Raw genomic sequence first — 139,140 nt, forward strand, 5'->3', positions numbered from 1 at the left:
AGCCATTGTTGTGCCTCCCCCATTGTTGCAAGCCCCTCCTCCTTGGGCTAAAGTGACTTCCAGTGGATTTAAAGGGCTAGTGCTCTCCCCTCTCCCATTCAAATATTACCCATTTGGGGAGCCAGACATTAAAAACGAGGATATTCAAAAGCAACTGCATGTATGAGGAGAATTAGAAAGTGACCATGCATGCCCAGGGAAAGGCTCAGAAAAGACCTGAGGAGACCTTAAGTTTATACCTCTGGATTATCCTCAGCATAGAAACAGCCTACAATAATCAAAATACAAAAACAATAACAACAACAAAACCCCAGCAAACCCAGGAGGGTAGTAACTGATTTCCAGAGTTAACGACATTATTAGATTCCAACTTCCAGTTTTAAACAAATCACCAGGCATGCAAAGAAACAGGGAAACATGTCCCTTCAAAAGAAAAAAGTGAATCAACAGAAACTTAAAAACAAGTCTCTGAAAAAGACCTGATGGCAGATAAATTAGACCTTAAAACAGCTGCCTTAAAGACGCTCAAAAAACTAAAGGAAGCTGTGGGAGAAATTCGAGAAAATGATGTATGAATGAAACCTATGTCAATAGATAGCTAGATAACGTAAGAAACCACACACGCACAAAATTCTGGAGCTGAAAAGTACAATAACTAAAATGAGAAATTCACCAGAGGGATTCAAAGGTAGATTTGACTAGGCAGAAGAAAGGATACCGCACTTGAAGACAGGACAATGGAAATTATGGAGCCTGAGGAACTGAAAGAAGAAAGATTGAAGAAAAGACCATATGTTAGAGCAGAGATCAACAGAATAGAGAACCAAAAAACAATAGAGAAGATAAATGAAACAATTGTTTTTTCAGGGCGCCTGGGTGGCTCAGTCAGTTGAGCATCCAACTCTTGATTTCACCTCAGGTCATGATCCCAGGGTTATGGGATTGAGCCCTGTGTCAGGCTCTGCACTGAGTTTGGAGCCTGCTTAAGATTTTCTCTCTCTGAGCCAAAGCATAAGAGACTCTTAAAAACTGAGAACAAACTGAGGGTTGATGGGGGGTGGGAGGGAGGGGAGGGTGGGTGATGGGTGTTGAAGAGGGCACCTTTTGGGATGAGCACTGGGTGTTGTATGGAAACCAATTTGACAATAGACTTCATATATTGAAAAAAAATTTTTTTTAATTAAAAAAAAAAAAAAAGATTTTCTCTCTCTGCCCCCCTCTCCTACTTGCATGTGAACTGTCTCTCTCTAAAAAAAACTTTTTTTAAAGTTCATTTTTTGAAAAGATCAGCAAAATGACAAACCTGTAGCTATGATGAAAAAAGAAGATTCAAATTACTAAAATAAAAATGAAAATGGGGACATTACTACTAATTCTATAGAAATAAAAAGGACTATAAGAGAAAACTAATGAGCAGTTGTACTCCAACAAACTGGATAACCTAGATGAAGTGGGAAATTTCCAAAAAACAAAACCTACCAAGACTGCATCACAAAGAAATAGAAAACCTGAATAGACTTATAACTAGTAAGGAGATTGAATCAATAGTTTTAAAATCTCCTGTCAAAGAAAATCCCTGGACCCAATAGCTTCTTGACAAATTCTACCGTTTAAAGAACTAACTTTTCCAAAAAATTAAAGAGGAGAGAAAACTTCCTAACTTTGCGAGACCAGCATTAAACTCATATCAACCCAGACAAAGACACTACCGGAAGACTACAGACCAATATCCCTATGATCATTGATGCAAAACTCTTCAACAAAATACTAGCAAACCCAAATCAGCAAAATATTCAAAGTATTACACACCATCACCAAGTGGAATTTATTCATGGAATGCAAGGATGGTTCAAGATACAGAAATCAATCGTTATAATACACCACATTAACAAAATGAAGGGGAAAAAACATGATCATCTCAACTGATGAAAGCATTTGACAAAATCCAACACTTTTTTGTGACAAATACACTCAAGAAACTAGGACTAAAAGCAAACTACCTCGACATAATAAAAGCCATATAAAAAACCTGTAGCAAACATCATACTCAATGGTGAAAGACTGAAAGCTTTTCCTCTAGGACCACACACAAGACATGAATTCCTGCTTTTACCACTTCTCTTTGGAAGTCCTAGCCAGAGCAGCTAGTCAAGAAAAAGAAATAAAAGCTATCCAAATTAAAAAGGAATAAGTAAAATACTCTGTTTGCAGATGATATAAGCTGATATGTAGAAAACCCTGAAGATTCCCATACACACACACACACACACACACACACACACTGTTAGTTACTAAGTAACCAAACAGCATGGTACTGGCATAAAGCAGACATAAAGTAGATAAATGGATTAGAATAGAGAGACTCAAAATAAATCCTTGCACATGTGGTCAAATTATTTTTGAAAACGGTGCCAAGACATTCACTGGGGGAAAAAAAACAGTCTTTTCGACAAATGGTGCTGGGAAAACTAGATATCTATGTGCAAAAGAATGAAGTTAGACCCTTCTCTGATATCATACAAGATTAACTCAAAATGGATCAAATACCTACACGTAAGGCCCAAAAACAATAAAACTCTTGGAAGACAGATGACATAGGACAAGAGTTCATGATACTGGATTTGGTAGTGATTTTGTGGATACACCAAAGGCACAGAAAACAAAAAGAAATAGACAAATGGACTTAATGAAAATTTTTAAAATTTGTGCATCCAAAGGCACCATCAACAGGATTTATAGAACAAACCTCAGTTAAAAAAAAAAAGAATGCGGGGTGCCTGGTGGCTCAGTCGGTTAAGCGTCCAACTTCGGCTCAGGTCATGATCTCGCGGTTTGTGAGTTCAAGCCCCGTGTCGGGCTCTGTGCTGACAGCTCAGAGCCTGGAGCCTGTTTCCGATTCTGTGTCTCCCTCTCTCTCTCTGACCCTCCCCCGTTCATGCTCTGTCTCTCTCTGTCTCAAAAATAAATAAGCGTTTAAAAAATTTTGTTTAAAAAAAAGAATGCATACCTCAGAATGGGAGAAAATATTTGCAAATAATATATCTGATAATGTTAAATATTTAATATTATTTTTAATATTAATAAAATATTGATTTTATTTAATATTCTGATTAAAATCCAGAATATAAAGTAGACTCCTAAAACTCAACTAACGAAGGACAGACCAATTTAAAAATGGAAAAGGACTTCAACATATATTTTTCCAAAGAAAATATACAAATGGACATTAAGAATAAAAAGATGATCGGAATCACTAATCGCTAGGGAAGTAGAAATCAAAACCCCGAGATGGCACTTTACAACCATCAGAATGGCTTTTTCAAAAAACAAAAAGACAAACCAGAAAATAAGTGTCGGCAAGGATGAGGAGAAATTGGAACCCTTGTGCGTTGCTGGTGGGAATGTAAAAGGGTGCAACTTTTGTGAAAAACAATGTAGCACTTCCTGAAAAAAATTAGACGTAGACTTACCATACGGTCCAGCCATTGCACTTTGGGGTGTATACCCCAAAGAACTGAAAACAGAGTCTCAAAAAGAGTATTTGTACACCTATGTTGATACCAGCATTGTTCACAATCATCAAAACATGGAGGTAACCCAAGTGTCTGTTGACAGATGAATGGATAAGCAAACCGAAATATACTTACATATGTGTTTGCTTTTCAATGTATTTCACCTGTATATTGCACAGTTTGCTTAGCCACATATATGTTACTCAATGTCAAAAAGGAAGGAAATTCCACAATGATACAACACGGATAACCCTTGAGAACATTAAATGAAATCAGCCAGTCACAAGAAGATTCCACTTCTCTGAGATACTTAGCATAGTTCGAATCACAGAGACAGAAAGTAGAGTGGTGGGTACCGGCTGTAGAATTTCAGTTTTACAAGATGAAATCAGTTGTCGTGATGGATGACAGTGATGGTTGTACATTATGAATATTTAATACCACTGAACTGTACACTTAAAAATGATTAAGATGATAAATTGTATGTTATATGTATTTTACCACAATAAAAAATGGGAAAAAATGGAAAAGTGTACTTAAAGGAAACATATAGCCTTAAATTTATATTGGGAAAAATTAAAGGCTGAGATTTTTTTTTTTTTATTTTTTTTTTAACGTTTATTTTTGACAGAGAGACACAGAGCATGAACGGGGGAGGGTCAGAGAGAGAGGGAGACACAGAATCTGAAACAGGCTCCAGGCTCTGAGCTGTCAGCACAGAGCCCGACGCGGGGCTCGAACTCACGGACCGCGAGATCATAACCTGAGCCGAAGTCAGACGCTTAACCGACTGAGCCACCCAGGCGCCCCAAGGCGGAGATTTAATAAGTTATGGAATATCATTGTAAAAACATCAGGAAGCAGGGTTGGGGGGTGGAAACGGAGCACCAATTCAAAGAAAATGATATTTAAGTGATGAAATTAAAAGCAGAAACTCAAGAAGCAGAATAGAATAATGATCAATAGGGCCAATAGTTTATTCTTTGAAATACTAACAATAAACAGAAAAAAGAAAAGAAAAGAAAAGGCACAAATAAACAATCTTAGGAATGAAAACACACTACACAGCAAGATTAAAAAGAGAATAGGGGTGCCTGGGTGGCTCGGTCATTAAGTGTACGACTCTTGATTTCAGCTCCAGTCATGATCTCAGGGTTTGTGAGATCGAGCCCCAAGTTGGGCTCTGTGCTGACAGCATGGAGCCTGCTTGGGATTCTCTCTATCCTCTCTCTCTCTCTCTCTCTCTGCCCCTCCCCTTGCTCTCTTTCTCTTAAAAATAAAAAAAAAATTTTTTTTAATTTTAACATTTAATTATTTTTGAGACAGAGAGACAGAGCATGAACAGGGGAGGGGCAGAGAGAGGGAGACACAGAATCTGAAACAGGCTCCAGGCTCTGAGCTGTCAGCACAGAGCCTGACGCAGGGCTCGAACTCGCGGACCACAAGATCATGACCTGAGCCGAAGTCAGACATTTAACTGACTGAGCCACCCAGGCGCCCCCCAAAATTTAAATTTTTTAAAGAGAATAAGATGGATGATTTTGTACCAATAAAATTTGAAACAAATAAAATAATTCCTTGAAAAAAGCACTAACCCAAATGACTTAAGGAGAAGTAGAAACCTTGAAAGTCCTCTAACATTTAAGGAAACCGAATCAGTACTACATGATCGTCCTGTAAAGAAAACACCAGACCCAGGTGGTTTTACAGTTGAGTCACGCAAAACTTCCAAAGAGGTTGGAAGTCTTACTGTTTTTCAGACAATGGAAAAAGGGGACACACCTCGCGTCATTCATAACACTACCATAATTTTGACACCATAATTAGAGGAAAATAGTAAAATAATAGGATGGCTCTATCCACTCATAAATAAAGATCCAAAAAATTCTTTTTTTTAATTTTTTTATGCTTTTATTTTTGAGACAGAGAGAAAGCATGAGCTGGGGAGAGGCAGAGAGAGAGGGAGACAGGAACCGAGCAGGCTCTGCACTGACCGAGCTGTGAGATCATGACCTGAGCAGAAAGTTTTTTTTAAGTTTATTTATTTTGAGAGAGAGAGAGAGAGAGAGAGAGCATGCGGGGGCAGGGAGAGGCAGAGAGAGAGGGAGAGAGAGAATCCCAATCAGGCTCTGCCCTGCCATTGCAGAGCCCGACCTGGGGCTCATTCACATCAACCATGAGATCATGACCTGAGCCAAAATCAAGAGTCAGACACTCAACCGACTGAGCCACCCATTCACCCCCAAAGATGCAAAAAATCCTAAGCAAAATATCACAAACTGAATCCAGGTAACAGTCATAAAAGTATAACAACACTTGTTGAAATTGGTTGTATAGCAGGAATTTAAGGTTGCCTTTAATATCAGAAAAAAATGCCAGTGAATTCAACACATTAACGGAGTAAAGCTAGATGATCTCAATAGTTTCAGAAATATTTTTTGATAAGTCACATTTGTTTTTTTGTGGGTTTTTTTTTTTTTTTTGTAGTTTTTTTAAGTAGGCTCTACACCCAACATTGAGCTTGAACTCATGACCCTGGGATCAAGAGTTGCATGCTCTACCAACTGAGCCAGCCGGGCGCCACCCCTGATACATCACATTCGTAATTCAGAATAACAACAACAAACCTATGTGAAAAGCAGGACCAGAAGTGGGCATACGCTAACAGTTTACAGCAAACATTATACCTAAAAGGGGGTGTTGAGAAGCAAGCCTTGTAAAGCAGGAGTGAGCTGGGGTTCCCAGTATCACTGTGCTAAGTGCTATTTGGGAGGTCCTACCCATGCAATAAAACAGGTAAAAGAAATAAGGGACATCAGAATTCGCAAGGAAGAAACCAAGCTGTCGCTGTTCTCAGATTGTGTGATTGTCCACATACAAAACCTCAAAGAATATACAAATGAATTCTTAGAAGTAACATGATATGTTAGCAGGTTGTTGGATCCGTAGATAGAAACCAGTTGCATTTCTACAGTCCAGAAACTAGAAAACAATGAAAAACTGCCTTCTTCTGTAACAATGAAAGATACAAGATACCTAAAACAAAATGAGAAACAGTTGTGCCAGAGACTCAACAATGGCCACTCCCACGGCCCTAACCCCTCATCCCACTGGAAGGAGATGGGGCAGACAATGTGGCCTGCATCTGAAGGCCTCCCAGACGGTATGAAAGGTCCCCAGTAAGTCCTGCTGGCTGAGTTCACTTACAGACCGAGCTCCTGGCAAAATCTTACACACCCTAGGTGTGTCCTCAGCTCTTCAGTCTTTCAGAAGATGCCAAACTGGAGTGCTTCCAGGATGGTTCTCAAGAAGAAGAGTAGATTCAGCTCCTTAGAAATGTAATCCCTTGGGGCGCCTGGGTGGCTCAGTCGGTTAAGCGTCCGACTTCAGCTCAGGTCACGATCTCCCGGTCCGTGAGTTCGAGCCCCGCGTCGGGCTCTGTGCTCACGGCTCAGAGCCTGGAACCTGCTTCCGATTCTGTGTCTCCCTCTCTCTCTGACCCACCCCTGCTCATGCTCTGTCTCTCTCTGTTTCAAAAATAAATAAACTTAAAAAATAAAAAAAAAAAAATGTAATCCCAAAGTGTGGTCCCAACTCTAAGATGTCATCCAATGTCTGGAGTAAATCATCGCTGTCGGTCATTATTGGAGAATGGCTGCTATGAAAACCGGCAGGTCCAACTTCTTACAGAATTGAGTTGTCCCTAACTCTTAAGTCTTAAATACTGCATCAAATGTCTGGAGTATGGAGCACCTGGGTGGCTCAGTTGGTTAAGCATCTGATTTCGGCTTAGGTCATGATCTCACGGTTCATGAGTTCGAGCCCTGCATGAGGCTCTGTGCCGACAGCTCAGAGCCTGGAACCTGCTCTGGATTCTGTTTCTCCCTCTCTCTCTGACCCTCCCCCCTCTCAAAACTTAATAAATATTTAAAATTTTTTCAAATGTCTGGAGTAAATCCATGCTGTTTTGGGTTTGATTCCAGATGACGGTTATGATGGAAATAAGTAGATCCAACTTCTTACGAAACGGAGGTCAGAGGTCTGTCATATCCTTTCAGCCTCCCTGCTCATGTGGAGGGTCACAGGTCCAGGATGGTTTGCTGCTGGGACATAGATGGAACCCCTTACAAAATGTTGGCTCAAGGTGTGTCCCAGGATCTTTCTCAATGGAGACAAGCAAATCAGACACCTTGCAAAGTTTGCCATCAACTCAAATGTCTCAAGTAATTGCATGTTGGAATTACCAGCCCAGGGCAGGATAGTTTGTAGGGAAGACTTGATTGGATCTCTTACAAAATGGAAGCCTAAGTTTCTGGACTCTTCAGCTGAGGACCTTGGCAGACCACTTCCTCTCACCTGCCAGCAAATCCTAAGCTGACAAATTTTCACTGTAGTTACCTTAGGAAACTGACAAAAGTGACTCTCATAGTCTGTTAATGGGCTGAGAATTTTCCAAAGGTAGACAACCCTGCCACAGTGCTCCCCCCCCCCCCCACCGGGGACATGGGTTGCAGATGAGAAGACCTTGACCAGGCCCAAGATACTATACTTGTGGGGGCTACCTTGGGCCATAGATCTAGATGGCCAACCTTGAGCGGGTGGAAAGATGGGACTGGGCGCAAAGACTCCATTGTCGGTCATCTCAGGGACTTTCCCTCCCTTTATTATGTTTTTGACATTTAAAAAACTGCTTGATGGAGCTATAATTCACATTCTACAACTCATCCATTTAAAATGGACAACTCAGGGGCACCTGGGTGGCTCAGTCGGTTAAGCGTCCGACTTCGGCTCAGGTCATGATCTCGCAGTCCGTGAGTTCGAGCCCCGCGTCGGGCTCTGTGCTGACAGCTCAGAGTCTGGAGCCTGCTTCGGATTCTGTGTCTCCCTCTCTCTCTGGCCGTCCCCCGTTCATGCTCTGTCTCTTTCTGTCTCAAAAATAAATAAACATTAAAAAAAATTTTTTTAAATGGACAACTCAGTGGTCTTCAGTATATTTACAGAGTTGTCCAAACATCACTACAATCCATTTTAGAACATTTTTATCACCCCCAAAAGAAACTCCATACCTTTAAAAAAATTTTTTTTTACATTTATGTATTGTTGATAGAGAGAGACAGAGCACAAGTGGGGGAGGGGCAGAGAGAGGAGACACAGAATCCAAAGCAGGCTCCAGGCTCTGAGCTGTCAGCACAGAGCCCCAAGCAGGGCTCAAACTCACAAACTGTGAGATCATGACCTAACACTCAGGCACTCCTCCATACCTTTTTTTTTTTTTTTTAATGTTTATTTATTTTTGAGAGAGAGAGAGAGAGAGAGAGACAGAGTGTGAGCAGGGAAGGTGCAGAGAGAGAAGGAGACACAGAATCTGAAGCAGGCTCCAGGCTCTGAGCTGTCGACACAGAGCCCGATGCAGGGCTGGAACTCATGGACAGTGAGATCATGACCTGAGCTGAAGTCGGACCCTCAACCGACTGAACCACCCAGGCACACCACCCCTCCATACCTTTTAAAAGTTGGCACTCCCATCTCCCTTCAGTAATCTCCCAGCCCTAGGTAACCACTAATCTACTTTCTCTCTATGAATTGACGTATTCTGGGTACCTCGTATAAATGAAATCATACAATATGTGGTCTTTTGGGTCTGGCTTCTTTCACTTAGCCTAGTTTTTTCAGGGTTGATCCCTGTTATAACACATATCAGAACTTTCTTTTTATGGCTGAATAATACTCTGTTGTATTCATGCCCCTCCCCCACATTTGTTTATCTATCACTTAATGGGCATTTGGGTTACTTTCACTTTTTTGGCTAATTATGAATAGGCTGCTTCGTACAGTTATGCACAACTTTTTTTAATGGACATATGGGTTTTAAAGAAAAATTTTTTAATGTTTATTTTTGAGAGAGAGAGACAGACAGAATGTGAGGAGGAGAGGGGCGGAGAGAGAGGGAGACACAGAATCTGAAACAGGCTCCAGGCTCTGAGCTGTCAGCACAGAGCCCGACGCGGGGCTCGAACTCACAAGCTGTGAGATCATGACTTGAGCCGAAGTTGGACGCTTAACCGACTGAGCCACCCAGGCGCCCTGGACACATGTTTTTATTTCTCTTGCATATATACCTAGAGTGGAATTGTTGGTTCATACGGTAACTCTTTTTTTAACTTTTTTTATTATGAATATATATATATATAACATAAAATTCATCATTTCAACCATTTTTTTAATATGAAATTTATTGTCAAATTGGTTTCCATACAACACCCAGTGCTCATCCCAACAGGTGCCCTCCTCAATACCCATCACCCACCCTCCCCTCCCTCCCACCCCCCATCAACCCTCAGTTTGTTCTCAGTTTTTAAGGGTCTCCTATGTTTTGGCTCCCTCCCTCTCTAACCCTTTTTTGTTTTCCCCTCCCCCACGGTCTTCTGTTAAGTTTCTCAGGATCCACATAAGAGTGAAAACATATGGTATCTGTCTTTCTCTGTATGACTTATTTCAGTGATCACAACACTCTCCAGTTCCATCCATGTTGCTACAAAAGGCCATATTTCATTCTTTCTCATTGCCACATAGTATTCCGTCAACCATTTTTAAGCGTATAATTCTCAGTGACTTTTAGTACTTCCTCAGTGTTGTGCAACTACTATTTCTAAGATTTTTATTATTCTAAACAGAAACTCTGAAACCTTGAAGCAATAAGTCCCCATCCCTCTCATCCCCACTCCTCCAGCCCCTGTTTTTTTTTTTTTTTAATGTTTACTTATTTGAGGGAGGGGGAGGGGCATAAACAGGGGAGGGGCAGAGAGAGAGGGAGAGAGAGAGAGAGAGAGAGAGAGAGAGAGAGAGAGAGAGAGAATTCCAAGCAGGCTTCTCGCTGTCAGCGCAGAGCCCAATGTGGGGCCTGATGCTACAAACTGTGAGATCATGACATGAGACAAAATAGAGTCTGAAAGTCAACTGACTGAGCCACTCAGGTGCCCCCGGTCCCTGGTTATCTCTATTCTACTTTCAGTCTCTGTGAATTTCCTAGATATTTCATGTAAGTAGAATCATATTTGTCTTCGGTTACTGGCTTATTTCACTTGGCATAGTATTTCAAGGTTTATTCATAGTACAGCCTGTATCAAAACTTCATTCCTTTTTAAGGTTGGAAAACGTTCCACTGTATGTGTATACCATATTCTTTTTATCCATTCACCAATTGATGGATATTTGGATTGCTTAGACCTTTTGACTACAGTGAATATGCTGCTATGAACATTGACATGTAAGTTATCTCTTTGACTTCCTGTGTCTCATTTATTTTGGATGCATAACTAGGAGTGGAATTGCTGGATCATATAGTAATTCTGTGTTTAGCTTTTAGAGGAACAAACTTTTCCAGGGTGCTTTGTACCATTCTGCATTCCCACAGGCCATCTACGAAAGTTCCAGCTTCTTCCTGTCCTCATCAACACTTGCTATTATCTGTCTTTTTTTTTTTTCTGTATTTTTAATTATAGCCATTCTATTTTATTTGAAAAAAAATTTTTTTTACATTTCTCTATTTTTGAGAAACAGAGTGAGACAAAGCATGAGCGGGGGAGGAGCAGAGAGAGAAGGAGACACAGAATCTGAAGCAGGCTCCAGGCTCCGAGCAAGAGGTCAGCACAGAGCCTGATGTGGGGCTCGAACCCACTAACTGTGAGATCATGACCTGAGCCGAAGTCAGACGCTCAACCGATTGAGCCACCCAGGGGTCCTGATTATAGCCATTCTATGGATGTGAAGATGATTTTATTTTTGAGCCACTTTTGAAAGTTATAATTTTCTAGGAAATCCATTTCAACCAAGTTTTCAGATTTATTGTCCATAAATTGGTAAACTCAACAGTGCAGTGTCTTTAATTCTGTCCTCTTGTTTTATTCGTGCTTTTTTTTTTTTTTTTTTTAATCAGTGTGGTCATATGGCGTTGGCACTGTTTTTAGTCTCAAAGAGCCAGTTTCTTTCTTTTTTTTTTTTTTTTAATTGGATGATCCTTTCTCAGTTGTAACTTCTTCCCTCTTTCATTCAAATTTGTACCTTTTATTTTATTCTTCACTCTACTTACTTGGTGTCTTTTTCTGTTTTTTTTTTTTTTCCTCTCTCATATTTGAGTTAAAATAAGATTCCAACTGAGAGTGACCCTGAGCAGACTCAAGTACATTTGCTAGTATTACTCATTCAGTAAGTATTTAGTGCCAGCCATGTACCTAGTATTGTGGACACCACAGTGAGCAATCAATTAAAGTCTCTGCCCTTTAGGCATTCACCTAAGAGCTGGGCTTGTAAGTAACTTACATTTGCAGAATTTACTAACAAGTGCTTTCAGGAGACAGACAGGGAATGAGTGAATCAGACCATCTGTGATAATAATTAGGAGGGGTGGGGACAGGAACTGGCAATGGCATGCTTTGCCTAAGAACAGTCATCGTATGGAGCGTGTGTGCACTTTTTTATTAAGGTAAAACGTACACAACATAAAATTTACTATTTTAACCCTTTTGAGTATACAGTTCAGAGGCATTAAGGCACATTGTTGTGCAATCATCTCCACTATTCATCTTCAGAATGTTTTCATCTTCTCAAACTGGGACTCTGTACCCATTAAACAATAATGCCTCATATCCTTCTCCCCTCAGCTTCTGGTAACCACTCTACTTTGGCAAACACCATCTTCCTAGGAGGAATGTCTATTCACATTCTTGCCATTTTTGAGATGTTTATTTGTTCTTGAATTTTAGGAGTTCTTTGAATATTCTGGATATTAAGCACTTATCAGATATATGATTTTCAAATATTTTCTCCCATTTTGTGGGTTATTATTTCATTCTTGATGGTATTCTTTGATGCACAAAAGTGATGAAGTCCAATTTCTCTGTTTTTCCTTTTGCTGCCTATGATTTTGGTGCCATACTCAAGAAATCATTGCCAACTCAAATGTCACGAAGCTTTTCCTCTATGTTTTCTTCAAAGAGTTTTGTAGTTTTAGCTCTTACGTGTAGATTTTTGATCCATTTTGAGTTAATTTTTGTATATGGTGTGAAGTAAGCGTCCAATTTCGTTCTTTCCGATGTGGATATCCAATTTTCCCAGCATCGTTTATTGAAAAGACTGTCCTTTTCCCCACTGAACGATCTTGGCATCCTTGTTGAAAATTATATGACCATATATACAAGGGTTTCTTTCTTGGTTCTCTATTCTATTCTACTGATCTATATGTCTTCCTTTATGCCAGTACCACACTGTTTTTATTAATATAGTAAGTTTTGAAATCAGAAAGTGTCAGTCCTCCAACTTTGCTTTTTTTTTTTTTCCAAGATTGTTTTGGCTATTCAGGGCCCCTGGAGGTTCCACATGAATTTTAGGATGAATGTTTCTATTTCTTCAAAAAACATCATTGAGATTTTAATAGGGATTGCACGGAATCTGCAGATCACTTTGGATGATACTGACATCTTAACAATATTGTCTTCCAATTCATGTACATGAGATACCTTTCCATCTATTTCTGTCTTCTTTAATTTCAGGAATTGTTTACAGTTTGTTTATAGTTTTCAGTGCACAATTCCTGAAAGTCAAAAATAAATATGTCATAACAGTCATGAAAATCATAAATAAATATTTTAAAATAAATTAAATGCCGTGCTAGTATTTTGAGGTCTGATTCTGTCCGTTAGCTGCAGGTTTGAGAACTCTGGGAGTAGTTTTTGGTGCTGAGGAAATTTTTGGTACTATGGAAGCATAACAGAACACTTATCAGGTCATGTTCTTCCCTAGCTAAAATCTGAGCCCCCTGATGGCAGGGACAGTGCCTTCTCTGACTCCCGTAGGAATGCCAGTTAGTGCATTTACCAGCTGGATACCATCCACCCAGTAGCCACAGTGATTTTCCACTAAATGGGAATTTGATCATCTCTCTCTGCTTAAAACCCATCAAATGCATTGTTATTAAGATAGCTGTTAATGTGTTCTCCAAAGCCAGTGGTATGGTCCCTGTCAATCTCTCCCATCTTAGTAGAAAGTCCCATCCTTGCTCTGCGGTCATTCTGGCCTTCTTATCTCTCTAAAACAGTGTTTTTCAAACATTTCTAAATTACAACCTACAGTAAGAAATTTAATTTACATTGTAACCTAGTTGACATATGTAACAACAAACAAAAGATTTGCAAAGCAGTACTTAGCTTTACTACTATTTTCTCCAATTTTTTCTATTTTTTAAAAAAGTTGGCACCTGCTAGATTAACGTTATGACCCATTAATGGGGTACAACATGCATTTTGAAAAACACTGCTCTAAGCATTCAATTTCTTTGCCCCGGGGACTTTGCATATGGTTTGCTCTCTGGAAAGCTTTTCTTGTGTCCTCTTTACCTGGATAAATCTTACTCATTCTCAAGGTATGAAATCAAAGGATGTTTTATGCTCGCGCGCACTCTCTCTCATTGACTGCCTGCATTTGAATCCTGGAGGTCGTGACGAAAGAGTTAATACGTGCAAAGAACTCAGACCTGGGCATGACAAATACTAATGCTTCATCTTATTACTTTGCACTCGGAACTGGAAGGGTATTCGTGATTACTGCTAAAGGTAGTAATTATGCAACTATTTATGTGATTATTAATGTCTTCCTACAGCTCCCAGACTCCAAACCCCTTGATTAATTTTTGTTCATCTTTATAGTCCTAGCCTCACTTAGCCATGGCAAGTAGAAGGCACTCAGAAAACGTAATGGATAAGGAACAGCAGGCCGGAAGAAAGAAAAACAAACTGGAAACAGGGTCAGCTGAGGGTGTCGTTCCGCCGCACCCGAAGCCCCGCCCCAAAGGCAGGGGCACGCCCACCTGGCGGCTGGCGGTCACGTGAGGCTCAGCCGAGGTCCGCGGGGGAAGCTGGGCCAAGATGGCGACAATGAGGAAGGTCCTGCCGCGGAGACTGATGGTTTTGGCGTCTCTCCGGGCTGTAAGTGCCCCGGCCCGCCGAGGGGTGGCCCTGCAGGCACCGTGACGGTCGGGTTCGGGGCCCTGGCCCGTGGCGGCTGCTCTTTGAGAGCCGAAGCCGGACAGCTCCTCAGGCCACCGTCGGGAGGAGGGCCTTGGAGTCATGGATCCTCTTTGTCCCGCCCAAATCCCTTGAGGGGCACAGGGAAACTGAGGTCCGGAGATAGGGAACGATTTGCCCGGGTCATGGAGACCTGGGCCTCTTCCCGGCGACCCTAGCACCTCGTCCCTCCGAGCTTCCGACCTTGCCAGGCTTCTCAGTAGCGAATGTCACGAATACCCTTCCAGTTCCGAGCGGAGAAAGCAAGGCTCTCGCCCTCCCTCCGCCGGCATTGCCAGCTCTGGTTGCATTTGGGGACGCTTGGAGAGCCATCCTAGCGTGCCAAGTAGGACTGGGATCGCGTAAGACTATTTGTGATTCCCTTGGAATCGTACTTTGGGCATATTCGAGCCTGATGTTCCTGCTCAGTGAGCGGAGGGAAAGTGTAGGAGACCTAGCTGAATAAGGGGTTGAATAAATTGTTTTGGTTAGAGTTAGAGCTCTGGTGCCCAGTGGTTCTGCCCCTTTCTAAGTTGAGTGACAATCATTTACTCTCTAAACCTCCGTTTTCTCGTCTATAACTTGGGTAAACATTACCTCCGGGTTCTTTGGAGTGGAAGGAACATGTAGGTAAAGCATTTGACATTGTTTTAGGTCATAGTAAGGGATAAGTCAGTTGTGTTATTTTTGCCTTAGATTGTTTAGGAAGAGTTAGAAAAGTAAGGTGGGGAAAATGACACTGTCTTGGCAGTGGGCCCCTCGGAAAACCACTCTAATGTCTACTAGGCCACCCACCCCTACCAATTATTAATGTGTAAAGTAGAGATGGTGCTTCCAACTTGAAAAATAAAATTAAATGAGATGGTGGGCATCAACGTGCTGTGAAAAAAAATGTGTGATGACGTGGTGGTAATAGACCCTTCGTGGGGTTACTAGCATAGGGTTGAGAGCAGAAGCAGATGGTTCAAGGTCAGACTTCTTCACTTGCTAGCTGTGTGATTTTGGCTAATCTTTCTGAGGCTGCTTCTTCCTGAACGGACTTGAGATGATGATAGTCCCTGCCATGGAGGTACTCAGTGCGGTACTGACCCTGAAGTTAGCGCTGGACTTCAGTTGCTATTAACTGTTGGTACCGGTATGCCGTAGCTCGGGAGGCTTGGCCCAGGACTCCTGTGGTTAGAGGAGATCATCTCTGGGCAGAGCTGTACAGAGGGAATGAACTGGGTGATTAACCAAGACAGGTAGAATATTGGGGGGGGGGAGGGAGACAGAAAAGTGGCAAAGAGGCAATGTGGCCTAGGGGTTAAGAGCAAGCGTTGTACGTCTACACTGCCAGGTTCAGATATCGATCAGTGGGTCAGCTAACCATCTGACCTTGGGAGAGTTATTTAATCTCTGAGCTTCACAGGAGATTGTAATAGGCCGACCTAATGAGGTTGAGAGGATGGTATGGGTTAATGTGTAAAAGGCGCTGATGAGTGCCTGGCAAATATTAAATGCTTAATAAATGTGGATTATTATTTTATTATGTGAAGAGTTGTTACGGGGAAGGAAGTGGAATTGAGTCTGTTCTTTTCTAGTAAAAGGACACTGGAAGCGGGTCTTGCGTGCTTTCAACAACATCCAGCAGTTATTTGTCAAACCCGTATGTGTCCCAGGGCCTTGGAAATACGGCAATGGATAAAGCAAAGTCCCTGCCTCATGCAGCTTACATTCCAATGGGATCCATTTAGGGCAATGGACTAGCATAGGCTGAACATCCCTGTTGTAGTGACATTCAACTTGCAGAGACCTTCCTATTGACTTCATGAAATTCATTGGCTCATCGCCTTAGTCTCTGACTAAAAGCAAGGCCAGTTCAGGTGAGTTGTTCAAGTTCTAGCTGATTCATAGCAGGGAACGTTTCCTTCCTTAAGGGTTTCAGGAGTTGGCGATCCTCAGCAGATTACCCAATGCACTTCTCTCCCGCGGCCTCATTGCAGTATGTTTATCCAGATTAATTATGGTAACACGAAGTTAATTTGAAGAGTTGTAGTATTAAGAAGAACAGAGGAGAGGGGCGCCTGGGTGGCTCAGTCGGTTGAGCGTCCGACTTCAGCTCAGGTCACGATCTCGCGGTCTGTGAGTTTGAGCCCCGCGTCGGGCTCTGGGCTGATGGCTCGGAGCCTGGAGCCTGCTTCCGATTCTGTGTCTCCCTCTCTCTGCCCCTCCCCCATTCATGCTCTGTCTCTCTCTGTCTCAAAAATAAATAAACATTAAAAAAAATTAAAAAAAAAAAAAAGAAGAACAGAGGAGAGAGGGGAGAAAAGCCTTGTTTATTACTTGGTGGTAAGGAGAGGAAGATTTGGGGCAGAATTTAAATGGAGGAGACTCAAGGACTTTTTTTAATGTGTTCAGCTGTTGGTGTCCTCTCCCCTCAAGCCCCTTCCTTGTCATCACCCAGCCTATGACTAACAGAACAAGTCCTTCTCTATCCCCCAACCCCACGAAGTCTAAGACGAACTACTCCCCATACCTAGTAATTGCCCTCCTCTGGGGCAGCTATGCCCCTTCATGCATTTATTTGTTGTTTCAGTAACTTTTTAATGAGTGCCTGCTTTGTGTGCCAAGCACAGTGCCAAACACAAGGGATGGAGTGGAGGTCGAGACTGAGCCTCATAGAGCTTATATTCTATTGGGGGAAACATTGAGTAGGCATTATTTGCAGTGCTCTGAAGGAATTACTGTTTTGATACGGAAAATGATGAGGGTGAGGGGATTGGCAGCTTTACAAAGAGTGGTCAGAAGAGGCTCATCTGGCTGAAAGGTGAGAAGGAGCCAGATGTGGACGAGCATTCTGGGCAGAGGGAACAGTAACCCTCGAGACCCTGCTGTGGGAGGAAGGCCATTGGGACTGCAGTGTAGTTACCCCACTGGGGAAGGTGGGGCAGTGGCAACAAGTAATGGGTTCACTGGGAGGTGGGGGGGTGTGGGACAGTAGAAACAAGTAATGAGTTCACTGGGATTAGCAGGAGCCAAATGATAACCTTCTAGCCCATGGTGAGTGGGGTCAGGGGATGAGTCAAGTTTCTGGCTTAAGCAGTAGAATGTATGTGATGATTTTTACTGAGAAAGCATGAAGTCAGATGGGGCTTCAGGAGAATTTAAACAGTTCTGTTTGGGGACTTCTAAGTTTAGGAGGGGCAAATAGGTTTGTGTAAGAAACAACCTAAGTGCTCCGCTGACAGACAGTTGGAAATGGACTTTTACTAGGAGCAAGAATCTCTTGCCCATTCCTCAGTGAAACATTTTTGTTCTTTTTGTTCTCAATTCTAAAATGAACCAAATGTGAGAAATATTTACTGTTCAGTGAGAAATACTGCTTCTTGTCTCAGTGAAGGTGGATCCATTCTTTTAGATCTGTCCCCCTGGGGACTTGGGACAATCTCTTCTGGTTACTTTTCGTTTCCTCTTTTAAACCAAAGGTCAGCACCTCTTCTGCGGATACTTTCCCAAAGCAAGTGAAAATTGTGGAAGTTGGTGCCCGAGACGGACTACAAAATGAAAAGGTAAAGATGGAAATCATCCAAAAGAGGTTTTTCAGGCAGTAAGAGCTCCCTGTGGTGGGCACAGCCGGGATGGACAGAGCTGTGCAAGACACGATTGTCCCAGCCAAAGTCCAGGAGGCCGGGCAGGCACCTGTGACGGTAAAGCAATCTAAATTGGTGGAGCGACAGGTGTGGTGTCCCCAGGGGGAACATCTCAAGGCCCAGTGGGGCAGACCGCAGGAGAGTAGAGTGAAGGTGAGAGCATGCCTTTTATCCAGCAATTCCACGCAAGGGGACTTATTCAAAGGAAGTAATGAAGGCCACATGCAAAGATTTAGCCTTAGACATGTTCCTTCCAACCCCCTTGTAACAACAGAACAGTTGGAAACCACCTAAATGCTCAGTGTGGGGAATGTTAGATCAAGTACTTAAATGACTTCGTAAAATGGATTATGAAGTTGTTACTAATATAGGTGTATATTAAATGACTCAAGCTGATGATAAGATAATATGTATATTCTTTAATCTTACACTTTTACGTAAGAAACAAAAAAGTTTATATGTGTGTGGGAACATCTACCTAGAAAAGAGTCTAGAACTGTCCTGTCCAGTACAACTTTCCGTGAAGATGGAAATGTCGTAGATGTGAGCTGTGCTGGACATGTGGCTATCGAGCACTTGAAATGTGGCTAACGTGGGGTGCTGTGGTGGCTCAGTCAGTTACGCGTCCGAGTTTGGCTCAGGTCATCATCTCGTGGTTCGTGAGTTCACGACCCGCATCGGGCCGTCTGCTGTCAGCACAGAGCTTGCTTCAGATCCTCTGTCCCCCTCTCTCTTGGCCCCTCCCTTGCTCACACATGTGCCCCCAGTCTCTCTCTCTCAAAAATAAGTAAACATTGAAAAGAAAGAAAGAGGGGCGCCTGGGTGGCTCAGTCGGTTGGGCGTCCGACTTCGGCCCAGGTCATGATCTCGCGGTCCGTGAGTTCGAGCCCCACGTCGGGCTCTGTGCTGACAGCTCAGAGCCTGGAGCCTGCTTTGGATTCTGTGCCTCCCTCTCTCTCTGCCCCTCCCCTGTTCATGCTCTGTCTCTCTCTGTCTCAAAAATAAATAAAAATGTTAAAAAAGAAAGAAAGAAAGAAAGAACGAAAAGAAAAGAAAGAAAAAACAAAAGTGACTAGTGTGACTGGAGAACTGAAAGTTTGTTTTTATGTAACTTAAATTAATGTCAATTTAAATAATCACATATAGCTAGTGTTTAATGTATTGGATTACATGGATTTAGAAAGCTACATTATCAGGGTGTTACCGTTGTTATCTCTGGGAGATTTTAAGGATGGTTTTCTTCTGGTTTTGGCATGTTTTTTGAAATAATCATGTATTATTTTTTCAATCAGAAATGTCTTTTTTTCCTTCTTTCTTCCTTTCCTTTCCTTTCTTTCTTTCTCTTTCTTTCTTTCTTCTTTTTGAAAAGCCAAGTTTTAATAGTGAGAGCTTATTTCTGACAATAAACTGTAAGCTCTGTGAGGGCAGAATCGTTTCTGTTCTGCTCACTGCTGTATCCCTAGCACCTAGCACAATCCCCGGAACATGGAGGGCTCTTAAAAATTACGGAATGGGGGCGCCTGGGTGGCGCAGTCGGTTAAGCGTCCGACTTCAGCCAGGTCACAATCTCACGGTCCGTGAGTTCGAGCCCCGCGTCGGGCTCTGGGCTGATGGCTCGGAGCCTGGAGCCTGTTTCCGATTCTGTGTCTCCCTCTCTCTCTGTCCCTCCCCCGTTCATGCTCGGTCTCTCTCTGTCCCCCCAAAAAAAAAAAAAAAAAAAAAGTTGAAAAAAAAAATTACGGAATGAATTAAGGTAAAGCAATGGGAGAGAAATTAGGGGGTTGGGGTGGACGGGCCTGGAGAGAAATTAGGGGGTTGGGGTGGACGGGCCTGGTGAGAAGGACTGAGTTCTTGGATTTTTTACCTAAACCGGTAAGTACTAAGGAGCCATAGAAGGCTTTTGAGCAGGAGAGTGAAACAATAGAGACTGTTTTAGAAGGATTCCTTGTGGGATGAATTGGTAGAGTGAGACCATGCCGTAATATACATGGGAGAATGATAGTGCATTTGGAAAGGGGGATCCATAGAACCTAGTGGAGCAACTAGGCGAGGCGGGGGAGGGAAAGAAAGAAGCAGTAGGCTGACCATGTGAGGATGAGGCCCTGAGCCAGTTGGGAGGTGGAAAAGGGGGCAGTGTGATACTTTAGGGGCCCCATCTCCTGGGACCCAGAGAGTTAGTCATCTCTGCCCTTTCGAGCCATCTCACACTGATCTCCATTTGTTTATGATGGGTTCATAAATTAACAGTTAAGAAAAAGCCTTTAAGGCAGAAAAATTATCATTTCCATGTAAATATTTACACCTTTTCAGGCGAGACGTTGCCTCCACTGCAAAATGCTATCTGTAGAACTTGAAGATGTGCCCCACCTACTGGCAAGGATTACGTGTGAACTCATTCATGCTTAGAAGTTGAGATAGTGAAGTGCATGCTTTTTTTTTTTTTTTTTTTTTTTTTTTTTAAACGTTTTATTTATTTTTCAGACAGAGAAAGACACAGCATGAACGGGGGAGGGGCAGAGAGAGAGGGAAACACAGAATCGGAAGCAGGCTCCAGGCTCCGAGCCGTCAGCCCAGAGCCCGACACGGGGCTCGAACCCGCGGACCGCGAGATCGTGACCTGAGCCGAAGTCGGACGCTTAACCGACTGAGCCACCCAGGCGCCCCAATGTGAAGTGCATGCTTTAAGCAGAGCTTTGAACTAACGGGCACTGCATTTTGAGACCACTGTATTCCCAGCTTTGCTAACCTGTCTTTTCTGGTGTTTCTGTCTCCTCTACAGAATATTGTGCCTACTCCTACAAAAATCAAGCTGATAGACATGCTTTCTGAAGCAGGACTCCCTGTTATAGAAGCCACCAGCTTTGTGTCCCCCAAGTGGGTTCCCCAGGTGAGCCCCAGCCCTCAGTAACAGGCGTTTCTCAGATGAAAGAGGTGTAAAGTTTTGCATTTGCCCTGAAAGTAGGTAGAAGTTGGGAGCAGAGGTCTCCTGATCTCTGGCTTGGTCTCAGGTGACTTCTAGTAGCATGGTGCAGCACAGGAACATAAGGAGGAGGCTTGCCCCTTCCTTGCTTGGGGGTCTTGGTGAGGTCTTCCCCTCTCCAGGTTGAGGGTGACCTCTCAGGTCTCTTCTGGCTCTGGAAGTCTAGAATCTCTAGACCTGTCTAGAGATGTGGTGTCTGTGTTTGTAAAAGGGAAAGACAACTGCTGCTTCACAGAAACAATCAAGTGGGAAGAAAGATCCTGTTTACCTGAGTAGTAAATAACACAGAGTATGTTCTCATTAAATGGCTGGTAGCGTCATTTCTGCTTTTCCTGCTTATGTAAAGCTGACAGTGTTAGCCATATGGAGAAATTGGGGGAATTACCTGCACCGAGGAGCCTTCTGGCCCATCAGTGCAAAACAAATAGTAAAGCACTGGGAAGACGCGGCTCTGCAAAAGGACTTCCTTTCCAGGGGTTCTGGACAACAAAGATCTTGTGATAAAAACGCTTTCTGTACCTGAGCTCTCTGCCTGCCTTTGGCAGTGACCTGGCATTGTCTCCTTTGGCTCCCAGATGGCTGACAATGCTGAAGTCTTGAAGGGCATCCAGAAATTTCCTGGCATCAACTACCCGGTCCTGACCCCGAATATCAAAGGCTTCCAGGCAGCGGTAAGAGACTAGCTTGATGGCGGGGGCCTCTGAAATGAGATAGACAGCATCGGTCCCCGTCTTGTCCCTGAGCCCCAGTTCCTGTTGTGGGATGTCTGTCTGAAGGGCTTTCTCCAGTAACGATGAGCACTGTCAGACAGACCGGGCCCTGCCACCCCCAGCTCTCTGATCTTGACCGGCTACTTAATCTCTCTGAGCCTCAGGTTCGGCCTGTAAAATAGGGCTAATCATGGTTACCTGATGCTGGGAGGATTTCAGAGGATAGAATGCACCTATATTGCTTAGCAAAAGCCTGGTAGAAGGTAAGTGCTTAATAAATGTTAGCTCTTGTTAATACACGTTTCCTCTTTAGAGAAAAGGAATCGTGCTCCCCACAGTGGTTGCTCGTATCTGCTAACTTTCTTACAAGTTAGGACAAAAGCATCATTGGGGATGTTGATTCTGAATTTAGGCAGAAAACTGTCCTTCAGGGTGATTTGCAGGGTGGTGATGGCAGTGGTAGTGTTGGCCTTTGGGGGAAGGCCACGGGTGGTGGTGGGGTTTTTTTTTTAAGCTTTTAATTCTCTATTTTTGAGAAAGAGAGAGAGTGCAAGCAGGGGAGGAGCAGAGAGAAGGACAGAATCTCAAGTAGGCTCCGTGTTGCCAGCGCAGAGCCTGATACAGGGCTCGAACTCACAAAACTGTGAGATCATGACATGAGCCGAAATCAAGAGGCAGAAGCTTAACCGACTGAGCCACCCAGGCACCCCAGGTGGTGGTGTCTTTTTAAATGAAGATCTAATTCACAGTGTCAATTTCCTAGGGCTACCATAAGAGAATACCAAAAGCTAGGCAGCTTAAAACAGCAGAAATGTATTCTCCACAGCTCTGGAGGCCAAAAGTGTGAAATCAAGGTGTTAATAGGGTTGGTTCCTTCTGAGGACTGGGAGGACAACTCTGTTCTCTCTGCCTCCGTCTTCACCGGCCATTTCCTCTGTGTGTGTCTTCACATGGCCTCCGTCTTAGAAGGACACCAGTCCTATTGAAGTAGAGACCAGTATGACTTCATTTTAACTGATAACTTTTTTTTTTTAATTTTTTTTTAATGTTTATTTTTGAAGGAGAGAGAGAGACAGAGTGTGAGTGGGGGGCGGGGGGAGACAGAGAGAGAGGGAGACACAGAATCCGAAGCAGGCTCCAGGCTCTGAGCTGTCAGCACAGAGCAGGACACGGGGCTCGAACCCCCAAACCGCGAGATCATGACCTGAAGTCGGGCGCTCAACCGACTGAGCCACCCAGGCGCCCCTTAACTGATTACTTACACACCCATCCTTTTCCCAAATAAAACCACGTTCTGGGGTACTAGGGATTAGGACTTCTATAAATCTTTTGTGGGGGGACACAATTCAACCCATAATATTCATATATTATAAAATTTGCCATAAGACCAGAGTGTTTGCCAAGCTGGTGTTCCTCGAAGGGAAAAAGGCTGAAAGGGGCTCACCTGGCTCTTGGCAGGTTGCTGCTGGAGCCAAGGAAGTGAGCATCTTTGGAGCTGCCTCGGAGCAGTTCACTAAGAAGAACACCAACTGCTCCATTGATGAGAGTTTACAGCGCGCTGATGAAATCTTGAGGGCGGCTCGGGCCGCTGGTATCCCTGTGCGCGGGTGAGTGAGACCACATCAGTGCCTTTCCCTCGGCACCATTCTGGAATGGGGCCAGCCTCTGACTCAACACCCTCCTCCCCACAGACTCCTTATCCTGGGTGCAGGCAGCCCACACTCCACACCTGTCCTTTGTTCTGTGGCTTGAACACCCCCATTCGTCCATCTTGGGGCCTCCATACCGCTCTTCTCTCTGTCTGGAATGCTCTTCCAGCAGCTCTCCTGCCCCGCCCCCAGCTCCCACATCGCAGCCCCAGAGGTCCGCCCCCGTTCCCCCGGGCCACCCAGGCTGCCGTGGACCGCCTGTAGCCGCTCCTGTCACTTTCCCCGCTCTTCCCCTCACAGCAGTCACTCAGAGATGATCGCATCCACCCCTTGGGTTGCCCTTTTCTTGGCTCTCTCCCTAACTGGAAACAGACTCCGTGAGGGTAGGGACCTTGGCGTCTTGCTCACCACATGACCCAGTGCCTGGCACTTAGTGGGCAACTCAGTAGAGAGCAGTTGAGTAAATGAGTGTACGTATGAATCCTCGAGCAGCTCACCGGAGCAGCTGATCCTTGGCCTTCAGGCCAGCCCAGCCCTTCTGTTCCTACTTGGGTTTCATCTGTGCTTGGCCCCCTCCTGTGAGTAGGGGCCGCATACCCTGTGGCTCCGGAGCCTGTCATACTGCCCTCTCCCGACTTCTCCCGGCTGTTCTCTGGCTTCTCTCCTCAGGCCTAAGCAGCCCCAGCTTCCTGAACAGCGCCTTTTAGTCCCCTCCCTGCCCTGGCTCTCCACTGCCCCCTCCTGGCGTGACACGGCATGACCATTCTGACTCCACATCCTCGAATTCGCCTTTCACCCAGACGTTTGACCTGCCCCACTCCAGGGGTGTATGTGAAACAGCAACCCTCGACCCTGCGTCAGCTCTGCTGGCCAAGGAGCTCGGGGGAACTGACACCATACCTCCCCTGTCCTCCCACAGGTATGTCTCCTGTGTGCTTGGATGCCCCTATGAAGGGAAGATCTCCCCGGCTAAAGTAGCTGAGGTGTGTGTGTGTATCGGGGCGGGGTTTTCTGAGGGTCGTCTCCCTTGCCTGCCCCTGAGGTCCTCCTCACCACCCTTTCCTGGTGGGTCACTGATGTCGTTCGTTCACCCAGCTCCTTCCTTCATTCCCCCTGGGAGCACAGCCCAGCACTTGCTCCTGGAGGCCCGCCTCCCAGTGCAGCTTGGATTCTCTCAAGCCCCCACCTTCAGCCCCAGCCTGAAAACCTCTGATGCGGCTTCCAGTCTGGTCAGTGGACTGGTGATAATTGAGGTGATCTAAGGAGAGGCTCCTCCCCCGGGGTGCCTGCGGTTCCTTGCAGCGGTTGGGGAGGCCGCGTCCTTGGCGCCCTCTGAGCAGTAACCAAGTCAGCACCGAGAAGAGCACGGTGTGGGAACGGAGTCTGAGCCACCCAAGAGCTCACGCCCCTTAGCCCTCAAAGGCACCCCGAAAATTTGGTCGTGTTAGTGTTACTCCATTTTTCAGGCGAGGAAACAAAGACTAAACGACTTGCCGCACAGGTTGTAGATGGTGCAGCTGGGTCTCAGCCCCACCTGCTGTGCCCCCACTCGCGTGGGGAGCGTCGGGGCAGGTGCCTGCTGAGGGCGGCGGCTGCACACTGCGTCTCGGCCGCCGGTCCCGCCAGTCCTCACCGCAGCCCACAAAGGCTCGTCGCCGTTTCTCAGAAGCAGAAATGGAAGCTCCGAGAGGGTCAGCCCTTCGCCGGCGCCCCCAGCCAGGGAGCGGGCAAACTGGGACGGCCACCAGTGTCCGTCACGCCGGAGCCTGCTCCTTCGCTGCGGCCTCCGTCCCCACGGGTCGTCCTCGGCCTGCTGCCCGGGCGGCGGGGCTCGCCCTTGCATCCCCCTGGCGCACCTCGGCCGAGCGTCCGCTGCGTCCCCGGCCCTGTCATCCCCTCCGCCTTCTCTGCAGTGCAGGGTGGGGCAGCGTCTCCTCAAGCGGGACACACGCTGCCCTGGATTTTCAGTGGTTTTAGGGATTTGCAAATGGGCTTCTAAAAGTTTAAACAGTTGTGTACTTCTATTGACAGTATATAACTAGCACCTCAGACCCACGAGGTGACAGATCTTGCTGAGGATATAGTAGGTGACAGGAACCCATGGTCCTGGGTCCAGTGTTTGGCTGTGGCACAGGGAGGAAGTGAAGGACCGAAGTCTGAGGCGCGCCGGGGAGGAGGGCACAGGGTCACAGCCCCGGGGTTGCTCCAGCGGCTGGCCCTGCTCCCTCACGTCTCAGCAACCTAGTGAGGAGAAAGGTTATTGTCACTGCCATTCAGAAAGTCGTAAGGGGCCTATGACGCGACAGGAATTTAGTGTTTCGGACGGGGAGATGTTCCGCATAGGCCAAGAATCCCTGTGTCTGAAGTCTTGGGCCCCGGACCTGGAGAATCCAGTGCCCTCCAAGTACTGCTTGCTTGCTTCCCCAGATCACCAAGAAGATGTACTCCATGGGCTGCTACGAGATCTCCCTGGGGGACACCATCGGCGTGGGCACCCCTGGGATCATGAAGGACATGCTGTCCGCTGTCATGTATGACGTGCCCGTGGCTGCCCTGGCCGTCCACTGCCACGACACCTATGGCCAGGCCCTGGCCAACACCTTGATGGCCCTGCAGGTAATCAGGGCATGTCCTGGGAGAAAGACCTGTGTCCATTCTCCTAAAGGGCATAGTGGCAGGCCAGCTAGGTTCATGTATTCTTTCAATAAGCTCTCACCGATTACCTGTGTGCCGGGCCCTTGCCTGGCCACCGTGGACACAGACATGTGACCCTCGCCTAGAAGGGCCTTAGGGGAGACAGCCAAGGGAGTTTTGTGGTAGCCTTCGTGCATTATGACAGATCACAGGAAGAGAGGAAGCACAAGGCTGAGGAAGGCCTCCATCCCAGCCAAGAAGGCCAGAGAGGATTTGCCAGAAGAGGCTTGAATGAGGCTCGGAGGCTGTGAAGAGGTGAGCAGTTGAAAAGGGGAGTGAAAAGCTGACTAGGCAGCCCTCCACTGTAAGGCTGAGACGGGGTTCAGGGAGGACGCGTGCGCTGGCCCGGGGAGTGTGCACAGGGCTGTCGGGGAGCACACGAGGAGACCGGAAGTAGGGGTAGGCAAAGGTCGCTCCGCTGCAGCCTTGCGTGCTGTTCCCCGAAGATTGAACCGAGGCCTCAGGCTGGGTTTCCCTTGAGGTTTGCTTCTTGTGGGCTGGCCCAGAAGGATTCCCTGGACTGGCCAGCCCTAGAAGGAGAGTTCTGAGTGCCTGACTGCAAGCCACCTTGCCTTCACATTGGTCAAGGTCTGACCTATTTCTTTATGTTAGCTAAAGCAATCCTGGGCCATCTTTGGGTTGTTTTTTTTTTTTTTTTCTCTTTTGTTTCTCCTTTCTTTTTCTTCTTTTTTTTTCCCCCTCTTATCTCCTAGAAGCTCACGTCTCTAAGCCACATGACTCTGTAACTTTCTGGGTCTGTTTTCTCCACTGTGGGTATCCAGGTTAAGGTCTGGGAGGTTTGAGGAGAGGGAAAGGGGCAAGTGGGCAGTACTGACTCAGGGCTGTGGGATAAGGCCTTCTGGGATTAGAGGTCCAACTTGAAGTGAGAACAGCCTTGGGCAGGGGAGGAGGGGTGGATAAATGAATCACAGTAAACAACAGGGGTCTGAAATCTCAGCAGTGGGAGGTACTTCCTTTAGGTCTGTGTCCAGGAAGAGCATGAGGAGACCTTTCAGGGTGAGGAGTCCAGCATGAAAGGAACCAGGGATGATACCCCTGGTAGAGGAAACAGTGTCCACAAAAAAGATTCACACTGTTCCATGAACTAGGAGGAGGAACAGTAACAGAATTTTTAGCCAAAGGAAAGAATAACTCTCAGTGGAATTTCAGCCAGCAGTTGATTGGGAGGTTTGCAAAGACTGGCTTTGTAGGGCCCTGGTCCCCACAATGACAGCCATATTTCAACCCCTTGTGTTTCCAGATGGGAGTGAGTGTTGTGGACGCCTCTGTGGCAGGACTTGGAGGCTGTCCTTATGCACAGGGGGCATCAGGAAACTTGGCCACTGAGGACCTTGTCTACATGCTGTCTGGCTTGGGCATTCACACGGTAAGCACGCCTGCCCCCTGGTGGCGACAACCCTGAACTGACTAGAGCTCTCCCTGAAGCCAGAGGACAGAAGCTGATAGTTTTTAGGGTTTTTTTTGTTTTTCTTTTTGGGTTTTTTTTTTGGGGGGGGGGGGTAGGGAGGGCACTTAAGAGGGCAAGGCTTTCAGGGGGTTAGGGATGTTTTATTGTACTTTTTTTTTCCAATATAAGTTTTATTTATTTTGAGAGAATGCGCATGAGCAGGGGAGGGGCAGAGAGAGAGGGACAGACAGAATCCCAAGCAGGCTCTGTGTTGTCAGCGTGGAGGCCAGTGTGGGACGTGAACGCACGAACCGTGAGATCGCTACCTGAGCCAAAGCCAAGAGTCAGAAACTTAACCGACTGAGCCACCCAGGAACACCTATTGTATGTTTTTGAGGTAGCAGAGTGTGGTTGATGGAGGCCACAAGGCCAGGCTCTCAGTTGGACGAGGCACCAAGGTGTAGGGACAGGGCCCTGAAAGGAGTCACATCCATTACCTGAGTCATTTCCCCCCACACCTTTGTTTCACTCCGTGTAGAATGAGGGCAGAGGTAGCCAGCCCTTCCCCGGGCTCCATCAGAATCAGTTAAGGGCCCTCAGTGGTGGGTTGGAAGCAGTACCACGTCTGAGCTTTGGGACCAGACAGAACTCGGTTTAAAACCTACTCCTGTCACTCACGGGCTGTGTGACCTGACAATTGTTTCACCTCCCTGGGCCTAAGAAATGGTGATGATAACAGCACCTATCTCCTAGGGCTGTTAGGATTCGATGGGAAAATGGGAGAATGTGCAGCCCAGGGCTGAGAGCATAGAATGCATCAGTGAATGAGAGCTACCGTGATGAACAGAGGTTTCCAGGGTGGCCCTTTGAGCTGGTGTTTTTGTCCTAGCTCTCCGCCTGTGGTCTTTATTACTTCAATATGGAGTTTTTGACCACTGCAGGCCAGGCCGGGTGCTGGGCGCTGGAGATGGGGTACCACACAGGACTGACCAGATTCCTGCCCTGGTGGCAGCACTAGAAACCATTTCCACATACAAGGAGAGGCACAGGGATGACCCCCGATGGCACAAGGATACAGGCTTGTGGGCAGTCGGGGTCCCACCATAAGAGGAACAAGACCCGGTCTGTCTTCACCTTTACTTTCTCAGTATCAGCTTTCTGTCCAGTCTGTTTCCCTGGGTGTGGAAGGCAGGTCATGACTTAGTGCATCGTCTCACTTGTTTCTCCAAGGGTGTGAACCTCCAGAAGCTCCTGGAAGCTGGGGCCTTTATCTGCCAAGCCTTGAACAGAAAAACCTGCTCCAAAGTGGCTCAGGCTACCTGTAAACTCTGAGCCATTTTGCTGCCTCAAGCGCTGGGGACAATGTGGGCAAGAGGGGCACACGTGAATGATTCCGGACAGGGCACATGGAAATGGGAATGAAATTCACAGGAGCAGGCACCTCCCGGGGGGTCTGCACATAGGGCTCCTGCAGAAGGGAGGCAGGAGGGCAGGAGCTGCTTGGCCTCAGGCCTCCTTGCCAGACCCAGGTGTGAGTGAGAAGCCTTGGGGGCTGTAGGTCTCCCTGCCCCATGAACCACCCCCCGCCAGGAGCTGAATGCCTGGGGGTCCCCTGGAACCCATTCCCTGGTGCTCCGGCCTCATCTCTGGGTGAAATCTGTCAGCTAGCTACACTACACAGCTCGACCCTGCCATGGCCTTGGGGCCATCGCTGACTCCGTAGAGCAAAGGGGCGTGGAGTTTTTCCCCAAGCCGGCAGAGGGGGCGAGGGCTGAGCTGCTCTGGTGGCCACTGCCAACTCTGGCATCTCTGGAAAATCTCCACTCTGAGCATGATTTTCGAAAAGCGCTTATGTAATTAAAGGTTTAATGACACGAAGCATTCAGGTATTCCGTTGTGCAGATGTGTGTACGAATGGGGGAGACTGGTGGGGAATAAACCACCTTTACAACATGGCATCCTGAGAGGAAAATGGAGACTTTGAGCTGGTTTACTGGCCTCTGGGTTTCCTCCGTTTCCCCACCCGGGCCCCAAATTCATAATGACTGGAAATCAGTGGCTTTGGGCTCGTTCAGGTCTGGCCAGAAACCCGCGGAGAGGTGGTTTCTGAGGCTCTTGGCCCTGAGAGCCGGGAGGCGCGGGTCCGGGCGCCTTGGGCTCCAGCTCCGGCGTTACCGTCGTCAGTCGTCCTCGCTGGACTGCAGGCCCAGGGCATTCCGGGCTGGGCACGGCTTGTTTGCTCGGGTCGTCAGGACTTCCTACGCACAGTGCCCCAGCCCTGCCCCTACTTTCAGCAGAAGCACGACACCGTCTTCTAGTCCACTGTGGCAGGCACGGTGCGGACGGACCGTCCCCAGTGGTCCGTGCGGGTGCTGAGCGCAGCGAGCACTGCGGCGTCCGCCCGAGCTTCCGATTGCCCTCCAGCTCTCTGGGTGGTTCTCGAACCAGACTTCGCAGAGCCCGCGGCCTCTGGGCGGCCGCCCCTTAGGGCCTGGGCTGCGCGCCGTCGCTGATTTCCCGCTAGGCTGGCTCGGAAGAACAGGCGGGGCACGTGCAGAGAGGCTGGCGAACGGGCGGTGAGCGGGGTGGGGGTGGTGGGAAGGGGGGGTGCCCCGCCTTCGGCCTGTGGCTCCCGCCGCGGGACAGCCGCCGGGCACCCGGAGCCGAGCTCCCCGGGCCAGGCCGCGCCTCCCCTCCGCCTTCCGACACCGGACCGCGCCGCGCAGGCGCCTAGATGTCGCAGCGCCCCTGGTCCTCCCGGCGCCCCGTAGCGCGCACTCCCCGGTGACACGTTTCCTTGGGGGCGTGGAGGGGGCGGGACCAGGTGGGCCGTGTGCTCTTAAAGGGACCTGGGCGCCGAGCGCGGGAGGCGGCGCCGCTGGAAGCAGCGCGGGGCGCGAGGCTCCGAACAGGTTCGCAAGGCGAATGCCGTGGTGGGGAGGGCTAGAGGCCTCGCGAGGGGCCGGGTGGCCTGCGGGGAGCGAGGGTTGGTTTCAGGGGTCCGGGCCGCGTTCCGGGCAGAGCCCCGCTAGGGCGGGCTCGCCCGTGCCTGTGCCGCTCCCAGCTCCCGCCGCCTTGGCCGGGGCGGCCCGACTTCATTCATTCCCGACCCGGGAGCTCCGAGCTCGGCCCCCTCGGAGCCACGGCCCACATCCCAGCCCGACGCCCATCGCCTCCTCCCCTCCATTTTGCAGACTGGGAAAACCGAGGAGGCGACATCCGACCGAGGTCACTCCGTCGGTCCGGGGCGAGTTCGACCTCACCACCCTTCCTGCCTCCCGGGGCCCCTCCGCGACCACTTTTCGGGCTTCCGCGAGGCGGGGTGGGGGCGGGGGCGGTCTTGGCGTCGGGAGCAGAGTCCAGCGGGAAGCCATGGGGGGAAGGGTGAAGTGCGAGGTTGGCTCGCTGTGAACCTGGAGATCCGGATTCTAGGGCGGCTATAGTAGCTGTGTGTATAGTAGCTGTGTGTCCTCGGGCAAATTACTTGACCTCTCTGACCTTAGTATCCTTCTCGGTAAAGTGCCGGCACTAACACTTGTCTCATTAGGATGTTGGGGGAACACAGGGAGAAGAATGCAGAAGTGCCCGGTCGGAGCCCGCCACTCAGCAGGAGCGCAGTCAAGTGGGTGGGAGTGAATAAGCCCAGAAGGGGACTGAGGCAGCCAGGAGGAAGGCGGCTGCGGGCCAGGCCACACCGAATGAAAGGCCTCAGTGTCTGGGGTTCCCTACCCACTCCCCCTCTCCGCCCACAGAGTTTGTTCAGGGCGGAGGTGCACACCTGGCAGTGGAGTCGGGACCAGGGCCACGTCTACAGCGCCCGGCTCGGTGCCGCCTAAAGTTGGGTGGCATCCTTAGCTCCAAGCGGGCGGTGACCCAGCTGGCCCTGGCATGCATTGGTAGAGGCTGAGCCAGCCTGAATGACCTGGGGCGGGTGGGGCCCACTCCGGGACTGTGGTGCTGCAGCTGTGGTGCTGCAGCCCCAGAGTCGGGCTCCAGTGGGCCTGGCAAAGGACCCCACCCTGTGGCCAGTTGGTACATTTCCTGCTTCCTCCCAGCTGACTCTTGTGGGAGTCAGGAGAGCTGCCTGGAGCGGGAGGTATTAATCACTGGGCCACTTTACACCTAGTGATGGCAGAGAGACTGGGAAGGCCTGAATTTGAGCAGACAGAACCTCTTCCTGGGCTCTTGGGAGTCCCAGTGCTGCTGGCCGTGTGTCCTTCGGGCCAGGACTGTCTAGTCCCCAGACACCTTGGGGGCCTTAGGTTTCATCTTCTCAATCACAGGTAAATTGGGACCAGGATTGTGGTGCCCGTGCATCAGTCTCCCCACCTGTGCCACACTGTGGGCGTTTCAAATCACTCACGTAAGCCTCACACGATTGCATCATGTTTGTAGTTATCAACTCCATTTTCTAAAGATGGAAACTGAGGCAGAGAGGATAAGTGATTTCCAAGGCCTAAGGCCAGAAAGAGATGATGTCCAGACCCGGACCAGGGCTGATTCCAGATCCACCCTATTAGCTGGGACACACTACTGCCTCCCTCGGACGTTAGGCGGGTCCCTGAGTGGGCCATCTCGACCACCTCTGACACTGTGTTCTGTGCCAGGTGCGATGGCAGAGAAGGTGCTGGTGACAGGCGGCGCTGGCTACATCGGCAGCCACACGGTGCTGGAACTGCTGGAGGCCGGCTATTTGCCTGTGGTCATTGACAATTTCCATAATGCCATCCGTGGTGAGCACAGGGGTGGGGGGCTAGGGCTTTGGGCGGGGACGGAAGGAAAACCTTTTGTTCTACCTCCACCTACTAGGGGTGACAGACACACAGACACACACACGCACACACACACACACACACACATCAGGCTAGTCCCTTGGGAACCCAGGACCCGTCTTCTCCTTTGACGGTCTCCATGTGTCCAACCAGGAAGGGGCTCCATGCCTGAGAGCCTACAGCGGGTTCAGGAGCTGACAGGCCGCTCTATGGAGTTTGAGGAGATGGACATCTTGGACCAGGCAGCCCTACAGCGTCTCTTCAAGAAGGTCAGTGCTTGGCAGGCAGGCAGGGGGCCCTGCCAAGGGCCAGGGCCTGTGAAGCAACCTCTGACCCTGGCTTTGCACCTGCAGCATCACTTTATGGCAGTCATCCACTTTGCGGGTCTCAAGGCCGTGGGAGAGTCCGTGCAGAAGCCTCTGGATTATTACAGAGTTAACCTGACAGGAACCATTCAGCTTCTGGAGGTGAGACGTGTGGCAAGGACACGGACACCGGGAGGCCCCGGCCAGGCAGGCCACGCCAGACACGGTAGATGAGGGCCTGGGGGGCAGAGTCAGGCAGGGCCCGAGCTGTACCACCTTGGACACATGTCCCTTTTGACTTCTCCGCCTCAGTCTCCCCATCTATAAATGGGAGCGCCCGAACCTCAGCCCCTCTCACCTGTAAAGGAGTAAGGGGGTGGGACTAAGTGCGGGGCAGAGGCCGCTGACGCCTCTCCTCCGTGAGCAGATCATGAGGGCCCACGGGGTGAAGAACCTGGTGTTCAGCAGCTCGGCTACCGTGTACGGGAATCCCCAGTACCTGCCCCTGGATGAGGCCCACCCCACAGGTGGCTGTACCAACCCCTATGGCAAGTCCAAGTTCTTCATCGAGGAAATGATCCGGGACCTGTGCCGGGCAGACAAGGTGAGGGTACCCCCTCCCCGCCCCAACACACACACACACACACACACACACACACGCACGCACGCTTGACCCAGCCCTGGCTCCACTCATGGACTCAAGGTCTCCCGTGAACACTCCCAGCTAGGACTCTGGAAGCTGCAGCGATTTGCCCAAAGTCACAGCACGGAGTGGGTGGGCCTGACCCCCTGCTGCTTTCCGGGGATAGAGACTAGGCCTGGGGGCGGGGGAAGCAGCTAAAGAGCTCTGGATTCGGCTTGGGCACAGCATGCGCCTCCTTCCCCATCTTCTGACCTGTGTCCCACAGACGTGGAACGCAGTGCTGCTGCGGTATTTCAACCCCATAGGCGCCCATGCCTCGGGCTGCATCGGTGAAGATCCCCAGGGCATCCCCAACAACCTCATGCCCTATGTCTCCCAGGTAAGGGAGAAGGGGAAGGTCAGGGGGTGGCCATAGGATTGAAGGGTACAACTGGTGCCAAAGGCCTGGAAAGAGCTGACCTGACCTCCACCCCAGGTGGCAATTGGGCGACGGGAGGCACTGAATGTCTTTGGCAATGACTATGACACAGAGGATGGCACAGGTGAGCCCAGGACCAGGAGGATCCAGGAGGGGGAGCCAGGGGGAGAGGGAGGTCCGACAGAGACTACACTTAACCCCCACACCCAACCACCTCCTCTGCAGGTGTCCGGGATTACATCCATGTCGTGGATCTGGCCAAGGGCCACATCGCGGCCTTGAGGAAGCTGAAGGAGCAGTGTGGCTGTCGGGTAGGGAGAAAAGGGAGAAGTGAATTTGGTGAGGGAGATGGGGTCCAGAGGGGTAGTTGGTCCACCCCCCTCCATAACTCGTTTTCCTCTCCTGGGCAGATCTATAACCTGGGCACGGGCACGGGCTATTCGGTGCTACAGATGGTCCAGGCCATGGAAAAGGCTTCCGGGCAGAAGGTAGGCCGGAACGTCACAGTGAGCTGGGCCCTTCCCACTAGCCTCCCTGACGGGGATCCCAGCGCCGCCTGGTTCCACCACCTGCCTTAGTGCTGTTAGCGCAGGGTGCCTGCACCTGCATTTCTCAGCCTGGTCGGCAGCGGGGCAGGAGGCGCCAGGGCCGGCTCAGCCAAGCTCCCGCTGCCCCTTCTCTTGCAGATCCCATACAAGGTGGTGGCACGGCGGGAAGGCGACGTGGCTGCCTGTTATGCCAACCCCAGCCTGGCCCTCAAGGAGCTGGGCTGGACAGCAGCCTTAGGGCTGGACCGGATGTGTGAGTTTTAGCCCTAACCCCTGACCCTGGGTGCTGGCCTGACCCCCGAGGCCAGGAAGGCAGGCCTGGCCAGGCCCCGGAGGCCTATGGGAAGAGGACAGGTCAGGGATGGTGGGGACAGGGGCTCGACCGGCTCAGGGGCTGGGAAGGGGCTGACTGGGTCTGGGCATGCCCACCCTGGGCCGCCCGAGGTGGCGGGAGCCCCGCATTCCGACGTGGACCCTGACCCCACACCTCCCCCCATCACAGGTGAAGATCTGTGGCGCTGGCAGAAGCAGAATCCTTCCGGCTTTGGGGCACAGGCCTGAGACCTTCTCCTGCCACGCACCAGTGAAGGAAAGAAACACCTGCTTGTTCTCCAGCCTCCGGTGGGAACCCAGGGCCTCAGCCTCCCCTACCTCAAACCCCAGACGGGCCTGCTCAGCCCACCAGGCGGGGGGCCAAGGGTTCCACTGACCAGGAGTTGGGGGTCTCTCTTTTCCACGAACCCATCAGGACCACCAGAAGCAAATGTGGGAACGAGGGCCCTGACACAGGAACTAATTTATACTGCTCTGAAAGAGATTTCTAAAGTATTTAAAATAAAAGTTTTCTAACACTGGGGCAGATTCTTGCACATGATCACTCTCTACCCCTCGGACAGAATCATCCAGCCTGAGAGTTGAAGCAATTTAATTTTATCGGAATCCAGGATACAACAAGAAAAACACCCAAAACCACATGGAGACAGAAGACGAGACACAACTCCCCCACCTCCCCCCTGGCCCTAGAGTGGGGACAACGTGGGAGTGGGACAGCGGGGGGAGACTTTGAGCCTCAGTCCAGCCCTGCAGGCTCCAGGCCTACGGGGGGGGAACAGGGCAATGGGGGGGGGGGGGGGGGCGGGGAGGGGCAGGGCCCAGCCCCCACGTTTCAGGGGCCTAAGGGAAGGCCCCCCTCGAAGGACTCTGCCCCCTCACCAACACCCCTGCCCAGGGGCAGGCAGCCCACAGCAGCACGGGGGCCGGGCCATGGACACATTCATGATTGAGAAGCAGCTGGAGAGAAGGAGGAGAGACACGATTATCTGGGCAGAGTCACTGGGGGGGGGGGGGGGGGGGGGTGGAGTGGTAGGTGGGGCCCGGGAGGGCCCCATGGGCCAAACCCTGAGGTCACAGGAGGGGGCCCAAAGCGGGGCTAGTGAGTGAGGTCCTGAGTGAGTGGGTCAGCGGCCGGGCCCCTTTCTCCCGCTGCCTACAGCCCCTCCAATACTGCTGCCGGGGGGGGGCCCACCTCCGGGGAAATGGGAGAAGAGGGTGGCCCACCCCTGCTGCAGACAGCCAGGTGGCTGAGGCCAGGGAGGCAGGCCTGGCCAGGCCTGGGCCCGCCTGCCCCAGAGGCCTATGGGAAGAGGACGGGTCAGGGATGGTGGGGACGGGGGCTCGACCGGCTCAGATCCGAGATGGCGCCGCGCGTGCTGCGTCCCCCAGGAGCTGGGGTCCTGCGCTGGGGGCCAGCGACTCTGGTTAGACAGGAGGCAGCAGCTTCTCAAGAAACTCCTTCACGGCTGCCATCTCCTGGGGGTGAGGAGGGATCGTGAGGGGCTCCCAGCCGGAGGGAGGAGGGAGGAGGGAGGGGTGGGGTGGGAAGTGGTCCCCCATCACCGACCTGAGGGCAGGAGCTGTGCATGACACCTGGGTACGTCTTGAACTGGACCCTGGCGGGTGTGACGACGGACCGAAGCTTCTCGGCCGTCAGGGCCCCAAACCGTACTGGAACCATGGGGTCCAGCTCCCCGTGGCACTGCAAGATGGCCAGGTCCTTGGCACTGCCATTGGCTGCCTGTGGGCCAGACGGGGCTCTGAGGGCAAAGCCAGTGTTCGGCACGGTCCCCGAGCCGCGAGGAGACCCAAAGGGCAGGAGGGGACTCGTGGAGACACTCACCTGGGGGAAGGCCCGATGCAGAGGCAGCCAGCAGCTCAATGCCACGATGCCAGCCAGGGGGTGGGGACAGGTAAGGGCCGTGTAGAGGGACAGGGCCCCACCCTGGAGGGAGGAGAGAATGACAGGTCATGAGGGCACAGCTCTCCTACCACCCCCCACCCCTTGCTCTCCCCTCACCTGTGAAAAGCCTCCCAGGACGATTCGATTGGCAGGGATCCCATTCTTCATCTCGTGTTCAATCAAGGCCTTGACTGGGGGGAGGGGGCATGACTGGGTGGGGGGAAAGCTGCTGGAGGGGCCCAGGGAAGGGAGCCAGATGCTGCCCAGCGCTCTCCTGGGGGGCCGGTGGGGGAGGAGGGGGCTGCTGAGGAGGGACCGGGGCCTTACTGTTCTCTGCTGCCTTCTTGATGCCGGCCTCGTCCTCTGGGGCATCAGGACTCAGCCCCATTAGGTCAAACCTGAGGGAGGAGAGGCGTTGGCAGCTACTGGAAGACCCTGGCCAGCCCCCTGCAGCTCTCTCAGCAGCCATCCCTGCCCCTGCAACTCACCAGGAGGGCATCACCATCTTCATGTTGAGCGTCACAGGGATCCGGGGTCTGGGGAGGGGCGGCGAGAAGGGCCATCGCGCTCAGAAGGGTGAGGGAGCCACAGCAGAGAGCCGGGAGGGGGCAGAGTAGCCCCCGGGGGGGGGGGGGGCCCTCCCAGCAGGCAAGGCCTGTGTTTAAGGTGTTGCCAGGCAACCTGCCACGTGGGGCCGGAGGCTGGGGCTGGGGCATCAGCAGACAAGCAGAGCCCGACACACGGCGTGACGGGGTTCCACCTCGGTCGGTGAGTACTTGGGGAAGGGGCACAGGAGGCCCCTGGGTCTAGGAGGCCTTAGGGCTGGGGGCTGGGGCCGCGGGCTCCACGGGAGTGAAGGCTGAAAACGGCACTTCCGACTGCCCTGGGCCCAGGCCCAGGGCGCAGCTGGCAGGAGAGAACAGGCCTGGGACCACAGGACCACCCCCCAGCTTATCCCCATCCTCAGCCCCTCCCTTGCTGGGGTGACACTCACGCATGGGGACAGATGTACTTGACGTGAGGGAGCCGGATGGTGGAGAGGGCGTCAGCCCAGCTGTGCCTGTAGGAAGGAAGAGAGAAAAGGCACCGATGTGGGGAGGGAGAAAGGAGGGCACGGGCCTCTCTGATCCTGCCCACCGGGCCCTTCCCCACCCTCCCAAAGGACACCCCCTCTCCAGCTCACTTACCCTGTGTCTCCAAGTCCATGTAAAAAAATAACCTGGAAGAGGGTGAGACATGGGGAGGTGGAAAGAGGGCAGTCACCCCCTGCTCTCATTCCCCCTCTGTCCTCCAACTTCTGGCCGCCCTCTCACCCCCGAGGGCCTAGGGGGAAGTCCAGGAGCAGCCAAACAGATGATTACCTCGCTGCCGCCTGGCTTCAGGCTGCTCCCTTCTCCGCACTGCACCTCCATCTTTCCCACACGCCCCCTCCAGCCAGTTACCGGCAGCGGCCGGCCTGGGGGCTGCCCGGGGTGGGAGAGGACCCTTACCGCAGCCGTTTCCCGCTCAGCTCCAGACACAGTGGCAGCATCGGTGAGCAGGGGCACAGACATGGTGTTACCACACATACACTGCAGGGCTCCACGGCTGGGGCCTGTGCAAATTCGAGGGAGCGGTCAAGAGCAAGGGAGAGACTCCTGACACAGGAGAAGAGCCTCAAACCCAGGGCCCACTCAGGCCGTCAACCCCCCCAAAGCACCCCGGGTTCTGTCCTGGCCACAAAGAAAAGGCAGGAAAGAAGTCTCGGGCCACAGGGGGTAGGAAGTTTGCCTCTACTCCAGGCTGAAAAGCAGAGGCGCTACCCTAGCGTCCCCGGTTCTGGTCCACCCCTTAGCCTGAGCTTGCTGGAGAGGGGCAGAAGTAGGGCTTAGGGACCCTGCGGGAGGGGAGGGGCAGGGCATCCCCTGCTGTCGTCCCCCCACTAACTGCCTCCTCCCTGCTTTCCAATCATCATGCCTCTAATAGAGCCCCTGGTCCCCTCCTCCCCAACTCTCAGCCCTACTGGGAAACGAAGGGGGGGCAAATGCCAGAAAAATATGCTTTCGGCCCCTACCCCCAACCGTCCCACACATTTTCTCCCACCTCTCTCCCATCCAGCCCCCACCCAGCCTTCACAAGCAGTTTCCGGCTCAGCCGTTCGCAGAGCCCCGGGGGGCTGCCCAGGTCTCCAGGAGGCGCACGAACTCCCGTCCACCAGCCGCAACTGGCGCCCCACGCCCCGCTGAACGGTGCTCCCTGCTGCTACTGCCCCTGAATCCAACCGGGTCCCCCGGTTTGACCATGCTCTGGGGCTCCCAAACACACGAAAGAATGTAAGGCTGGCGGGCTCCTCCCCGTCCTTAGCATCCTCCAAAGTCCCCAGCAGCTTGTGCAACCTGTCCCTAAACGCCTGCCCTTCCCAGTGGCGCCCACCCCTCCCACCTTCCCCACTGGCTTCAACCTTCCATCTCTGACCCTGAGTGCACCTCTCCACGTGGGATCCCTCACCTCTGACCCTGAGGTCCCTCTTCCCACATGGGAGATGCACGTTCTGTCCTAAGCTGGGATTCCCTTCCCTCCTCACTGGGAGACTTCCACCTCTCACCCCAGGGTCCCCTCTCTCAAAGTAATGCCTTCCCCGCTGACCAGGGAAGGGAGCTCCCCACGGTAACAAGTTCCACTCTAATCCCGGCTCTCCCACTCCCTACACTGGGAATGTCTGTTCTGACCAAGGGTCGCCCCCTTCTCACAGTGACATTTTCTACCTTGACCCAGGACCCTCTCTTGTCCACAAAGGATTGTTCTACTTTTGACCCTGTGGAGCCCCCGCCCCACAATGAGATCTTCCACTTCAACCCTAAGTCCCTCCCGTCATAGCCCGGCCGCCTTCTCTCCCCTCTCTCCCCCCAAAGTCCCCAGGACTGGCCAGCGCCTCTTCGCACCTCACTCCCCACCCCCATCCCTCACAACTGCGGTCCCCTCCCCACTCTCCGGGACCCCCGCGGTGCTCCGATCTCCCCCTCTCCCCCCCACCCCCGTGCCCTCCCTCCGCCGGCTGGCCCCGGACGAGGGTACCTCCACTCCCTGGGGGTTTCGAGACCTCTCGGGCGATTCTCCTCTTTCTCCTGCACAGACACACTCTCTTCCCCCTCGGCCGCCCCCGCCGGAACTTCCGTTCGAGTCCCGGGAACCCAGCCATCGCGCTGCCGGAAGTAGCCTGGCCAGCAGTACGGAACCCGGAAGTGGGCGTCGGCGATCCGCCAGATAGAAGCTGCCATGTTGGATACGGTGGGGCCACTCCCCGTAACGAAGCCACGGAGTTACCTGCGGAATCTAGACAGCGCGTCGGTAGTCCCCGCTTGCTACCGCCGCCCGTGCGCCTCCTGGAGGAAAGCTATCCGGAAAGAGAGGCATACCTCTCCTAGCACAGTTTCCCACCTCCCGGCCTTCACGGGTGGCACTTCACCGTGGTCTTGGATATCCACCACTGACCTCAACGCCCTGTTTCTGGATGGAATCATCCTCAGAATGATCCAGGATGTATCATACACTGGAGGGATGGAATCATACACTTAAGACAACCTTAGAGACCGTCTAGTCCTCCAGTCTTACTCTAAAGATGAGGAAACTCCCGCTCAGAGCGGGGAAGGAAACAGCGATCTCAGGACAACACTAATGCTGCCTCTCTGCACCTGCTTCCTGAGCTATAAAACACGGTGATAACCACTACCCTGCCTCCTTCACAGCTTTGTTGTTAGGCTCAAACGAGGTCGTGTGGAAATGCTTTATACACTGTAAAATTACAGTGTGAGGATGTAATGACCAAAAAGGACACTGGGAAAACACGGGTTACATCAGGACAGCTGGACAGGCATTGGCAGCGTTGTCTTAGCTCTGCCCCCCACAAGCAATGCCATGCAGACGGTGCACAAAATACCATCAATGAGCTCCAGTTGTTAAGAACAAAAAAGGCTTCATGTTGTTGCCATTTGCTCCTTGCTGCACTGATAAAGTGGAAATGGGTTCAGGGTCCACAGAAAAGCTGGAAAGGGAGGCAAACTGAGTCGAAGGCCACATCCCTAAGAGAACACATAGATACCTGCAAACAGGAGATGAGTGACACTGGTACCTAAGCAGCTTAGGACTCATTCTCCCAGCATAACCTACAGTTTTTCTTTGAGCTGAAAGAACACTGTAAACCTGGGAACTCAAAGCACTTTTCCCAGGCTGAGAGGCAGTTTGGTTTTAGTGTTCAAAGGGTCACAAAGAGCCTAAAACACCAGGATTCTGAGCAGGAAATCTTTGAGTCCTGAGAAGTGCAACAAGCCGAAGACCCAGACTAGATGTCAGAAAGGAAGAAGTGCACGGAGACCACGTAACTGCCCCCCACATAGGATCCCTGCTAGGTCTGCTTATGCAAGAGTAAACAATTCCTCCTATACTATACCCCCAATCGCCTGAGATCCTGGGGCCCTTCTTCACATCCTGGAACAGATTCTTCAGAGTGAAGCTTCATATTCAGAAACCCAGTCCCAGGGGCTACCTGTGATTAGATTTTAATTAGTGGAATTAATGAAGGGATAGTCTGCTCTAAGATTTCTAACTTTACTCTTCCTCCTACTCCAAATTTAAAGACATAGCCTATATTTTTATCTCCAAAATGATCCAACTGAAATAAAGAGGCTGTGGCTGACGAGTAGGTCCCTTAGTGCACCAATAATCGTGTTTGCACTCTGGGTGTTTTCAGGATTCATTTTAGAAATCTTGAGGCTTGACAAAACGGTGGTGGCAGGCTTTCCGTTGGACAGGCTGGAGAAACAGTGTGGGCCAACACTTTCAGGAGAATTCTCTCAAGAGGATCAGGTTCAACACTGATTCCCATTATCCACTGTTTCTATTTTCTACAAAGGAGAGAATACTGACCATCTCCAATCTTATTTTAGATATTTAAATTCTCTCCAACTGCTGTCTTAACAAAATTGAAGTCCAAAGTCTTGGGTCTGCCGTGTGCTGTTCACTTACTCTCCTTACTCTCGTTTCTTCTGGTGAGTTCCAGAATCTGTTCTCCTTGTCTTTGTAAATGTCACTCAAGTTACTTCCTCTCATGAGAAATAGGACATCAGTTTGTAACTTCACCTTCCTCTTTACAAAGTGTGGGTGGGTGGGTGTAGGAGTGTTTTTAGTCCACTGTATCTTTCCCGGAGAAATGATCTAGTCTTGAATATATATCACTGTGGCACTTATGATCTACCTAGTACAAAACAACAACAAATTTCAAAGTTCCACACAGTTCCTGTGAAGTAAAAGTTTCATCAGTACTGCCAAGAAATCAAAAGAATATACAAACATGAAGTCCGGCAAAGATTTATTAGGAAGCTTATTAGTTACGGTGAATAAAAAGCCATGAACAGAAAAACTGAGATGTCCAATTTCTGGCACTGCGCTTATGACACTAGTTAGAGGCTAATAAACATTAAAGATGTCCCAAGGGGAATCTTACCTAAGTCCCAACCTTATCCAACCAGGATAACTCACAAACACAGAAATGATGCCCATGCTCTCCCCAGACTGCTTACCTAGGCAGTAGAAAGACCTTCTCCTCAAGCTATTAAGCATCATCAGGACATTCCTGCTCTCCTAGCTACCATGGGACACTAGTACATGACAGACAACTCCAAGCCGGGCAACTTGACAAGAATGCTGAACGCTGACAGGAAGAAGGAGCAAGCAGGGACAAGTATTTCTAGTTGGAGACCCTCCTGATGGCTAATAGAAACGCAATGCTGAGGCTTCAGAAAGTTTACTGCAGCCCAGGAAACAGTTTCCATGTTTAAAAAAAACAAGTCACACAAAAATCCTGCCACAAAGCAACAAGACGCTTGGGATCCCATGGCCACACTGACTGGAAAGGCAGGCATCATCCAATGACTGCCAGATGCTGACCAGTCCAAGACTCAATTCCTAGGCCCTAGAGAACCACGACTGTCCCTCAGCACCCACACAACCCTCCCCGGTGGTGTGGTATCTTCCATAGGCCGGGTTTCTGCAGCAAAAGCCCCAAAGACACAGCCTGGCAGAGGCTGTGGCGCCAGCTCTCTCCGGAACCCCATCTCTTTGTCCTCCCCAACAGGATGCTGCACGTCTTCACTGACACAGCGCCTCTGTGGGAGCCCTGGCCAGCCTTAGGAAATGAAGTGTGTCTGTGGGGTAACCTGATGGACCCTGTGGTCTGCTGGGTTGGCTGAGGCTTCATAATTGCAGATGGTCACCTCGTGTCGTCGAAGCTGCAAGAAAAGTGAGAGGCTGGGTCAGCTGGCCATTTCCCAGACCATACAGTGGAGTCGTCCTTACTCAGGTTCATCTCTGGAAGCCATCTCTTCCCCCTGCTGATACAATCATCCTAGGAAGACTGCAAAGACCATTATCAATGATTCACCCCATAACTTAGAAGATTCATTCCCCCACTATAATGGTGCCACCACGAGAAGAGGACCTTGTCTATCTTATCATCTTCTCTCTGGTTCCTGACACAAGAAAGGTCATCAAAAATGGTGGATAAAGAAAAGAACCTTAAAGTGAAAAAAATGAATTGGTGTCAATTGGGCTACTTCAACTCCGTTAAAAATACGGACAGCCTGGGGCGCCTGGGTGGCTCAGTCGGTTAAGCATCCGACTTCAGCTCAGGTCATGATCTCGCGGTCCGTGAGTTCGAGCCCCGCGTCGGGTTCTGTGCTGACAGCTCAGAGCATGGAGCCTGTTTCAGATTCTGTGTCTCCCTCTCTCTGACCCTCCCCCGTTCATACTCTGTCTCTGTCTCAAAAATAAATAAACGTTAAAAAAAAAAAAAAATACGGACAGCCTGCCAAAGGAGATGGACAGTGTACAGTAACGAAACCAAGAAAAATTATAAACAGACTGGGAGCAAGCAGCGTCTCACCTGCTCTCTTTCCTTTCCCTAAAGCGCCCATATGGCAACACACAGATATACACACACATATGCGTATATACTGGGGGGCCAGGAATTCCTGCCCCTTCTTACCTCAGTCCACTCTCCTCTTAGGCCAATATACAAGACCTTTGTGGTATCAGCTCCAAAGTTTTTTGAAATATGAATTGAAAGATGATAGACATTTGAAAAACGAGAAATTCTAGAGAATGAAAGGGATGGGGAGAGAAGACACAGGTTAGAGTTCAATGAATATCTCACCACCGGCTCAGAAACAATTCTAACTCTAACTTGTGGTAACACCCGGGCAAACGTCACAGAACACTCTGGGCTCTTAGGTCTCATTCTTCCCTTTTGGATAAGCAATCGATTCAGTACACACTGCCTGAGCATCTGCCAGATCCTGCCCAAGGCAGTAAGAATAGAAAAATGAGTCAACGCTGCCCTGCCCTCAAGGAGCAGGAATGAGAAATGCTGTATGATCAAGCAGCGATTCTAATGCAAGTTCAGTGCCGATCTCACCGACCTTACCATTAGGAAAAAGAGAGCCAGTGAAGAGCTAAAGTGGTCATGTGTAACTCGGCCTGTTGTAAGCCCACTGTGCAAAGAGGAATTCTGAAAACATCTTTCCTAAGACCACCCTAGGAGGTCACTCAGATCTGTCAACTGCTTACAAGTGCAACAGGCCTATGGCTTGCACTGCATCTCTGCCAAAAATTGACCAAGCTGAGGATCAAGCTTCCCTCCACTGTTTTAACTAGTTTCTGATGTTAAGAAAGTAGGAGATGGGCCAAAATTAAACTGCAAGCTCAGTAAGTGCTAATGGATATATATGTTCACTGCAAATGAACACCTGCTGTTCCTCAGAAGCCAGAGAATGGAAACAGGTACAGTGCTTACTTTGTAGCATACTCTAATTCTCCCGTAACATCCCGATTCAGACTAAAGGTCTGATCTGGCTCCCTGTCTGTATCATCAAAGGACATCTGTGGAATGTTTTTGTACCTGAGAAAGGAAAGGGAAGAAAAATCAAGAATGTGCATTATCATATTTTTCAGTTTTTCAAAACTGCCTATTGACTCAACTGCCTTCAGTTCTATCAAAAGAAGATCAAATTTTAGGAATGGCATTTTACTGGCATTTATACACAAATATCTTTAAACCAGCAGGAAAAGAGCTGAGAACTGCAACATAAGCCAGTGGCATCTTTGAGTGGGTTAAGATCACATGAGAAGCAATATACAAAGGGAAGGCTCAAACCAGGTCACACGCAGCAAATGCATGGAGAAAATCAGCAACTCAGCACATTCACACCAAGCTGAGGAGGTTAAACAAAACAGCTTACTCATGGGAGAAAAATAGTTTGGCAGAAACACATTAAACACAGCTAAGAGAGAAGAGCAGGTAACTTAACACTCAAGCAACTTTTGTGTTCAAAATTACCCTATACATAGAGTCGTCTTACAGTTCTTTAAACACATAGTATCTGCAGGTTTCCATTTTGAAAAGAGCACAAAAGGCTGCCAACTCACAATGGGCTTTGGAAAGTCAAGTAAAACTGCTAATTTTCAAAGAAATATCTAAGAAACAGCTGTCTCCTCTATAACTCAGATTCTAAAGACCTGCGCCACACCCCCACCATCTCCACACCCACACAGAAGGGGCCTAGATATTGGTGGCAGGAAAACGCACGTAATTTAAGAAAGCAAGTGTTTGCTTCAAAGTGTTTCTAAGAATGATGCACAGAATAATAATAGTGAACATTTATGAGCAGCATCATGAGAGGCAGCGTAGCACTGTAGTTAAAAGCAGTGTCTCTGGAGCCAGACTTCCTAGGCTTAAAGCCTGGCTCTGTCACTTACCCGCTGTATAATTTTGGACAAGTGATTTAACCTCTTGTATCTGTTTCCTCATGTATAAACTGAGGATGGCAACAGTACATATCTGATACAGTGATGAGATTAAACTGAATCACTTTTAAGATACATATACTTAAAAATTTTTACTATGGGAAATGTCAAATTATACACAAGCAGAGAGAAAAATACAATTACTCTATCTCCATTTATCACTCAGCTTCAATAATGAACATTATGCCTATTTCCTATCACCCCCATTTTGTTTGTGCTTGATATTTTAAAGCAATCTGAAACATTTCACTTTACTCACATGTTAGTACATATTTCTAAAAAGCAAAGACTTCTTAAAATACCACTGTTAAAAAGTGAGATCACTTTACAAAAATTAACAATTCCTTAACAACATCTAACACCTAGTCTGTGTTCAAATTTCATTAAGTACCAATTTAACTTTTCCAGATGTGTCAGTGGCATGTCATAGTTGAATAGGCAATATTTTTTCTTTATTAATGGTGTATAAGATAATTACATCAATGATATCTTAGATTCGATAAAGTGTAATATAGGTAAAGTGTTTAGATGTGAGGTCTTATGTAAGTATTTGTACCTGCCCTCCCAAAACTGGGCATTTATTAAGTTCCAGACTTCTTCTAAGCTCTTTACATGTTATAGATCATTTAATTCTCTCTACAGTCTTACGAAGTTCCTACTATTACTGTTGTCATTTTACATATGAGAGCACAGAGATAAAGAGAAGGTAAGTAATGCCCCACAGTCACGGAGCCAGCAAGTGGTACAGACAGAACTGGAACCCAAGCAGTTTATTCCAGAGCCCCCTCTTAACCACAATGCAACATGGATTCCTAGTTTTCTCAAGCCAGTCCACCTCCCCAGTAAACAAGTCTCCAAAACCATCAACTCAAATGTACTGTCCCCTTAAAATGATTACATATGTGGGTTTGCTTTCAAATTTATGTTTCTAACATTCAAAGAGTGTGAATTTCTTAAATTTCTCATTTAAACGTTTTCAGAAGAAATTCTTTAAAATGTAAAGTTCTTCTGGTATTTGTTTCTCCAGCACTCAAAAGTTTGCCCCTTCTTTTAGGAAGGCTGTGCTGGAATAAGGCAAGCTGTCAAATAAGGGGCACCAGCCCTGGTGGCAACAGATTCCTGTACCGCAAGAGGCCTACGGAACTTTGCTCGCTAAAGGGCATGCACACTCCGATGGAGTAATTCCATGTAAACAAAACACACGCAAAGATTTTTAACTGTGTGAAATAACAAGGGTAAATTTGGAAACTAACCCCAGGAGCAGAAACCATAAAGACCATTTGAGATCTGCAGCTGGGTTACTAAGGAAACTGCAAAGTCATCAACAACTGGCATTTATAGGATGCTCTCTGGATGAATGGTTGGCACAGCAAAAGCATTTTGAAAAGACACAAGCTGTTGGCCTTAAAGACACTTAATCTAAAAAAGTCGTTAATTCAGGAAGAGATAAGTGTATTCTGATGCAGAACAAGATCAAGATTTTTAAGAGGGGGAGGAGGGGATATTTAACCCAGTAGAAAACAAAAAAAAAGGGGATCATTCTGGAATAAAGTGCTACCAGAGAAAAGAGAACTCCGAGGCTTCTTGAAGGCCTTGCCACTTACAGTCTCATCTCAGAGGGGTGTGAGTCATCGTCCTCTCCCATTATAATGATGCCTTTGAGCTTGACATTGCCTGTAAATCTGCCAGGATGCAAAAGAAGTTGTCAACCTGGGTTTGAACTTCTGCTTAGCTGCGTGACCCCAGGCAAGACCCTTCCCCTTCCTGGGTTTCAGGTGACTCATGTGTCAGACTTGTACCAGAAAATTTCTAAGATCCTGTCTGCCTCTGGCATCCTGCAATTCTAAGAAAGTTACCACGGCTTCTCAGTTATCTTTCAACCGAAACATCTTTACGCTTTCCTCCTCAAACCCACCACACTGTAATCTCCCCCATTTCTAGAAACAGATGTGTGCTCTCGACACAACCAGTGAGTGAATCGTGATAAGGATTCTGGGTACAGCCTATCTAGCCTGAGGCAAACACCAAGGAGGTACTTACGGAATATTAAACAGAAGCTCTTCATCTGCATCACTTTCAACAAACTGGAGGGGATGGGGAGTGGGGAGGAGAAAGCAACAAATATTTGCTGAGAGCCTACAATTTTAGGCATCTTCCACCCTGTTCTACAACTGGGAGTGCAATGCAAATAAATAGTCGACCTCCCTCGGTTTTTCAGCACTTACTGCCTTGACGCTAACAAAAGTCTACAGGCCATCCTCTCAGAGGGTTCTTAAATGGGGAGCCCATGAATGAACCTCCAGGCTCGACGAGCCTGAAACTGTGTGCAAAAGTATGTGCCTATGGGGTCCACAGCTTTTAAATGGCTCTGTGACCCCGCAACGGTAAAGGCTCTAGATAGGGTAACACGCTTCATCTGCCTACGCTGTCTCTGGTCTTCATCAGGTGATATGATCAGGCAGCCACTGGGACTGGTAGTCAAACAGTAGAGAAAACGCCCTACAGCCATCCTCCCGAAAGCCCTGGAAGAGAACGTCGGCTTCGTAAAGCCAAAGCGCCCCTCTCCCTCTCCGGGCCTCAGTTCCTCTACCTGCAAAACAGGGAGACTCGACGCTGTTTCCCTCCCCAGGGGCGGGCAGGTGACAGGCACGGGAAAGCGCTTGGCAAGCGGGCTGTCGTTATTTTTAACAGCAGGACTGAGGCCGACAGAGCAGTCGGGAGGCCTGAGGCCCCGCGCGGGTCCCCGCCTCGCCCACCCGCCCCAGGCCCCGAAAGGCCCACCTTGGAGCGGTCGGTCCGCTCCTCCCACGGCTTGAAGACGCCGCGGCCGCTGCCCTCGCGACTCTCGTTGAGGCACTGCAGCCGCTCCAGGTCGATGCGCAGGTACAGGCCGTAGGCCAGGCCGCGCTGTTCGGGCGGCTCCTCCCGCTCGGCGGCGCAGCGACAGCCGCCCCCGCCGTGGCTGTGGCCGTGCGACATGGCGACGCCGCCGTCCGCGCGTCCCCTCGGCCCTGCCGCCGCCGCCGCCCGCGCCGCGCCGCGCTCGCTCTGCTCCGCCGCTAAGCGCACCGCGGCCGCCGCGTCGTAAAAGGCGCCCCTGTGCGGCGCATGCGCCCGGGGCCCGGGCGGGGGGGGGGGGGAGGGGGAGGGGGCGTGGCTCGGCGAGGGCTTGACTTTCGATAAGTGCTTCCAGGTGCAAGGGAGTTTCTGTTGACTCAGGTCCGGAGTCCGCGGTCCTGTTGCTCTCCCCGCTTCCCAGGTGTGGAAACTGAGGCGCAGAGAGATGAGGCTCGTGTTCCAGTAAATGATGGGGCTGGAATTCGAATCCTCTTCCCCATTAGGCTAAAGGCTGTGCTCTTTTACCACCAACGTTTTGGGGGAGCTGGTCGCAGAAAGCGTGTGCAGCGATAAGGTCCTGAAGGGCTGGGAGCACAACGTTATAGCTGCTTCCCACGTGCACGTGTAGGCACTGAGAGCGCACACACTCACTTCCATAACCACTCCATAGGGGGCTTAGCGGTCGAAACCACCGGATCTGAAGACGGGTCCTGGGTCTGCTACTGACAGTGGGACACTCTGAATAATTCACTTTCCCCATCCCGAGACTTCGTTTTGTCATCTGTAAGGTGGGAATGATGATATGTTTCACAGAATCACAGTGAGTATTACATGAAATAAGGAAGTGAAAGAACCCAGCACAGTGGCTGCCACATGGTAACAGCTGAGTCAGATCTTGGTTCAAATCCAGGCACTGCCAACTTGCTAGCTATGTGGCCTTGGGCAAGTGACTTAACTTCTCTGAGTCTCCATTTACTACTTGTAAGGTGCAAGAATCGGACTAAATGACCTTTAAGTCCCCTTGCCGTGTGACATATCAGAGCAGGGTTTTTTTGTCAAACGGCTGGTTGTGACCCATTAATAGGTGTTAAAATCCGTTTAGAGGATTGTGACCAGCATAAAAATAGAATATAATTAAAAAGTCAGAATATATCACACATTTTAAGTCTCAATTTATAGAACTTTCATTTCAGTTTGGGTTTGAGTACCCAGGTGCAATGTGAAGTGTTTTTCACGTCGTGGGTTGAAGTCAAAAGAATTGTCAGCCACTGTTTAGAGTTGAAATGATTTTTGGATTCAGGGTCAAATGCATTCTGACTGCTGGTGGGGAGAGGGAAAGAGGGAGGATGTAGAGAGAGTTATGGGATACTCTGGATATCCCTTGCCCTTCATGTCTGGCTCTGGGGTGTCCAGACAAGAATGGGGGCAGGTGAAATACAAATCAAAAGATCCATCTGTTTAAGTTCCATTCAAACATATTTTGATGTCCTAGTTCAATTTTGTGTGAAATAGGTGAGCTGGGTTCTGGTTCAGAACCGCACAATGTCATGAATTATTCCTGCTTTCCTATCACAGTTTCAGGCCAGGGGCCTGGCACATGGTAAACACTTTAGTAAATATTTGTTTAATTGAATGATACTCTCAGTAGCCTTTCTTTGCAAAGACCGTGGAACTGATACAGGCCTTACTTACTCAGGATATCTACTCACTTCTGGTTTCTACCAGAAGTCATTTCATCATTTTCATCTTTGTCATCCTTTACTGATTTGATTTTTAAAAATTTTTTTTTAACATTTATTTATTACTGAGAGACAGAGAGACACAGCATGAGCATGGGAGGGATAAACAGAGGGGGAGACACAGAATCCGAAGCAGGCTCCAGGCTCTGAGCTGTCAGCACAGAGCCCAACGCAGGGCTCGAACTCCCAGACCCCGAGATTATGACCTGAGCCAAAGTCGGACGCCTAACCGACTGAGCCACCCGGGCGCCCCTCCATTACTGATTTATTGAGCACTAATGTGCCGAGAACTATACTCATATGCCTCCAGTAGGCTACCTGAGCTTAGTCACAAGGTAGGAGCTATAGAAGCAAGAGAGGGAAGACCCAATTGCACAGGCACTTTTTAACCCTTGCTTCCGTTATTTTTGCTAATGTGCCATCGGCCAAAACAAGTTTCGTGGCCAAACCCAAAGTCAAGGGTGGAGATACTGACGTCACCTTTTGGTGGGAAGAACTGTAAAATGCTGTGGCTCCTTTCCCCCTCCTCCCCAGTATATCTGTATTAATTATATTTTGTTGCGTGAAAAACAGTTAACATGTATCTCAAAGTTTCTCTGAGCCAGGAATTTGGGAGTGGCCTAGCTGGGTGGTTCTGGCTCAGCTCTCTCACGAGCTTAGGGTCTTTCAAGGCTTGACTGCGGCTAGAGGATCCACTTCCAAGATGGCCACTTACATGGCTGTCAGGTTGCTGCAGGCTGTTGACTGGAGGCCTCAGTTCCTTGTCATACACACCTCTCCGTGGGACTGCTTGCGTGTCCTTAAGACAGGAGAGCTAGCTGTCACCAAAGCAGAGAGAGCAAGGTAGAAACCACAACGTATTTTACAAGCTAGCCTTAGGAATCCCATACCGTCATTCTGGAATATTCCAGGGTTCCACAGATTCGGTCAGCCAAATTCAAAGTGTGAGGGAATTATGTAAGGTTATGAATGCCAGGAGATAGAACTCATTAAAGGCTGGCTACTACACTACCATACATATTAAGTGACTGTTGACAATATCTTCACTTTTCTCTTATACTTAATTGGTAATTTGAAGATAAAATTCGTTTAGAATTTTGAAGATTTTGCTGTTTTCTTCTAGCTTTGAGAAGTACAATGCCATTCTGATTCCTGATTTTTTATATGGATCCCCCCCCCCCCCCACCACCACTGCTCCCTTTCTGGAAGCCTTTAAGATCTTCTCTCAGTCCCTAGTATTAGAAAATGTGATGATGTTGTGCTTTGTTGTGGCTTTTTGTGATCCACTGTGCTGGATATCAGATGGACCCTTTCAGTTTAGAAACCTTAGAACACGGCGCCTGGGAGGCTCAGTCGGTTAAGCGTCTGACTCTTGATTTTGGCTCAGGTCATGATCTCATGGTTGTGGGATCCAACCCCGTGTCGAACAATGCACAGAAAGCACGGAGCCTGCTTGGGATTCTCTCTCTCCCTCCCTCTGCCCTTCCCTTGCTCTCTCTCTCTCTCTCTCTCTCAAAATAAATAAACATTAAAAAAAAAAAAGAAGAAAGGAAGAAAGAAACCTTAAAACAGAACCTGAGCACACAGGTTAGGACATCTGCACACATGTGCCCAAGGCCCCTTGCAGGGAAACATACTTAGAGGTATAAGGAGAAGAGGAGGGGGTTGGTGAGGGTCCTGCTTCTCTCCCTTCCCCCAACTTCTAGTGCAGAGCTCTGAGAAGCCCAGAAATTTGAACGTGGCCTCCCAGGTCATTGTGAAGGTTTATCTTTGTAGGTAGCAAAACAGACTGTATTTTGTATGACAGTGCATGAACTCCATTTATAATTTTTTAAATATGCCTGGTACATATTAAATATGGCTGGTACATAAATATGCCTGGTACAACTAGAGTTGTACTTTTGTCCCCATCCTACAAATATTAGGTATGGCCTGCTGGGCAAGTTGCTTAGTTTCTCTTCTCAGATTTGTCATATCTAAAATGGGGCTAATAAGAATACCTACTTTGTAGGGTTTTATTACGCGGGTCATAAGAGATCATGCGTGGAAAATGTTTGGAACAACACCTGGTCAGTAGATTGGAAAAGGTTAGACAGTGACTGTTAGTCTCTACTAAGAGCAAGGTTTTTGACTCAGCGCCCCCGTCTGCTTGGATGGGAAACTGCAATTGCTTCAGCGGGCCGAATTTGGAGGGAACCAGCAGTTACAGAGTATCTTGGCTCTGAGTTGGAAATAATGCCTCTGCTAACTGGCCTTACTCGGCCTGTCCCTTCTCCTGCCCTCCTACCTTGCAGGGACGTCTGAGAACAAATGGACATCCTCACTGACTTCTAGGACTGCCTGGGGAAGGTAGGAAACGTTTCCAATTTGTTTCCTTCTCTCATTCCCAGGTCCCTTGTAAACTTTTCTGCGGTTCAAGAACTGCTAAATTTGCACCGGCTGTCTTCATTAGGCTGGGAGAAACGAACTGTTTTACTTCTGGATGCCTCTGTGTGGCTAAGAGTGTGGGAAAAATATAGCCAGCAACCACACGGTGCTAATAATGCGCCAAACACTGTCCCGAGGGCCTTGCTTATATTATTTTCTAATCTTCATAACTGCAAGTGTCCTATTATTATCCTCATTTTATGGATGATGAAACTAGAGCACAGAGAGGCTAAGTAACTTGCCCAAGGTCACACAGCTGCTTAGTATTATAACTAGGACTTAAACCCAGGCAGTGTTTATGCTCTTAACCACATTGAACCTTCTCCAAATATTAATTAACATTACTGAGTACTTACTAACTGCCAAGGGGAGACCCCAGAGCTCAGGCCCTTAACCACCATGCTGTACTTACCAGCTAGGTTACCTTGGACAGTCATTTTCCTCGGAGCTTCAGTCATAACAACAACCCTTTACCAAATGCCCCTTCCGTGCGGGGTACTTCACCGTATTCCTCATAACATCCTGGCTAACATGTCCTGAACTCCATGTCTCAGGCACTGTTTTAAGCACGTTACACATTTTAACTCATGAAACCATTTCTTAATAGCTCTGCAAGGTTGATATATTTTCCTCCTTTTTGGAGGAAGAAGCAGAGATACAGAGAAATTAAGCGACTTGCTCAAGGGCACACAGCTAGGAAGTATGGGATTTGAAGTTGGGTGGCCTTGTGGATTATCTGAGGATCCAGGCTGTTGTAATTGCTTTTGGAGTCTTTGGTGCCGTTAGCAAATATTTCCAGTTCTCTGTGTCCACGCACACGGAGGGATTGTACTTCCTTATGTTATGCCCAGAATTCGTGATCCCCAGATACCGCCAGGGAGCCGAGTCCGATGTAAAAGCCAAAGAGCCTTTATTCGAGCTAGCTCGAGCTCAATCCCCTACCTGCACCGACGCAGCGGTGAGATACCGGGGAGAGAGAGCGAGTTTCAAAAGGACAAAGGTTTTATTGGGGCCTAGGGGCAGTTGGTGAGGTAATGGCTATGGCCTCAGCCGATTGGCTGGGGAAGGGTCCTGGGGAAGGGTCCGAGTCCTGTTAGGCAGGTGAGGGGGTGGTTACTCAAGGGGAGGAGGTGTGGTCAAGGTGAAGGACACAGAACAAGATGGAGTCGGCCGGCGGAGGCCCGCCCTTTCACTTATCCCCCTTGAATTTAGGTGCAGCCAGTGAAACATAATGGAAATGATGGCTGTCACTTCTGGACTTAGCTTAGTGGCCAGTGCAGTATTCTTCATTCGTCTTGGAAACCTGAGCAGCACGGGTGGGTGCCTCCCTTAGCCTGGGTCCCTGAGTTAGGATGATGTAAAGCGAAGCCCCAACAGACCCAAATTGGACATATAGTTTCAATGAAAAACAGACCTTTGCTGTTTTGAGCCACCAAGACTTAGGAATTGTCACTACAGCATGCCCAAGTCCAGGGTTCCGTATCCTCAGCACTATTGACATTTGGGGTCAGATAATATTTTGCTGGGGGGGGGGGGGGCGGTCCTGCATGTTGTGGAATGTGTAACATTTTTGCCACGTGTCTTGGTAGGGGTAGAATCACCTCCGGTTAAGAATGACTGCCCAGCCTATCCTAATAGTCTGAATATCCTGCCAGTCCTAAGTAAACCCCATTTAGGTATGATTTCCGTTTTATTTTTAAATTATATTTATTTTTCTTTGAAAGAGAAAGAGAGAGGGAGGCAGAGGGAGGGGGAGAGACAGCAGGCTCCCCGCCCAGCACAGAGCCCAACACGGGGCTTGATCCCGTGACAGTGACATCATAACCTGAGTCGAAATCAAGAGTCAGACGCTCAACCGACTGAGCCACCCAAGAGCCCCTGTTTCATTGTTTCGATATGCTGTTAGATTCTGCTAATATTTAGGGTAATCACGCCAATATTCATAAATAAGATTGGTCTGTAATTTTTCTTTTTTTTGGTTCAGTCTTTATCCATTTTCCATGTCTGCGTTATCCTAATTTCAATAGCACTTTCCTTCCTTTTCTTTGCTTCGGAATAGTTTAAGTGGCGTTGGTATTACCTGACTTTAAGGTTGAAAGAATTTCCCTATGAAACCATCTAGAGAAGAGGCTCGACAACCGGTTTGTCTATTTCTTCTGTGGTAAGGAGGCTGTTTAGACTCTAGGTTTGTCTATTTCTTCTGTGGTAAGGAGGCTGTTTAGACTCTAGAGGAGTCAGCCTTGGTAAGTTGCTTTTGTCTGGGAACTTATCCACCCCATACAGGTTTCCTGATCTGTTTCATACAGTTGTGGCTCAGGGTTTTAAAAACGGGGAAATTTTACAAAGAAGTCTAGATTTCCGTCTTGTCTTTAAACTTCCAAAGATATAGCTGCAGGTGGAGCTATAAATAGCTTTCATTTCCTGTTTCCCCACCCCCCCTCCTACCATCTTATGCCAAATTCCTGGCATGTGAGTTGTGATTCCTGAGACAAGAAGGAATTAGGTAGAGTCTGCCTTTTTCGTGGCTGTTAGGGGCTATATAGCATAAGGGCCTGAAAGAATAGACGGGAGTCCAAAAACAGAAAAGTTGAAAAACCGTGTCTTAGGCAGCATCGACTAGGATTTGGGTTATGAGGAAGGACTTGCTGACCTCTAAGTGGTTCTCAGCTCGTGACCCTAAAGCTTCAGTTCCCATCAATAGGAAATAAAGCTTTTCCTTTCATTCTAAATTTAGAGGGAATGAAGGAAGGACATTAAAACGTATTGAGCTCCCTTTCTCTCATTGGATCTTTACAAGAATTCCTATGGGGTGTGATCATTCCCATTTTACAGGTGAGGAAACTGAGTCAAAGAGGGGTCACAAAGCTAAAGGATAGTGGAGCCAGGATTTGAACCTGGACCTAACTCCCTTTAAAGCTCATGCATTGTTTTTCCATTACACTAGGCATTCCCAAACCAGGCTGTTCATCAAACTCACTGGGGAAGGCCTATGAAAAGTACTTATCTCCAGATCCTACCTCTGACCTATTTGAACAGATTTCTGCCATGGGGCCCAGAAATCTGTATTAAAAAAAAATTTTTTTAAAGTTTATTTATTTTTAAGAGATGGAGAGACAGAGTGTAAGTGGGGAAGGGGCAGAGAGAGAGAGGGAGACACAGAGTCTGAAGCAGGCTCCAGGCTCTGAGCTGTCAGCACAGAGCCTGACGCGGGGCTCGAACCCACCAGCCATGAGATCGTGACCTGAGCCGAAGTCCAACTGAGCCACCCAGCGCCCTGAGAAATCTGTATTTTAAACAATGATTTGTACAGTTATCTGGTTACTGTTTTCCTCTACTAGATGGAAGCTCCAGGAAGGTAAGGGCTGTGTCTGTCTGACTCAAGAACACGGAGCGGGGGCAAAGTGTACTGTGTGACCAGATGTGTAAGCTTCCCAGCTCTGACCGGTGGGCCAGCTGCAAAGAGCTTGTGGCAAATTAGCCAGGGCAGTTCTCAAACTTTTTAATAATGTACATTTTAAGAATTACTTATTGTTCGGGGCGCCTGGGTGGCTCAGTTGGTTAAGCATCCGACTTCAGCTCAGGTCATGATCCCATGGTTCGTGGGTTTCAGCTCTGCATCAGGCTCTGTGGTGACAGCTTGGAGCCTGGAGCCTGCTTTGGATTCTGTCTCCCTCTCTCTCTGTCCCTCCCCCGCTCACGCTCTGTCTCTCTCTCTCAAAAATAAATAAACATTTTTTAAAAATTTAAGAATTACTTTTTTTTCTTTTAATGCACACTCTGGGGCCCCAACCCCAGAGATTTGGGAGTTGAGAAACAGAGGTGTAGCTATATTAAATTTTGATGTCTGAACTTTCCACCCAAGTTTTTGAAAGGGGTAAAAATAGTAGGCATCACAGAAAGGGAAGTCCAGGAGCCTGTGAGGACAAACTGCCTGTTTCACCATTTAGCCAAATAATCTGAGAGAGACTCCAGTGGATGTAGAACCCTAGTGGAGATAGGCTGTGAAGGGGACATCTGTCAAGGTGATAAGCCAGCGAGAGGGTTCTTTTGGGCATTAATTACATGCAGCCAAGAGAAGAAATCATTCTTAGCGACAGTTAGGGGATCTTTTTGCATCGGAGGTCAGCTTTGCTCCAAGGGCCCAACCTGGGGACGTGTGATTATATAGGAGATGGGTAAATATCACTGACAACACGTGCTTGGGACAAAGGCCGACACACAGCGCTGCTCACTACCGCTCATGCTTGTGTCAGCTTGCACACCTTCTCTGTGCTTCAGTCTTCTCATTTTAAAAATGGGGCCCTGACCACCTACCATGAAAGATCACTGTGGTAACCGAGCGAGCGTATAGGAGTCAGAGCAGGGCCTGCCCCCCGTGGCAGGTGCATCCCCAGTGGGCCCGGTGACTCTTACCGGACCGCGCGTGCCAGACTTGTGTGCCACTGTGTATCCCAGGGTCCAATCCGGGTGCTGGCTCCGCAAATGCTGAATTAATGAGTAAGGGACACGGGGCTAATTTACAAACTCCGGGTCGTCATCCATCAGATCCCATGTTCCATCATTTAATGTACAGAACTTCTTACAGTGAGAATTCGATCCAGTAAAGGCTGGGAAGAGGTAAGCCCACACACCAACAACGCCCTCTTCAGGAGAGAAGGGTAACAACAGTATGCCGCTGGGGGATTGTAGGTTTGATGCAAGATCCAGCCCGGTCTCTGCAGGGGCCGCAAGCTGCAAGCACCCGAGCCCTGGCTCCTGACGCTGGGTAGTGATGGGTAGTGCTGGGTAGTGCTGGGTAGTGATGTCCGGACGCTGAGGCTCCTGCAGCTCAGCCAGGGCCAACGCGCGGGTGCTTATCAGGTCTTTGCTGACACGACCTTTCTGCACAAGTTGTCATCATGCTCCTGTTAGGAAGTCAGCGGAAGACGGAGACGCACCCGGTCCTTCCCACCCCGTAGTGACCGACCGACAGGTAGGGTGGCACACACTTTACAGTCAGAGAATCTGGGTTTCAAATCCTTTCCTTTGCTGCAGGTTGGCTGTGTTATTTCATCCTTGAGCCTCAGTTAATCTCTCAGTCCCAGGATGACAAGGGACAGTGTCTGGTACCTGCAAGGTGCTTGTTTTCATCTGAGTTTCCTCCCTCTGCTCAGGGCTTCTTTACCCTGAATTCCCATCCCCCAGTCCTGCTTTGCTACAGACCTGAAACCCAACATCCTTGACGAAGCCCAGGCCAGGGATTAAGCTCTCTGCCTCACAGCCTGGGAACCAGACACTCTGTGACCAGCTGCCATTCTGGGACACGGTAAGGGAGAAAGGAAAAAAGACCACAGCGCGTGGAGTTTTGTTTTGTTTTTTATTTAGACATGGAATTGTCCTTCCTTTTCATATAACTTATCTAATTAAAATATTCATCTTGGTAGTTACCACAAAAAAGTAACATAGAAAATTGTATTTACATTTTGGGACCAAAATACAAAGGAAGAGCAGGCAGATACCTTGCTCTGTTCCCTCCCACTTCCCGGAAAGAGAAAGCCCGAAGAAACTGCTCATTACACCAAGGATCACAAAGGGCTCATTTGTAATTTGGTGATTCGATTCGTATGTAGTGTAGCACAGGAGAAACAAAATTGCACACGTTTTCACAAATGAGACCAAAGGTTCGACATCATCCTGTTTTGTGTCTGCTCTGCAGCCATTTCAATAACCCAGGTGAGAAGGTTGTTCAGAAATTCGGCTTTTTCTCTTCCCTCCTTACTCTTCTCACCAAGTCACATCCCTGATGCAGACACTCTTGGAGGAGGAGGAGGGAAAGATCTGGCTCTACGCAAACAGGGCCGATCAAAAGTCTTTATGTGCTAAAAATGGGTAGTGATGTCGGCGTGAACAAACAGATGTCCTTTCCTTCCTCCCTGCCTAAAGACTCCTAACAGAGGAAATTAAATCACACACAACCGAATCTGCAGTGTGAAATACCGGTTTCAATGACAAAGACTTGAACACGCGGCTAAGAGACAAATTCAAGCTGGTGGACACCTACGGGAAGCTACTCCAGGCCAACAGATGTCTGGCACCTGACCCAGATGTTCACTTGGCATTCGGTAAGAGGCCTCCTAATACCAGATTTGGGGAGCAGGCCCGGGCTGGGGGTGGAATGCAATACAAACGATCAAGAGAAATCATGTTTTCCCCAATTCAAAAACACAGCAAATTAAAACAGGGCAACCCTTGTGTCCTGTTGCAACAGACACCCTGCACAGCAACGCACACTGAACAATGCAGCTTCTGCTGCACAGATTCTCTGCCGGCTCCGGAATCTTCAAAGTTAGCCTGAGGTCTCCGGGATGGTTAAAAGCAACGGACCCCATATTCTGGGCTCTGAGGGGGCTTGTCAAGAGGGAGCCTGCCAAGCTCCCGACGCTGTCCTACTAACCACGCCCTCAGTCTACCCTTTGGGTGTCTTGAGGGCAGGCACCTCAAACTTACAGCATCTGCTTCCCCTGGGTCACAACCAAGCGGGTTCCTACTAGACCAGCGCTCTCCAGCAGCCAGGAAGAGCGCTGACACTGGCCTCCTGAGTGATGTTGTTCCTCTGTCAGCTTGCAAGTGAGATCCTCCCTTCTCAGACCTGATGGGTGTCCCCCGCGTTCTCCCCCATCCTGACACTAACAGCTCAGACACTTTGCCTAAGTGGGCCGTTCCCTCCAAATTCTGGCTTAAACACCCTAGAAGTAGAGAGTGCTTCAGCTGCAGAGTTCTCTGCAAAACAGCAAATTCCTGTGCTCTCCCAATCACATGATGTTACCTTTTAAAAGAAAGGCAAAAACAAAACCCATTTCCAACACAGCATTACAACCTTTAAAACCACTCACTTCTGTTAGCAGTTCACAGGGAACACGAGATTAAAGTGCTGGCTTTTCAACCTCTGAAGTTGTGGCGGGTGGGGGGGGGGGGGGGGCACAAAAAGCCCTGCCGTGTGTTCGTGTCTCCCCCCTGCAAGCGGGGAGGAGGGAAGATAGGGGAGGGAAAAAAGCCCTAAAGTTTTGCATCAGAAATTGTAAAAATGTTGGGGTTCTGTGCAAATTGATCCCCCAAGTTTCTGTGTCCTCTAGTGAGCCTCAAAAAAGTGGGAACTGGCAAAAAGGCTGGGGAAAAGACTCGAGACCTTTACAAATAACCTCCTTTAATAAATACTATTTAATGAGGAAGAAAGAGATGCACCTGCATAGGAACTCAAGCAACACTGAGAAGGGCCTCCGAGGTGGAGCTCAAACACTCCACGTCGAGGCGGCCCTCTAGGGCGGGCAGCCCAGGACCCGTTCCTCACCCTCCGTGCAGCAGGCAGCACACAGGCTCTGAGGATGCCCAGCCCTCCCTCTGGACCAGGGTCCACTCAGGAGAGCTGAACTGGGACAGGGGAATGGCTTTCACTAGGTTTTTATCTAACTGTAATAAAGAACCCTGAAAATAAAAGGCTAAGTGTTTGGTAGAGGACCTAAAAAAAAAAAAAAAAAAAAAAAAAGGAAAGAAAAAAAGAAAAAAAAATACTGGGGGTAATATAAATACAATCTGGGGGCAATATTTATTAATTAAAACTATGTCTTATGGTTTACAAAGAAGCTAATTAACAACAAAAGTATAATTGACCTTAAAATCCTCAGTAAGACTGAGGCTTCACATCTTCTCCAGAATTCTGAAGTGTTCTCCAGGCAGGGAGGCAGTGGCTGCGGCACGCAGGATTCGGAGACCAAAAGGTTCCTCGGAGCAGAGGATTCTGGTCTCCTCTGGAAGTTCCATTCCCCAACCCCCATTGTCCTTGTACTCCTCCCCCAGACTTCATCTCCAAGGCGAGTCCTCAGTTTATCGTCGGGAAAACCTGTTCTTGAAAGCTTTAATCGTCTTGGCCATCATTGGGGCAATTTCTGTGGGAAGAGAAATAAGGCGGTTGTTTCAGATTGTGGCAGTTTAGACACACACTGTGAGTGGTTCACAATCAAGGCCAAGCCTCGCTGCTCTTGGCTCTGCACTACCAGAGGAATGGGTACAGCGGTAGCCCTTTCTGATTTCTAGCACCACAACAGCTCCACTTCCTGAGCACCTGCCGGGCCCCTGCCGATCCCCGGCTCTAATTCCAACCACGTCCCCAACCTCCCAAGAGACCGGCCGACCTGCCCCTGGTTGTGCAGGAAGCGAAAGGACTGGAATTTAATACCTAAAGGCCAGCCTGGGCCATAATTTTACTCTGTTCCACCACCCCCCGCCGCCAGTATCCAAACTAGCAAAAAGCAGCCCCTCTCACTCCCATCTGTCCCGTGCGGCAACAGGTCTAAGATGTGCTCAGTGCAGACGTCACTTGTGGACGGCTGGCCTGCCCTCTTGGATGCTTAACCTGAGCACAGAAGCTTCTGCCAACACTTCTACCTGCCCGTGGGTCTTGAAGCGAATCCAGAAGCATGCTTTTTTAAATGTTTATTTTTGAGAGAGACAGAGAAAGAGAATAGGAGAGGGACAGAGAGAGGGAGACAGAAGATGTGAAGTGGGCTGTGCATTTTAAATGTTTATTTTTTTAATTTATTTTTGAGAGAGAGAAAGCATGAGCAGGACAGTTGTAGAGAGAGAGGGGGACAGAGGATCTGAAGCGGGCTCCGAGCTGACAGCGACGAGCCCAATGTGGGGCTTGAACTCACGAACCATGAGATCGTGACCTGTGCTGAAGTCAGATGCTCAACCAACTGAGCCACCCAGGTGCCCCTTACAGAAGCATACTTTTAACAGGCAGACACCCCCTTAGAATACTGGGGACAGTCTATGGTAAAACTTAATAAAATATAAAATACGCACAACTAGATATGAAAACACAAAACTCAGAAGCTGGAATGATAGGTCGTAAACCCTCAATAAGATGGACTACAAGCAGTTAATAACCGTCACGAACCCCTGGAGAAACGTTACCGCCTGGAGAAACAGGTTTACACGTAGGTAAACGGAGCGGCGTGCCAAAATGAGTATTCACCGCAATCGTTATTTGCAAGAGAACTCGTGCACTGCAACCAAAGCAGGGGAAGGAGGCACCCACATCGAGCCCAGCCATGCGCAGAGCACGTATGCCTCGTCTGGCACGCACGGCATAATACGGCGATAAAGATGCTACAGAGCTCAGACACTGTTTTGAAATATCTGGGCGTGAACCCCAAGTCACTTACTCTTCACAGTCGGTTTCCTAGGATCATAGGAAACAGTGCTGAGCACGGGAGCCAAGTGGGCACCGCTGGTGCTCGGACCATCATAGGCGGGCTCCTCGGGGCTGGCGCTGAAGCTGTTGCTGCCACTGCCGGAGGGAGTGTGGCTGTTTCCTGTGGGGTATGGGGCCGGCTTAATCCTGCAACACAGAGCAAGCTAGTTAGTCCCGAGTGTGACGGATCTGCCCTCAGCACCGACAGCCTGAAGCCGGCCTCTCTGAGGAAGACCCAGTTTTGTGGCTCTGACCAGTGGACGCGAGCACCCGAGATCCTGGTGATGACACAGAGACGACAGAGTTTAGCCCTTCAGAATGAATGATCATCTCAACTCAATTTTCACCCTTTAGGTGTGAATCTGTATTTTTCAAATGCTAATGTGACTTAGATTATATAGTCATCACAGCAGCATGGTTTATTTAATTTTTTTTTGAGTTTTTAAAAAAGTAATCTCTACCCTCAACATGGGGCTCCAACAACCCCAAGGTCAAGAGTTGCATGCCCCACTGACTGACCCAGCGAGGCGTCCCAGCCGCCGTTGGTTTAAATGGGGAAAGGGGAAAGCACGAGGGAGTATCTCCCAGCAGCCAGGTCCTGTTCTCCATTGACTCTTGACCTCCCGAGAGGCAGGAATAATTGTCCACCTACGCTGCAGTCACGGAAGTGGTGGCTCGGGGAGGGCACGTGCTGAGCTGGTCAAGGTCGGCCTCCAGAACCCTTGACCTGCACTGCCATGCTCTCACCCCAAAAGTGAACTGCTTCCTGCCCCTGGGCTGCCTCGAGGGTTGGGTAACAAGCTCCCGGGGTTCTTTTCCGCAGGCGCAAGGAGACCCTGGAGGTGCAGAGCTCACCTAATTTTCTCAGGCACAGCTGCTCCTCCGGTTCCAAACTTCTCCTGTCTCCGCCGAACATCACGAGGGGGCTTGGCCACAGAGTTGACAAAGGCCATCTTTGCCTGCCGGCCTGTAGAGAAATACGGAGATCGATACCTGCCTTTTTGAGCAGAGACGCTGCTGTTCTTTTAATAATCTACACTGTTAAGAGACAAAACCTTCCCAGGTGCTCCCAAAGCTAGGAATTATCAACGCTGAAAACCCCTGTAGGCAGTAAGTGTACTGACGGAAGACACGCTCCATCCCTGTGCCCCTTCTGCAAAAGCAGGCCAGATACAGGAGCGAGAGGCTACATGAGCCCAGCCCACCAAGGCCCTGCTGTCGATCAGAGCACAGGGCTCACTGTTGCGCCAGATCACCTCATCCTGCTCGGCTCCCCACTGCCACCCCCTCGCCCCCCTTTACCTTTGGGCTTATTGGCATGTGCAGATCGGATATTCTTTGTCAGTACTCGTAGCCGCTGCTCCCGGGCATCCTGAAGCCGTAGGTACATCTCCCGCCACGTCTCATACTCTTCCGGCCTTTCTTCCTTAAAGTCTCGGTGACAATGAACTTTCCATAATTGATCTGTTTCCTCAATTAATACCTAAAATCAGAACCAGGGCATCATTTATATGTAAGCACTCTGACAGATTTCTTTTCCATCCTTCATCACCTCAGGCTGACCACTTTCCTCCTAATGATTTTTTTTGGTCCTCGTAGTAGTAGTATATTAAAATACCACAATTCTAGAAAAAAAAAAAAATCACTATATTAAAAACACGTTAAGGGGCATCTGGGTTAACCCAGGTTGGTTAAGCGTCTGTGCTGACAGCACAGAGCCTGCCTAGGATTCTCTTCCCCCTTCTCTCTGCCCAACCCTCCCCCCCCCCACCTCAAATAAACTTAAAAATGTTAAGTGCAAGGCACTGTACTAGCTGCTTTTGGGGGGTTGTGGGACTAGGAGAGAAGACAACACAGAAACTAGCTTAAGGTCAGTCTTTCTCTGGGGCTCCTGGGTGGCTCAGTCGCTTAAGCATCTGACTGTTGGTTTTGGCTCAGGTCAGAAGCTCATGGTTTGTGGGTTTGAGCCCCATGTTGGGCTCTGCGCTGACAGTGTGGAGCCAGCCTGGAACGCTCTTTCCCCCTCTGCCCCTCCCCAGCTCGTGCTCAAGCTCATGCTCATGCTCTCTCTCTCTCTCTCAAAATAACTAAATGAACTTTAAAAAGGAAAAAAAAGATTAGTCTTTTCCTTTAAGGAAACCAGTGACAGGTAGACCTGGGATGAAGTCACATCCAGGCACTTCCCCGGCACTCCCTGCAACTGTCACCCGCAAGGGTTCAGAATTAGAGACAGCCAGCTAATGTGATCAAATGACCCGTATGTCCCGGCGTTACAGGAAAGATATCTGGACAGACCTGGACGCCTCTGGGACACACCCAGCCGACCTGTGCTCTTCTATGTTCACCAGACACCCGAGTGTCGAAAACAAAGCTCTGTCCCCGCCCTGGATCCCAGAGGCCGAGCTGCCAGAATTCTCCCTTGACCTGTGACCAGGCGAGCTAAGGAGAAGGGTGGGTAACGTTTTCCCGGTCCTTTTGAAGCTCACTTTGAAGCCAGAGCAGGTGCTATAAAAACACGCACGTTTACAGGCCCACAGGCAAACCAACAGGCCCACAACAGTGAACCGACCCGTGCCACCGCCCTTCACCCACTACGGATTCAGAGACAAAGCTGCTTCTGCAGACGCGAGCCCGACGAGGGCCCTCTCTGCACCCAAACAGGACACTCACGTGATTGCATTCCTCTATGCGGTACAGTTGATCAGGCGTACACCTCTCCAAAACGGGTTCGAGAACAGAATACGGGACGCCTCCCACTTCAAAGATCGCTGCAGAGAATCAAAGGTGGAAGTGTCGAATACTGGCCGGCCCCCCGCAAGGCCACAACGGGGTTAAGAGCAAGAGAAAAGCGTGGGACTTACAATCGATGTTGTTTTTAAGTACCCGGATGCACTGCTGGTGCAAGGTCATCATTTTGGGGAGATAGGCACACTTGGAGCCAGAATACACCTGCATCTTGGAATTCATTCTCCGTCCGGTGAATCCAGCTTCTTCCTCTTCCTGGGGTGAAGACAGTGCTGCAGGGCAAGGACAACAGGACCGCGCGTCACACAGGGCACTAAGCTGTGCAGGGAAAGCTCTCCTTCTCTCCCCCCTCCTCAGCCTCCCACTGCCCTTTCCCAAAGGCCACCAGGGCTATTGGTTTTTTGTGTGTATTCTTCTAGCGAGACTATGCAAAAATAAGTAAATATGTATTTCATTCCTTTTTCACCGATTAAAAAACCCCCACTATCAACTTTTTTCATTTGCCACATTTTAGAAATCATCCTATGTCAGACACAGACCTTCCCACATTTTTTACAGCTGTACAGGAGGCCACTGTGTGCGTGACCATGGTTCATGTGATTTGTCTCTTGCTGAGGGACCCTTATGTGGCTTCTAATTCTTCTATTAAAACTAGACCTTTTTTTTTTTTTAAAGATAAAAAGCTCACGTACAACATATGAAGGGTAGCTAGTAACCGCAGCAAAGATTTACTGAACACTCACCATGTGGAAAAACCCAGAGTTAAGAGCTTTACTAGCATTACCATTTTTAATCCACTCAGTAAGTCAGACACCATTATCAGGTCCACTTATGGAGCATGAGACTGAAGTCCAAGGAAATGATTACCCAAGTTCATAGAACTTGAAGCCAGAGCTGGGATTCACACCCGAGCCGTCAAACTCCAGAGCCTACGACACTAGAAAGCTCACCCAAATCTTATGACATCGCGAACAAATTTTTAAAATCTTTGCTCCATTCAGAAAAGAATGCAGAAAATTACCTTTTCGCTTTGGTGGGAAGGAGGACATCAATTCCAGGGTAGGAAGTGGCCGGTAATTGGCCTGGATCACGGGTAACGGGAGGTCTGGCAACACGGGCAATGCATCAGCGGGGACCTGCGGCGAGAACACCAGTAACTGCACAGCCCGCCGGGCAAGCACAGCTCCCCGCCCTCGGCCGACTGCCAGCCGCGGTGACCAGGCAGGCGACTTCACGAGCAGACCCAGGCTGGAGGAGGGCCGTCGGTCAGGTCTGACACCACCGGGGGCAGGAGATACACCGGGATGGGCCCGGCACAGCGGGACACCTCCGAAAACACTCGTCTTGGGTACTAGCTACACCCTGGCAGCACCTCCAAAGGCCTGGAGGCGATTGCTTCAAACTGAAACGGCAGGCCACGAAAAAGCCAGCCAAGCACGACAGCGGCAAGACAAGTCCTGGGAGCTGTGCGGGGCCAGATGCTCTGACTGGGAAGCCACCAAGGGGCTGAAGGGCTTACCTTTTTCAGCTTGGCTGAATCGGCTCCAGCTGGCTGAAGCTTCTCGGACTTGTTTTCATTTACCTTAGGTAATTTCTGAACGGAGTCCAAGTTTTTATTAGTGCTTTTCGAATCAGTTTTTTTAAGTCCTTTTTCTCCGAGAGTCGTGGCTGAGGCTTTCACAATCTTTTTCTTTTTCTTCCGGGGCTGGTCATAGCTGAGGTAGGACTCAAAAGACATAGTGGGCTGCTCAAATTCATCATCCATATCTGCCTCCTCAACCTTAGGGAGGGAGCCCACTGACTTTCTATCCGAATGAGAAGTTTTTACCTTCCCTTCTGAAGTTTTTAGGTTGTTGGAACCCCTCTCTTTCACCTTGGGCAGCGGGTCTCCCGCCCCCTTTCCTACATCTAAGCTGTCTAGACTCTGCTTATTTTTGTCCGATTTGGTTTTCTCTGGGTCTCTGTGCTTTGGCTTGTTTTTAAGGTGGTTGTCTGAAGCAACTTCCGAGGGGGGTAAAAACTTCTTCTTGGTGCTGCCCTCTTTCTCCTTCTCTTTCTTGACACTAGAGGGTGGTTTCTCCTTCGTGCTATCCCCTGAGAGCGGCCTTCGGTTTTCCTCTTTGGAGACAGACTTGTGTGATTTCTCTCTGCTCAAAGACGCCTTCCCGTCTCCCCTGGCATCCACTGGACGTTTTTCCTTGTAGGAAGATCTGTGCTCCTTGTTCTGACTCACAACCCCTTTCCCCTGGGGATCCCCCAGGTGTCGGTCCTGACTGACCCCCAGTCTGTCCTGAAAGGCATTACTGTGGCCTTTCCCAGGCTTCTGATGTGGGACAAAGGGCTCATGATCTTCCTCCGGGGATCTGTAATGGTCTGTGGACATTTGATGGGGACTGGCAGATGACGGAGGGGACTGAACATGGCCGTAATCAGAAGATTCGTGGTCTGAAGAGTAAACGGGGGAAACTCTATGGCACCTCTTTCTCTCGTCTCTCCTCTCTTGAACGTGAGACACTCTGTGAGTTCTCTCAGGTTCCGAGAGTTTCCTGTGTTTTTTCTGCCTGTGATCAGGACTATAGGATTGGCTACTGGAGGCTTTCCAGTTTTCCTGGTAGTCCCCCTCTATCTCCTCCTTCTGAACAGCATCCCTGGGGCGCTTCCGGGAATTGCTCTTGTCAAAGTCCTGTTCATCAGGCTCGGAGTTTCTAAAACAAAAGAAAAAGCAGATAAAGCAGATATAAATCTCAGTGTAATCCTTGTTCAGAGGACAAAGTCATAGAACCTGAACTCACAAAAATAGACGGAAACAGATGCAGAGTTAGAAACAAGGTCTTGGGAAGAGGGTGAATGGATTCTGCTCTATGATACTCCACTGTCGTGAGACTGGGAAAACTCAAATATTCAACAGATGGAAAATGATACGTTTAAGTATAGGATACAAAGATCAAATATCTTGAGGACATGAAAAATGCTTTGAAGTTTTTCAAAACAGGGACAATTTAACTTGTTATGTTAAAAAGGGGGCTGGGGCGCCTGGGTAGGTCCACAGGTTAAGGGTCTGACTCTTGATTTTGGCTCAGATCATGATCTTGTGGTTCATGGAATTGAGCCCCGCATCGGGCTCTGGGCTGACAGTACAGAGCCTGCTTGGGACTCTCTCTCTCTCTCTGCCCCTCCCCTGCTCACCTGTGCAGAAGTACACAAAATAAATAAACCAACCTTTAAAAAAAAAAAAAAAAAAAAGATGGGGGTAGGTGCTATTGGGACACCTGGCTGGTTGGAGGATGCCACTCTTGATCTCAGGGTTTGTGAGTTCAGGCCCCATGACGGGTGTAGAGATTACTTAAAAATGAAATCTTAAAAAAAATGGAGGGGAGCGGGCCATTATTTATATAGTTTGTTCCCAACTGTGTACAAACATTTTTTAAAAAGAGGGGAGGGGAATGTCTGGCTCTTAATTTCAACTCAGGTCATGATCTCACAGTCGTGAGATCAAGCCCTGTGTTGGGCTCTTCAATGAGTGTGAAGTGAAGCCTGCTTGAGATTCTCTCCCTCCCTCTCACTCTGCCCCTCTCCCCTGTGTGCATCACACACTCTCTCTCTAAAAATAAAAAAGAGTAGAAAGAAACATATCAAAATACTAATAATGCTTATGTTCGGACGGTAGAATTACAAAAAATTTTCATTCTTATTTCCATTTTTTAATATTTTCTAAAATCCTATAATGATCATGAATTATTTTTATAATCAAGGCCAAATAAATGTTTTAAATAAGAAGGCAGAGAAGGAATAATAAAACATATCCTGTCTGTAAACATTCTAGGTACCATATTGAAGCATGAGGTTGAGCAAACCTACAGAGTAATCAACGTTCTTACCGCTCCACAGGAACCAGCTTCTTCCACTGGGCCACTAGGTCCCTGGCAAAGCTTCCGACATGCTCGTGTTTTCGTAAGCTATTTACTGTTTTCCCAACCCCGGTCTCCTACAAATTTGACAGAAGAATTGTTAGAGGGTTGTGGAACTAGGCTCACAACTTTCTGAAGAAATAAGGCCTCTTGCTTTGAGAAACTCCTTCCTTAAACATATGTTGCAAGTCTCAACACAAAATTACTTTGTGTCTATGCCTCAAACCTCTAATGACACACAGTAGCAAAGCACACGACTCCAAAGAGAAAAAACAATATATTAAAATACTTCCAGAACTTTAACAATAAATAACAAGAGTGATTATGGCAGGTGGCAGGCATTGAGCTAAGAGCTTCGCATACAATGTCTCAATGAGTCCTTAGAACAACTCTGTGAGGCAGGAATCTGTCCAGTTATTAGCCAGAAGTCCTAGAACGTGGATCTGAATCCAAGACTAAGTCAAAGTTCTTTTAATTTTTTTTTTAATTCTAAGATAAAATTCACCACTTTATTATTATTTTTTTCAATTAGCAATAATCGTACCTTGGGTAAACCTCATTGGCCATGATAATGCCACACTGCGCAAAGCTCATTTTAACCATTTTAAAGTGTACGGTCTGTTGGTTTCCAGAACACTCACAATACTGCACGACCATCACCACTGATTCCAGAACATTTCTGTAAACCTACAGAGAAACCCCATTCCTCCCAACTTCCTCCACCTCCCTACTTTCGGCCTATGGATCTGCCTGTTCTGGACACTTCACATAAATAGAACCATACATTATGTGGCCTTGTGTCTGGCTTCTTTCACTTTCAAAGCCCATGCTTTTAACCTTACTGTACAATCCCTCCCAGTGGGAAGGGGATGGAATATAGTTATATAATATCTAACAGTTCTTACCGCAAGAATGTCTACTGTAATAGGCAAAGTGGAGAGTTTCTTCAAATATTTCAAGAGCTGTAGAGAGAATAAAATAAACATTAATTTCTATAAAATCAGAATCACTCACTGGAAGATAATATCTGACAGTTAAGTGCTTATTGAGTTCTAAGTGTTGTACAGTAATAAGTATGGTTATTATCTCTATTTTACAAGTGTGAAAACAGGCTCAGGAAAGTGAAGTTACTTGCCCCAGGATGCAACAGGGGCCAGATACACGCAGGTCTGTGGCTTTGGATTGCCTGCTTTCAATTACTGTGCAACACCAAGGTGAGAGAAGACTTAAAGAGACCCAGACCTGCCAACTCTAACAAAAATCAACAACTATCACTGCCCCAGTTTTGAGAGAGAATTTCTGAGAAAGGTACCAATTTAGGGACATTACCCATGAACCCAGCACAAAGGAAAGTAAGGAGGAGAAGAGGTTTCTCCAGGAAAAGGGTATCATGTTTCCAGGAAGAGTCGCAGTTCAACAGAATTGTTTTTTTGATACAAGTGGGAATTTCAAGACCTGCGTCAAGTTGCCAGAATCAGAGCTTTGCTGGTGCAAATGGTGAACACAAAATGTCTGGGTAGATGAGAAAAGTGATCTGGGTTTGGCCACATTTCCTTTCTGTAGTCCTAAAAGTAGGTCAAAATCAGGATAGCAGAGCTGTTGAGACAGAGTTCCGGAGTTGGGGACACGCTTCAGTTTGGCCCTGTCATCGCCCTGCTGGGCGATCTTGTGCAAGTCATTAACCTTCTTGAACCTCAGTTACTTCATCTGCAAAAAAGGAACTGATCCTGTCTCTTTACAACGTTACAAGCTGTGAGGATTCTCAGAGACAAACCATGTGCAGTCCTGGGCCACAGTGCCTGGAATAGTAACAGTGACTACCCTTACATTTCAGCATCAGATAACAAGATCTGCCCCCTTTCCACCAAAAGAGCTCCATAAATGTTTTTGTTTTTGTTTTTTTTAATGCTTATCATTAATCACTTCATTCATCCACTGACAGCTCTTTCAATGTCTCCCCTTGATCGTCAACCAGAGAGTCCTCAGCTAATTCCTACTTACTCCATTTGTACCCTAAGTTATGACTGGCTATACCTCTTTCTAGGACACGTGTATATGGATATAAAACCCACTTAGCCTTCAAGGGGTGCTGCAATGTACAAAAAATAGTAACTGTGACTACCTTCACATTTCAGCATCAGGTAAGATCTGCCCCTTTTCCATGTGTAAACCAGTCTGTAATTGGTATGCCATATTGCTATTAGGTGTAGGACAAAGTATGTTCTTCCGGTCATTCTACTTCAATAATTACTCAACTCAGTCTCTAGGCAGAGCAACTGGATCACAAGTGATAATCTTGTTTGGGAATAAATGAGAAGCCAAGGGATGTATCTAGGGAGTTTCACCTTCATAGCTGAATGAAAATTATTCTCCACTTCAAATTTGATTACGACCATCATCCATCCGACTCAGGATAAAGTCTATGTGTGTTTCTGGTCACCCAAGCTATGGGTGCAAAGATTAATGCTAATTCCATTTGTTAAAGGGAAATTCAGGGTCATCGTAGAGGTTAAAAATGGGTTGTGTCCCCTAATGCCATTCCCTGGAACATATTTATATATCATCTATTGTGTGCCCGCTACTATGCTAGTAAGTTCTTACATGTGTTACTGCGTTTCATCTTCATTAACCAACTCTATGAAGGGGATACTTTTCTCCCCATTTTAGATACTGAAACAGTCCAGTAAGGTTAGGTCACTTGCCTAATGAGTTAGTAAGTCAAGTGTGTCTACAAAAGCACGAACTACAAAGACAGGAGAAACATCCAACACAATGACACTGTCCTTAGAAAATAAGAAAATAGAACAGGAGCTTATGTGCCTGGAAACAAAGCTGAAGAGCTCGTCCTCAGTATTACCTTGTCAGACGGTTTAAAGTTCACAGAGTAAAGGAGGTCACCACAGGGAGTCCCAGGACCTCTACAAAGCCAACATACACAGATGGGGCCAGAAGTCACTGAGGGAGTGTTCATCTCAAAGCCTAACGCTAATTGTGAAGTGTAAATGCTGCCTTTCTGCTTTGCTTTGGGTTAGCAGGGGTGACTTGAAAGCAGACAAAACTAAAACCCTGGAGATTTTCAAAGTGACTGCGTGCACCATAAGAGAAAAAGGGCTCCAGAGCCCTTCTATTTTCAATGAGGTTCAAGAAAGAACAAAGCAGTACCAAGGTAAAAGCACTTTGGGCATCCTCAGGTGGGTGGAAACTTGCTGTTATCAAACCAAGGGACCAACTGCAGAGTGTGCAAGAACTGATAATAGCTCATTGAGAAACGCCAAACATTTGCACAGTACACGCTTAGGAATCTCAGCTGTCCTTTGCACACCCCTTCAACCCAAAGAGCAAAAAGATGTTCGTGATGTTGACCCCTTGTTCTCCACTTGCTATCTGTGTTCTCCGTATTTTTCACATTCAAAATGTAACACAGGACAGGTAACTTTACCACCCCTGAAAACTTGTTTCCAATTAAATGGTAGGAGCCAAGTGACCCTGACCTGATACCTTTTCCTCAAGTAACCCACATCACTGATAGACTTAAAGCAGAAAACAAAGTTACAGTTAAACACCTATGTTTAATAGGAGTAAATCCATGAACATAGGTCTGGAATCAACCCTTTGGCTAATAATGGTTTGAAAATGCGAGTTAGCTGCAAAGTCAATACTGCTATATAATCATCTTGCAATTTCAAGAACAACCTGTGGGAGCTTGTTGGGTTAACAGAAGGCTGAGAAGGCCAGTGTGCCAGCTTGCAGTTTTCCCCTCTGCAGTTAGCTCATTTCTGAATGCCAACTATTGTGTCCTTTGCAAAAAGGATCTCCCAACATTTTCTCATCTTCATAATGCAAACCCAGGAGTTCTGGATGATCTGCGATCTGGGAAGTGAAAGCCCAAATACTCACAATAATCACTAATAATTCGAGTAGGATGAGACACCAACAAACCTTTTCCTAATTTGAAACTTCATGCACATCGACTACTAGAAGAGCTACTTCAAAATTTAAATTCCAGTGGAAAAGGACTATGGATACTACCTGGCACTTTTTTTTTTTTTAAACCTTAGAGTAATAAAGACCAAACTGGCAGGGAGGGGGTAGAACATAATACTGCTTTAAGGTTTTAAAAATCAGTCACAAACCTACAGTGTTCAGGAAAACCAGCTAGTGCTCGGAAATAACGACCACTTATTAGACGTCCACAAAGGGTTATTGTAAAAAGAAACGTCTGGCCACTAGGAACTGAAGCTGCTACAGAATATATAACATAAACTGAAAGCATTTACGTTTCACAGATTCAAAACTAAGATGGCTTCCTGAGCCATACCTCTTTGAGCCCGGCATGCATAAGAAGTTAAAGAGTGGCCTGATGGTGAGCTACAGTGTATAGCTTTCAGAAGTGGAGAAAAAAAAGCCACCTCGGCCAGGCGCCAGGCTCGAAACAAGGCGAAGAGAAAGGAGTCTTTCAAAAACAATCAATCTGTAGAGTGGTGATTAAGATCTACCGAGCACTTCCTATAAGACTGGCCTTCCCCCCCTGAGTGGAGTCCTAGGAAGCAGGTGAGCAAACAGACTCAGCAAAGAAGTCCCCAGTGTCCATGGCTGGGAAATGGATTAGAACCCAAACGTTACGGCCACTTCATCCCCACTCCTTTCCTCCATTACTCGGTCTTCAAAAGGCACTCTGGGGCTCAGAGATCCAACTCAGGACCTGCACACTCCAGCCAGAGTGCTCAGGGGGAACGTCTGACACCTAAGTGTTTTCATCAGTGGAGTTCAGTTTTCAAAAAATTCTAACATCCAGACACTGTCCCAGACACTGAGAAGCGGAATAAAGTCGAGAGAGTGGGAGGAATGCATTTAACTTAAGAAAACCGTCTAAAAAACAAAACCAACCCCTCAAAACTCGCTGAGTGCAATTAAAAATGGTTGCCCATCGTGCACAGCAACGAGGAAAGGTGGCTCTTACCTTTCCATCAAGGCCAGAAGGAAACGAGCTGCTAACTCCTAACCTTTTTTTTTTTTTTTTTTTTTTTTTTGGTTTGTTCCAATTGCAACCAAGTTCTTAGGGGTACCTGCAGCTAGGGGACGCGAGGTTTATTTTGTTTTGTTCTGAAAGGATTTACTGAGAAAGCGAAAAGGTCCGCGTTCTCGCATCAAGCCGGAGAGCCGTACGAACGTCTCTGAGAGACGCAGGACCCCACACCGAGCCCAGACTCCACGGGAGCCCAGGCAGAACCGGCTCCTTCTCCCTCCGGACAAACGTCCGAAGACACTGAGCCATCGCACACATTTCGCAGCGAGAGGGTCAGCTCCAGCGAGCCCGCCCCGCGGGGAAAGCTGGCCCGGGCCGCCTCCGGAGCGGCTCCGGGGGCCCCGGCCGGCTCGCCGCGTTCGCAAGGAGCGCGCCCCTGCCGCCCGGAGCCCGCGGGCGCCCCCGTCCCGGGCCCGGGCCCGGGAGGCGGGGACGCCGGGAGCTGGGGGGGGGGGGGGGGGGGAGGGGGGGAGCGGGGGTGGGGTGGGGAGGGAGCCCGGGCCGGCCGAGGCCCCGCGCCCTCCGTGCGCCCCCCGCCCTCCGCGTGGGCAGCGGCCAATGGCCGCGAACTTCCCGACCCAGGCCGCAGCCCCCGGCGGGGCCTGGCCCCGGGTCCCAGCCCCCGCGGCCCCGGCCGATCGGGAAGGGGCCGCGCCCGGGCCCGCGACCGTTACCGGGCCGCGCCGCGCCCAGCGCCCGCCCCGCTCCGCGCTGCCCGCTCGCTCACCTTCTTCGGGTCCGGGTTCGCGGCCAGGCGCGCCTGCAGCTTCTCCACAACTTGGAGCGCCGACTCCGCCGCCATCGCTGTCACTGGCGCGGCCTCCTCGCCGGAACTGGGCTCGCGTCGCGTCCTCGGGCCGCAGCTCCGCCCTCCGTGCATCCCCGGCGGAGACGGAAGCGACTGGCCCCTTCCGGGCCTCGGCGGCGGCGGTGGCGGTGGCGAGGCGCGGGGGGGGGGGGGGGGGGGTGCCGCGGGGCGAGGAGGGCCGGCCGGCTGCAGGCCCCGCCCCCAGGGCCGGGGGCCGGGTCCCCAGCTCCGGCGCGGCGGCCGCGTGCGGGGCAGCTGGGCCGCGTGGGCCCGGTAACGCCGCTCGGGTCCTCGGCGCGCGGAGCCCACGGCCGACCCACCTCTCCGCCGTCCGGGCACCGCGGAACGCAGCCCCCGCGCCGACCCTGCCTTTAAGTGCCACCCTCGCCACGCCCCCGGGCCGTGAGCCACGCCCTGATTCACACCTGTCAGCGGTTCCGGGCCGGCCCACAGGGAGTCCGCCGAGCCGAAGGGCAGCCACTCCGGGTGAGCGCGCTGGGCGCCAGTGCTCCGGCGGGCTACCTTAATTTCACCCTCAGCGCAACCCCATTTTACAGATGAGGGAACAGGCTCAGGGAAACCAAATTAACCCGCATGTGGTCACACAACAGGAAAGAGATGAGGCTGGAATGTAACCTGAATGGTTTGGGTCAACCGTGAGGGCACGTCTCTGAGTAGATCGAGGAACTGAGGGCCACAGGGAGAAAGGGATGTGAAGTCAAACAACTCAGCTACTTGAGGTCCTATAGGCACCATGTAAATACATCCTGAATGAATGGATGAAAGGCTGTTTCCTCTGAAGCAGTAGGGCCTGAATCAGACCCGCCCAAGACACCATCCTATAAGCACTAAATTATAATCACTAACAAAAGAACAAAGACGGGCGCCTGGGTGGCTCAGTCGGTTAAGCGTCCGACTTCAGCTTAGATCATGATCTCGTGGCTTGTGGGCTGGAGCCCCCCGTTGGGCTCTGTGCTGACAGCTCAGAGCCTGGAGCCTGCTTCGGATTCTGTCTCCCTCTCTCTCTCTCTCTCCCCTTCCCCCACTCGTGCTCTCTCTGTCTCTCTCTCAAAAATAAACATTAAAAAATTAAAAAAAAAAAATAACAAGGAAACAGCTGAAAACTAAAAATATCAGCATTGATTACATCTTGTTTAATTAGATCAGATTAGTCGCTAATCCAATCTCCAATAGTAACTTGGCAATGTACTTAGTCTGACCTCTCACCCAGTGTGGGAAAGCCTGGAGATTCTTCCAGATCTCTCAGCTCTGGACAAAGGGGTAAAATTATATACATGTATATAAAAAATACATATAAAATACATATAAAAATACAATATAAAAATATGTATATAAAAATATATATGTGTATTTTTTTTCATTCTAAATTCTGAAAATGAGCTTTCATTCACTCACTATGCTGAGAAGCCCTCCCTACTGTGTTCTCACCACTTAGCTTGGTGTCCCTCCCTCTACAACTGATCCATTTCAGGGTGTAGATAGATTGTCAATTTATTCTTCTGTCTTGCCACTGGGATATTTATCAAGCACAGTAACCGACCTGTCCAACTTTAAATCTCTGCTGCCCAGCACAATACAGGTGATATAATCAGCACTGTATAAAAAGTCCATACAAGGGGCTCCTGGGCGGCTCAGTCGGTTGAGCGTCTGACTTCGGCTCAGGTCATGATCTCACAGTTCGTGAGTTTGAGCCCCGCGTGGGGCTCTGTGCTGACAAGCTTGGAGCCTGGAGCCTGCTTTGTACTCTGCGTCTCCCTCTCTCTCTGCCCCTCCCCCACTCAGGCTCTGTCTCTGTCTCTCTCAAAAATAAATAAACATAAAAAGAAAAAAAAAAAAAAGTCCATACAAGATTAATGACCACCCACTTGGTGCCCTAAGACTCAACTGTGGAGTGTAACAGAGAAGGCATTAAACTGGTGAGGAGACTTGGATTCTGGTCCTGGCCCTAGAGTCTCCCTCCTCACCACAGCAAATGCTTTTACATTTTAAATTCCTTCCATTTTGAATGTAATGGTGTAATGGAAAACAGGCCGATTCTTGAAGCAGAATTGCTGACTAACCGACCTGGCATATACTCGGGGCACATGGAACATACTGCGCATGTTACCTAGGGAGATCTCAACAACCAGACAGAAAAGAAACAAGACACGCCGCTAAGGATTGCTGGAGAGGGTGCATCCCACTCTCTGCTCCCTCTGTGTCTATGTCAGCCCGAGTCAGGCTTACCTGCACAGTAAAGAACTCTCACGCCTGGCTAAATGAACACTTCTCTGATCAGTCAATTCTGTGTTCTTCGGATCTAAAAGAAAATTTTTAACCGGCTCTAAAAATGGGATTCTCTGTATGTTCACTAGGGATTACCATTGTAATCCTTGGTTTACAACAGGGTGTTTAACACCAGAAGGAGGGGCGCCTGGGTGGCGCAGTCGGTTAAGCGTCCGACTTCGGCTTAGGTCGCGATCTCGCGGTCCGTGAGTTTGAGGGCTCTGGGCTGATGGCTCGGAGCCTGGGGCCTGCTTCCGATTCTGTGTCTCCCTCTCTCTCTGCCCCTCCCCCGTTCATGCTGTGTCTCTCTCTGTCTCAAAAATAAACGTTAAAAAAAAAAAAAAAATTAACACCAGAAGGAGTTCCCTAAGGTCAGAGGCTATTTTGTCCATCTTGGATCAGCGACACCTAGCACACAGGTGACATCCCATAAAGGGTCTGTTGAAAACTGGACCACTTATTAATAAACTTCAGGCCAGCCCAGATTATCATCTGAAAACTTGAGGGGGAGTCCCTAGCTTTCTTATCTCTTATCTGCGCCCCCTGTGAGAGGAATTAAAAGATCCATCTTCTTCTGGTCAGAAGGTAATTTTAAGGCTCTGCTGGGAAAGAAAGATGGGAGTCTTCTGCTAGGCACACTTTTGAGTTTTTACAACAAGTATGGTCTATTTTTATAATGAAAATAACTTCTGATTTTAAAGATTTTATTGTTTTTAAGTAACCTCTACACCCAACGTGGGGCTTGAACTTACAACCCCGCGATCAAGAGTCGCACACTCTACTGGCTGAGCCGGGCTGGTGCCCCGCTCGCGAAAAAAGCTTAAAGATATTTTAATTTTGGAAAAGGGCAATCTCAGGCTGATTGGTACTCCAGTCACTTAACACACTGGAAAACAAGCAAAAGAATAAAAAACGACCAACCATGTTGTCCTCAATAGCAGAAAGGAGTCCTTGCCTTCCGTGGAATGATCAGGTGAGGTTCCACGGGCTGAACAGTGTGCTGAGAAGGAATACTGATGGATGGAGGGCCTCCGTCTTGGACGTCTCCTGGCCTGTGCTCTGTCACTTCTCTATCTCACTAAGTAGGTGGCATCTGAGGTTGGTTGGATGGCGGGTGTAAAGGACGCAGGGTTGAGACTCAGTGACCACCTGAGTCCCACCCCAGCTGTCCCAAAGCTAATGGAGGCTCCTGACCCAGTTACTTACACTGGCTGAAATTGTTTCCTCCTATTTTACAGATTTCTTGCGAAGCTTATTGATATGTTATGTTAAGCAACTGACATAAAGTAGTGCTTTTTTCTTTTCTTTTCTTTTCTTTTTTTTTTTAGCAGCAATTATTAGGAAAAATTCATTGCCTTGGTAAAGAGAATATCGTGTCCTGCTGTAAAGGAGAATATAAAACCCTCCATCTGGGCAGTTTCGTTCTGCACAGCTGTAGCCACTGTTCTCTTCCCCAACGGGCTCATTTTTTCTGAATTGACTACATTCGTCTTTGTTTGACATCCTTCAAACATGCTCAGTTGGTTATTTACTTAGGGATGGCATCTTCTTGGTTTCGCAGGCTGGGTTCACCCTCCTCAAATACAGCAATGAAAGCAGAGACTCCTAGATCCAGGGAACGGTCTGAGATTCGAAATCCACACCTCTCATAGACTGCCGTGAAGGTGGATTAAACTCTCCACTAACAATTTAAGAATACCGGGCCTAGAAAATCAGAGGCCCTTTGTCTAACGAGAGCTGACTGCAGCATTCTCTAATGCCCATGGACAGCAGCCCACTGAGAATCTGTATTTACCAGGAAAAGAAGCTACCATAAAAATTTCTAAGTAACAAGTTTATGCTTTGGTATGTTTACATTATATGAATTTATATACATTGTATGTAGGTAGTGACCTAAATGCCTTCTCTTAGCCCTTTATTTTACTTTTGCTGTAGCTTTTATCACAATCTGAAATGACCTTACTTAGTGGTTCATGTTTTTATAATCTCTTCCCATTATGTAAGCTCCATGAGGCACCACTGTGGATGAAACAGTATCTAGAACGTAGCAGGCACTTAATAAATATCGACAGAATTGAATGAAAGATCTGCCTGGCAACACCGTTGTGTGGATTAAATGAGATTGTGCGTGAACACACCTGGCAGAGTGCTATCGACCAGTAATGTTATCTTAATTAATCCTCGCTATATATTTCACAAGATGGGGACATTGATACCCTATGCCCCCAGCCCCCAAAACTTAGAATGTGGTTGTGGTCTTCGCTGAAAACGCCCTTCAAAGGAAGTTATTTGAAAACATGTGAGCCAAGGGCAGTGAGCCTGGAACTGACAGTGCTAGACAGTAACGAGAGAGAAGAGGAAGGAGGGAGGATAAGAGATACACTGATTGGATTAAGTCCAGATTGATTAAATTATAAATAAATAAAACCCACTGGGTTAAGTAGAGATTAAGAAGGCAGCACCCCACAGGGCTGGAAGAAAGGCTCCTTGCCTTCTAGGTGGGTGACCCACCTCTCCACCCTCAACAATCTCATGAGGCTTTGTAAGGACGGAGAACCCAAGGCTCAAAGAGGTTGGGCAACTAGCCCGAATGGGGTTATGTGACAAACCCAAAAGGTGCTCTCTGCTCAGCTCCAAAGCCCACACTGGCCTGCGCACATGTCTAAATGCCTAGTGCTGGTCACCTCTCCTCCATCCCTGACTTACTACCTGACTCTGTCCAGCCCGGTTTCCCCATCTGTTAACTGAGGAGGGCTGATCAAAATAATAGTGATAATAACAATCCCAATTCTGGGCACTTCCAATATGCCAGGCATTATGCTAAGCAATTTGCATTAACTATCAACTTTATCCTTAATCCTGCAATATAGATCTCATGTAATCTCCATTTCACAGATGAGGAAACTAAGGATTTGGACCTAACAGAATGTGTGAGCAGCACAGTCAAAGCCATGTTTGTCTGGCCCCAAAGCTCAAGATTTGTTGATTCCTTCTTCTCGAAATCCCTACTGCCACGGACATTCTTGGGCTCTTAAATGATGTCCCCTCTGTCAAACTTTCCAGCTGCAAACTTCTCTTATAGTTGATGAGACCCCTTTTATTTGTGGACAGTTTTTAGGCAGAACATGATGGGCAACAAGATCTAGTTTCATTTTCAGAACTTCTTTTTATGTCAAATGATTTTCCCCCCATTTTCACATAAATAAATTTAAGTAAAAAAGTGATTCTCTTCATAAAAAAATCAATAGGAGGGATGTCTGGGTGGCTCAGTCGGCTAAGCATCCAACTCTTGGTTTTGGCTCAGGTCATGATCTCACGGTTTGTGAGATCGAGCCCCGTGTAGGGCTCTGTGCTGATAGCTCAGAGCCTGCTTGGGATTCTCTCTTTCCCTCTTTCTGCCCCTTTCCTGCTCATGTGGCAAGCATACATGCTCTTTTGAAAGAAAGAAAGAAAGAAAGAAAGAAAGAAAGAAAGAAAGAAAGAGAAAGGAAGGAATAAAGAGTAGGGAGAGAGAGAAAGAAGAGAGAGAAAAAGAAGAGAAAGAAAGAAGAGAAAGAAAGAAAGAAAGAAAGAAAGAAAGAAAGAAAAAGAAAGAAAAAAATTAATAGGATACTTAGGTAGGAACTCCTGGAAAGAAAGAAAGAAAGAAAGAAAGAAAGAAAGAAAGAAAGAAAGAAAGAAAAAGAAAGGAAGGAATAAAGAGTAGGGAGAGAGAGAAAGAAGAGAGAGAAAAAGAAGAGAAAGAAAGAAGAGAAAGAAAGAAAGAAAGAAAGAAAAAGAAAGAAAAAAATTAATAGGATACTTAGGTAGGAACTCCTGGAAAGAAAGAAAGAAAGAAAGAAAGAAAGAAAGAAAGAAAGAAAGAAAAAGAAAGAAAAAAATTAATAGGATACTTAGGTAGGAACTCCTGGAAGGTTAAAATCATGAAGATGGTTCAAGAATGACAGAAGTTTGAGGGTGTCTGGGTGGCTCAGACTGTTAAGCATCTGACTTTGATTGAGGTCAGGATCTCACAGTTCATGACTTCGACTTCCACATCGGGTGAGCACAAGCCCCGCCTTGGGAGAGCTCGAGTACTGGTTCAGGTGAGCTAAAGCCCCACTTCAGGTAAAACACGGGCCCCGGTTGAGCCCCACTTCTCTCTCTCTTTCCCTCTCTGCCCCTTGTGGGATTCTCTCTCCCTCTCTCTACCCCTCATTCACTTGTGCCCTCTCTCTCTCAAAAGAAGAGGAGGAGGAGGAGGAGGAGGAGGAGGAGGAGGAGGAGGAGGAAGAAGAAGGAAAAGAAGAAGAAGAAGAAGAAGAAGAAGAAGAAGAAGAAGAAGAAGACGAAGAAGAAGAAGAAGAAGAAGAGTGAGAAACACTAAGATTCAAGACCCTTAGGGTAACATATTTACTTGAACCATATGAAATTGGTGATATCTGACTATTTTTGTTTTGACCTACAGAAATGACAATTTCACATGGTTCTAGAAAGTCCTACATTTTCTGGCCCCTGACTATGTTCCACACACCACATTATTTCTTTCCTCTGTGCCTTTGCCTGAGCCTGTCCCTCCACTTGGACATGCACACACTCTTGAGACTCGGGTCACCACCTTCGGGAAACTTCCCCATCATCTGTCCCCCAAGGCTAGTATGGTGCTCCCCCCTTCAGTGCTTCCCTAACACAGTCAGCTTGTCTGTCTGCATGTTTGCCTGTGAACTTCACTGCGGCAAGGACTTCTTTAAAAAAAATTTTTTTATTAAAGAATTTTTTTAATGTTTATTTATTTTTGAGAGAGAGAGAGAGAGAGAGAGAGCAAGTGGGGGAGGGGCAGAGACCGAAGGAGACCCAGAATCCAAAGCAGGCTCCAGGCTCTGAGCTGTCAGCACAGAGCCCGATGCGGGGCTTGAAGTCACGAAGCCAAAGTCGGACGCCTAACCGGCTGAGCCACCCAGGAGCCTCTAGGCCTTTTTCTTTTTTTTCACGACCCCAATAGCCTCTGCCTGGTACACAACAGGCCTTGAATTAAGCTGTAGCTGACCAAGTGAGTGAGTGAATGAATATGTACCAAGAAGAGAGGCCTAACTTCCTGGAGGGCCCGAGGAGGCTTCAGAGAGGGATCATTTGATCCAGCTCTTGAAGGATGAGAAGGAAGGAATTTGCCCGGGATGAAGTAAGTGAGCGGCAGAACACTCCAGGGTGAGACAACAGCAGGTGTAAAGGGACTAGAGGTCTGACAACCTGCAGGATTGGAGGAAACGGAAGCGTGCCTTGAGCGGAGGGTAAATGAAAGAGAGCCGAGGGAAAAGGCAGTGCTCACGGTGTGTTCCCCCTTCCCCCCAATCTTGGTCAAGACACCCTGAAACTGATAAACATATCCACAAATGCTTCCAGTGGGTACTGATTACGAGGGTCGTGAGACTGGCCTATTCTACCTTGAAAACAAAAAGCTGGTCATCTGAGCACAGGTGCAAAGTCAGCCATACAGAACCACCGTGTTCAAACCACTGTGACCTCCCTGTAGCCCTCAAGGAACTTACTCTCTAGAGAAGTTGCTGTGAAACCAAGAATCCGAGAAACTGCCGCCACAGACAAAGACCAAGACCAGGCTTGGTCAGCAAATCCACTGAAGACCACTGATGGGAGCAGAGTGGCCTGAGACAGGCAGATCGATTCGAAGTCAAATAGCGTGTCACATCCTCCCCACCAGAGAAGAGGCCCGCCCCTCTGACCTGGCATGAAGGAATGCTAGTTACGGAAATAGTAAGAGCAAAGCTTGAACAGGAGACTTGGTATTATTAACAGAAGTGGGTGCTTTCCATGTTTTCTCATTCAAAGAACAGCCTTATGAGTCGGGTTACTACTGTCCCCATTTTACAGAAAAAGAAACTGAGGCTTGGTGGGTTAACAGAAACCACTGGCAGTGGAACCCAGGTCTCTGGCTGTGAAAACAATGTTCTCTCTACTTCACCAAGGAAGAGGCTGCACTTTGGGATCCAGCAGTGAAGGAGGGAGGACCCTCTATGTCATGGGGAAAAAGGCACATTCAATTAATTACAGGGATTAATGGGATGCACCAACTACCAAGGGAGCACGCACCTCTTGAGGCTTTTTATCCTCAGCCTCATGTTAGGATAATTTCTATGCCGATGATTATCAGTGTTCCAATCTTGCCCTCTCTCAAGCTTCAGTGCTCCATTCAAAAGACACTTCCCTAATCACCTAAAAGAATCACAGGTCCCTGAAGGCCAGCTAGTTCCTCTTTCTACTCTCTGGTTTTAGCAGGCGAGGCACAGAAAGTCTCCCTCGGTCTGTTTTCTCAGCAAAGTGGGGGAGCTCTGCTTGTTGGATAAGTGGATAACTAAATCAATAGTACTTGTGCCAAGAACTGCAAAATAAATCAAGGAATATCATGCCTTTGCAGTAGCACTTGATTCATTCAACTCCTCACCGAGCCCCTGCTTTGCAGCACCGTGTTTGGTGCTGGGCCTCCTGAGATGTGCAGACACTCCCAAGCCCGAACAAGAAGGTCAGTCTAGTGGGTGTGAGGTTATTCAAAAGAAAAATTCCATTAGGGAAGCCTTAAATCTATCAACAACCAGAGGATGATCCAAAGGCTCGAAACAAAAGCTCTGTTGAGGAAGAGGAAACGTCTACAGATACACAAAAAGATGATCAATCTTGGTAGTAATCCGGGAAATGCAAATTGCAGCCACGATGAAATACCAGTTTAGGCCCAGCTGACTGAATTAGTACCTGCTGGCAATACCGGGCCAGCAGACCCGAGGTGACGGGACAGTAAACATGACCAGGCACTGAAGGAGCACGGGTACAGCAGGCACTCGGTAAATATTTGCTAAGCCGAACACAGAAAAGCTAGAGTGGAGATAGCAAACTGGCAGCCGGTGGGCTACATATAACTGGCTTCCATGTTTTGATAGCAATTACGGTGTTTACAAAATTGAACTTTGCCAAGAGTAAAAATCAGGAGATTTCACAACTTCTCTTGAAAAATGGTAGGATCCGGCAGCTCTTGGCCGGGTCTCCACCGGATACCAGGTGCTGGGGCTGAGTAGCGGCAGAACCCTGCCTCTGGCCACATCCGCTCTCCCGCCCTCTGGCACTGGGGCTGCTCTACCCGCTTCAATTACCTCTGGCTCTGAAAGCACTGAGGTATGCTCCCCCTCGGTTGGAGATTTAATGGGACCCACTCTCAGGGACAGACTCCGGAGACTGGTTTACCAACTCTGCCATGGGGCCAGGAACTAGAGCCAGGGACAATGTCTTCGGCGAGATATTGACATATTATGATCCCAAATCCTGACACCCTTGCAGGGAACCCAGGCTCAGAGGAGTGAAGAAATCTGCTCAATGAATGGCAAAGCTGGAACGCGAACTCAGGATCTGATGTAGCTCATATCGGGCAAGCACATTCACAGTCTGAAGCCCTGTGAAGCGCTGTGCGTGAATTCAATCATTTTCACTTCAGCCCCGTGAGACAGGAACAGTCATGAGCCCCCCTTTACTTGTGACAAAAGGAAGGCACAGAAAGGCAACGACTGGTCAAAGGTCACACTGCTGGTTACAGAAGCAGCACTGGGACTGAACCCCATGGCCTCGCGGTAGAGCCTGAACCTCGGGGCGATGCTGGCAGGCCTGTGGAGCTTCCAGGGGTCAAGTCCCTACCTCCCGAATCTCACCAGTTTACTCTTTGTGGCCACCACTGTTCACAGGTTAGCGGCTCCCTCTCAAAACACATTGTGTGTTTGCCTTTCATACAAAAAGGGAACACACGTGCCATCCTGCAACGCGCTGTCTGCCTTCTAACAACTCACCATGGAGCACTTTCCTTATCAGTGTGGTGGTCCACTTCTGTGGACTTAACTATAATTTATTTAACTTAGCTCCTTACAAACATTTTGGTTGTCTCCAGTTTCTCCTTGTTTTATTAAAAATGGACGTACTAAGCACCTTGTTCACCTAAATGTGTGCACTTGAATATTTATTTCTGTAGGATAATTCTTTTATTAAACAAATTTTTTTAACATTTATTTATTTTTGAGAGAGAGAGAGAGAGAGAGAGAGAGAGTGAGCGTGCACAAGCGGGGGAGAGGCAGAGAGACAGAGGAAGACAGAATCCGAAGCAGGCTCCAGGCTCTGAGCGGCCAGCGCAGAGCCTGACGTGGGGCTGGAACTCACAAACCCTGAGATCATGACCTGAGCCAAAGTCGGACGCTCAACCGACTGAGCCACCCAGGCGCCCCTATTTCTGTAGGATAATTCTAAGTAGAATTATGGGGTAAAGGTCATGTATACATAAGTTTTTGGTAGATGTTGTCACGTTGCCCCCCAGAAAGGCTCAGAGTGTACCCAGAATGTACCAACGTATGTTCATTCCCACCAACGCTGTATGAGAGCCCACGCTGCACACCCTGGTCTGCACCGGGTACAGCTTCCTGCAGCTTTCTCCGCACCACCCTCCAAAGCTGCCTCCCCGAAGGTGCCTTCTCATTTTTATAATCAGTGCAGTTTCACGAATATGATTACAGCTATAAAAGGAACAAAACAGAATCACCTATCTCTAGTGAAATGGGGAAGGAGGGCAGGAAACACACCAGAATGATGGTGGTGACTGGGTGCATGTGGGCACGAATCGATTAAACTTTTTCAGCATTTTCCAAATGTTCTTACGTGAGTGTTGCTTAGATAACGGTAGGGGAAAACTTCTCCTTGACGCCCCTTACTCCTGTACCCCTTTTATTACTTTTTTTTTTTTTTTTAAAGAAAACAGGCTCGGAGTGTGTTTTGGGGACAGCATGGAGGAGTGGAGCTACAGACCGCTACCAGTGAGTCAGATTCTGTGGAAGAAGTGTCATTCCCCACCCCGCCCCGCCCCCACCCTGCCCCAATGGGACAGAATGGGTAGTGAAGACCGGTGAAGAAGAAAAGAATTTAGCTGGAGCTATACTCAGGGCCTGAGGCAAGGTGAAGGAGATTAGGGAGAGCCCGGGGCTTAACAGCCACTCAACTAAAGTTAAGTCACACTTAACATTCACTAAATTGCCCAAGCCTGAGGTGAGGGGGCCCATCCTAGATTCTTATCCATCCACCCCCCAGCCACCAGAACCTCCTGACTCTATCTTCCTCAACTCTCTCCAAATCCACTTGCTTTTCCATTTCCTTGAGTCGAGGCTCTCATCCTCTCACACCCGGGTCATCAAAATAACCTCTAAACAACAGCACGTCGGCACCCAGCCCCATTCATTTCCTGTAGCGCTGTCACTTCAGAGCATTTCTAACATGCAAATCTGATTTTGGGTAAAACCCTTCCATGGCTTCCTGTGGCCTGCAGCCCCGATTCTCAGCCCTGGCTGCACTTTAGAATCACCTAGGGAGTTTTTAAGATGATCCCAAGAAACCAAGTCCCCATTACGCTGAGATTCAGACTAACCTGGTTTGGGGTGGGCCCAGATGATTAGTTTTTAAAACCTCCCCCAGGTGATTCTAACATGCAGCCAGGGTGGAGAACCACTGGGCTCCAGGATATAGGGTGCAGGTTCCTCTGTATGGCGTTGGGGAACTCCAGGTCACTCGATCTTTGGGTAAATCTTTATTAACTACCTGCTATATACCAGACACCCTGCTGGCACGGAGGTTAAGCGAAGAATAGCGCTTAAGCCCTTCATGAAGCCTATGGCCTATCAGGGTCAATCCAGCTCTTAGTATTTTAAGCCTTATTTCTGCCTCCTCCTCCTCCCACTCTATTAGCACCACCCGAAACTTGCCCCTTTGTGGCTTACGGACATGCCACTCTTTCAACCCAAATTCCAGCCCTCAGCCTTCTGGCCTAGTTAAGACTCAGCTTGCGAACCACTTTCTCTGAAAAGGCTCGACCTAACCCCAGCCCTGGATCTGCCCTGATGGTCATCACAACTGCCACTGCAGCTATTGTCACTGTCCATTTCATTGTCTGGCGCCCTCACTGGACTGGGAGCCCCTGGAGGGCAGGGTTGGTGCCTAAACCATCTCCGTATCCCCAGTGAAGGTGCCAGTTGTTTGGTGAATCCATAAATGAATGAATGTGAATGACCCAGAGGAGAGTCTGTATAAGAGATATTCACATAGGGTGATAAATGGTATGAGCAAGGTATGAGCAGACGACACCCGTTAGAGGAGAACCGCAACTTTGGAAGCTTCATGAAGCCAAATTCTGGATGGGAGATTAAAACCAGGCAGCCCTGTGGGCAGAGAGATAAACACAGTACCAAAACTGAGTGAAATGGTGGTGGGGAGCCGCTGTCTTCCTACTCTTTGTGCGATGGAAATAACTGAGGATCTGTGTTCTAACTCGAACACTCGCGACGTGATTTTGGGTCAGGTCTCCCCCTAATCTATGGGCTGGTGGCAGGAGTGCAAACGGAGGCCCATACGTGGTACGTCTGAAGGGCTGAAAGTTATAAACTAACAAACCATTACCTATAGTTTCTATTCCATTCTCCTACTTTAATAAACACACCTTCATAATGACCTGGAAGGCTAGGTGTGAATTTGGAATTCTGGAGTTGCTGGGATTATGGCAGCACAAGGAAAATCAGCCCCTGAACTACCCACTTCTCTTCCCACCCATGGTAGGCAGGATAATGCCCCCTTCGCCCAAGACATCCACAGCCAAATCCCTGCAGCCTGTGAATATATTATTTCACACAGCAAAGGGGAATTAAGATTGCTAATCACCTGACCTTGAAATAGGGAGATTATCCTGGATTATCCGGGTGGGTCCAATACAATCTCAAAGATCCTAACAAGTGAAAGAGGGAGGCAGAAGAATCAAAGATGTGACACACAGGCAGAGGTTTGAGTCATATGATTACTGCTTTGAGGAAAGGGGCCACAAGCCAAGAAACACAGGTGGCCTCTAGACCCTGGAAAAGGCAAGTAAATGGATTCTCCTGTAAAGCCTCCAGAAAGGAGCTCAGCCTGGCCAACACCTGGATTATAGCCCACTGAGACCCATTTCAGACTTCTGATCTCCAGAAATGTAAGAGAATACGTTTGTGATAATTTTTTATAATAGCATTAGGAAACAAGTGCACTGCCCTAGGCTCTGCCCTGCACCACAAGGGCCTCTGGTTCACCTGTGGGGCCAGATCAGCCACAAATCCAAAGTCACGCTCCCACAAACAACTGTCCCTTTGCCACCCCTTGGGCCTGAGGGTACACATACCAGTGTTCTTAGGAGGAGGGACCCATGGAAGAGGCTCTGGAAGAGAGCAGGGGCTATCTGAGCAAGGAAATGTGGCGTTTGGGCACTTACTGTATGGTCTGGAAGAGGTACAGGCTCTGGGTTGGCACAATTTCTGGACCCCATGGCCTTCTCACCCTGTGAGGAGGTGCACAGCTCCTAGAGGAGGTCCAGGGAAAGACCCTTTAATGCACAGAGCCCAGGATCCCACACGCAGCACTGACTGTCATGGGTCAAATGACTTTACTTCCCCAAGCCTCATCTGTAAAGTCAACCGCTTGGATCATCTCCACTGGGCCAAGTGTTACTCGTAGTGAAAGCTGAACGGTAGGTAAAGCAGCTAGCTGATACAGAGTAATCCCTCAGTAACATTAATTTCCTTCCTTCCTACTTAATCTCAATGGAGTCGATGGGCTTGCCAATTAGAAATAAAAATCCCTTGCTCAGACTTTTTGGTGGACTCCATTTGCTCCTGGGAGGAACCTAAAATCCTTTGCAAGGCCCTGCAAACCCAACCTGCCAGCCGCCCCCACTCTGTCTCCTCCTGTGCTCTTCTGCACAGGCCCTGTGGATCCTCAACTGCCCCAAGGGCTTTTCCTGCTCCTGGCCTTCTGCAGTGTTGTGTCCTCCACACTTACCCACCCCACTTTCACCAAGCTAACTCTTTTCAGGCCTGATGTTACTTTTCTTTTTTTTTTTAATGTTTATTTTTTGAGAGAGAGAGAGACAGAGAGAGAGAGAGAGAGAGAGAGAGAGAGGGATGGAGTGCAAGCAGGGGAGGGGAAGAGACAGAGAGAGGGAGAGGGAGACACAGAATCTGAAACAGGATCCAGGCTCAGAGCTGTCAGCACAAAGCCCGACTCAGGGCTTGAACGGACCTGAGCCGGAAGTTGGGACACTCAACCAACTGAACCATCCAGGCACCCCTTTCAGGACTTAGTTTAAATGCCATTCTCTTGAGGAAGTCCTCCGGTCTCCCCACCCCCGCCTCCCACCACTAACCAGAGCTATTTTCTCTTCCCGCTCCAGGGGGCACTCTCTGTGGCCCTTACCATGACGGCTATCATATGACGACACAGGTTCCTTTTTTTGGTTAACTATAAGATGAATATGTTGTTAACTTTTCATTTCACTTTTTCCAAGACGGAGCCCCAAATATATTACTTTTTTTATTGTGGCAAAATAGACACAACATAAAATTTACCATTTCAACCATTTAAAAAAAAAAAAAAACAAACGTTTATTTATTTTGAGAAACAGAGAGTGAGCAGGGAAGGGGTAGAGAGAGAGGGAGAGAGAGAGAATCCCAAGTAGGCTCCGTGCTGCCTGCACAGCAGAGCCCGGTGTGGGGCTCAGACTCCCAAACTGTGAAATTGTGACCTGAGCCAAAACCAAGAGTCAGATGATTAACCGACTGAGCTACCCAGGTGGCCTCATTGTAACCGTCAAGTGCCCCCTTCAGTGGCGTTAAGTGTACTCATTGTCATGCAACCAGCACCACTAGTCTCCGGAACTTTTTCATCATCCCAAACTGACAGCACCCCTTAAAGAGTAACTCCCCATCCTCCCCTCCCCTCAGTTCCTGGGAACCACTGTTCTACTTTCTGTCTCTATGAATCTGACCACTTTAGGAACCTCGCGTGAGTGGAAGCGGACAAAATTGGCCCTTTCGCGACTGTTTATTTCACTTAGAGTAATGTCCTCAAGGTTCCTCCAACTTGTAACATGTGTCAGAACTTCACTCCTTTTTTTTTTTTTTTTTCAACGTTTTTATTTATTTTTGGGACAGAGAGAGACAGAGCATGAACGGGGGAGGGACAGAGAGAGAGGGAGACACAGAATCGGAAACAGGCTCCAGGCTCTGAGCCATCAGCCCAGAGCCTGACGCGGGGCTCGAACTCACAGACCGTGAGATCGTGACCTGGCTGAAGTCGGACGCTTAACCGACTGCGCCACCCAGGCGCCCCAGAACTTCACTCCTTTTTAAGGCTGAATAACATTGTATCATTAGGGACGCACGACGTTTTGTGTATAGACGCATCCATCCACGGACACTTGGGTCAGTTTCTACCCTCTGCCTATTGTGGATGGCGCTGCTGGGAACGCGTGTGTACAAGTATCTGTTCTCCCATTTCATTTCTTTTGTGTATATGCCTGGAAGTGGAACTGCTGAATCAAACGGCAATTCTATGATTAATAAATATTGCTTTTTATCCATCCTTTTACACTCTCCCTGCGCCCTTCCTCCACTACAGCCTTTAGCCCCATCAGGGGAGGAACCATGTCTGTCTCAATTCTGTCTTCATTCAGTAAGAGCTGGGGCTTCAGTCAATGTTTGTTAAGTGAATGAACAAACGGCAACGATTTGGGTGAAGGGGAAGCCCGAAGCAGATGGAAACAGAAAAAAAGTGGCAGCAGTCCCCGACAGGTTTTCCATCCCAGAAGGCCCAAGGAGGGTGCCCACAAGGGCATCTTGTTTGCCCCAGTTTTTTAACGTTTTCATGCCTTTTTGTAGGGCTCACCCTTCCTCTGGTCTTATACTTGAAGCTATTAGGAGGAATCATATAAAAGGGAGCCCAAGTATCCTTCCTTCTCTTTTCTTCTTGAGGCAACAGGGCACGATGTGAAAGCTGCTCTGAGTCGGAAGGAACAGGGTTAGGATTCAAGCTCCCTCACTTCCTGGTGGTGACTCAGCCTGTCTTTCCTCATTTATAAAATGGGAATATTATATAATCCCTAGGGCAACCGTAAAGATTATCTCAAATATGTAAAGGGCCTGGAACAAAGGAGGTGATGTCAATGAAATGTTGGTTCTCCCTTAACTCCGTCTCTAAGTGCTGCCACACACACCATGTGTGGTCAGCTGATGGGCGTGATAAGCCGTCTTGGAAAGCCTTTATAGTTTTGATCACCACGGGGCAATTTCTAAAACAGAGACCAAAGGAACATGTTCTGGAGTACAGAGGAATTCATTGTACAGCACGCTTTCTCTCCAAGGAGGCTCAGTCCACAATTAGAACGGAAAGAAACCTTACTATTCCCAGATCAGAAACCTTAAGCACATTAACACGGAAAACATCTAAATGACGAGGATGAGAACACCTCTCAAGGATACACGGCGCTGAGGTTCACACAGCACTTTCACATATGCTATCTCTTTGGGGCCTGGCAGGAAACAGATGGAGAGCTTGAGGATTTGTCTAAGGATACACAGCCTGCATATGGCAGTCGGGTATAACGCAAAGCATTCAAGAGACCTGGGTTCAAATTCTGACTCTGCCATTGATTCATGTTGTGATTTCAGGCAAGATGAAGTAAACGAGACTCAGGTCAGAAGTAATTATTACTGAGACATAGGACTTTCAGTCATTTGTCCTCCAAAGTATGGTACTTTACTTTTTTTTTTTTTTTTTTTTTTTTTTTTTTTTTGAGAGACAGGAAGGAAAAACTGAATACACAGGGGAGAAAAGGCCAGCATCAAGTTCTACTCAAAGTATGTTTGAGCTTGATCTTAGCCAAAAGGCCATGAAGTGATACTCAAAATATGTTTGAAAGACCAGATCATTTAGATATCTCAAATATAATGTGTCTAAAATCAGACTATCAAACTTTTGGTTTCTTTCACCTGCTTCTTTTGCAGCCTTTCCCAATGGGAAATCTAGGGTGAACCCACCAGTCTGTATAATCATATGCTTCTAGTTTAGATGGATGAGGTGTATTTAAGATTTCACAGTCCTGGGGCACCTGAGTGGCTCAGTCAGTTGAGCGTCCGACTTTGGCTCAGGTCATGATCTCACAGTTCGTGAGTTCAAGCCACGCGTCGAGGTCTGTGCTGACAGCTCAGAGCCTGGAGCGTGCTTCCGATTCTGTGTTTCCCTCTCTCTGTGCCCCTCCTCTGCTCATGCTCTGTCTCTGTCTCAAAAATAAATATAAAATATTAAAAAAAAAAAATATTTCAGACAGTCCAGACATCTTTTATACTGTATACCTGGAGGCCTTCCTTTGACCTTACTTTAATATGTCAAGTTCTCTCTTAAAATATAAATCTTCAGGGCGTCTGGGTGTCTCACTCAGTTAAGCGTCTGACTCTTGATTTCAGCTCAGGTCATAATCTCACAGTTTTGAGATACAGCCCATGTTGGGCTCCGTGCTGGGGCATGGATCCTGCTTAAGAATCTCCCTCTCTGGGGCGCCTGGGTGGCGCAGTCGGTTAAGCGTCCGACTTCAGCCAGGTCACGATCTCGCGGTCCGTGAGTTCGAGCCCCGCGTCAGGCTCTGGGCTGATGGCTCGGAGCCTGGAGCCTGTTTCCGATTCTGTGTCTCCCTCTCTGACCCTCCCCCGTTCATGCTCTGTCTCTCTCTGTCCCAAAAATAAATAAAAAATGTTGAAAAAAAAAAAAAAAAAAAAAAAAAAAAAGAATCTCCCTCTCTCTCTCTCTCTCTCCCTCTCCAGCTCACGTGCTCTCTTTCATAAATAAATAAATAAACAAATAAACAAACACTTTCCAACTGACCAGTCCTCTCGATATTCTCTAATCAGTGGCAAATATTTTGAAAGACTGGACCAGGGCACTAGATTGATGTGTCTCAGGCTAAGCTCCTTGGCCTGTAATTGCTTTTCAGATCTACGCTCGATTTCACTTGTTGATATCTTTGAAAACATGAGAAAAGGACAGCCTGAAAAATTACAGACAAAGCCTATCAATTCTATATAGAACACTTGATATTCTGGAGATATAGGTGACTTCTGAGAATTCTCTAAATTTATACTTCCAAATAATTGCCCCCAAAATATGAAATAAAGTGTAACTGGGAAAAAGGACCCTCAGATAACCCTGGTCATATAAACCCAGGGCTATAGTGTCTTTTTTTTTTTTTTAATGTTTATTTATTTTTGAGAGAGAGAGAGGGAGAAAGAGAGAAAGAAAGCAGGGTAGGAGCAGAGAGAGGGAGAGAAAGAATCCCAAGCAGGCTCTGCACGGTCAGCACTGAACTCATGAAACACAAGATCATGACCTGAGCCGAAATCCAGAGTCTCATGCTTAACCCACTGAGCCAAGCAGGCATCCCCAGGACTACAGCGCTTTGTAAAGCCATTAAACTCTTTCTAACTTTTACCTGACCTGTCCCATCGCCTCAGGTGTGGATTTTTTACATTGGATGAAAACAAATGGCTTTTCCTCTTTGCTGCAGGGACCCTGCACCGCATTCTGCTTACACGGAGGCCACACCACGGACCCAAGTCTGCTCAGTCTGACCCTCTCTCTTCATCCTCGGTGGGTTTCTGTCTCAGAAACCATTTTCCTTAGGCTGCATTATTTTCTCTTCACTTCCATCACCCTCACCAGCAAGCGACTTTCATGAAAAATACCTCTTAGGGTGTCTCAGCAAAATTATAAAGTAAAATCTGTTACGGACTTTCAGGGTCACTTGCAAACAGCAGTAATTTTGGCTAAAATTTGCCAACATCAGATATCGCTCGGCTATCCCTACCTGTCTTCCCCTCTCCAACTGCCTCAATTCAGGCTTCCTCATCTTCCATCAGGAAGGAGTATGACAAGATATTCTGCTTTCGCCCCGTCTCGATGCCCCCTGTACACCGCTGAGAGCATGAGCTCTCTAAACACAGAGGTAACGAATAATAATGACCACTCATGTCATAATACTTACATTATTTCTGTTCCTCACAGTAACCAGATCAGATAGAAATAGTTATCCCTGTTTACCAGACAAAGATGATACGGAATTCAGAGAAATGAAGAAACTCACCAAGATTATGAGATTATTAATAGCCAAGACTGGGATTTCATCCCAGATCTCTGTGGCCCCAGAGCCCTCGTCCTCCCCATTCCAACGGACTGTCTTCCCAAAGCTTTCCTGTCAAGCCCCCAGCACCTGTCTCAGCTTTGTCTTGCATTCTTAGGGATCACTATTGTCTTGCCTGAAAAGACCTTCCTCAACCCTCTTCTTTGCCTGGTTCACTCACGATACTGAGAGTTACTTCCACTGAGCTTTTTGTCATCACCCCTCCCCGCCCACCGTCCTACATGCAGTGTTCACAGAACAGGCTAAGCAAACCTCTGGCCCGCCACACACCAGTCTTCTAACCCACTGGATCTGAAAGTGTTGGGTGGGTACTACGGTGGCACACAGGATCTCTGATGGCACACAGACACAATCCTAATTACTACTGAATCACAAGGCAAGGGCGTCATTCTAGTTCTCTTTCAATCTCCGATTGCAAGGAGTAAGTTTCAGATGGGGGGGGGAGGCGAGGGGTGGTGATTAGGTAGGTGGTGCTTAAGAGCATGGCCTCTGGAGCTACACTGCCTAGGTTCAACCCCTGCTCTGCCACATAGTGGCCGACTGACTTCTCTGTGCCTCAGCCTCTCCACCTGTACTATACAGAGAAATAGTATAAATGGGGTCATGCGAAGGATCACGGGAGCTGCGAACAGCTTGCCTGCGCGTGTAAATGCTCAGGGGCAGGAAGCCATCACAGTTCTCTTTAGCAGCTCTCTAGCCACTGCCACTTACCCTTGAGCAGAGCAAGCCTCAGGCCCAGAGCCTTCAGCAAGCAGCTAGTGATGCTCATGTTCCATTTACAGTAGAATGTAGAGATGTAAAGTTAACAAGGTCCATGTAAAGTAAACATTAGGTAATAATACAGGTCATACCCAGATATGGCAAAAATACAAACACTAAAAGCAGTACTGGAATGAATAAAAGGAGAGAAGTACACTCAAGTGTTCTCACCAAAAATAAATAAATACATATCTATGTGAGGTAATGGCTGTTAATTCACTGGATTAATGTAACGGCTGTTAACTTGACCGTAAGAATCATTTCAGAATATGTACACAGATCAGATCATCACCCTGCATACTTTAATTATAGACAGTTATTTGTCAATTATACATCAGGAAAGCTGGGGGGAATAATTGAAGCATATTGTTGGACTTATTCATTTGTCTCCCTCACTAAAACGCTAGTTCCTTGGGGACAGAGACAGTCTTCCATTGCTGTTATCTCCCAGATCCCAACATATAGCCACCAGGTATTCAATATAAATTTGATGAATGAACGAGTTCAGCAAACATTCTTAGAACACAGTCAGTGGGAGGTTTTCCTAAGACACAAACGAGGACAGATGCTTTCCAAGCTCACAAACTTCAACTCAATGGAGAAATGTGTAGTCTAGCTCTGTGGTTCTCAAAGCATAGTTCTTCAATCAGTAGCTTCAACATCACCAGGGAATGTGTTAAAAACGCAAATTCTAGGGGCGCCTGGGTGGCTCAGTTGGTTGAGTGACCAACTTTGGCTCAGGTCATGATCTGTTTGTGAGTTTGAGCCCCGCATCGGGCTCTGTGCTGACAGCTCAGAGACTGGAGCCTGCTTCCGATTCTGTGTCTCCCTCTCTCTCTCTGCCCCACCCCCACTCATGCTCTGTCTCTGTCTCAGAAATAAACATGAAAAAAAAAATTTTTTTAATGCAAATTCTTAGGCCAGATCTACTGAATCAGAGACTCTGAGGGTGAGGTCTCAGAAATCTAGGTTTTACAAATCTTATAGGAGACTCTGATGCACTCTTCAGTTTGATCATCACTGATCCAGAGGACAAAAATACAGAGCAGGGCTAGAAGACCGCCAAGACAGAATGGAGACACCAAGAGCAGAGATGAGAGAGACAGAGAGAGAGAGAGAGAGAGAGAGAGAGGGCTGCTCACAGGGTAGCTCTCTATTTTCGGAATAGTCCTGCAGGTTGACATGCTACCAGGAGAGCCAAGAGAATCCTATCTTGGAAAAGATCAGTTCCACGTGGATCTATCAAGTACCAGGCCAGGAGACTAGGCAATTTGGGTTAGGCTTGGCTCTGCCATTAACCAGCTGTGTGATCTCAAACACAGCTCTTTACCTCTCAAACCTGCTTCTTCGCCTGTGGGCGCTGTTGCAGGGCTCCTGTCCTTCAGCGGTGCCCCCCGTACCTGGTGCGGAAACCCTCCCACTCCTCTTCCCCTGTTCTTTTCCCCCCCCTTCACACGGAAGAGAACTTCCATACATCTCCATCGCCCACATACACATCTGCACCCACATATGCAGCCTCCCAGCTTACTACCGTGCCCCAGCCACACTGCCGTCCAAATCTAAACTCTCTCACTTAGTCAAGGCTGTTGCTACAGCAAGTGTCCCCCTCACCCACAGCAATTTTTCTCTCTACTGGATTTTCTCAATCACTGGAAAAAAAATTGTTTCTCCCACCTTTGTCCCCTTGGGCAGCAAAACTCGTCAGGGTTGTTTCTATAAGCTGTCTCCAGTCACTGTCCTCCTGCTCTCTCTCAGCCCACTCTCCTATCCCCCTCCAGCACCGCTCCAATCCCGGTCACTAGGGAAACCCAAGTTTCTTGTTTTACCTGATGCGTCAGCAGCACATCCGGCCCTCCTCCACCACACTCTCACCTGACTCCCAGGATACCAAACACTTGCCTTTTCTCCAACTTGCCCGGTCCCTCCTCTTTGGTCTCCTTGGCCAATCAATTCTTCTTTTCCCAGCCGTCCTCATGCTGAAATACCCTGAGGTTCGGTCCCGGGCCTCTTCACACTCACTGTCTTATGATTTCACCTGGTCTTGAGACTGTAAATTCGGGTATCTCTACACTGAACACCCCACGTATCTGCAGCCCGAACTCCAGCCTCCAGGCTGCCTACTCAACATCTCCCTTAGATGATTAATAGCCACCTTGATTAAACACGTTCAAAATGGAACTCCTAGTTTTCTGTAAAATCTACTTTACATACTGTCTCATCTGAATTAACAGCGGCTTCGTATTACCTAATGCTTAGGTCAGAAATTTTAGTCATTCTTTTCTTTCTCTCATATCCCTCAAACATTCAAAGAAATCTTTTTTTTTTTTTAACATTTATTTTTGAGACAGAGAGAGACAGAGCATGAACGGGGGAGGATCAGAGAGAGGGAGACACAGAATCCGAAACAGGCTCCAGGCTCTGAGCTGTCAGCACAGAGCCCGACGCAGGGCTCGAACTCACCGAGTGTGAGATCATGACCTGAGCCGAAGTCGGCCGCCCAACCGACTGAGCCACCCAGGCGCCCCAAAGAAATCTTAATGTAATAACAAAACAAAGAAGTCCTAATGGTTTACCTTTAAAAAGTATCCATTACCCGACCATTTCTCACCACTTCTAATGCTCCCACCCTGTCAGAGCCAACCTGACTGCCTGGATTAAGTTACTAAATTTTCTTGCTTCTGCCCAGGCCCCCCAAATTCCAGTCTCAATGTAGCAGAGTTAGTTGTTTTTTGTTGTTGCTGTTAATGCTTATTTTTGAGGGGGGGGGGGGGGGGGAGAGAGAGAGAGAGAGAGAGAGAGAGAGAGAGAGAGAGAGAATGAGCAGGGGAGGGGCAGAGCCTGATGTGGAGCTCAAACTCATGAACTGCGAGATCACAACCTGGGCCGGAAATCGATGCTTAACTGACGAGCCACCCAGGTGCCCCCCAGCAGTTAGTTTTAAGTGGAAGTCAGATCATGTGATGCCTCTGTTCACAACTCTGGGAAGAGTGATTCGTTTCATTCCCAGTAAAGGCCAGGGTCTTTCTAATGGCCTACAAAGCCCTACACAAACTGCCCCCCACGGCCCCCTTAGCTCTCTGACCTCATCCTCTCTCGCTCTGCCATAGCCATACTGGTTGCTGTGCTGCCACCTCCTCCGGCTGATCCGTCTCTGGGAAGCTCTTCCTCAAGGATCCCTTTGGCCAACTCTTAGCTCCTTCAAGTCTTCTCAAACCTTACTTTTTCAGTGAGGCCTATCACGACGAGCCCTCCCTACCCCTTACCCTACTCCTTCTTTTCTCCCACAGCACACATCATCTTATGGCATATGATTGACTCGTGATTGTTCATTGTCCATCTCCCTCCACTAGAAGGGAAGCTCCATGAGGGCAGCGGTCTTGGTCTTTGTTCACTGATCTACCTTAAGTACCTTAACAGTGCTAAGCATCTAGTGGGCACTCAAAAAAGTTATTGAATAAATGATTTTAGCAGGACACATGTTTTTAGACAGTTCACAGGTTTATTTTAGCACATTAAAAAATGTTAATATAATAAACATGTCAAGTCTGTAAGTTCAGTAGTGACAGGTTCTTTTAGGACTTTTAAGGAAAACATCTGGTGAATAGTATTTCATAAATAATCTGAAGGTGATATACAAATTGAGAAACTCTGCCCTCTCTACAGCACAGACAAATTCAAATCCTTTACCACTCTAAAGGGACTTCACAGAGCAGGGGTTGTATCCTACAATCTTAAAATCTGGCTGTGCGTACAAATCATCTAGGAAGCTGACTGAAAATATATTCCTGTGTTCTTTTCTAAGGTTTCTGGGGTTGGGGCCCGGACTCTGTATTTTAAATAAATATTTCACGTGATTTTCCTGTTAACAGTGCAGCACTCGGCAAGGATTAGGTCTCAGGGACTGCTGACTCAGATGATCACTGAGGGCTCTTCTAGCTAAGAAGTTCTGCTTTTATTATTGAGACACGTTTGACTACACTGTAGAGCAACATTTTTTAAACTGCATATTTAACGGGTTAGAACCAGCATTAGGAAAAAATATATACACACAAAAGACTATAAAACGCAAATGCATGGCCTATGGTAAGGATATTGCTTCATGAACCATTTTTCAATAGCGAGTATATGCATAATGGTAACATATTCAGTTTTTATGTGGACTGTGGTTTAAAAAAACTTTGAAAGCCACTGCTGTTGAGAACAATGAACCTTAACCTTCCCTGTGTAAGAATGCAAATTTCTGAGCTCCTCTAAGTTCAAGTGTGAGTGGAGCTTAGGAATCTGCATTTTTAACAGGTAACTAATGCAGACGGCCCTAGCCCACACATAGAGCACTGTGCTCTGTGAACTTATCCAGTGCTCTTCAATACTGGGGAGTGGGGTCAGGGGGTAGAATTCCCTCAGGGGGAACAAATCTCGGCCTCTCATTTTTGTAGTGGCCATAAGGAATGATTTGGAAAGGCACAGTTAATATCACTCTACTGTCATATTGGGCAGAAATCTATTTTCCTATTTATAACATTAGAGAGGGCACTGGATTTTTTTCTACCTGAAAAGTGGGGGAAGGAGAAGGAACGCGTACCTTTTGCTCACTTAGCAGCAAAGACAGTATCTGTTTGGTTCAAGGTTGTGCTTTACCTAGGTAAGCACTCAGGCACGTTGAATGAATGACGAGAGAGAAAAATCCTGAACTGAACAGACAGGAAGCTGTAAGTGGTCCCTCTCCAAGTTGCTGTCACTTCCAAAGCCTGGTTCTTTTTTTTTTTTTTTAAAGATTTTACTTTTTAAAGTAATCTCTGCACCCAACGTGGGGCTCAAACCCACAACTGAGATCAAGAGTCACCCGCTCTACTGACTGGGCCAGCCAGGCATCCCCTCAAAGCCCGGTTCTTCAGATTTTAGGGACTTCTTGAAAGAAGGGGAGTCCAGCAAACAATCCCCTGAACCCAAGCCTACTCAGTAACTTTGGAGGAAATACCCCCATCCTCATCTTTTTTTTTTTTTTTGTACCAGGAAAGAGTAGCACTCAAACCCCAGAGTAAAACTTACATTTAAGCCTACCATGGCACACAAATGGTTCTATGCAGGACATTTACATACTCACAACAGTTCCTGCTATATGCCAACTGATTTATACATACTACCTTAACTCTTGAAAATAACCCTACAAGGCAGGTATTGACTTATTTTACACAAGACCCAAGGCCCAGAAAGGCTGGCTGACTGGCCTAAGGTCTCACCCAGGTAGTAAGTGGCCATGTTGCTATCTGTGCCCAATCCGAGCAACCAGCTGGTCTGGAAGGTTAGACACCGCGAACAGTGAGACACAGTCTCCTGAGAGATTACAGAATATCAGTTACAACATGTCCACACTCCCCATTTTGAGTAACTGTCTTCCTTTAATTGTAACTTGGGGGCACCTGGGTGTTTGTCCCTATAGACTCAACTGTTGACAAGTAAAGACCAACTCCAATTCTGAGTGCTGACCCTCCTTGGGGGACTTGGGGGACACAAGCTAGAGTGATGGACAGCATTTTGTAGTCGGTCACCTGAATTTCAGGGAAAAACTGACGGAAGTATATTTCAAGGGGCAGATGTGTGGTTTAGCCTTATTACTTAAGAGCTAAACTGTACAAAAAGGTATGTCTGGAGGAGCTAGAATCTGGACCCTCTTGTCTGAAGACTGGCTCCATCACCACTACTGTGATTCACTTCCCTGTGCTTCTCTGTCTTAATCATTGTAACAATTCACAGAATTATGAAAATGAAATGCACTAATAGGTGCTTGTCAGAGAATCCTGACCAACTTCCATGAAAGCATGCCTCTCCCCTGGAGTTTGCTTGGATGACCACTCCCAGAGCAACCACCATCGTATGACTATCTGCTTTGGCAGTTAGTGGGACTCTCCATGGAATTGACCCTATGCTATCTGCCAGGGACCTGCAACATACTGGAGATGCTTAAATTCTAAATTGTGTGTGTGTGTGTGTGTGTGTGTGTTTAATGTTTATTTGAGAAAGAGCAGGAGGAAGGACAGAGAGAAAGAGAGAATGAATCCCAAGTAGGCTCCTTGCTGTGAGCACAGAGCCTGATGTGTCGACCTCATGAACAGTGAGATCATGACCTGAGCCAAAATCAAGTCAGATGCTTAACTGACTGAGCCACTCAGGCATCTCCCCACGCCCCCAAATTCTGTGCTCTTATCCACTATGATATACCATGTAATGTTTGAACAGAACCAATCTTTAAAAGCAAAAAATAGAAATCTGTTGTAGGAAAACACTTTCAGGGGCAGTTACCATGGCATTAAAAAGGGTTAGAATTCTTGTTATCAGAGCAGTACTTTCAGCAGGGTAACTGAGGGGAGTCTAGAACAGCATTTCTTCTTTAAGTTGTTGAATGCCTTTGCCTTCCAAGCTACTTCAAACTCTAAGTAACTACTGACATATTAATCCAAAAGCAAATTAAATCAGTAATGATAAATGTAATTACATAACACCTGAAACTCATGTTATATAAGGTCCTCAACTGATACAATCACAACTGATCACTTTTGTTCAGGTTTGTGAAAACATTAGCCTTCCTGCACCTTGAGCAGAGTGAAGCTCTGTCCTGGTGCCCCCCGGGTGCCTTAAGCTGGATTCCCCTCTGACAACCACACACTGCCGTTTCCATAACAAGCTGCTCTGCAAGTGGTTCTGTACCCCCAGGCACCAGTGAGGTCCCTAGTGACTGGCAGCTTCAACTACCTGTGGTGGTTCCAAGGCCCTGAACTTGCCACTCCCCTAGAAAGCCCGGACTCAGCCACTAGCAGCCTACTCACTGTGGTCTTTACCTACCAGTTGTCCAGAGCACAACCTACATGTGAAGTTGAACAGACTGGGACTAGCAGGTGGTTAAACTGCACAAAAAGGCAAAAGCACAAAATGAGAAGATAAGGGGTCATACACAAAATCTAGCAGGCCATTCTGTTCTAGAGGGCCAGAGAGCTTGCAATTTGCCTTGTGTCACCTGCCTATGGTCATGATGCTAGCAGGGGAAGCAGAGCAGAAAACAGATCACATTTCTCAACTATACCACACCATCAGATAACTTGCATCAGATAATATGCAAGGACCTTACAGATACCACACAGTCAGCCAAAACAAGAGAGAGCCTGTACTGGGGCATGGAGCAGTCTTATGGAACTAACATTCCAATTATTTAGCACTGGCTGTACAGATAAGGCAACATATCCTAGACCTCTAAAAGATGGCATATTACATTAAAATAAAATTTAAAAGGGGGGGCACCTGGGTAGCTCAGCAGGTTAAACATTCGAGTTTGGCTCAGGTCTTGATCTTGCGGTTTGTGGGTTTGAGCCCCACATCAGGCTCTGTGCTGACAGCCTGGAGACTGAGGCCTACTTCGGATGGTCTCCCTCTCTCTCTGCCCATCGGACACTCAAAAATAAACATGAAAACTTTTTTTGATAAAAAAATAAAGACAGCATATTACAAAGCCAGCATAATCATATGAGAATACACTTGAGAAAAAAAAGCACAAATTAAAATTGTACCTCATTTCCTCTCAATTGTGTTGAAAGTTAACATGAGCTATGTTTGCTAGTTTCCAATGGGGGAAGAAAACCTACTGCCCTTAGTCCTCTGATCATCACGTGTTTTTAAGTTATCTGGCATAAACACAGTCCTGTGGGGATTGGTATTTTCTACCAACCAGCTCAAAAACCATAACATATCCATATACATACACCATTCTGAACAATGTTGATCACATCTTTAAAAAGAACCCTAGACTACTCTTATCTGGATTTTGATCTCCCCCCTTTGGTCATCCTATGTGGAAGAAAATGCCAAGCACTCTGGTACAACTTAAGCAGTTTCCCCGTTTCTGCCCCGATTCCTTTTAAAAATCTGTCTTGCTGCAGCAATTATAATCTTCAATGGTAGGCTGCGATCTGGCCCTTCACTAGCCTGATCTCATCTACTTACTACTCACTGCCACTTTTGCTCTCTAATTAGTCTCCTTGTTGCTTCTCAACCACACTCGTACCTTCAAGCCTTTGCACAGCTGGCTGGCCCCATCACCTGCTCAAGTATCAGTGACCACCCTGTATCCATCCACATAGCTACCTGTACAATTATCTTGAATGGTAGAATGTTGGACACCCCTGACCTATAGGCACTAATACCAAGAGCAGCCCTATTTACAGGGATAATTGAAAGGCCTCCCTCATAAATTTTCAAATACCCCAGAATGGGGAGATTACTGTCCTGGATTGAGAACTCTGTCGTAAACAATAGTTGCAGGAAGAGAACATTCACTCAACAAAGTAGCATCCAGTATTTCTTGGCCTGGTACTGGGATACAAACAGATGCCTGCTAGAACACAACCTTATTCTGAAGACAACCACAATGTAACATGGGGCAGAGGGCAACCTAATGTCAGTCCATGTTTTCATGGACAGCAGCTGAAGAAATCAGAAAAACAACCACACAGCAAGAACTTCACAAAACTAAATTTATTAAAGAAATTTCCTTAGGTATTATGTCCTCCCTCCCTGTTTTGGCATTAGCATGTGGGTAGTTCCTAGGCTTTAGTGTGCACATACAAATCACCTACAGATCTTGTTAAAAAGCAGATTCTAATTCAGTAGGTCTGAGGTGAGGCCCAAGAGTTTTAACAAACCCCAAGGGAACAGTACCACTTAACAACAAGTGAATAGATGCCAACTCAAACTGTTGTGAATCTGACAACAGTCTGACATCCGTTTGGAAGCCAAGCTTCTAACCAGGACAGGGGGCAAGCTTTCTGAACACCGAAGCTCTAAACTGGTTAGAAAAATCTCCCTACTTGCTCCAGGGCACATGTTCCAGGACTCACCCAGAATACCACTGAGAGCTGGGACTAAAATCCGGTCAGATCACTAAACTCCCAAGAGTCCTTTTTCTACTAGGCCAGGAGCCCAGGCAGTTTCATTTTAAAACGGGAAGTCATGGGGTACGTGGGTCGCTCAGTTGGTTAAGCATCTAACTTTGGCTCAGGTCATGATCTCACAGTTCTTGAGCTCAGGCTCTGCACTCTCTGACTGCCCCTCGCAGGATTCTCTCTTTCAAAAAGTAAAAAAAAATAATAATAATAATAATAATAATAACAACAAAATAAAATGGGGATTCAACTCAACTGAATACACAACATGGCAGGACCAAATCAAGGATAGGCAGGTTTTACTGCTAAACAGGAACATAAACATAAAAACATACAGATACACGGCAAATGGCTAACAGTAAAGTGCACAAGGACGGTGGTGGCATTAGAGGGCCTTTCATTTTCTACATTCTGTATTTCTGGAACCATCTATCTTTTTAAAGTAGGCTCCATGCCCGACATGGGGCTTGAACTCACGACCCTGAGATCAAGGCGTGGTTGCTCTATGACTGAGCCAGCCAGGTGCCCCTCTGAATTGTTTTATTTAAATGAAACAAGCATTATGCTCTCCATCTCTGTACCATATTACTGACTTGCCATGGCAGCTAGCACCCACGAGCACTAGTTAGCTACATATTCACCAACAGTTTGTTCTCACATGTGTATTCCAGTTGTAGTTGTTATTCTCATTATAGAAGTTAGGACAAATCAAGTCCTCCCCTATAAAAATGAAGCTGAACCACAAGAATCACTCCTACACAAGTTTCACTGTTTACAAGGTGATAGCCCTAGCCCTAGAGTCAGACTGAAAAGTGAAAGCATACTGATAAATTTTAAGTGAAACAAAAAGTATATGGTAACACGTTTCATGATTCTCCACTTTAAGCAACTGTATCTGATCTCACTAAGATTTTATTATCAGGAATACAAAAATAATGTTTTCATAACAATTTAAAAACACCAAATAATCTCTGGGTTTTAAAATAACTACAAACGCAGCTAACAAATTAGAACCATTTAATGGTAGTGAAAAGGTGGCCTGAGAACAACTGAACTCAATAGTCACAAGTAAGTTATTGAACTAAATTAACATACTCAAAATGTAAACCCTAAATTGAAAATTATGAACCATCAACCAAGTACTGTGTCTAATGGTCAGAGAAATGGTGGCTTTTGAATGCCACTGCTTCAGTGACATGGAAAAGATAAGGAAATTCTACTTTCACACCAAAGGAAGAGCAAACTTTGATAAAAGGTAACATTTCTCATATACCAAAACACAAAATTAACCCTTTTTGAGCACTGTGTGCCTGGTACAAGTCTAAGTATTCTAGACGTATTAAACTTTAATCTTTAACCTCTGAGGGCTATCACTTGCCACCATGATACAATTGAGAAACTGAGGCAGAGATTAACTAGTTTAAGGTAACATAGTGGATAAAAAGGAGGACAGGGAATCACATCCAATTTGGCTCAAAGACCATTCTCTTCTCTGCTTTTATTGCCTTAGCAACCCTATACATCCTCATTTTAAAGGAAAACTGAATCTGAACAGTTAAACCAAAATTTAATCCCAAGCATCACACGCCAAAACCTGTGATTTCCTTCAACAGATGCAAGTGCTGGTATAATCTCTAGTGAAGAGCAGAATTACTGAATAGAGGGAGCTTCCTGAAACATGGGAGCCCTGCATCCCACCTTTAACCAAGGCTCTATATTCAAACCCCAGCCCCAATCATACCCTCCCCTCTAACATCAGTTTCCACGTGACTACCGTACCACCACCACAGCCTAATAACAAGGGTATGGTGAGCACAGGCAATGCTGCGGAACTCAGGCTTCGATCTGCCAGGAAACACTGGCATCCAGAGGACGACAGGGTTGTTACCAGCTATTCCCATTGAAGCTTTAAGTGGCTTGAGGTCCAGGGACTTGAATATGGCCAGGCTCCTTTCACAGAACACACAACAGTAATATATACATTTCACTGAAAAGTTTTTATTGGCCTTTTGGATAGAAACGGGAATTTATTTGCCAGGAAGGATGATCCCATCATACTGAAAGAGAAGAGATTTTATTTTTTCACAACAGGAGGCAACAGCAAAGATTGCAGCAATGGCTAACGCTTGAGACTCCAAATCTGACACATGAATTCAGCTCTGAATCCCACATCCCTTCTAGACTGAACAGGAAGCTGGCCAGTTTTAACAACTACTACATTGTGCTCAAACCGTGCTTGACCCTGAGAAAAGGGGGCTGCTATTAAAGCCATATTCCTCCCCTTCCAACGACCTGCATTTACGGGGGTGGGGAGAAAGCCTGATTCTGGGTGTTCAAACCACCAACCCTGGAAGCCCACGTTTGCCAAGTTGCCCAAATATACTACCTTTAAAGAAACTACCCACCAAATGGTGCTGGATTTTGCACCCCCAAATCCCAACTCCAACACCACATTCCACCACTTCACCTGAGATAAATCAGCTTTACCTTCTGTTGGAACCAGCGCATGGCCTCCTCTTTGCTGATTCTGTGTTTGGCCCCAATGCAGCCTGTCCTGCGCTTCTTGTCTGCGATGCTGAAACCTGGCCTACCCAGCACCTGTCCCAGGAATAACCAACAGTCACCTAGCCAGCTCAGAGTCAAGAGTACACGGACAAGACTCACACATTTGAGACTGATCATCAAGAGTCATTTGGTGGCCCAAGCGAATTCTGGAGCAAGAGACCCACGATCTCAGGGTCTCATAAAACTGTTAGCAGCATCCAGGACAACATACCACACTTTATATCTGCTTTGGAGGCTGGAACTTGCAAGCACCTCCCACCCTCCCTGCCTGACTTCCAATGGTAGCTAAGGATTCTCCACCATCGCTCCCCAGTCTCCAAAGCACATTTTTAAAAGAACATTAAATTAAAAAAAAAAAAAATCTTACTATAATATATACATTATAGAAAATTTCAGATTCTGAGAAGCACAAAGAAATAGTTATTCGTTTTTTCTGCTTCAGTTCAAAAGTGCTTCTTAAAGTCTTGCTTCTCCCAAACTTCCTGTGATCACCTGATTCTCCTTAGCATTTGGATATTCAAATCTAATGCGGGTGCTGCCATTACTCAGGTTCCACACTAGTCAGGACTTCTGGTTTTTGCTATTTAGTTTCATGGTTGGACAAACACACAAATGGTCATTTGTACATTGAAATCCCTATCCTGACTGAGCAAACAGCCACATCACCAAACATGTATCTACATCCTCTGGATGGAAGCCACCCTACCTTCCCTAAGGGAAGGAGCTGGGAAGGAGCTGGGAAAGAGCGGCCTTAGTTAGTACAGCCAACCCACACGCCAAATACAGCACCAGAACTCACTCAAATTTTCAATTCAGTGGGTGGAATAGTTCCTTCACCAGCCTCTGAGTCGTAATGGTGCTTGTTAGATCCTAGACTATAATCTTCACAATAGCAGCATCCTGTCTATCTAGTTCAGTGTTGTATTCCTACACCTGCCACAGATGAGGCACATCTTCCCGAGGGGGGACAACACAAAGCAGACAACACTCAAAGCTTCAATCCAACATCGTAACATCAAGATAGCACATACGAAATAAAGGAGTAGGCAGAGTCTACTCTCCTCACAGACCAGGAGTGGAAAAGATTAAATATCCATACCACATAGAAGTCCAGGCCATAGATACCAATGCTTGGGTCATATTTGATCCCCAGATCGATGTGCTCCTGGATCCCAAAACCAAAGTTTCCAGTATCGGAGAAGTTATTTTTTCTTAACTCATACTCTCGCACCTAAGGAGAAAAATGCAATTACACCCCGTGTCAACTCAAATTCTCCCAAAATTACTAGCTTAGTCCACAACACTCAGCACCCCAGAGATACGATTCGATTAACTTGATCATGGATAAAATCTTATTTTCCCACAACACAAATCACGTCACAACTGGAGATTTCGTAGAACTTTCCCAACATGTAAAGGGCACAGGAAAACCCAGAGAAATCATTCACAGACATCAGCCTCACCTTTAGACCTTTCTCCAGGATTTCTTCTGCCTTGGCCCCACGGACCGTGCAGTGGACAGCAATCTTTTCATTTCTCCTGATACCAAAGGATCTAACGGTGTATCTAGCTGCAGGTAGGGAGAAACAGGGAGTCAGGTATCACACGTCCACCCCACTCACCTCTTCCCCAGAACATCATCTCCAGGTCTAAGAGACATGAAGCATCCATCCACATCCTAAGTGGTGGCATTCTAACCGGTGTCACCCACATCTGTTTCATCCTTAACACAGAAAATAGATTTTCCAATTCCAAGTCACTCAGTCGTAACTTCAGCAACTAAGAGCTTCCAAGTCATAATGTCGAAGTCTCAGGAGGGGCCAAGTACACGGCCAGAATAGGCCACTAGAAAGGAGTATGACCATTGTGTTCTAAACAAAACATTATTGATAGTAACTAACATTCTCTAAAGTCTTATTGTAATATCCTCCTATCACAGATGAAGTTCTGGGAGGTTAATGTGCCCCAAATAAGAGGCAGGCTCTGAACCCATGAACTTGCCATATTCCAGTATCCTAAAGCAATGAAACTTCAAAAACAAAAAAATCAACACAGTGGTAGTATCTACACTGGGCTTGGCAGGCAGCAGGCATTTCACACAATTCATTCACTCTATCCATCACAAGCTTATTAACATCCCCTTCAGGCCGATGAGGAAACTGAGACCCAAAAAGGCCAAAGTCAGACCAGCAAGTGATGGAGCTACGAGCTGAACCCCATTAGTCTAGGTACACAACCCTGTGTTTTACATTATTTTTTTTCAAGTTTATTTATTTTGAGGGGCGCCTGGGTGGCTCAGTCGGTTAAGCGTCTGGCTTCAGCTCAGGTCATCTCACGGTCTGTTGGTTCTAGCCCAGTGTCGGGCTGTGCCGACAGCTCAGAGCCTGGAGCCTGCTTCGGATTCTGTGTCTCCCTCTCTCTCTGCCCCAATCCCGCTTGCACTCTCTCTCTCTCAAAAATAAACATTAAAAACAAACAAAGCTTGGGGCGCCTGGGTGGCGCAGTCGGTTAAGAGTCCGACTTCAGCCAGGTCACGATCTCGCGGTCCGTGAGTTCGAGCCCCGCGTCAGGCTCTGGGCTGATGGCTCGGAGCCTGGAGCCTGTTTCCGATTCTGTGTCTCCCTCTCTCTCTGCCCCTCCCCCGTTCATGCTCTGTCTCTCTCTGTCCCAAAAATAAAATTAAAAAAAAAACAAAAAAAAAAAAAAAAAAGTTGAAAAAAAAAAAACAAAAAAAAAAAACAAAGCTTATTATTTTGAGAGACAGTGCAAGTGAGCACGCGCATAGCAGGGGAGGGGCAGAGAGAGGGAGAGAATCCCAAGCAGCACATGGAGCGCGACGCAGGGCTCGATTTCACGAGATCATGACCTGGGCAGAAATCAAGAGTCTACTCCTTAACTCACTGAGCCACCCAGGTGCCCCACACAACTCTGTTCTTAATGCAGCCCCTAAATTCTAAATGTGAATCAAGCCAAATACTATTTACCGTATTCCCAACATTTCCACTCTGTCTGTAAAATCTCTCCCTGGACCAGTCCTAGCTTCATCCCTCCTAACTTAAAAACCTGGTATCCCAACACCCAAACCAATTTTGAAACGAGGATATGTCTGGGGTACTGTAGGAAGCCAATGCTTTTGAGGGATACCAACTGTCACTTGCAAAACGGGCCCTCAACAGGCTGGAAACCAGGTAAATTAGGAAACACCCAGGCATACTCGGCCACCGGCCCTCTCCCCTGACTGCCACTGCTCACCTTTGGAGAACACAGGGGTCTGGCCTGTGAGCTGCTCCAGCACCTTGGCTGCCCTGGTCAGTCTGTCTCCACTCTCCCCCACACAGATGTTGAGGCAGAGCTTGCGGATGCGAAGTTCCCGCATGGGGTTCTCCTTTTCACCTTGATCCTGCTGCAACACGGGAAGCGCAGCAGTCAACGCACAACCCCGCCACAGCTGCGAGTCCAGCATTTGGATACACAGCATTTCCGATCTCTGCTCATCCCCATTCCTAACGAAGGCCCTAAGGGTTCAAGAAAGTCTGGGAGGCACCAAGGCAGGCAGCGCGGGATCTGGTCTCTTCCTCGACGCACGGAACGGGTGAATGGAAACTTAAGAGGACGGGTATCGGGAGTTAAAATTACAGGCAGTGGATGAAGCCCAAGGGACTCAACGCGTAAGGTGTCGGAGCGCGTCCCCATTATAAAGCTAATGCGGGAGAAAATTGAATCGAAAAGCTGGGGAAACGGGAAACACGTGGTTGTGCGACGTCCCCGTTCCCTTCCGAAGCAGCCCAGCGGCTGCGGCAGAAGGCGAGCGCCTTCCCCAAGCGGACAAACAGGCTGAGGTTCCCCAGCGCCGGGGAGGTCTCAAGTCCTCAGAACGGGCAACAGGTCCTGACACCGCGTGCCAGCCCCTCCGTTCGCTCCGCTCGCCCTCCCTGCAGCCTACGGGCTATGCTTCTGAGCCCTCCCGGCGCCTGCTCCGAGCCCGCTCCTGAGAGAGCGGAGGGGAGGCGACAGGGTTCAGCTCCGCGCCCTGCGCCCGCATGGCTCTGCCAGTTTCGGCACGGCCAGCACTGCGGGCTCCCTTCTCCTCCGGCCGCGGACGAGGCAGCTCCCGCGGGCTCGGCCGGCCGTGGATGAAGGCGGATGAAAGGAAGCAAACCGAGGGCTCAGCTACTCACCGCCATGGTGGAGGACAGGAAGAGAAAGTGGAGCTTCCGGCCCAGGGCCTTATGGGTCAGGAGGCGGGCTCTTTTCCCAGGCTAAAGGGAGAGCCGAGGAGGAGCGGGAGGGGCCCGAACGACGCGACGCAGCGTCCGGCGAGGCCTGGTGGGCGCTGCCGGCAGCCGCGGGCGACGCCGGCAGACCCCCGGGACCTGGGTTTTCCAAAAGCGGTCTTTAAAACTCCCGAACGGACTTTTCATTGAGCTTCCGGTCTCCGTTGACGCTCTTCCCTCCCCCCAGTCTCCGGACCTGGTGGTTCTTGCGTGATGAGACTTCCAGAACTACATGAAAGCAATTATGCCAACTGTGACGTAAAAAATTTATTTTATTCGGTAAAAATGTAAACAAATGGAATGTATACAATTAGAACAGTGGTGGCTTAAGAGTCCTGAGCTGTGGAGACAGGCAGCTGTGCTCCTATCTCGGCTAGCTCATCGCTCTGCGACCGAGGGCAGGTTACCAATTAGACCTCTTTCAGCCTCAGTTTCCCTCGGCTTTAAAATGGGTACCTAGGGGCGCCTGGGTGGCTCAGTCGGTTGAGCGTCCGACTTCAGCTCAGGTCATGATCTCGAGGTTCGTGGGTTCGAGCCCCGCGTCGGGCTCTGGGCTGACAGCTCAGAGCCTGGAGCCTGCTTCCGGTTCTGTGTCTCCCTTGCTCTACTCCAACCCCCCTTCCTCTCTCTCTCTTTCTCCTTCAAAAACAAACGTTAAAAAAAATTAAAAGATAAAATGGGTACCTAGATCATATGTGGTTGTTGTGAAAATCAAAGGTAATTGCGTAGGGCACGCAGTAAGCTTGCAATACGAGGTTGCTCTTAATATAAACCCACTGTAGCCAAGCAAACTTACACACCCCGCCCCCCCACCCCAAAATGTGTTAGACACGGTGTATAGTCAAGAGTCAACCTGCAGTCACAAAAAGGGCTTGCAAGATCGGTCTCTGACGAAGGCTCCAATCGCAAACAGTAATAGAGCTTCCTGGTTTACACTAAACCCTCAACATCGGGACTCAAGGGGCTGCCAGGATCCACAACGGAGGTAGAATCTCGAATCGGTCAGTTTCTTTAACAGGAATAAATGGACAGAAGGCTTTGGTGGCAAAAGAGACAAGCCTATTTCTGCTGCCATAATTCCCTTCTCCCACCGCTACAGGGGAGGTAAAATCCCCCAGGCTCTCCTTGTTTCATCCAGTAGGGACAAAGGGGACTTCTGGGAAGCTGGGTTGAGGGAGGAGAGTAAAAAAGACCCCTCATCCCCCTCCCCCCCCCATCAGTCACCCCTGCACCCTTGAGCTTCCTCCAAGCACCCACTAGCTAGCTCAGAGCTGAGGCCTCAGTCAAACCTCTCGCAGAAACCAAACCAAGGGAGGGGCGGCTCCAAAACTTGGAGTAAAGAGACAAGATGCTTTAATGCAACACATGATCCTGGATTTTCTTTTGCCGTGAAGCATGTTTTTGGAGTAACTGGTGAAAGCTGAATTAGACCTGCAGATTTCAGAAGTGGACCCATGTTAGTTTAAAACACCCTCGGGGCGCCTGGGTGGCTCAGTCGGTTGAGCGTCCGACTTCAGCTCGGGTCACGATCTCACGGTCCGTGAGTTCGAGCCCTGCGTCGGGCTCTGGGCTGATGGCTCAGAGCCTGGAGCCTGCTTCCGATTCTGTGTCTCCCTCTCTCTCTGCCCCTCCCCCATTCATGCTGTGTCTCTCTCTGTCTCAAAAAATAAAACATTAAAAATAAAAAAAATAAAACACCCTCATTCTGATCACTTTACCTTGGTTATATCAGAATATTCTTTTGGATTTAAGAAATACGCCTGCAGCATTTGCTGTAAATGGCCATCATGTCTGCAGATCACTCTCGAATAATTCAGGGAAAAAATGTGGTAAATAGGATTTGGGGATTCTGGGTGAAAAAAACCTGGGGTTTCTTGCAGCTTCGTAACTCTAAAATTGTCAAGCTGAAGTTAAAATAACCTGAGGAAGACCTGTACCCTGCAGATCTAAAACAGAGCTTGCCCTACAAATCTCAGGGCTCACTACCCCCCTGCCAACTTTTTTCCAACAGAACTTCTCCAGTTCTGGATAGTGCTATCCCAGGATAGTGCTCACTTGCCTCCAGTGCCCGTACCATGTTAATGAGAGTAGCTAATTACCATGCCCAGCAAGTACCAGCTTGCTCAAACTTCAACATCCCTGTGGAGGCAGACATTGTTTTCCCATTTTACAGATGAGCAAGGCACACAGAAGTTTAGTAACTTTTATAGACACTAAAGTCAGGCTGTTTAACACTAGAGTCCTGTTCTAGGAACTGATGAATTTGGCCGGGGCCAAAAGCTGCCCTGGAATTTTCTCTTTACACCTTTTTCTCCCTGTGACCCCAGCTCTCTGGTTCTTGCACCAGTCAGGCACCAGAAGGAAAGCAAGGGGTAGAATTAGACTGAGCACCCCACCTGCTTCCTCCTTGCTTGCAACATCAAGGCCAATAGAGGCAGGGGCAAAAAGTCTTGGTGTGCTTTATTCCCATGCCTCAAGCTCCTCAGCAAAAAGAAAACTGCATTAGCAGGGGGCAGGTTTAAGACAGTTAAGGCAAGAGAAGAGTTAAGTCCAAGGCTTCTCCTTGAGCCCATTCTTTTCCAGCTGTGGCTCCTCCTGGGCTGCTCCTGGCCTGGAAAGGCCTGAAGTAGCTGTCACCACTCACTTCCTGGCCGCTTTCATGGCAGATTTGGTGACTTTGCCACCAGTTGCTGCTTTTTTCTCCACAGCCTTGATGACCCCAACCGCCACCGTCTGCCTCATGTCACGGACAGCGAAGCGACCTAGGACACAGGACATGAAGAAACAAATGGGGAATGCTACCAAGGCATGAGCTAGGACACTTGTACGGGAGGCCAAGTAAGTAATACCCTAAATTATACATATGAGTGCATTTAATTTTCGTGTCTCATAGATCTCCTATCTACTTTATAGTTGGGAAAGCTGGGGGAAAGAAGGAGGTCACTCTGTGATGGTTGAAAACCCAGAAAGTCTCAAACCAACACTTACATTCTTAGCCACTGGACTGTCATCCCATTTCCATAAGTAAAGGTCACAGGGAAAAACTTTGCTTTTGGTGCAACTCACCAACCTACCCTACCAATGCTCCAGCTGCCAACCAACTAGCTCTTTCTCTGTGTCCACCACAACAACCCACAGGATGGATCTCATTTACATTCAGCTGTGAATCTGGCAGATGCTTCTCCTAGGGGAGGGGAGTTCTTGAATGCTCTCTGACTTCAAGTGGTAGAGGGAAAGGCTCATGGCATCTGGCTTCTACCTCCTAGTATTTTTGGCAGAGATAGGAAGTACTAAACCAGCTTTGTAAGATTCATGTGGCAGCCTCTGTGGCCCACCTCTAAAATTAGCCTTTTGAAATTCACACCCTGGGAGACCCTGAAGGCTGGGACTTGTTTGTTTATAAATCTCTATCATCTGTGGGGTGCCTGGGTGGCTCAGTCGGTTGAACAGTTGAGCTTCTGACTTCGGCTCAGATCATGATCTCACAGCTCGTGAGTTCGAGCCCCGCATCGGGCTCTGTGCTGACAGCTCAGAACCTGGAGCCTGCTTCCGATTCTGTGTCTCTCTCTCTCTCTCTGCCCCACCCCCTGCTTACACTCTCCCTCTCTCAAAAATAAATGTTAAAAATTTTTTTAAAAAATCTCTGTCATCTAGCACAGAATAGGCACTGTACAAAAGTGCCTACCCCCTATACATTAGAGTTCAGAACATTCTAGGTTAATTGTTCAAACCTAGCCATGTATAATATACTTGGGGAATCTAAGAAACAGACTCCTAGGCTGCAGCCCTGACCAGGTGAATCTATCAGGGTCTGAGCCGCTGAGTTTAATAGGGTCCATCAGTGGTTCTGATTATCCGCCAGGTTTGAAAACCACTGCACTAGAGAAGAAGATGGAAAAAGAAGATCCCTAATAATCTCTGCTTTATTCACCTCCTCTGGATCAGAGTGTCTTAAATCGATATGCATCCCGATTACCTGGGGATATTGTTAAACCGCAGACTTGAGTTCAGCAGGTCTGGGTGGGGCCTGAGGCTCTGCATGTCTAACCACCTCCCAGGGGATGCCCATGCTGCTAGTCCACGGACCCTACTTTGAGTAACTAAGGCTCTAAAGTGGCCCCTGCCTTGCTGTATGACACTAGACAAAAACCATTTTCCTTTTTTTTGTTGTTGAGCCCCCCTAACCTGGAACTCGGGTCCTTCTAACCAGGTTCTGCAACCTGGCTTGGATGTGACACATTGGCTAACTGGCTCCCTGGAGCCAGGAGGAGGATGGGGCAGCCCCACTAGCCAGGTGCTGTCAGGACTTACCAAGGGGTGGGTACTCTGAGAAGCTTTCCACACACATGGGCTTTCGTGGGATCATCTGAACAATGGCCGAGTCCCCAGACTTTAGGGCTTTGGGATTATCTTCCAGCTTCTTGCCTGAGCGCCGGTCAATCTTCTCCCTGAGCTCTGCAAACTTACAGGCGATGTGGGCCGTGTGGCAGTCCAGAACTGGTGAGTAGCCAGCTGCAATACTGCCAGGGTGGTTGAGAATGATCACCTGGAACCCAGGGTGGGATGGGAGCCGGGGAGGGGATTAGCCAAGCATCCACCAAAGGAGGCAGCCCTGACCAGCCAAGGGGTCAGGCCCCTTGGACACATTTTAAGTCATAGTGAGCATTTGAACGTTTATTGAGTGTACCAAGTTCTGTGCTAAGTAGATCTCATGCATTCCAATTTAATTTTCACAGCAGAGAGCCTGAGTAACTTACCCATGATGGAACAGCAGGCAAGTGGCAGAGCTGGGGGTGAGTGACACTAAAACCAACACACTTGTACGTTATTTACGTACTACTTTTCCCCACCATTCAGAAGATGGATTATAATAGCAGCTAGCTAACTTGTTAGGGGACCTGTTGGCCCCAGGTCAGCTGTTTTACATATCACCGCCTCATTTAATGTTCCCAAGCTCACTACAAGGTAACACCAGCCTCCACATGCACAAGTAAGAATGTGCCAGACTTTGCATCTAGAGCAGCCTTCACATTCTAAGTGGGCCAAGGAAACACCTGAGAGCTCTAACGTACAGATTCCCAGGTTCCACCCATGTCTACTGCATCACTTCCCAGAACCACTGAGAAGAGTGTTAGGAATCTGCATTAAATTATGAGGGTGGGGGGAGGTGCCTGATGGTTCAGTTAGTTAAGCTTCTGACTTTGGCTCAGGTCATGATCTCACGGTTCGTGGGTTCGTGAGTTTGAGCCCTGCGTCGGGCTCGGTGCTGGTAGCTTGGGGCCTGTAGCCTGCTTCAGATTCTGTTTGCCCCTCCCTCACTTGTGCTCTGTCTCTCAAAAATAAATAATAAAAAAAAAATTTTAATGTTTATTTTTGAGAGACAGACCGAGAGTGAGTTGGGGAGGGGCAGAGAGAGGGAGACACAGAATCTGAAGCAGGCTCCAGGCTCTGAGCTGTCAGCACAGAGCCGGAGGCGGGGCTCAAACTCATGAACCATGAGATCATGACCTGAAACAAAGTTGGACCCTCAACTGACTGAGCCACCCAGGCACCCCTGGAATCTGCATTTTTAATGTTTATTTTTGAGAGAGAGTGTGCACCAAGTGCGCGTGCAAATGCAAGCAGGAGAAGAGCAGAGAGAGAGGACAGAGGATCTGAAGCGGGCACTGATAGCGAGCCGATGGAGATCATGACTTGAGCTCAAGTCCTAAGCACCAGGCGCTAAGTCCCAGCCACCCAAGCGCCCCAGGAGTCAGCATTTTTGTAACACTCCCCAGGTGATTCTAATCCACCTGATTTGAAAACTGCTTTAAGACATCAAGACCATACTGTGGAAGCTAAGATCAGCAGAGTACATTGTTTAGTTAAAGGGCAAAGTAGCAAATAAGCTGCAATCAGGATCCTAACCTGGACAGTTGGACTGTACCTACACTGCAGGCCAAGAGCCTAGCATGGAGCATATGCTCAGAGCCCACTTCCTGAATGACCCAGTGGGCCATTCTTCTCCTAGGACAGTGTGGCTGTCTCAGGAGGACACCCCTTAAATGGTCCTCCTCACCTGGGAGACGAAGCTCCCCACCTCTGAGGGCGGGTCATTCTTGCTGTCTCCTGCCACATAGCCCCGCCTGATGTCCTTCACCGACACGTTCTTCACATTGAAGCCCACATTGTCGCCGGGCAGGGCCTCAGCCAGGGCCTCGTGGTGCATCTCTACAGACTTGACCTCCGTGGTGATATTGCAGGGGGCAAAGGTCACCACCATGCCGGGCCTGAGGAAGCCTGTTTCTACCCGGCCCACGGGCACAGTGCCGATGCCTGGGGGACAGAGCAACCACAGCTGTCAGCAGCCGGACCTCCACGAGCCCCCAACCCCAAGCACCCCCAACACAGCATGCACTCACCCCCAATCTTATATACGTCCTGCAGAGGCAGCCGCAGGGGCTTGTTCACAGGGCGGGCAGGGGGCATGATGGAGTCTAGCGCTTCTAGCAGGGTCATGCCCACCATGTTTCCTTCCTTCCTGGTGATCTTCCAGCCTCTGAACCAGGACATCTGGAAAAGCCACCAAATGTGCATCTCACTTAGGCTTGAGGGAGCCTGTCCCAGGTGCCAAACTGGTTTTAACATGAGACTTCAAGCAATTTTTTAATGCATTTTGAGCCTCAGCTTCCTCATCTATGAAACATATCCCCACCTACCTTGCAGGCTCAAGTAAAACACAAAAGGCCACATGCAATCCACCAAGCACAATGTTTGACATGCACTAAACACCCACTAAGTGGTGGCCATTCCTCTAAATCTTGTAGTTGTTGCCCAACTTGAGCCAATATTTTTAGGAAGCAGAGATTCCTAGAGTCTGATTAGCTCTTGGGTCTCATTCCATCTTGTCATTCCACAGATGGGGAAACAAAGGAGCAGAAAAAACATACAGCAGAATTAAGTAAGCATCAGGAGCGAGAATGAAGATACGACTCAAATACTCTAACACTTACACCTTCTGAACACTAGATGTTCCCCAACATCTTAGGCCAGGAGAGCGTTATTGAGTGTGAGGCCTTCTAAAAGGATAACTAAGTATGACAGTACATCGTACGCATGCCTTTTAAGCAGACACTTTATTTACTTCTCTAAAAACCCTCGCCAAAGCTCATCAGAAACGTCATCTTTGCCTTCAGAGATGTATCAGTTAACTGGAAATCCAGGACAGAGGAGGTACAGAAAGAGCCAAGGAGGTTGATGTGAAAGGCCAAGTGAGCAGCCAGCCATCAAGCGGCAGAGCTGATCAGCATGTGGTCTTAGCTCAGGCCTAAGGCAAACTGGTGGAATCCCAGTCACATTTCTCCTTTCCAGTCATAGACCCTTGAGAAAATCCCTAGGCTTTGAAATCTCAGTCTACCATCAGTGTCAAAGCAATAGCAGCCCTTACCTATTGATTAAAGGCAGGACATGGGAGAGGTGCCCTGGCCTTGGAATCACACACAACAATCTCTCAGTCCTTAGTGAGACTCTCAGAAGAGAGAGGAGCAGGGACTGCCGTGGGTGAAAGGGTCGGTAAGGGGGATCAGGGATGGCTTTGGTGGGTAGGGAAGAAGGCTCCAGTCAAGTAAGCCCTCTTCTGTGAGGGAGAAGCAGAGCTATGCAGCACAGAAGCCACACAGAACACGTCTTGCCTAATGGACTAAAAAATGGGTGACTCAAGGAATAAAGCTATAATTTCTGTTAATACTCAACTCTAGTAAGCAGGGGGCGTGGGGTGGAAGGGAAGCAGGAGGCTTTGAAGAACTGTAATAAGCATTTTTATATAAATAATTCAAACATAAAAAAAAAGAACATTTCCTCTTTTTACAGAGGAATAATTGAGGATCAAAAGTAGGTTGCCCAATGCCCAAACAAGAAGTTGATAAGGAGGCCAACGCCCCACTCAAACAGAACCTCATTGTGAGGATAATCTCTTCTATTAGTTTGATGAACTTGGACACTAACTTGGCTCTATGCCAACTCAGAGGCCTGCATAATAAGCCTAGGAGGTCAGCATCACCCCCATCTTAAAAATGGGGAAACTGATGTCTCCAATGTCACAGGTATTTCTTGAGAGTGGAGGCTAAATCCTAAATCTACTGTCTAGTCCACTGACTGCATGTTTTGTTCTTTTAGCATCTAGAACGTACTAGATGCCCAATAAATGCCCGAAGGGACAAGAAGATAAAATCCCCTTATTTCACTAGCTGAACTATGTGCTAATACTTGGGGAATGGGCATCAAAGCTTTAGGTTTCTGTTCTATGGTCATTTTAGAAGAGCCCGCCTTCACCACCCAATATAGAAGAACTCTCTCATTACCATGCCCCCCTCATCCTTAAGTTTTTCTTAGCATTTGTCATCATCCACTATATTACCACCCCCCTGTCTCTCCCACCCGAGACCCAAGACCGCAGTGCCACGAGCAGGGCTGGGTCTCATTCCCCACCACACCCTCAGCACCAAGGACAGTGCCCAGCATGAAAATGTTGAAGTACCATCCAAGTGAACACACTGCCAATGGTAGTTCTAATCTTTCCTAAGGACAGTTGGGCAATATGTGTCAGAAGACTCTAAAATAATGCCCACCCTTTGTTTCAGTAGCAATTTATTCTAATTAAATTATCGAGGACACATGCAAAGATTTATTTACCAAGATGATTATGGTGGTTTTTAACAAAACAAGAAACCATATTCTTGGAAGCTGGTGACCTTGGGCTATTATTTAACTACACTGTGTCCCAGTTTTCTTATTTTACATGGGAATAAAATGCGTTCTTCATGGGGTTGTGTCCATGTAAAGTGTTTAGTCTGGTGTCTGGCACATGGTAATTTCTCAAATACCATTTTCATTTAATAAGGATATGGCTACACTGTACCTCTGTGATCTGCAATATAAAACACCCATTAAGTATTAAACAGGTTTAAATGGCAAAGAAGATTCTAAACAAAGAGTTTCTAAAAAATCACACACAGTTTAAGTCCAGCTGTGAATATCTAGAGAATTGCAAGAAAACCAGGTTATCTATAAGCTATGGGATTGCAGTTTATGCTTCATATCTACATGAAAGGCTCATTGTAAAAATGTTAGACATTACTTTTATAATCAGAAAAAGGTTCTGATATGTACATGTGGAGGAAATGGCTAAGAATCCTCAAGTCAGTTATAGAAAAGGTAGGCTTTAGGCAGTAGTTAGTGATAGATAGCAGTTAGCATTTGAGTTAGCATTTGAGCACCAAAATGCTCAAAAGGAGTCCTTAGGCAGGGAGTATTAATTCCTCTCTTACCCCTTTACTCTGGATGAGGGAGAAAGCTGGGGCTTGAACCCAGGTCTGATGCCAGAGCTAGACTTCCTTTGTAGGGAGACACTCATTTAAGAATTTTAAACTCTGTTAGGTTCCAGGATCCATGAACACAGTGACCATATCTTAGACACATTTATATTGCCCCCACACTTCCTAATCTGCCTTGAGAGGTAGCTTAGATGCTATAGGCATGGACTAGAATTCTAGACTCTGCTGGCACTGCTTAACAGAACTTTCTGCAAAGGTGGAAATATTCTGTAACTTCCCTGTCCAATATGGTAGCCCCATATGTTTGTTGGGCACTTGAAATGTAGCCAATACAACTAAGGTACTGAAATGATTGCATTTGGCTTAACTTTAATAATTTAATAGCCACATGTAACTACTACATTGTACAATGCAACTCTGTGCTTACTAGTTGTATAGTCTTGAGTAATCTCTGTTTATCTGTAAAATGCGGATCAAATTATGTAACCCTTGGGGAAGGAGACCCTGCACAGTGATTGGCCCATAAGCGTGCTAAAAATGCTGGTAATTCCAGGAGAAGCTCAAAGGTTTGAGTGGGAATCTTGCATTGAATTGGCCCTGTCCCAGTCAGCTCTCACCTTGTTGCTGGGTTCTATCATGTTGTCTCCATGCCAGCCGGAGATGGGCACAAAGGCAACAGCCTCAGAGTTGTAACCGATCTTCTTGATATAGGCCTTCACCTCCTTGCTGATCTCCTCAAAGCGTGCACTACTGTAAGGAGGCTCCGTGATGTCCATCTTATTGACTGCCACGATGAGCTGCTTCACACCCAGCGTATAGGCCAGCAGTACATGCTCACGGGTCTGCCCATTCTTAGAGATGCCAGACTCAAACTCACCTACACCACTTGCCACAATCAGCACAGCGCAGTCTGCCTGGCCCAAGTGACAGGGGCAAGAAGGCCCAGCTCAAATTTGGCCTGGGACACCCACTGCCCACCCCCAAAGCAGAGCCAAGACAACTCTAGTGGTACCTGTGAGGTGCCTGTGATCATGTTCTTGATGAAGTCACGGTGACCTGGGGCATCGATGATGGTGATGTAGTATTTTTTGGTCTCAAACTTCCACAGGGAGATGTCAATGGTGATGCCACGTTCCCGCTCTGCCTTCAGCTTGTCCAGTACCCAGGCGTACTTGAAGGAACCTTTGCCCACCTGGTCCAGGAATAGGAGGGAAGACCCCAGGGTCACCCCTGTATCCAAAGCTGCCCATGAACCAAGAAAGAAGTTCCCAAGCGAGTTGAGAGTGAGAGGGATGGTAACAGGGCAGTCAGTGTATGGAGATGCCTTTGAATCTTTCAAACAATAGAATTTATTACTTATATAATTAATTTTTTCTTTCAGAGCATGTTTTAAAGTCAGAGTGATGCAGGGCCAAATGACAGAGCACCTAGGCAGGCATGTGGACCACTGGCACATGGTCAGCAAGCCCTCAACCAGTAGTAGCAAACACATAAGTAATTCTGACCATGGGCTCAGTGCTGTTTTAAGCATTTAACATGGGTTATCTCATTTAATCTCCCAACAACCCAGTGAAGTTTTATTATCTTCATCTTGCAGATAAAGTAACAGAGAAATTAACTGACTGGCTCAAGATCATATAATTAATAAACAGCAGAGTCAGGATTTGAACCCAAAGCATCAGACTCCAGTTCAAACTCTCAACCACTACCTTATGTTAAATGTTAAACCAGTATCTATGGCTGATAATTACTCGTGACACCCTGGAAAAGTTGAGCTTCTTTCAGCACTGGTAAAAATGACACTACCTAAAGGTGGTAGCATATTCAAGTTAGCATGCTTGTTCAGGGAACACTCTACCACTTGCCAGCTCACGGGACCTGGGCATCTGTTCATTTTAGCTCTAATTAGAGGGCGGAGTGGAGAACAAGAAAGACCAGAGACCAGGTGGCACCCCCCAAGCAAACTAATTAGGTTATCAAAAGATAGAATTAGAACCCAGGTGTCCTAACTTTTGTCGCTGTAGGAACGTCTATAAAATCCATTGTAGTTTAGAATATTTATCAGATAAGCAGCTATCAAAGAGCGGTCCGGAGACCCTGATACCTTTTAGAGTTTGCAAGGTCAAAACTGTTATTTATAATATGAAGACATTATTTGCCTCCCCGCCCTCACTCTCTCACCATTGTGTAGTCTTTTCTAGGGGTTACATGACATGTGAAATCACAACAGACTGATGGCAGAAGGTGAGAATCCAGCTGTCTTCTATTAAGCCAGGCGTTAAAGCTATCAGCAAAAATGTAAAACAGTGCCACCCTCCCAACATTTTTTGTCTTGGAAAATAGTTAAGTATCACACTTTCTCTGTATGAAAAATATGTTAACATTAAAGAGTTTATTACTATTATTTTTAAGTGAATTAAGCATTTTTTGAGAGAGAGAGCGCACATGCACGCAAATGGGGGAGAGGAGCAGAGGGAGAGAGAATCCCAAGCAGGCTCCACACTCAGCTTGGAGCCCTACACAGGACTCGATCCCACAACCCTGGGATCGTGACCTGAGTGGAAATTAAGAGTCAGACACTCAACCGACTGAGCCACCCCGGGCACCCCAATGAATTAAGCATTTTTAAAACCTCACTTTCAAATTTGAATATCATAAATATATAATTCACATAAACTCCTTTGGGTGGCTTTAAGAATGTAAAGAGTTCTTGAGACCAGAAAGTTTGAGAAACACTGCATCAGACCATTTGGTTTTTTCTATAACTCTGGTTATGCTTCTGTCATATTGACTGTGGACCAGTCTCTTTCTCAAAGTTCTAAAACTTTCCTTAGCAGCCCCTGGCACATAAGCGCTCCCACAATTCCAACTGTACCCAAGGAAGCCAAGATTAGCAAAATAGCTGATGGCACTGATTTATGACCTATTGCTTTCTCTTTTCCATCTGTTTATACCTTTACAGCAGCTGGTTCTACAGACTATTCCCATCTTGTTTGATGCTTTTTCAACTCTAAGGTTTTCCACCCACCTCCCTGGGTCTCCCTTCTCATTCCCCTGCATGGGCTCTTTCTCCACCCATCCCGGGACTCTGTCCCACATCCTTTCCCACGGCGTGTACCCAGCTCACTCCCGTGGTTTGGTCTCCAACCTTGGTTTCTGTCTTGAGCTCTGGACTCCAATACTCAGCTGCCCTCCTGGACATCAGCACAGAAAGCCCTGTGGACACCTCAAATTTCACACATCTAGAGCAGACTCCAGACCAGCTCTGCTCCTGATATTCACCGATCTTCCAGTTTCCAAAATGAGAAACTTGGGGCTCACCCTCAGCTCTTCTTCCTCCCTTACCCCCTTCCCTACAGCTTACTCCTAAGTTCTGTGGATTCCCCAACTCCAAGTCCCTGGACTCCATCCATTACTCTCCATGCCATGCCCACTGCTGCCGCCTGAGCCCAGGCCACCATCTTTGCTCCTGTGGGTCAAGAGCAACAACCTCCCAACTGGCTTCCCAGCCCCCACCGTTGGGCCCTTGGGCCTGTTGTCCCTGTGTTGCAGCCAGTGTGCTTTTTCTGAAAAGATACTGTCTGATTCTTGTCACTCGCATGCTGGAAACCCTTTAGTGGCTGCAGGGAAAGTGGCCAGGCTCTTTAACAGGGCACTCAAGGCCTACTACACCTGCTGTTCCAATCTCCTGGTGGCTCACGGACACCTGCCCCATTTCCTCAAGGCTCAGAGGAGATTTCTTCCTCGGGGAAGCCTTCAGGGCCTCTCAGGACGCATTCATTGTTCCTGACTGGGCTTCCTACAGCACCCACACTGTTGCTGAGCTTATCGTGTAACAGGAGGGTGTGTGACCAGGAGTTTCTAGGGGGCAGTGCCTGCCAAGTTCAGCATTGTATCCAGGGCCCTAAGGTCCATGGCAGAAGCATGGCAAATAAATCCTTTCCCCTCTTAAATGGCAGCTTTACCTTCGGAGAGACAGCATGGCATCTGTGTCACACTGACATTTAAACCTTGGTGCCATCCTCAGGCAAGCGCTGTCCCCCTTTGGAGCCTCATTTGTCTCACCTGGAAAATGGCAGCCACACCACCTGCCTGGCATGATTGAGCAGGAAAGCGCCTACCAGCCCACAAGAGGCATCCCTCCCAGGGAAACCAAGGCTGGGAAGGAGGGCAGGGAGGCTCAGATAGAGCAGCCTCACCTCCGCGGCCTCCTTCTCAAACCTGTCGATGGTCCTCTTGTCGATGCCCCCACATTTGTAGATGAGATGCCCCGTTGTGGTGGACTTGCCCGAATCCACGTGGCCGATGACCACAATGTTGATGTGGGTCTTCTCTTTGCCCATGCTGGGAGCTGCTCAGAGAGAGGAGAGGTGTGCTCAGTGCATGAACTGACTGCCTCCTGCCCCAAACTCATCTTCCTTGGGACCGGGCCAGCTCAGCCGGCCGAGGGTGAGGTAGAAGAGGAAATCAGTTCGCCGAGGGGGCAGAGAAGGGGCTTTCCCCACACCTCACACCTGAGGATGCTCTGGTCTCTCCCCCAGCCCCAAGGAGGACATGCCTACCTCCAGAGCCCGGAGGAGCCCCTGGTACCTCCTCACACCTAGAACAGACCAACGGGCACTGGTCCCCACCTCCTTTTACGGAGGACTTCTCAGGCCCGCCCCTGAAATCCCGTGTCCCTATTGGCTGGCTGGGATGTGTGGGAAAAACACACACCCATCTCACAGGGGGTGGGCTCTCCCTCTCCAGGTTGGGAGGAGGATGAGCCTGCTGCGCACCCAAAGGAAGCTCCTCTGGGCTTTGAGATGCTGATTGATACCCCCTTCCCACCACCTCTAGGACCCTAAAAGTGGGCCAAGGGTCAAAGGCAGGCCTGGGGTGGGAGGTGGTCCGTGGGTAATCAGGCCTGTGTGTTTGGGGGGCGGGGGAGCGTGCATAGGAAAGGGTGGGGAAGAGAAGGATCAAGTGGCTGGAGCTCTAATGTTTTACCTGTCTGCCTCCTGGATCTTCTTGGGCCTCAAGAACCACATGGATTAAAAAAAATTTTTTTTTTTTAAATTTTAAGTAGGCTCCGCACCCAATGTGGGGCTTGAACTCATGACCCTGAGATTAAGAGTCGTATGTTCAGGGCACCTGGGTGGCTCAGTGGGTTAAGCATCCGACTTTGGCTCAGGTCACGATCTCGAGGTTCGTGAGTTTGAGCCCCGTGTCAGGCTCTGCGCTGATGGTGTGGAGCCTGCTTGGGATTCCCCATCTCCCTCTCTCTCTGTCTCTCTCTGCCGTTCCCCCCACTCTCACATTCTCTCTCTCTCTCTCTCTCTCTCAAATAAGTAAACTTAAAAACACTTTTAAAAAGAGTCACATGTCCGACGAACTGAGCCAGCCAGGTGCCCCTCTTAGGACAAACCACATGGATTCATCCCTGCCTCCGGCAGACTGCACACAGACTGACTTGTGGCAAACCCTGAGTGTGGTGAACGAACGCAGAATGGCCACTACCTTTAGGCCCTGAGCCCTGTACGCACCATCACTCTTATGCTACTGCTATTTCTACCTGGGACATGAGGAAAATGAGGCTCAGGAGCCGGATCCCTTGGGAGAAAGTAGCAGAACTCAACTTGACCCCAGAATCTCAGCCAGAGTCCAGCACTGCCTCTCAGTGAACTCGTGCCTGAATCACTCCCTGCTCATTTCTGTGGTCCCAGCACTGGGTCGTTGAATGAATATTTAGGGTAGGACATGGGAAGAAGATGAGCGAGAGGGGCCAGTCTCCCACACAGAAGGGCTGGCCCCAGCATTGAAGATCAAGCTACCAGACTGTAGTCTGAGGCCGGGACAGTGCTGGCATCCTCCAGAACTTCTGGAGCCACCCGTACATCAGTTCCTGAGAAGTAGGCTCTGTGCCTGGAGACCAGTTAGATGCAGGGAAAGGTGGCAGAAAGAACAGGCTCCCGAGAAGGCCAACCTAATAGGATTAGAGTCTTGGCTCTGCCCCTCTCTCCCAGTGGTCCCTTAGTCCCTCTGAGCCTGGGTGTCCACTTACCTCTGAGTGTTGTGGTCTTTCAAGATCAGCTCCCACACTCATAAATCCTGATGATGCTGATGACTGGTCCTTTAAAAAAACTTATGACAAAGTAAAAACACATGGGGACGCTCTAACCACACGCCACAGATTAACCTGGTCTTACAACCAGGGCAGCTGGGAGCCTGGGGACAGCTGGAGGGTATTCTTACTGGCCCCTCATCTTTGGATACAGGTGGTGGTAGAGAAATGATTTGCGAGTGGTTGGATCGTGTAGCTAATTTCGCCTCCATCTAAGCCTGGCTTTTCGCTAGTTATGTGGCATCTTGGTGTGTTAGCAGTTTCTTAGCCGTAAGTCCCATGAGTTCGTAAAAGGCAAAGTGAAGCCCGTGGGATGGTTCTGTGCATCACCCCTTCCGGGACTCTCAGTTCCTGCTTCTGAGGATCTGTGGAGCATTGGGAAGGAAACTGGCTTTGGAATCCAAAGACCAGGCAAGTCTCAGCTCTGCCACTTGGTGGTTTGCTCACCCTTCCTCCACCTCCTCTTCATTTTCACCGGGGCGACCTTACTCTCCCTCTCTTCTTGCAGGACGGAGGGGAGCTTCCTCCCCATGGGCGGCAGCAGGACTTGCCAGGAGACCAGCAGGTCCCTCAGCAGCCCCACCAGTGCATAGCCCAGGCAGCTCTCAATGTGTGGAGGGGCGCTCAGGAGCCAGGTCTGAGGGACTATCCGGTCTAGACACCCCACAGAGTCACCAGGGTTCTAGTGGTAAAGGTATAAGGAAGGGATGAGTCGGGGGAGAAGGGAGGGTTCTAAGGGACCCTGAGCCATATAAAGAGACAACTCAGAAGAAGGCTTTGGAGCCAGAGAGACCTGAGTGGAAATCCTGGCTCCAGCCCTTACTCGGTGGGCAATGTGGACCAAGTTGGTTGCCTCTCTGAGCCTCGTGTGAAATGCAGATAATAATCCCAGCTCACATATATTGAGCACCTATCACACCCAGGTCTGTGCTGAGCCCTTTACATGCATTTTTCCACTTGCCCCTAGAAAACACCCTCTGAGGTAGGGAGTAATATTAATAACGGATCAGGGGATGAAGTCACAAAGGGTGGAGACAGGCATTCTGAGAACGCTTGAAATTATTATTTCACAAGGTTATTGGGAGATTAAATGGTATAATTTACATTTGTTAATTATTTTCACCAATTTTATAGGCAAAAAGGAGAGAGCTTAAAGCAATTTTGTTTTACATTTCCATAATTACCAAATACTTTTACAAAGTAATGGTTTTCTCTATATATTTGCTTGCATGGATTATCTATTTTTATCTTCTGATTCTTCATCTACTGGGGATTTGTTGTCTACTCCTTTCCTGAGTGATCAGAAGGCTTCAAGCTGTAGGACTGTCCTGTTCAATATGGTAGTCACTATCCATATGTGGTGACTTAAATTTAGATTAATTAAAATTAAGTAAAATTTAAAATTCAGTTTCTCAACTATAATGGCCATATGTGAAGTGCTTAAGAGCCTCCATATTGAACAGCATGGATGGAAACATTTCCATCATCATAAAAAGTTCTATCGGAGAGCACTGCTCTCAGAGAAATCAAGTCTGGCCTTCTGAAACCTTGAGATTGAACCATGAAGCCAGGAGCTCTGGTTCCAGGGCAGTCACTGATTGGCTGGAGTGCCTCTCAGAAAAACACATACCTCTGGACCCCATCCCTTCCCTATAAAGTGTGGGAAGAGGTTAGACTAAGTAATATATGAATGTCTTTTTTTTTTTTTTTTTTGAGAGAGAGAGAGAGAGAGAACACTAGTGGGGGATAGGGGCGGGGGGGGAGAGAGAGAGAGAGAGAGAGAGAGAGAGAGAGAGAGAGAGAGAGAAGGAGAGAGAATCCTAAGCAGGCTCCACACTCAGCATGGAGCCTGACCTGGGGCTCGATCCCATGACCCTGGGATCATGACCTGAGTCGAAATCAAGAGCTGGATGCTCAACTGACTGAGCCCCCCCAGGTATCCCTGCATGAATGTCTTTTAAGCTCTGACCTTCTGGGCTCAATTCTGGGAGCTCTGGATTCAATTTCTGGTCATTTCTACACTAATCCCTTTGAGAACTCAAACTTCTCAGTTGGCCCAGTCTTTCCCTGCAACAGAAGAACTTTGATGAACTCATTGGCCCTCTGGCAGTTACCTACTGAGTATTTCTGAAGGGACAGCATCTGCTTGGATGTGGCCAAATCTGGGCCAATCAAAATCTCTCTATCCGGATCCTGGCTTAGGGATTTAGGGTCAGTTAGTGAGTCTCTGCACATGGTAAAGACTGTAACTTGAGGCAGTTGGTGGTGGCTACAATGGTGGAGAAAGCCAGTCTAGAGAGAGAGAGAGAGAGAGAGAGAGAGGGAATCAGGGAGACAGAATGAGAGAGAGACAGAAACACAGCACACCTTCAGGGAGAAACAGGGAGAAGAATCCCCATTTCAAGCTCTTAGAATCTTTTTTTTTTAATGTTTATTTTTATTTTTGAGACAGAGAGAGACAGAGCATGAGTGGGGGTGGGGCAGAGAGAGAGGGAGACACAGGATTGGAAACAGGCTCCAGGCTCCGAGCTGTCAGCACAGAGCCTGACACGGGGCTCGAACCCACAGACCGCGAGATCATGACCTGAGCTGAAGCCGGACGTCCAACCGACTGAGCCACCCAGGCGCCCTCAAGCCCTTAGAGTCTTTGAGACACTCCTGAGTCTTTGTCATAAATTTCCCCCACTTCCTTCTTTGCTAATTAAGCTCCAGTTAATTTCTATTGCTTGTCGCCAAAGGTTCCTATCCCCTGGAGGTGAAGGCAAAGGGGTTTGGTATATTATTGTTCCGAAAAGTTGAAAGAGTTTTCAGCTGAAAAAAAAAGGGAAAGCTAAACAAAAATACACCCACACGCAGGCCAAGAACAACTAAAAGGAAAACACTCATCAGTTGTTAGTTTGACAGGTGTTTCTTAAGCGCCTATGCTGTGTCCAGCGCCTTAAATACTTTATCTAATCTTCACAAAAATCCTTGAGAGGTAACGCTTTCCCCATTTCAAAGGGAGTTGAGACACAGCGAGGTTAAGGGACTCATGCAAGGACACACAGCCGGTCAATGGCAGAGACACGGTGCATCAGGGTTTGGCGAAATGACAATAGGTCGTGTCTTACCTGCATAAGCACAGCTTGTGAGTGAGGACGTTTCCTGGGTGGGGACCCACTTGGCCCAGAGAGTAAAGCAAGCCAGAAAGATCACACGAGGTATGACTCAGTTTTTCTGGCTACAAAGAACACAGCAACCTTTCCACAGTTGGAAGTAGGGAAGGGTAGATCGGAGAGCAAAATCCTCCCAAACAAAAAGCACTTGTAGTCTCAGTATCTCTTATTTTCCATCCTGTTAAGATTTCTTTTATAAAAAGCCTTCCCAGATTGGGTAAAAATTATTCTTGATTCTGTGGAAAACGTTAGAGGGGGTAGGAGAGGGAGAATCAATCCCCAAATCCGTTCCGGAATTAAGAGTTTACTTTGGAATTCCATCACATTCATATACAAAGATTTGTTACAGATCCATAAGAAGAGGCCCTACCAACACGCATATAGGCAAATTGCCAATAAACCAAGAAAGAATATTAAACATTTTGAGGAATCAAAGAAAATCAAATTGAAGTAACGTACCGTTTTTTACCTTCGAGGTTTTCAAGCATGAAAAAACTATAAAAAACGTTGGGGAGATGTGGGAACATGGGCACTTTCTTTTTTTTTTTAAGTTTTATATTTTAAATAATTTTAATAAATTTTAAATTTAAAAAAATGTTTTAATTTTAATAATTTTTAAAATCTCTACCCCCAACGTGGGGCATGAACTCATGGCCCTGAGATCAAGAGTCACGTGTTCCCCCAGCTAAGCCAGCCAGGTGCCCCAAAATGGGCACTTTTCATACTTTGTTGGTGGGCATTTCAGTCAATATAAACTTTCTCCAGGGCATTTTGGAAATCTGAATCTAAAGCATTGAAATGTGTATCCTTTTCGCTCAATTTGATTCTAGGGATTTATCAAAAGGAGGTACAATTTTGGGAGCATTCTTTCTAGAATTATTTATGACAGTGAGGGCCTCTGGGGTGGGCTGAGGCTGCCACAGTGCTGAGGACCCTCACAGGGTTTAGGGCAGCTGCTGCTGTTCAACTGAAGGAGAAATAGTTCCACAGATTAGCAGCTGGTATCACCATTCTGCATATCTGTACTGCTGGGTTTTTAAAAAAAAAATTTTTTTTTTTAACGTTTATTTATTTTTTTGAGACAGAGAGAGACAGAGCATGAACAGGGGAGGGTCAGAGAGAGGGAGACACAGAATCTGAAACAGGCTCCAGGCTCTGAGCGGTCAGCACAGAGCCCGACGCGGGGCTCGAACTCACATACCGCGAGATCATGACCTGAGCCGAAGTCGGCCGCTTAACTGACTGAGCCACCCAGGCACCCCTGTACTGCTGGTTTTAAGCACACACATGCACAAAAATTCAAGTAATCTCTGTGCCCACCATGAGGCTTGAGGTCATGACCCCAAGATCAAGAGTCACATGTTCTACAGACTGAGCCAGCGGGGTGCCCCTAAAATATTGTGTGGTTTTTCTTAATCTAATAATTTATTATTTTTTTATAATTTCCATCCAAGTTAGTTAGCATATACTGCAACAATGATTTCAGGAGTAGATTCCTTAAGCCCCTTACCCATTTAGCCCATCTCCCCTCCCACAACCCCTCCAGCAGCCCTCTGTTTGTTCTCTCTATTTGAGAGTCTCTTATGTTTTGTCCCCCTCCCCGTTTTTGTTATTATTTTTGCTTCCCTTCCCTTATGCTCATCTGTTTTGTCTCTTCAAGTCTTCACATGAGTGAAGTCATTTGTCTTTCTCTGACTAATTTCGCTTAGCATAATACCCTCCAGTTCCATCCATGAAGTTGCAAATGGCAAGATTTCATTCTTTTTTGTTGCCGAGTAATACTCCATTGTATATATATCCCACATCTTCTTTATCCATCCATCCGTCGATGGACATTTGGGCTCTTTCCGTACTTTGGCTATTGTTGATAGTGCGGCTATAAACACGGGGGTGCATGTGTCCCTTCGAAACAGCACACCTGTATCCCGTGGATAAATCCCTAGTAGTGCAATTGCTGGGTCGTAGGGTAGTTCTATTTTTAGTTTTTCGAGGAACCTCCATACTGTTTTCCAGAGTGGCCGCACCAGTTTGCATTCCCACCAACAATGCGAAAGAGATCCTCTTTCTCCGCATCCTCGCCAATATCTGTTGTTGCCTGAGTTGTTAACCTAAAAAATTGTTTTTTAGGTTAAATGTTTAAAGGTGGCTTCTGCTTCCTCATAAAGTTGGAGCTGGGAGCTGGGATTTTGTTTCTCACTTTTCTGGTTGGGCACAGGTCTTGGGGCAGGTTTATGTCATTACTCTAATGGGAAATGGAATATACATGTGTTCTTGGGTGTTAAGGATTTCTCAGTTTTAGTTTCCAACACGGTAAATACTGAAAGAAATAACTCACATTAAAAAAAGACCCGTAGGGTCTTCAAGAATGATAAAGAGCGTACAGGGTCCTAGGAGCGCCTGGGTGGCTCAGTCGGTTGAACATCTGACTCTTGATTTCCACGCAGGTCATGATCTCACAGTTCATGAGTTTCAGGCCCGCATTGGGCTCTGTGGTGATGGTGCGGAGCCTCCTTGGGATTCTCTCTTTTCCTCTCTCTCTACCTCTCCCTTGCTTGTTCTCTCTCTGTCTCTAAAAATAACGCAATCAATTTGAAAGGAAGGAAGGAAGGGAAAAAGAGTGTACAGGTTTCCTGAGACCAAAAAATTTGAGAACTGCTAATCCAAACAGACAGACATCAGGACCATTTTCAAGATTAAAAAAAAAAAAAAAAAGAGGGGCGTGTGGATTGCCCAGGATCATCCACTAATGAAGAGTGAGGCTGAATTTGCATCCAGGCTCGTCTGATCTGAGTCTTCCCTTTCCCACTACTTGCCAGGGAGACACTCTCTTTCAATACAGTGTGATGGCTGGTGTCTGTGTGTCCCCTGGTGGGGACACGCAGGCAACTGCTGTGAGTGTCCTAGCACCTGGCCTAGGGCCCCGCCCTCACTGGGAGAGCAATGGATGTTTGTTGACTGAGTAAATGAATGACCCATTCCCAGAAGACACCGTTGAAATTCTCCCTGGGAAGGAGGTAGTGCAAAGTTAACCTCTCCTTGCACCCTTGGCCCTGCTCTTTGGCCTCCAGCCTCCTGGAAGGGCTGCCAGGAACGAGAAGCGAGGGACAGGAAAGATGTTCTCCGGTAGCTGGAGAAGGTATGTCCCAACCACACAGGGCCACAAAGCCCATGAACGGAACCTCGGCAGTGGGGAGCTGTGTTCGTCAGCACAGGCCTGCCATGGCAGCACCACAGGCTCCACGGCTTACACGACAGAAGTCTATTTTCTTATAGTTCTGGAGGCCAGCAGCCCAAGACCAAGATCAAGGTGGCAACCGATTCCGTTTCTGGTGATGGCCTCTTCCTGGCTTGCGGATGGCCACCTTCTTCCTGGGTCCTCACGTGGCATTGTTTCCTCTATGCTCTAGCTGGGCAGGGGGTGGGGGCAAACTCACTGGTGTCTCTTCTCATCAGGACACCCGTCCAATCAGATCAGGGCCCCACCCTATGACCTCATTTCATCTGCATTACCTCTTAGAGGCCCTATTTCCCAATACAGTCACATCGGGGCTTAGGGCATTACCACACGAATTCGGGGGGGGGGGGGGGGGAGAGGACACAGTTCATTCCATTGCAGGTGCCTTTGGGAGGTGACTGGGACGGTCAAGGTGGCCTGTAGGGAGCGCTCTCTCTGGCTGCAAAGGGAAGGATGGGCCGGAGCAGGCAAGACTGGAAGCTGTTTGAATGGCTGCTGTTGTCCAGGGGTGAGAAATGCTGCCTAAACCAGAGGCATGGCGTTCGGGGCAGAGAAGGGGCAGAGAAAGGGCAGCCGTTTACGAGTTCGAATTCACAGGACTCGATGTAGGCGACTCGGGGGAGGGAGAGGTTGCAAAATGGCAGCCAGGTCTCCAGCATGGGTGTTGGGTGATTGCAAGGCTGGCTTCAGAGGCGTGTGACCATCCCACACTCAGAAGGGCCCGGTTCTTGTTTCAGGCCCTGCTGTCACTGTCGTGAAGTTATTAATAACTTTTAAAGAAGCTCCAAGCCCTGCATTTCCATTTTGCACCGGGCCCTGGGAATTATGTAGCCGGTCCGTGTGGTTGGGAGTTCATTGATCAAGAAGGCAAATCTGGAGAAGGAAGAAGCTTGAAGAGAAAGATGCAGCGTTCAGAGCGAGCCCCCTGTTGTGCCAACGTTCAGAAGCTTTCCGGTCTTTTCTATAGGCCTCTTCTTCTTGGGCAGCAGGGAAAAGGGGCCATGCCCCCCGGGGGCTTTCTCCCTTAGAGACCTTTCTCCTGAGGGGTTGCCTGACCAGGAGGGCCCCTTCTTCTCACCCTCCATCTCTGAGGGCTGTTACCCTCCAATCCAGGGTCCTCCAGGCTCTCCATTCTTCCTCACGAACCCCCGCTTCTCCAAGATCCCTGGGCCAGAGCAGGGGGGAGCTGGCCTCTGGTGGTCCCAGGAGGATGTCCAGCCTGTACCCTCTCTCTGGAGATGGCTGGGTGACACCAGCTGATCCCTGCCAAGAAACCTTTCCTATTTCACAACCACCAAAGCAGCAGTTGAGGGCAAGGGCTTTAGATCCTCAGGTGGGTACAAATCAGGTGCTGAATGTATTCCCTTCAGGACTTTTTAAGGCCTCAGCTGCCTTATCTGTGGGGTGACCACATTCTTCATTAACCCTTCTAAGAAATAAAGGGGAGCGTGAGCATGACATACACACTCATTATACTGGGACAGTGGGCACAAACTGAGACTGTCCCTGGTAAATCGGGACATACAGCTCCCCGACTTATCCATAAAGTCGGATTAAGTGGAACCACACACAGAAAGCAGGGGGCACAAAGGAAGTGCTCGGGGGACAGCGCCTATTGCCATGAATACCCTCTGCATTCACCCTCGACCCATGTCTGAATCTCGGTCACCCACCAGTCAATCACTGACACCCAGCGTGTGTCAGGTGCCCAGCGTTGGTGGCCCTGATAAAGATGGACGGCCATTCACCTATTCAGCCAACGTGTCGTGAGCAGCTCATCTGGGCCAGGCCCTGGGCCAGGTTCCAGGGACCCACAGATAAGTGACACTGCTTGCCTTTCTGGGGCTTGCGGTCATACAGGCTGTGGTGGGTTGCATAGGGTCCTCCCCGAAATTCATATACACTCAGAATATGACCTTATTTGGGTCTTTGCAGTTGTAATTAAGGATGGAGATGGGATCATACTGGGTGACGGTGGGCCCTAAATCCAAAGAGAACGTCCTTATAGGAGACAGGACACAGAGGGACATCGAGGGAACGGCTTTGTGGAGGCAGAAGAGACTGGAGAGCTGTCACACTCCAAGAACGCCAAGGATTTTGCCGTGGCCACCAGCAGAAAGGAGAAAGGTGTGGAATGGAATCTCCCTTTGAGCCTTCAGAAGGAACCAACCCATGCCGGCATTTTGATTTCAGACTTCCGGCCTCCAGAACTGTAAGAATATAAATTTCTGTTGTTTTAAAGCCACCAAGTTTGTAGCAATTTGTTACTGCAGCCCAAAGAAAGTAACACATAGAGGATACAGGTGCTAGGACATTGATAAACAGAGAATTCTCAAACAGCAGCTACCTCTGGGGGAAGAGATGACTGGGAGGCCAGAGAAGGGGGCTTCTGGGGACTGGTCATGTTCGTTTCTCGATCAGGTTATGCAGACGTGTTCAGTTTGTGACAACGTATTGAGCTGTACGCTTAGGATTTGTCGGGTTTTTCCCCATTAAAAAAAAAAAAATATTTTGAGAGAGAGAGAGCACACAGGAGGGGCAGAGAGAGGGGGAGAGAGAGAGAATCCCCCTCCAACGGTGAGATCACGACCTGAGCCAAAATCAAGAGTCCGACGCCAACTGAGCCACCCAGGCGCTTTGTGTGCTTTTATGTGTGTTCTATCTCGAGAAAAGGTTAAAAAGATAAAGTGCACAGATACATATTGATAGCTTGTAATAAGTGCTTTGAAACACTTTGAAACAAAACCCAGGGTTATTGGAGACATTGGGTCTCTTCCCATGTTTCCTGCTTCTGTCTGGATGCTCCTGGGGGTTAATATAAAACTGTGAACTTTGCCTTTAAGTCTGAAGGAGGGAGATTCTGTGCAAAGAATTCAGCGTTATTAATTCAGTATGTGCTGGCTAATCCATTAAATTCCTTGTCCACTTCTGGGAGTCCATCTGAAAAAAGGAAATTGGCTCGTTTTTTTTATTTTTAAAGTCACCGCTTTATACATATTCATAATAGTGACAGCAGTAACAGTAACAGCAGCCAGCATTTAGCAAGCACTTACTTTGCTTCAGCCACTTAACAGAAATTATTTCGTCTAACCCTCACTAGAGTCCTCCGAGGTAGTTTATATTAATTACACTCCAGTTTACAGAAAAGAAAGTGGCGGTTCAGAGAGGTTAAGGGATTCACCTAAGTCCACACAGCCAGTTTTTCAAACATTGCCCTGTAGAATGAAGGAGTCGTGGGGATGAAAGGTGCAGCCTGGGGAATATAGTCAGCCGAATTGCAATAGTGTCGCATGGTGACAGACGGTAGCTACATTTGTGGTGAGCGTAGCATAAGCTATAGACTCCGGGAATCACTGTGTTGTGCACTTGAAACTATGTAACATTGTGTGTCGGCTATATGTCGATAACGAGGTAATTCGAAAAAAGTACAAACCACATTTATCTACATTTTTATGATTAAAGAAATTATAACACGAGAATTTGGGGGATACAGAACGGTGCAAAAAAGAAAGTACAGGTCGCCAAACCAGAGAAACAGAAACAAAACCAAAAAAACATTGCCCTGGAGTGCCACCATTAGCTCCCCCGTGAAAAAACCCTGGTTCCCGGAAACAGCCACACCGCCTCCTCGTCTTTACCCTCCAGTTTGATCAAATGATCGCTTCCCTGAACCTACTGTGGCACCTTGCCTTTGAACCTGCTGCTCCTTCTCTCTGGAATCTTCTTTCTCCCTCTTTGCCTGTCAAACTCCTATTCATCCTTCAAGACCCTGCTCAGCTGACAAATACTCATTCTCTTTCAGCCAAACATTCTGCTTTTGGTCATCTATTCCAAGGTTTGTTTTTCCCTCCTCTGTGCCTGGCAGAAGCACTGCCATGGAACCTATCGCCTGCTAGTGTGGATTTTCTCTCTCTCTCTCTCTTTTTTTTTTTTTTCAGTGTGGATTTTCTTAAGGCGTCTATCCCCAACCAGACTGGGAGCCCTTTGTTGCCCCCTTTTCTATCCCAGCACAGGGCCTGGCAGCAACGAGTGATCAGAAAATGCTGAATGGCACAAACTGCAGCGAGGCAAATATGGTGACCCTTCCCAATGACAGAGTGACACGGAAACTGCTTACAACTCGACCATACAAGCGTGCGGCAGAGCGGTTAGGGACGTCCAGCTCGACTCCCAGCTCCACCCCTTACTCGCTGGGCACCCTGCCGTGCCTCAGACTCCCTGTCTTTGTTGTAAAACAAACGCAAGGACACGGTGAGGATTAGGTGACTGGGTACAGGTAAGGTGCTAACAATGGTATCTGGCTTCTAGTAAGTGCTCAGTGAATGTGAGATGTTAATGGCAGCGAGGGATGGAATACGAAGGATGATGCTTCCCTATTTAGTGTCAGTAGGGGCGGCATCTAGTGTTTATTGGACTTTATGTAATCTTCACAGCAAACTCTGAAATCGGTACTGTTACTACCCCCTTTCCGTATGAGGAGGTTGAGGCTCACGTGCCTCTTAGAGGTAAACAGCAGGGTCTGTCTAACACCCTCCCTCGCCCTCTTCCCCCACTGTCACTATTCCAAGCCCTGCTTCTGGATGAGGCTTGCAAACGCAGAGGAGTTTCCTATTTCTGTTACTGTTACCGCTGTTCCCAGGGATGCTGAGGGAACAGTCTCGAGGGGGGGGTTGTACCTGGCCAGGTGCCTGGCGGGGTGGTCGGGCTCGGCTGCCCCAGGATGGTTTACCTAGCCCCCTTGATTCCTGGAGAAGGAGGGTGTGGGCAAAGAGGAACCCAACCACCTGGGGCAGTGGTTGGGGAGGGCAGGGGACACGCTGCCGGTCTTCTCCAGCCTTGTCCTCCTTCCTTCCTGTCCCCTGGGCCTGGCCTCAGTGCCCACCTCCCAGGACAACCAGGAGAAGGGATCAGAGAACCAGACTTACCTGATTTCTGGCTGGGCCAGAGCAGCTGGGGGAGAAGCCACCTCGATCAGCCTCTCCGGGGTCAGCTTCCCAGGGCAGGTGACTCCTCAGCTGAGTCGAGAAGGGTGACTAGGAGTCAACCCAGAAATGTGGGGGACAAGAAACCTGTCAGGCTCCTCATGGCTGTCGCCAAGACATGGCAAGAGACTCTCAGACCCTCTCCCTCCCCGTGACACATGCACATCCATACGCTCGGTGACAAGACCCCCCAGCAGCAGGACCCCTTTGCTTCCTCCCCACACCCAGCCTGATCTCTTCCCCAATAACTTGTTTTGCCCCTTTCTCTCCACTTTCCGTCATTCCCTTTCTCCTGGGAGTCTTGCTTCCTGGGTTTAGACTCCAGCTTCATATCTGCTTGCGTGTGACCTTGAGCACATTATTCAAACTCCCTGATATTGTCCCTCAATTGTACATGAGGGTAATAATCCTTCCTGTCTGTCGGGGTCATTGAGGGGGTTAAGGGTCATCTCCCCATAAAGCACCTACCGCAGTGCCTGTCCCTTAATAGTGGCAGCTCAGCTTAGGATCTTGGCTTGGCCTTCCTCTGGCCCCATCCTCTGCCCTCTGCAGGTGCCTTGCCTCTCTCCCAGCTCCTTGTCGCCCCTGCTACCTGGACCTCCTTACTTTTCTTCCCCTCCCTCCTTTCTGAACCCGAGACTCAATATCTGACGGGTTCGGGAAGGAGAAAGGGCAGTCATTTCTCCTAAGAGAAACGCTGCCTGGCTTAGGTTCCCTAGTGGAGAGGGGATGGGACTTCCTCTGCCCAGTCTGAGAACCCAGCATCATTCCGGCAGATCCTGGAGTAACTCTGCCAGCGGAAACACCCGCCCGCACAAAGATGTACCTTGGTAGGTCAGGCCATGACCTGAAGCTGTTTTCCCATGAGTAAGGCCGCAAGGGAGGGGATTGACCTTGAGGTCCCTGGATGCCCTCAGTCCACCCTGGGGGCAGACAGGATGTGGAGAGCTTCTCATGAACATGGATGGATTTGAATCCTGGGTCCTCTGCTACTCAGTCAGTTTCTCCTCTCTAAGCCCTGGTCTCCTCACTGGTAAACTGAGGCCAGACAATAATCCCTGCCTACTAGCCTCTCAGGGCTGGTGGAAGGAAACTGTGTTGACAGAATCGCGCGAAGTTGGGGAATGAGCACCTGCCCATATGGGCCAGCAGATGGCGCCATTGTAGCGCCAGGGTCTCAGCCCCAGGTCTCCCTGCATTGGTTCCACGTTCCAGCACCACTTCCTGCCTCTTCTTGGATGGGGACATTTGTTGTATGTGGCCAAACTTGGCCCAGAGTGTTAATTAAAAAACAAAATTTTGGGACCAACAGACCTGGACTGAACTGATTCTACTCCTTTAATAAAGGCAATGTCTCTTTGGGTAACTTGCTTAACCTCTCGGAACCTCAGTTTCCCCAAATAGAAAATGTGGATGGCATCTCACTTCTGGGGTTGTCAGGAGGATTGATTCAACCTAGGATGCAGGGGGTCAATGCTCAATAGCCTGGTTATTCGTGCAACTGGCCTGTGAGCGAGGCACATGTCCTTCTGTTCCCTCACAAGTTGCCCAAATTCAGCCACACCATGTTACCCCCCCCCCCCCCACACACACACACACCCACCATCCAGTCCTGTTACCAGACCTTCCCTCCTGTCCTCTGCCTTCCCTCTGGGATGTTCGCCCCCTCCCTGTTTCATGACTTTTTGAGACTTTTTTTTTCTAATTGCATTTTTGAACTTTATTGAGATCTAATTTATGTCCTAAAAATTTACTCAGGTTAAGTGTACAGTTCAATGATTTTCAGCAAATTTACGAAGTTGTGCTCAAGCCTCGATTTTCAAAATCCTATATCTCAAATGTGCCTCTCTCCCGAGTCCCAGGCCCTTTATCCGATGCCCCTTGGACATTGCCACAAGGCTATCCCCCACCTCACTCACTCAATACATCCCGGACCAAACTCATCATTGTCTCCTCTCCCTTCCTCTCCCTGCCTTTCCCACCTCCCTCCTTGGCTTCCTCGGTTACCAATTTCATTTGTTTCTCTCTATGTTCTCAGCACTTTGCTCAGAACCTGGCACTTAGTAGGTGCTCAGTAAATGTTTGCTCTGCACATGAATAAAATAGCATCATCCTGTTACCCAAGTTTGATTGCTCACCCCTCACCCCACCTGCCAACCACCCTGTTGACTCTATCTTGGAACTGTCTGTCTGGAGTCCACTCCTGCCGCCCAGCGCCCTTCTGCTCCAAGTGTCTCCCCCTCTGGAATCCTCCCCCCCCATCGGTTCCCCCTATGTGGTCACACAGAGAGATTTCTCCAAAAAGCACATCTGACCTCATCACCTCTTCCCTAAGAGTGTGCTACCCATTCCGACACAGCCGAGTCCA

At 48.1% G+C, this 139,140-nt stretch overlaps 7 protein-coding genes, 1 long non-coding RNA gene and 1 other non-coding gene across 17 annotated transcripts; 3 read left to right on the forward strand and 6 right to left on the reverse strand.

The window, feature by feature from the left end:
* Window positions 1-14,365: 14,365 nt before the first annotated feature.
* On the forward strand, window positions 14,366-29,520 carry HMGCL (3-hydroxy-3-methylglutaryl-CoA lyase). Of its 2 annotated transcripts, none has more exons than XM_060623911.2 (9): window positions 14,366-14,491; window positions 18,034-18,117; window positions 20,978-21,085; window positions 21,754-21,849; window positions 23,347-23,495; window positions 24,457-24,520; window positions 25,965-26,153; window positions 27,493-27,618; window positions 28,870-29,520. In XM_060623911.2, exons 1-9 carry the CDS (start codon window positions 14,432-14,434, stop codon window positions 28,969-28,971), a joined length of 978 nt encoding a protein of 325 aa, XP_060479894.2. In that variant the 5' UTR covers window positions 14,366-14,431; the 3' UTR covers window positions 28,972-29,520. The 2 variants fall into 2 exon arrangements, with proteins under 2 accessions (XP_060479894.2, XP_060479895.2); XM_060623912.3 differs by lacking the exon at window positions 14,366-14,491 and adding an exon at window positions 15,848-16,431.
* Window positions 29,521-30,437: 917 nt separating this feature from the next.
* On the forward strand, window positions 30,438-35,179 carry GALE (UDP-galactose-4-epimerase). Of its 3 annotated transcripts, none has more exons than XM_060623908.3 (11): window positions 30,438-30,551; window positions 32,247-32,372; window positions 32,565-32,680; window positions 32,765-32,878; window positions 33,144-33,320; window positions 33,625-33,738; window positions 33,835-33,901; window positions 34,003-34,088; window positions 34,188-34,265; window positions 34,464-34,578; window positions 34,828-35,179. In XM_060623908.3, exons 2-11 carry the CDS (start codon window positions 32,252-32,254, stop codon window positions 34,884-34,886), a joined length of 1,047 nt encoding a protein of 348 aa, XP_060479891.2. In that variant the 5' UTR covers window positions 30,438-30,551; window positions 32,247-32,251; the 3' UTR covers window positions 34,887-35,179. The 3 variants fall into 3 exon arrangements, with proteins under 3 accessions (XP_060479891.2, XP_060479892.2, XP_078308344.1); XM_060623909.3 differs by lacking the exon at window positions 30,438-30,551 and adding an exon at window positions 30,603-30,867; XM_078452218.2 differs by lacking the exon at window positions 30,438-30,551 and adding an exon at window positions 30,952-31,153.
* Window positions 35,180-35,233: 54 nt separating this feature from the next.
* On the reverse strand, window positions 35,234-39,750 carry LYPLA2 (lysophospholipase 2). Its single transcript, XM_060623913.3, has 10 exons — window positions 39,616-39,750; window positions 38,052-38,155; window positions 37,749-37,780; window positions 37,556-37,621; window positions 37,050-37,097; window positions 36,889-36,959; window positions 36,679-36,752; window positions 36,502-36,603; window positions 36,226-36,399; window positions 35,234-36,134 (listed from the first exon to the last, which is right to left on the reverse strand). Exons 1-10 carry the CDS (start codon window positions 39,737-39,739, stop codon window positions 36,084-36,086), a joined length of 846 nt encoding a protein of 281 aa, XP_060479896.1. The 5' UTR covers window positions 39,740-39,750; the 3' UTR covers window positions 35,234-36,083.
* Window positions 39,751-41,888: 2,138 nt separating this feature from the next.
* Window positions 41,889-48,488, reverse strand: PITHD1 (PITH domain containing 1). Of its 2 annotated transcripts, XM_060623914.2 has the most exons (6): window positions 48,178-48,486; window positions 47,437-47,480; window positions 47,001-47,078; window positions 44,387-44,491; window positions 43,580-43,688; window positions 41,889-42,824 (listed from the first exon to the last, which is right to left on the reverse strand). In XM_060623914.2, the coding sequence occupies exons 1-6, from the start codon at window positions 48,373-48,375 to the stop codon at window positions 42,723-42,725; spliced, it is 636 nt and encodes a 211-aa protein (XP_060479897.1). In that variant the 5' UTR covers window positions 48,376-48,486; the 3' UTR covers window positions 41,889-42,722. The 2 variants fall into 2 exon arrangements, with proteins under 2 accessions (XP_060479897.1, XP_060479898.1); XM_060623915.2 differs by lacking the exon at window positions 47,001-47,078 and having other exon boundaries at window positions 48,178-48,488.
* An 11,650-nt stretch (window positions 48,489-60,138) lies between these two features.
* On the reverse strand, window positions 60,139-74,444 carry ELOA (elongin A). Its single transcript, XM_060624797.3, has 11 exons — window positions 74,039-74,444; window positions 69,191-69,247; window positions 68,256-68,362; window positions 65,897-67,082; window positions 65,399-65,513; window positions 64,494-64,649; window positions 64,303-64,400; window positions 62,935-63,115; window positions 62,488-62,599; window positions 61,604-61,779; window positions 60,139-60,322 (listed from the first exon to the last, which is right to left on the reverse strand). Exons 1-11 carry the CDS (start codon window positions 74,189-74,191, stop codon window positions 60,261-60,263), a joined length of 2,403 nt encoding a protein of 800 aa, XP_060480780.1. The 5' UTR covers window positions 74,192-74,444; the 3' UTR covers window positions 60,139-60,260.
* On the reverse strand, window positions 68,732-68,876 carry LOC132673931 (U4 spliceosomal RNA). The gene has a single exon (XR_014138141.1). It is a non-coding gene; the product is annotated as a U4 spliceosomal RNA (small nuclear RNA).
* Window positions 74,445-105,125: 30,681 nt separating the features above from the next.
* On the reverse strand, window positions 105,126-109,986 carry RPL11 (ribosomal protein L11). The gene is made up of 6 exons (XM_060624637.3): window positions 109,891-109,986; window positions 108,965-109,115; window positions 107,176-107,282; window positions 106,812-106,943; window positions 105,635-105,745; window positions 105,126-105,204 (listed from the first exon to the last, which is right to left on the reverse strand). Exons 1-6 carry the CDS (start codon window positions 109,894-109,896, stop codon window positions 105,175-105,177), a joined length of 537 nt encoding a protein of 178 aa, XP_060480620.1. The 5' UTR covers window positions 109,897-109,986; the 3' UTR covers window positions 105,126-105,174.
* A 26-nt stretch (window positions 109,987-110,012) lies between these two features.
* LOC132672511 (uncharacterized) lies at window positions 110,013-121,701 on the forward strand. 5 transcript variants are annotated; one of them, XR_013557680.1, is made up of 5 exons: window positions 110,013-110,244; window positions 112,695-112,824; window positions 114,404-114,486; window positions 114,723-114,779; window positions 121,489-121,701. It is a non-coding gene; the product is annotated as an uncharacterized LOC132672511 (long non-coding RNA). The 5 variants fall into 5 exon arrangements; XR_013557682.1 differs by lacking the exon at window positions 121,489-121,701 and adding an exon at window positions 120,679-121,481 and having other exon boundaries at window positions 110,013-110,265; XR_009607549.2 differs by lacking the exon at window positions 121,489-121,701 and adding an exon at window positions 120,679-121,481.
* LOC132672510 (elongation factor 1-alpha, somatic form-like) lies at window positions 112,474-129,585 on the reverse strand. The gene is made up of 7 exons (XM_078452219.2): window positions 123,497-129,585; window positions 120,310-120,489; window positions 119,915-120,211; window positions 116,388-116,538; window positions 116,045-116,301; window positions 114,298-114,532; window positions 112,474-112,748 (listed from the first exon to the last, which is right to left on the reverse strand). The coding sequence occupies exons 1-7, from the start codon at window positions 123,638-123,640 to the stop codon at window positions 112,627-112,629; spliced, it is 1,386 nt and encodes a 461-aa protein (XP_078308345.1). The 5' UTR covers window positions 123,641-129,585; the 3' UTR covers window positions 112,474-112,626.
* Window positions 129,586-139,140: the final 9,555 nt, after the last annotated feature.

This window comes from Panthera onca, chromosome C1 (assembly GCF_046562875.1).
Source record: "Panthera onca isolate mPanOnc1 chromosome C1, mPanOnc1 haplotype 2, whole genome shotgun sequence".
Lineage (NCBI taxonomy): Eukaryota > Metazoa > Chordata > Mammalia > Carnivora > Felidae > Panthera > Panthera onca.

What these genes read in the sequence shown, in the direction of transcription:
- GALE (XM_060623908.3), top strand. Translation starts at nt 32,252, where the DNA reads ATGGCAGAGAAGGTGCTGGTGACAGGCGGCGCTGGCTACATCGGCAGC. An exon ending in TCATGCCCTATGTCTCCCAG is followed by an intron (nt 33,739 to 33,834) that starts GTAAGGGAGAAG and finishes CCTCCACCCCAG; the next exon opens with GTGGCAATTGGGCGACGGGA. An exon ending in CTTAGGGCTGGACCGGATGT is followed by an intron (nt 34,579 to 34,827) that starts GTGAGTTTTAGC and finishes CCCCCATCACAG; the next exon opens with GTGAAGATCTGTGGCGCTGG.
- RPL11 (XM_060624637.3), bottom strand. An exon ending in GACCCCTGTGTTCTCCAAAG is followed by an intron (nt 107,283 to 108,964) that starts GTGAGCAGTGGC and finishes CCCTACCTGCAG; the next exon opens with CTAGATACACCGTTAGATCC. An exon ending in ATGGCCTGGACTTCTATGTG is followed by an intron (nt 105,746 to 106,811) that starts GTATGGATATTT and finishes TTCCTGGGACAG; the next exon opens with GTGCTGGGTAGGCCAGGTTT.
- LOC132672510 (XM_078452219.2), bottom strand. Translation starts at nt 123,640, where the DNA reads ATGGGCAAAGAGAAGACCCACATCAACATTGTGGTCATCGGCCACGTG. An exon ending in TTGAGAAGGAGGCCGCGGAG is followed by an intron (nt 120,490 to 123,496) that starts GTGAGGCTGCTC and finishes TTCCTGGACCAG; the next exon opens with GTGGGCAAAGGTTCCTTCAA. An exon ending in TGATCACAGGCACCTCACAG is followed by an intron (nt 120,212 to 120,309) that starts GTACCACTAGAG and finishes CACTTGGGCCAG; the next exon opens with GCAGACTGCGCTGTGCTGAT.
- HMGCL (XM_060623911.2), top strand. Translation starts at nt 14,432, where the DNA reads ATGGCGACAATGAGGAAGGTCCTGCCGCGGAGACTGATGGTTTTGGCG. An exon ending in TCAAAGGCTTCCAGGCAGCG is followed by an intron (nt 21,850 to 23,346) that starts GTAAGAGACTAG and finishes GGCTCTTGGCAG; the next exon opens with GTTGCTGCTGGAGCCAAGGA. An exon ending in CTGGCTTGGGCATTCACACG is followed by an intron (nt 27,619 to 28,869) that starts GTAAGCACGCCT and finishes TGTTTCTCCAAG; the next exon opens with GGTGTGAACCTCCAGAAGCT.
- ELOA (XM_060624797.3), bottom strand. Translation starts at nt 74,191, where the DNA reads ATGCACGGAGGGCGGAGCTGCGGCCCGAGGACGCGACGCGAGCCCAGT. An exon ending in CTTCCCACCAAAGCGAAAAG is followed by an intron (nt 64,650 to 65,398) that starts GTAATTTTCTGC and finishes CTTGCCCTGCAG; the next exon opens with CACTGTCTTCACCCCAGGAA. An exon ending in ACTTAAAAACAACATCGATT is followed by an intron (nt 64,401 to 64,493) that starts GTAAGTCCCACG and finishes GATTCTCTGCAG; the next exon opens with CGATCTTTGAAGTGGGAGGC.
- PITHD1 (XM_060623914.2), bottom strand. Translation starts at nt 48,375, where the DNA reads ATGTCGCACGGCCACAGCCACGGCGGGGGCGGCTGTCGCTGCGCCGCC. An exon ending in GAGCTTCTGTTTAATATTCC is followed by an intron (nt 47,079 to 47,436) that starts GTAAGTACCTCC and finishes GCATCCTGGCAG; the next exon opens with ATTTACAGGCAATGTCAAGC. An exon ending in TAAGAGGAGAGTGGACTGAG is followed by an intron (nt 42,825 to 43,579) that starts GTAAGAAGGGGC and finishes CTTTTCTTGCAG; the next exon opens with CTTCGACGACACGAGGTGAC.
- LYPLA2 (XM_060623913.3), bottom strand. Translation starts at nt 39,739, where the DNA reads ATGGCTGGGTTCCCGGGACTCGAACGGAAGTTCCGGCGGGGGCGGCCG. An exon ending in CATGGACTTGGAGACACAGG is followed by an intron (nt 37,622 to 37,748) that starts GTAAGTGAGCTG and finishes TCCTTCCTACAG; the next exon opens with GCACAGCTGGGCTGACGCCC. An exon ending in TCCTGGGAGGCTTTTCACAG is followed by an intron (nt 36,604 to 36,678) that starts GTGAGGGGAGAG and finishes TCCTCCCTCCAG; the next exon opens with GGTGGGGCCCTGTCCCTCTA.